The sequence below is a fragment of the Podarcis muralis genome, chromosome 16, assembly GCF_964188315.1.
Source record: "Podarcis muralis chromosome 16, rPodMur119.hap1.1, whole genome shotgun sequence".
In the NCBI taxonomy this organism is placed as follows: Eukaryota; Metazoa; Chordata; class Lepidosauria; order Squamata; family Lacertidae; genus Podarcis; species Podarcis muralis.
In genome coordinates this window covers 2,443,229-2,583,821 of record NC_135670.1, presented here as the reverse complement: position 1 = coordinate 2,583,821, position 140,593 = coordinate 2,443,229, and the positions used below count along the sequence as shown (strand labels likewise).

At 49.3% G+C, this 140,593-nt stretch overlaps 6 protein-coding genes across 10 annotated transcripts; 2 read left to right on the top strand and 4 right to left on the bottom strand.

The window, feature by feature from the left end:
- Nucleotides 1-10,476: 10,476 nt before the first annotated feature.
- Nucleotides 10,477-20,977, top strand: RIIAD1 (regulatory subunit of type II PKA R-subunit domain containing 1). Its single transcript, XM_028710969.2, has 4 exons — nt 10,477-10,655; nt 17,030-17,106; nt 17,706-17,752; nt 20,629-20,977. Exons 1-4 carry the CDS (start codon nt 10,518-10,520, stop codon nt 20,700-20,702), a joined length of 336 nt encoding a protein of 111 aa, XP_028566802.2. The 5' UTR covers nt 10,477-10,517; the 3' UTR covers nt 20,703-20,977.
- A 5,362-nt stretch (nt 20,978-26,339) lies between these two features.
- On the bottom strand, nt 26,340-37,763 carry MRPL9 (mitochondrial ribosomal protein L9). The gene is made up of 7 exons (XM_028710219.2): nt 37,556-37,763; nt 34,036-34,195; nt 32,691-32,815; nt 31,320-31,370; nt 29,429-29,530; nt 28,209-28,292; nt 26,340-26,783 (listed from the first exon to the last, which is right to left on the bottom strand). The coding sequence occupies exons 1-7, from the start codon at nt 37,643-37,645 to the stop codon at nt 26,664-26,666; spliced, it is 732 nt and encodes a 243-aa protein (XP_028566052.2). The 5' UTR covers nt 37,646-37,763; the 3' UTR covers nt 26,340-26,663.
- A 3,521-nt stretch (nt 37,764-41,284) lies between these two features.
- Nucleotides 41,285-46,783, top strand: OAZ3 (ornithine decarboxylase antizyme 3). Its single transcript, XM_077920862.1, is given in 5 exon segments — nt 41,285-41,821; nt 41,823-41,897; nt 43,842-44,017; nt 45,267-45,352; nt 46,518-46,783. Coding segments are annotated over 5 exon segments (714 nt in total). The 5' UTR covers nt 41,285-41,653; the 3' UTR covers nt 46,727-46,783.
- Nucleotides 46,784-47,582: 799 nt separating this feature from the next.
- TDRKH (tudor and KH domain containing) lies at nt 47,583-74,976 on the bottom strand. 4 transcript variants are annotated; one of them, XM_077920858.1, is made up of 15 exons: nt 74,871-74,976; nt 71,056-71,198; nt 68,545-68,651; nt 66,830-67,019; nt 65,412-65,545; nt 64,014-64,326; nt 61,269-61,432; nt 60,274-60,455; nt 57,869-57,933; nt 55,653-55,804; nt 54,963-55,085; nt 53,681-53,777; nt 51,008-51,559; nt 49,605-49,702; nt 47,583-49,257 (listed from the first exon to the last, which is right to left on the bottom strand). In XM_077920858.1, the coding sequence occupies exons 2-14, from the start codon at nt 71,177-71,179 to the stop codon at nt 49,638-49,640; spliced, it is 2,268 nt and encodes a 755-aa protein (XP_077776984.1). In that variant the 5' UTR covers nt 71,180-71,198; nt 74,871-74,976; the 3' UTR covers nt 47,583-49,257; nt 49,605-49,637. The 4 variants fall into 4 exon arrangements, with proteins under 4 accessions (XP_077776984.1, XP_077776985.1, XP_077776983.1 ...); XM_077920859.1 differs by having other exon boundaries at nt 74,810-74,912; XM_077920857.1 differs by lacking the exon at nt 74,871-74,976 and having other exon boundaries at nt 71,056-72,027.
- Nucleotides 74,977-76,224: 1,248 nt separating this feature from the next.
- LOC114586803 (semaphorin-7A-like) lies at nt 76,225-106,870 on the bottom strand. 2 transcript variants are annotated; one of them, XM_077920264.1, is made up of 14 exons: nt 106,444-106,870; nt 97,452-97,591; nt 96,183-96,245; nt 92,855-92,947; nt 92,484-92,592; nt 90,624-90,722; nt 88,534-88,676; nt 86,463-86,641; nt 84,414-84,522; nt 82,675-82,879; nt 81,330-81,445; nt 80,439-80,611; nt 79,040-79,095; nt 76,225-77,998 (listed from the first exon to the last, which is right to left on the bottom strand). In XM_077920264.1, the coding sequence occupies exons 1-14, from the start codon at nt 106,529-106,531 to the stop codon at nt 77,661-77,663; spliced, it is 1,911 nt and encodes a 636-aa protein (XP_077776390.1). In that variant the 5' UTR covers nt 106,532-106,870; the 3' UTR covers nt 76,225-77,660. The 2 variants fall into 2 exon arrangements, with proteins under 2 accessions (XP_077776390.1, XP_028566452.2); XM_028710619.2 differs by having other exon boundaries at nt 88,534-88,673; nt 106,444-106,869.
- A 15,594-nt stretch (nt 106,871-122,464) lies between these two features.
- LINGO4 (leucine rich repeat and Ig domain containing 4) lies at nt 122,465-125,282 on the bottom strand. The gene has a single exon (XM_077920450.1). It carries the CDS (start codon nt 125,273-125,275, stop codon nt 123,485-123,487), a length of 1,791 nt encoding a protein of 596 aa, XP_077776576.1. The 5' UTR covers nt 125,276-125,282; the 3' UTR covers nt 122,465-123,484.
- Nucleotides 125,283-140,593: the final 15,311 nt, after the last annotated feature.

Below are 140,593 nucleotides of genomic sequence, written 5' to 3'. Positions count from 1 at the left end.
GGCAAAAGGCAGGTTCGGCGGAGGGGCGAGAGCGGAGGGGGTGTCCCTCCATCCTGACTTGGAGACCTGCCAAGGTGAGTCTTGGCTAGAGTTGGGGGGGGGGAGAGAGAGAGCTGCTGGGAATGGCCTGCCCTTTCCTGGATGAGCTGACAGGTTTCCCCCAGCTGATTTCTGACCGTGAGGGGTGACAGACGTCTCTGCACCCCAAGACTTAAACCAGCTTTTATACAGTCACAGATAACAGGGAAGACAGTGAACTGGCTTGTGTTCGGTTAGGCCATAGGTCCATCTAGATTAGTGCCGCAGACACTGACTGGCAGAAGCTGTTCAGGGTTTCAGGTCTTTCTTGGCCTTGTATTGGGAGATCTCACTGGTGTTCCCAGTCGTGATGTATGGAAGTGAGAGCTGGACTATAAAGAAGGCTGATTGCTGAAGAATGGATGCTTTTGAATTCTGGTGCTGGAGGAAACTCTGGAGAGTCCCATGGACTGCAAGGAGATCCAACCTCTCCATTCTGAAGGAAATCAGCCCTGAGTGCTCACTGGAAGGACAGATCCTGAAGCTGAGGCTCCAAGACTTTGGCCACCTCAGGAGATGAGAAGACTCCCTGGAAAAGACCCTGATGTTGGGAAAGATGGAGGGCACAAGGAGAAGGGGACGACAGAGGACGAGATGGGGGGACAGTGTTCTCGAAGCTACCAGCATGAGTTTGACCAAACTGTGGGGGGCAGTGGAAGACAGGAGTGCCTGGCGTGCTCAGGTCCAGGGGGTCACGAAGAGTCGGACACGACTAAACGACTAAAGAACAACAACAATTGGGAGATGTTGGGGGTTGAACCTGGAAGCTTGAGCGTGCAAAACAGGCACGTATGTGATAAAGGGGAGCCATACCGGGGTGAAGGTGTCTTCTTCTATTTGTCCCGTGTCACTTTCAGTTTTTGGGACGCAGGTGGCACTGTGGTCTAAACCACAGAGTCTAGGGCTTGCCGATCAGAAGGTAGGCGGTTCGAATCCCCGCGACGGGGTGAGCTCCCATTGCTCGGTCCCTGCTCCTGCCAACCTAGCAGTTCGAAAGCACACCAGCGCAAGGAGATAAATAGGTACCACTCCAGCGGGAAGGTAAACGGCGTTTCCATGTGCTGCTCTGGTTCACCAGAAGTGGCTTAGTCCTGCTGACCACATGACCCGGAAGCTGCACGCTGGCTCCCTTGGCCAATAAAGCGAGATGAGCGCCGCAACCCCAGAGTCGGCCACGACTGGACCTAAGGTCAGGGGTCCCTTTACCTTTACAGTTTCAGTTTATTGGTTAATTTTTCTAGTAGGGCTGTTTCCCATACTATTTGGTACCACAATGCCCCAGTTCACACAGGATTTTGCTCCCAAAGTTAAGACAAGGTCAGTTTCTGCTGTTTGGAAGAGCTGGGAGCCAAAACCCAGAAAGAAATTCAAATTTCAGCAGTATCTCCAGTTAATTCCAGGGAAACCTCAAATGCAAGGATGACCCGGGGGATTGGGATGGAGACGAGATATTGCACCTTCTGAGACAATATGCGCCCATCCCTTGAGATTTGTACTTATTTAAATGTTGTGATGCTGTTCTCCAGCAACAACAAAAGTGTACAGAAATGCTTATATTACTAGGGTAAAGCGTGCATAAGGACACATATATTAGTGAGAACAACCTGCCAAAATAAATTAGAGAAAACTGCAAATCCTCATACTGAAATCCTCACTTTCTACAAATTCTGTGATGCAGTTCTCCAGCCAAGTTACATGCACAAAAATGCATATATTGTACTGGGATACAAGTATGCATAGAAACATATATATTAGGGAAAGTTGCTTTGCAAAAATATATGTGTGTGTGTACGTTGGGCCAGACAGCATAAAAAAAGTGTATATTGGGAGTAATTTGCACTAAACCACCGGAGATTTTTTGCATGGACTTATTAAACAACAACAAAAATTTACAAACTGATGGGGAATGTGAACGGAACTTAAGACTGTGGTAAAATGAGAAACCGGAATTGACAGTATTTGCTCATCCATATCCTATCCCAAAGCGGCTTAGTCTTGCTGGCCACATGACCTGGAAGCTGTACGCCGGCTCCCTCGGTCTATAGAGCAAGATGAGCGCCTCAACCCCAGAGTCGGCCACAACTGGACCTAATGGTCAGGGGTACCTTTACCTAAACCAGAGGGAAGGGAGTGCTGAAAGGAAACTGCTGATTGGTGGGATCGGGAGAGAGATAAGGGATGCTAGTGATAAAGGAGGTTGCCTGGGAGGTGGGAGGTAAAAGCCCATGGATCCTCAGGATTTTTACATTAAAAGGTAAAGGTACCCCTGCCCGTACGGGCCAGTCTTGACAGACTCTGGGGTTGTGCGCCCATCTCACTTAAGAGGCCGGGGGCCAGCGCTGTCCGAAGACACTTCCGGGTCACGTGGCCAGCGTGACAAAGCTGCATCTGGTGAGCCAGCGCAGCACACGGAAACGCCTTTACCTTCCCGCTAGAAAGCGGTCCTTATTTATCTACTTGCACCCGAGGGTGCTTTCGAACTGCTAGGTTGGCAGGCGCTGGGACCGAGCAACGGGAGCGCACCCCGCCGCGGGGATTCGAACCGCCGACCTTTTGATCGGCAAGCCCTAGGCGCTGAGGCTTTTACCCACAGCACCACCCGCATCCCATTTTTACATTGGGTCACCCCAAATTCACCATCAGATCACATAGCATGTCCATGGCTACAGCCTGCACCCAAAAAATCACATACCCACTGTTTCCTGGGGCTGCAATGGTGAAAAATGTGGTTACAAAGCTCGGGTCCACGTGGATCCTCAGGATTCTTGCATTGGGTCACCCCAAATTCACCATCAGATCACATGTCTGTGGCCACAGCATGAACCACAAAAACCATACATCCACTGTTGCGTTCAGAATATTTTTTTTCTTGTTTTCCTCCTCTAAAAACTAGGTGCGTCTTACAGTCAGGTGCGTCTTATGGAGCGAAAAATACGGTGAATAGCTGAGCTCAGGGTTGAGGAAGAACCATTTCCAGACAATGGGTTCAAGTTAGCCAAATCCCTTAATCTTAATGGGTCTACTCAGAGTAGGACCAACACTGGCAACAACCCTAGCCAGATTTCTACATGTGCTCCTCTCTATCCAAGGAAGGAAGGAGCACGGCTGGAGTCCGAGGGCCCAATCCGACCAGGCAAAAACACTCCAGGAGAGGGTGCAATGCAGGGTTGCAGAAGAGTGCAGCCTGGGCTTTTAGAGAGAGGACTTGACGGTCGCATTCAGCCACTGGCTTTGCCTTTCCAACCAAGGAAATGGAAAAACCACGACCCGCCCCCTCCTGACTTTGCACCCCTAACCAATGCCTCCCTTGCCAAGCTTGGCCTGACCTGCAGTGCTCTTGCCAGCTGCCTCCTTCCCTCCTGCTGGGACGAGGGAGAGCAGCTGGGGCACCTCCTACGGCAAAACATGGAAGGACCGCGGGAAGCGGCTTTCTTCACGTCTATTATCTGCTCCCCACAGAGAGAGGGGAGGAAGGAGGAGAAAGGGGGGGCACAGAGGCGGGGCTACAGAAGGGACCTGTCTGAAAAGCTGCGGAGTGGATGGGGGTGGATGGGAGATGCTGCCTTCCCAGCGGGGCGCCCTGAACACGTCATCTCTTGCAGAAAGGGAACCGGGCAGATTCATCTCCAGTGACTTCTGGGAAGGCCAAGGCCGTCTTAAGCATATCTGGCGCTATGGTGCAAGGATCCCTGCACGCCCCCCTGGCAGCTCCAAAACAAGGGAGGGGGCAGTGGAAAATGCCCTCTGCCTCCCCCACTGCCCCGATCCAGGGTGTGGCAGTGAAAACGATCGAGCAGGAAAACGTGCTGGCGGACGTGCTCTCTGGCGTAGGGGCACCCTGGAAGGCTGTGCCACCTTTTGCCAGGAAGCAGGAGGAGGACGACAACCGGGATCAGGGCCGTCATTAGCAGATGCAGAGGCCTCTGTGGGGATTGCTCTCCTCCCGAGGAGGCTTGGGAAGGAAGCTGGCTGCCCGCCCGCCTGCCATATACCGTATTTTTCGCTCCATAAGGCGCACCTGACCATAAGGCGCACCTACTTTTAGGGGGGGGGTTCAAGAAAAAAATATATGCGGCACTTGGGGGCTTTTGCGGGAGGTGGGGGAAGTGAGAGAGCCTCGCTCTGTCCCTTCCCCCACCTCCCGCAAAAGCCAGGGATAGCCGCTCAAAGCCTTCCCGCTACTCCCCAGGGCTGGCGGTGGGGGAAGCGTGGCTTTTCCCTACTGCCAGCCCCACAAGCTGGGGAGCAGCCTTTCCGCGGCTCCCTGCGGTTGTGGGGCTGGCAAGGGAAGCCCGGGTTCCCCCCCCCCCAGCCCCAGGAACCACACATTCGCTCCATAAGATGCACAGACATTTCCTCTTAGATTTTAAGAGGAAAAAAGTGCGTCTTATGGAGCGAAAAATACGGTAGTTGGCGGGGCGCAGCTGGCGGGCGTGCAGGGAAAGGGGAGTCTGCTGGCAAAGCCGCGCAGCTTCCCCACTCGCTAGGGCGCCCCTGAGAGGCCGGCACCCTGGCGCAACGCATCACTAACACCAATGGGAAAGATGGCTCTGGGGATGGCAGAACCGGCTCCTTTCTAAAGGCGGCCACAGGGCTCCCGTTTCTCAATATGCCTGTGGCCGACCCTCCTCACCCACCCGCTGCCTGGTCGCCTTCACAGCGACAGAGAAAGCAACTATATAAGAGGCAGCATGGCATAATGGTTAAAAAGGACATCCTGTTTTTTTCACCCTGTTAGGGTTGCCATACGTCTTGAAATCCCCATACGTACCTGGAATACTGCAGTCAAAAGCAGTGTCCGGCCAAGGTGTGGGTCACATGAGTCACCCAGAAGACGAGCATCCCACTTTTGGGTCTGAAATGTTGGGCGGTAAAGTACTGGCCTGAGAGAGGGCCTTCTTAGTGACATCCCCCCAGCATGTGAAATTCCCTCCTCGCAGAGGTGTGCCTGGCACCTTCATTGTATAATTTACGTCATGGGCTGAAGAAGCATCTCTTTGCTCTGGCCTCTGATGCTGGAAGATGTATATGTGTTTCAATCTGTTTTTAATACCGAATTTTAAATGTTTAAGAAACAGAGTAAGTAATGCTCAGTAATGATACTTCTTGACTGGCAGCTGAATATGGGGATTGACACCCCACCCAAAACTATATTTTGAGGCATGGGGTCATATGAGCTGATAGGAGACTTTGAGCTACAACTGGGAGTTTTGCAGTTGGGCCTCTTCATAGGCTTGTAGACTTGCTTCTTTGGCTCAGTTTCATGAAAAAGTTTGCTGACCTCTACATTTGGAGGAGACTCTTGAGAGTCCCATGGACCGCAAGAAGATCCAACCTCTCCATTCTGAAGGAAACCAGCCCTGAGTGCTCACTGGAAGGACAGATCCTGAAGCTGAGGCTCCAAGACTTTGGCCACCTCATGAGAAGAGAAGACTCCCTGGAAAAGACCCTGATGTTGGGAAAGATGGAGAGCACAAGGAGAAGGGAATGACAGAGGACGAGATGGTGGGACAGTGTTCTCGAAGCTACCAGCATGAGTTTGACCAAACTGCGGGAGGCAGTGGAAGACAGGAGGGCCTGGCGTGCTCTGGTCCAGGGGGTCACAAAGAGGCGGACACGACTAAATAACAACAACATGAGATTTGGAAGGACCCAAGCCAGGAAAGCTGTTCTGCTGCATTTTGGACCAGTTGAGGTCCCTGAGCAGTCTTCAAGGGCAGCCCCACATAAGGGATATTGTAAACAATCAAATGCAGCCAAGGAGGATCTGTGTGTGTGTGTGTGTGTGTGTGTGTGTGTGTGTGTGTGTGTGTGACATCAGATCGATTGCCCGATTCTTTGCCAGGTTGCAGAAAGAGGCCCGTGGGCTGCTGATTGCCCTTCAAGGAGCAAATGTGCAAACGACTGTGTTTAGCGATGCCACGGCCGCCTCCGCTCGTCAGGAGATAATTGTAATTATCCTGCCAGGCCAGCTTCCCACCACTGGCAGCGCCGTGCGCAGCAGCCTCTGTGAAGTGACGGGAGGCGGCGAGGAGAGGAGAGCCCGTCCTCTCAATTGGCAGGGCTTAATTTGCACCAAGGCAGCCGACAGATCAGTTTCCAGTTGCCATGCTCATGAGAACGTAAGTGGAGCCTGTTACATTAGACCAGGGGTAGGCAAACTAACGGGACGCGGGTGGCACTGTGGGTTAAACCACAGAGCCTAAGACTTGCCAATCAGAAGGTCGGCGGTTCGAATCCCCGCGACGGGGTGAGCTCCTTTGCTCGGTCCCAGCTCCTGCCAACCTAGCAACCTAGAAAGCACGTCAAAGTGCAAGTAGATAAATAGGTATCACTCTGGCGGGAAGGTAAACGGCGTTTCGGTGCACTGCTCTGGTTTGCCAGAAGCAGCTTAGTCATGCTGGCCACATGCCCTGGAAGCTCTACGCCGGCTCCCTCGGCCAATAAAGCGAGATGAGCGCCGCAACCCCAGAACCGGCCACGACTAGACCTAATGGTCAGGGGTCCCTTTACCTTTGGCAAACTAAGGTCCAGGGGGCCGGATCCGGCCCTATCGCCTTCTCAATCCGGCCCACAGACGGTCCGGGAATCAGTGTGCTTTTTCATGAGTAGAATGTGTCCTTTTATTTAAAACACATCTCTGAGTTATTTGTGGGGCCTGCCTGGTGTTTTTACATGAGTAGAATGTGTGCTTTTAATTTAAAATGCATCTCTGGGTTATTTGTGGGGCATAGGAATCCATTCATTATTTTTTTCAAAATATAGTCCGGCCCCCCACAAGGCCTGAGGGACAGTGGACCGGCCCCCTGCTGAAAAAGTTTGCTGACCCCTGGATTAGACCAAAGGCCAATCTAGTCCAGTAACCTGGTCCTACAGTGGCCAAATATTCCTTAAAATCTAGGAATCTAGATAGACTCTCCCTGGAGCTGGAGGTTCTGTAAAGCAACCCCGGCAGAATCAGGCCAGAGGCTCCCCATCTAGCGCAGCATCCTGTTCTCATTGCCACTAGTCCTTTGTGCAACAAAGCACATCTCTTGGCACTCGAAGCATCTCTCCATCTTTCTCTCTGCCAGTTTCTCCTTTCCAAAGGTCACTGGTGTACCCAGAAATCTCAAACCAAAAGTCATCTTGGTTCAAAATATCGACTCTGGAGTGCGTGGCCTTCTTGCAGGCAGCTATTTTGGGCCCTCCTCGTTTTCCCACTTTCCCTCTTTTAATTAGAACCTGGAGGGGAAACGCCTCTCTACATCCCTCTCTCTTCCCTTCCCCATTCCTCCATCTGACATTCACTTGAAAGAAAATCTTCCCTACAGGTTAAAAAAAAACAAAACCACAAGGGGGGTTTAATATATCCAGGAGAGTGAATTTGGCAATGCTTGCTAAGGCCAAACTGCCGCCACCCCACCTCCACCTGCCCAGAGATGCTGGCTGGTTCGTGAGAATTTCTTCTTGAAAACTCACTAGATGGAGGCCTTGCTTACACACCGTTGGCAAACCGCACAATGCTCCAGGGGGCAGCCACTGCCAACTCCTGGCCTTGCTACAGGGAACCAGGCAGAGGGCCTTCTCAGTGGTGGCGCCCGCCCTGTGGAACGCCCTCCCACCAGATGTCAAAGAGATAAACAACTACCTGACATTTAGAAGACATCTGAAAGCAGCCCTGTTGAGGGAAGTTTTTAATGTGTGACATTTTAATGTGTTTTTAATCTTTGTTGGACGCCGCTCAGAGTGGCTGGAGAAACCCAGACAGATGGGCGGGGTACAAATAATAAATTATTATTAATTATTATATTAACCCTAAGCCCCCGAACTTGGAAGCATGGGAAGTCCCAACAAAAACATTATAATTTGGGCAGAATATTTGGACTATTTGATATGCATTTATAACATTCAATGTGATTTGATTGGATTGTTAAAATGGGAAACTTAATAAAATGATTTTTAAAAAAAAAAAAAAAATTATTATTATTATTATTATTATTATTATTATTATTATTATTATTATTACTGCAGTGCCTTGGGGCTGTCCTTACCTCTTTACCTGCCCCGCTCGGAGCATTGCAAGAATGCAGCCTCAGTTTCCCTTACGGTCTCCTCTCTGGGCAGCTCAGGGGCAGAGGGCGAGTAGGTGGCAGGGCTTTGGAGCGAACCCCTGGTGGGGCATGATGAACCCCAACAAAAACCCTGTCGGAAGATGCGATGTGATAGAGAACGGAAGCTTCTGAGCATGGGCAGAGTGCCTACTTTGCCAAAGGGCAAGAATGAGTTGCTGGGTTGGCCTGCACCACAATTTCTCTTTCTGCTCACCCTTTCTGCCTCGTTTTGCTTTCCTTAATTAACCAACGCTGATATCCCGTTCAATTTTCGTGCCCTTGGTGTGGGGAGAGAACTTTGGAAGGTTGGTTTTAACCTTTCCGCTGCCATCAAACCATTTTGCTGCAAGTTTCTCTCCTCATTTTGCCCCCTCCACCCCTCCACCCCACACTCCTGCTCCTCGGCCATTTTCAAGGGAGGACTTGCGGTCGCTCAGAGAAAATAAATAAATCTATTTATACAACCGCACAGCGAAACGAAAGAGGCTTCAGATGGGACTGGGAGGCTGCCAAGGCCCTGAGGGCTGGGGAGGCTTAAGATAAACTCACGGGTCAAAACACTAACTGCCAGTGCTTGCCCAACACCCAGCAGGGCTAACGTGCCTTTCCCAGCTGCGCAGTCAGGCAGAAATCCAACTGGTGAAGTTCTCCCCCCCACAACTGCACCTGAAGAATTCCTGCCTGTGTTAAAGGCACAGCGCTTGTGCCAGCTCTGCTGATTGTGTTTACTTCTTCACCTTATTTATTTGTCGACTTTCTTACCCTTTGTCATCTCTCAACCTCACCTGCCTGACAGGGTTGTTGTGTGAGTGCAGAATGGGCAAGGAAGTGGGAGAGAGCGCCAGGTATGGCCCACCTTGAGCTCCTTGGAAGAAAGGTGGGGTATAAATGAAATGCCATATTTTTCGCTCCGTAAGACACACCTGACCATAAGATGCACCTAGTTTTTAGAGGAGGAAAACAAGAAAAAAAATATTCTGAACGAAACAGTGGATGTATGACTTTTGTGGTTCAGGCTGTGGCCACAGACATGTGATTTGATGGTGAGTTTGGGGTAGCCCAATGCAAGAATCCCGAGGATCCATGTGGATCCGTGATTTGTAACCACGATTTTGCACCATTGCGGCCCCAGGAAACAGTGAGTGCGTGGTTTTTTTGGTGCAGGCTGTAGCCAGGGACATGCTATGTGATCTGATGGTGAATTTGGGGTGACCCAATGTAAGAATCCTGAGGATCCATGGGCTTTTACCTCCCCCCTCCCATGCAGCCTCCTTTATCTCTAGCGTCCCTTATCTCTCTCCTGATCGCTTACTGATCAGCTGTTTCCTTTCAACACTCCCTTCCCTCTTGTTTGCCTTAGTGTCTTTTCCTTAGCTGGAGCAGTTTTTTGCTCCTCCTTTTCTTCTAATTTCTCTCCTCGTTGCTTTCGTCTTCCTGTTTCCGCCCTTTGCAAGTTCGCTGTCTTTACCTCCCCCCTCCCAGGCAGCCTCCTTTATTGCTAGCGTCCCTTATCTCGCTCCCAATCGCTTGCCAATCCGCGGCTTTGTTTCAATACCCACTTCCCTCTTTTGAAAAAAGAGAGCATGATTTGCTTTTGCCCCTGGGCAATTCGGCTCCAGGGACCACATATTCGCTCCATAAGACGCACAGACACTTCCCCTTACTTTTTAGGAAGAAAAAAGTGTGTCTTATGGAGCGAGAAATACGGTAAATATTACTAAATAAAGAATAATTTCCCCTGTCTGCAATCAATTGGTGGTTAAGAAGCCCAGGAAATCTGGGGTCTAGGATTTCTCTCTCTCTCTAGGTTCTCTTTTGTGGATTCTCCCATATAGAGAGGGTATTTTATTGAAACTGCATTTACTGCCTGAGGTATAAACAGCACATACCCTGAAGGAAGGAAGAAAGGAGAAGGAGAAGGGGGGAGGGAGAGAGAGATGGAAGGAAGGAAGAAAGGAGGAGGAGAAGGGGGGGGAGAGAGATGGAAGGAAGGAAGGAAGGAAGGAAGGAAGGAGGAGGAGAAGGGGGGGAGAGAGAGATGGAAGTAAGAAAGAAAGGAGAAGGAGAGGGGGAGAGAGAGAGAGATGGAAGGAAGGAAGGAAGAAAGGAGAAGGAGAAGGAGAGAGAGAGAGAGAGAGAGAGAGAGAGAGATGGAAGGAAGGAAGAAAGAAAGAAAGGAGAAGGAGTAGGGGGGAGAGAGAGAGAGAGATGGAAGGAAGAAAGGAAGAAGGAGGAGGAGGAGGAGGAGGAGGAGAAGGAGGGAGAGAGAGAGAGATAGAGAGAGTGCCTGCTTCCTGAGGAATCTGGCGGGGATCCTGGCATGCGCCTCTGTGTGTCTCTGTCCCCATGGCAACGCCAGCCGCCTGCCTGCCTGCCTGCCTGAGCATGGCGCTCCGTGACATGGTGGACTTGGACTCCGGCCTGCAAGGCCAGGACTGGGGGGCCCTCAACTCAGAGCAGCAGATCAAGCTCTCCCACTTCAAGGTGGGTCAAGGGGAGGCGAGGGGGGGTGTCCAGGGGGGTCCCTCAGAAAAGACCCACAAAGCTCGGCGCTGTGGCTCCGCTTTCCCAAGGCATGCTGGGAGTCTGGTTCACGCTCCCCACAAAGGGGCTCCTCTCGTGGTTCGGGAGGGGCAAAGCAGGTTTGGAGAGGATGGGCAAGAAATAGGGATAGAGGGATGAAAGGTGCGAAGATGGGGAGCACAGGGAAATGGGCAGTTTAGCCCCCTGGAGAAGTTGCTTAGCATAATCACATTGTGATTATGATTATGATTATGATTGCTATTATTAAACCTGTTTCTTTTAGAACAAAGTTTTAAATAACTGCCTGCTTCGGTTTGGCTTCTTTTTGTTGTTCTCTCTCTCTCTCTGTCTAATCTCTCTCTCTCTCTCTCTCTCTCTCTCTCTCTCTCATCTAATCTATCATCTCTCTGTTTTATCTGTCTGTCTCTGTCTGTCTAATCTCTCTCTCTCTCTCTCTCTCATTCATCTCTCTCTCTCTCTCTCTCTCTCTCTCTCTCTATCTATCTATCTATCATCTATCTATCTATCATCTCTCTGTCTTATCTGTCTGATCTGTCTGTCTGTCTGTCTGTCTGTCTAATGTCTAATACAGTGGTACCTCGGGTTAAGTACTTAATTCGTTCCAGAGGTCCATACTTAATCTGAAGCACCACTTTAGCTAATGGGGCCTCCTGCTGCTGCTGCTGCGCCGCCGGAGCACGATTTCTGTTCTCATCCTGAAGCAAAGTTCTTAACCTGAAGCACTATTTCTGGGTTAGCGGAGTCTGAAACCTGAAGCATGTGTAACCCAACGTACCACTGTATCTATCTCTCTCTCTCTCTCTCTCTCTCTCTCTCTCTCTCTCTCTCTCTCTCTCTCTCTCATTCATCTATCTATCATCTATCTATCTATATCTATCTATCTATCTATCTATCTATCTATCTATCTATCTATCATCTATCGTCTTTTTTTAATGTGATGGCACAATTTGGAGCGGAATTGACTTTATTTTTCCAGTGCAAAAGCTTTGGGTATTTGTCCATTTTGGACGAGCCTCTGGGGCTGGCATTAGCGATGGCTGCAAACTCAGAAGGCTTTTCAAGAGGACTAGGCCTGCTCAAGGGACGCGGGTGGCGCTGTGGGTTAAACCACAGAGCCTAGGATTTGCTGATCAGAAGGTCACGGTTCGAATCCCCACAACGGGGTGAGCTCCCGTTGCTCGGTCCCTGCTCCTGCCAACCTAGCAGTTCGAAAGCACGTCAAAGTGCAAGTAGATTAATAGGTACCGCTCTGGCGGGAAGGTAAACGGCATTTCCGTGTGCTGCTCTGGTTCCCCAGAAGCGGCTTACTCATGATGGCCACATGACCCAGAAGCTGTACGCCGGCTCCCTCAGCCAATAAAGCGAGATGAGCGCCGCAACCCCAGAGTCGGCCACGACTGGACCTAATGGTCAGGGGTCCCTTTACCTTAGGCCTGCTCACAGAGGATACAGCTCTTGGGGGGGTGGCAGCAAGTGCTCATCAGCACTCTACACATGCTCAGGGATACTTATTTTGCACTCAAAACACTTGCCTGCAATTAGTGGTGATCTTTGCAGGTTGGGCTGTGCTGCTACATGGCTGCTGCTGAGATACGACAGGCGGCCGTTACCTGTACTTTCCAGAAATGATCGAATACATTTTTATTTTATTTCCAAACTGGATAAAAAGATCTCTGCTTTGACTTTTCTGTGCTTACCATCTTCAAAACTCTCTCTCTCTCTTTTTTTAACGATACGACGGCAAATCGCCTCGAGACACGAATGTAAAAGCAGATTCGTAAATTAATAAATCATCGCCATCCTTTTAAGTAGACGCCCTCCCCGGTTTGCAACTGCATCGGGATTGTTTTGAGATAATTTTAATTGCTTTCTCGTTTGTGCAGTTGCTGCCCTGGGCTCCTCTGGGAGGAAGGGTGGGATATAAATTTAATAAAATAAAACAAAACAACCACAACCACCATAAAAGCTAACCGAGGCCGTATTTTAACTGTGACACGTTCCGGAGAGGGTAGCCTGGAGTAACGTCTCGATACAGCCAACACGGGGGGAAAGAGGAGCGCCGTGGCACCATCAAGACAAAACAGATTTATTGTGGCAGACGGTTTCATGGACTGGAGCCCAGCACATCAGCCGCATCCAGTCCGCGAACGTTTATGCCACAATAAATCTGCTAGTCTTTAAAGGTGCCACATGGATCTTTGTTGTACATTTTAATGGGCCTCTCTGCAAGCTAAAGGTGTCTATATTATTATCGGGGGGGGGGGGGGGAGGATCCCTGTGGTCTTGATTTTCTGGGCAGTCTATCCCCTTTCCATATTTTCCCCTTTAAGGAATGTCTTACTAAAATGGCTCATGCGGACTACAGGCACCATCATCCCTGACCATTGGCTGTGCTGGCTGGGGCTGATGGGTATCGGAGTCAGAGAAGATTGCTGAACTCTAATTCCTACCCCCTTGGCCACTGGCCGTGCTTGGGGCTGATGGGGCTGCAATGTACTAATAAGTTACCTTCCACTGATTCTTCAACACCAACTTCGTTGGACTGGCTATGTTATGCGGAGGCCTGATCATCATCTTCCAAAGCAACTAAAGGTAAAGGGACCCCTGACCATTAGGTCCAGTCGCGACCTACTCTGGGGTTGCGGCGCTCATCTCACTTTATTGGCCGAGGGAGCCGGCGTACAGCTTCCGGGTCATGTGGCCAGCAGGACTAAGCCACTTCTGGTGAACCAGAGCAGCGCACGGAAACGCCGTTTACCTTCCCGCCGGAGCGGTACCTATTTATCTACTTGCACTTTGATGTGCTTTTGAACTGCTGGGTTGGCAGGAGCAGGGACCGAGCAACGGGAGCTCACCCCGTCATGGGGATTCGAACCGCCGACCTTCTGATCGGCAAGTCCTAGGTTCTGTGGTTTAACCCATAGCGCCACCCGCATCCCAAAGCAACTACTCTATTCCAAACTTAAAAATGGAAAGCGTAATTGCTGGCGGTCAACAAAAGAGGTTCAAAGACTCTCTCAAGGCAAATCTAAAAAAATGTAGTATAAACACTGACAACTGGGAAACACTGGCCTGTGAGCACTCCAGTTGGAGAAGAGCCTTTCCCAAAGGTGTCATGGGCTTTGAAGACACTCGAACTCAGGACACAAGGGAGAAAGGTGCTAAGAGGAAGGCACGCTTGGCAAACCCTCACCATGATCAACTCCTGCCCGGAAACCAATGTCCCCACTGTGGAAGGAAGTGGGGATCCAGAATTGGCCTCCACAGTCAATTACGGACTCACTGTTAAAACCGTGTTTATGGAAGACTCGGCTATGAGTGACTGCCAAAGAAGACAACATATTTTCCCCTTTGAGGAATGTCTTACTAAAATGGCTCGTGTGGACTACAAGCACCATCATCCCTGACCATTGGCTGTGCTGGCTAGGGCTGATAGGCATCGGAGTCGGAGAACATTGCTGAACTATAATTCCCACCCCTGCTTGGCTGCTAGCCATGCTTGGGGCTGACAGGGCTGCTACATACCCTACTCATAAGGTAAAGGTAAAGGGACCTCTGACCATTACGTTCAGTCGCGGACGACTCTGGGGTTGTGGCGCTCATCTCGCTTTACTGGCCGAGGGAGCCGGCGTGTAGCTTCTGGGTCATGTGGCCAGCAGGACTAAGCCAATTCTGGCGAACCAGAGCAGTGCACGAAAACGCCGTTTCCCTTCCCGCCGGAGCGGTATCTATTTATCTACTTGCACTTTTGACGTACTTTCGAACTGCTAGGTTGGCAGGAGCAGGGACCGAGCAACGGGAGCTCACCCCGTCACGGGGATTCGAACCACCGACCTTCTAATCATGTTGAAAATACACCCCCCCCACACACACAACCCAACTGTAGGTAGTGTCCCTCTTTTCATCTGGAAAATGTTTTTTTAGAGCAGGGGTCTCTTAAGGAATATGAAGAACCCAGTTTTTAAAAATGGATTTTTGAAGCCAGTTCCATGAGATTTGGGGCAGCTGGGAAACTTGAGCCATCCCATAACTGGACTCACCTTCTTTATTCCACTGTATTCAGCATCATCATCATCATCATCATCATTAATTATTATTATTATTATAATTATTATTATTATTATTATTATTACTAAAACCCACCTAATTAGAATCTGATGCAACTTAAAAAATAATGCACAGCCAAGATGTGAATGAGAGAAAGTTGCTTTTGCAAACCTGCATGCAAGATAAATAGCACAACCTGATGAACTGGGTTTCACCTTAAATGGAGGAGGAAAACAGAGAATGTCAGTTCTTTGGAGGGGGTTTTTTGGGGTGGGGAACAGCTACTGTTTTTTGCCATCTGCATTATCCCTTTTGCAAACTTTGGAAAGACCGTACAGGAGAGATTTGGTTAGCCATCTGATTCAAGGGACGGCTTTTGCCAGGCTGAAGAGTTAACAGCTGACTAGGCCCCGAATCAGCAAGAAAAGATGATTCTTGTCATTTTTTAAAAAAGGGCAACTTTACAAAAGGATATAGCCAGTGGCGTAGCGTGGGGGGTGCAGGGGGTGCCGGCCGCACCGGGCGCAACATCTGGGGTTAGGGCAAATCCACAGGTTAGGGGGCGCAAATCCACGGGTTAGGGGGCGCAAATCCTTGGGTTAGGGGGCGCAAATTACTTGCCTTGCCCCGGGTGCTGACAACCCACGCTACACCACTGGATATAGCCTGGGTTGTCACCTGGATCTCAGTGACGCCAGTCCAAGAGACCATGGGTAGGCCTCCATCGCAGTGATGGCCGAAGGAGCAGCATACACAAACAGAAAACTCTGCCTAGGTAACTCAAAAAAGCGAGCCAAGGCACATCCTTCAAAATTTTGTTTTAGCAACGTCCCCTTCCAACTGCCTTCTGTAACCACGGTGTCCCCCCTCTTCCTCAAATCCTTTCAGGCTACCTGAAACTTTTATGTGCATCACAGTGTGGTATAGTGGGTAGAATATGGACCTTAAGACCTGGGAGACACGAATTCAAATCCCCACTCAGCCATGAAGCTCTCACTGGGTGATCTTGGGCCAGTCACCACCCTCTCTCTCAGCTTAACCTACAACACAGGGTTGTGGGGGGGGGGGAAGGAAACATGTTATTGCCAGGAGCAAGATAACATGGGCAAGATGAGCCTTTGGCCATATCCAGTATGGGAATAGTTTGTATGGGAATAGTTTAGCGACTACTTTCCTCCCCACAATGTGCCTTTGAGGTTGAATCCTGACAAAACAGAGGTACTGTTCTTGGGGGACAAGGGTCAGGCAGGTGTGGAGGACTCCCTGGTCCTGAATGGGGTAACTGTGCCCCTGAAGGACCAGGTGTGCAGCCTGGGAGCAATTTGGGACTCAGCTCTCGATGGAGGCACAGGTCAATTCTGTGTCCAGGGCACCTGTCTATCAGCTGCATCTGGTACGCAGGATGAGACCCTCCCTGCCCCTACACTGGACCATCTCGCCAGAGTGGTGCATGCTCTGGTTATCTCCCACTTGGACTACTGCAATGCGCTCTATGTGGGGCTACCTTTTAAGGTGACCTGGAAACTACAACTAATCCAGAATGTGGCAGCCAGACTGGTGACTGGGAGCGGCTGCCAAGACCACGTAACACCGGTCTTGAAAGACCTACAGTGGCTCCTGGTACATTTCCGAGTACAAGTTGAAGTGTTGGTGTTGACTTTTAAAGCCCTAAACGGCCTTGGCCCAGTGTACCTGAAGGAGCGTCTCCACCCCCATCGTTCTGCCCAGACTCCAGAGGTCCAGCTCCGAGGGCCTTCTGGCGGTTCCCTCACTGTGAGAAGCGAAGTTACAGGGAACCAGGCAGAGGGCCTTCTCGGTGGTGGCACCCGCCCTGTGGAACGCCCTCCCACCAGATGTCAAAGAGAGAAACAACCACCTGACATTCAGAAGACATCTTAATGTATTTTTAATCTTTGTTGGAAGCCGCCCAGAGTGACTGGGGAAACCCAGCCAGATGGGCGGGGTACAAATAATAAATTATTATTATTAATTTCCCCATCGCTAGACCTTGTTTAGTATTTTTCCTCCCCAGCCAAAATGACCTTCCACTTCCCTCAAAGACCGAGCTCTGCTTGTTCACATTCTATTGCGGCAGTCCCTGCCACCAAGCTCTTAAGAAATGGGTTGTGAACATTCTCCTCCCACAGGTTTTTCGCCATAGCCTGCAATAAGATTTGGAACTGGGGGAAAACCTCGCCTCCAAGTCAGGACAAATGTGCTTAGATGCTCAGATCTTAGCTTCTTCACGACCCTTTCCTCCTCCCCAGATAAACACCAGGATTGCTAATGAGAAATACCTTCGTGCGCACAAGGAAGTGGAAATGCTGCTGTCGGGATTTCTCAGGTAAATTTTTCAACTTCTATGATTGGCGGCCGCGGGGTGTGGGGGTGGGAATCAGCCTTGGAAGAATCAGCTGGTGACCCACCATTTCACTGAAAAAGTTATTTTAATTTACAAGGTGCCATGGGTATTTCTTGCGAGGCTGCAGTTCACCCTCACAGGAAAAAAAGTTTGGCAATTTCCCCCCACCCACCTCCCTTTCCCAGCTGCCTTGCTAATTGCTTTATCGATTCCCAATGAAGGAACCGTTGTAATTACGAAGAGGTCTTCTTAATTGTTATAAATATTTCCTCGGCCCTGCGACGGTTGTACGTTCTTGTTCCTTGTTTTTAATATAAAACTCCATCACACACGCACCTCCCCAAAGGTGAATGCAGATGTAAATTAAACGTTTCTCCCCGGCTGCTAATTGGCTTATCGATTCCCAATAAGGAAAGAGTGATTTACCAATTTGTCTTGCGTACCTTTGACAAGGACTTACAAAATCAACAGTGAGGAGAAAGGGGGGGGCGGACACAATCAACTGCTTAAAAAACTCCCTTTTAAGTGTCTTTCCCCCCCTGTCCACCTCTCTCCCCCTCCTTCCTGCTCCATGTTTCCAGGGAAGTTCTGCTGCAAAGACCAAATAATATGCGGGAGTTTGCTGCTGGTAAGAGTTTCATTTACTAGCCTTACATATTGAGAGATTTTATTTTTTCACATACCAATTGTTGAAAGGAACTGGAGGGGAGTATTTTCTTGCGCTCGAATCATGCAGGTTTCCTGCAGGAATCTGATTGCACTCAGGATGTTCAAACGGAAGGGCTGATGGCCTGATCCTGCAAATGCTTCCTATGCTATTAAGAGCAGGTAGCACAGGAGTGTCTGGCGATGGGGTACCTGCAGCCCTCTGGAGGCTGTTGGGACTCCCAGCATCCCCTCATCCTTGGGCACCCATAGGTGTCCTCTGCCCATCCCTGGCCTCATGCGTGCAACACCCGTGCAAAAGATAGTGGAGTCCGTCCCTGGCCATTACCTCCACAGCTGGCATGACCAGCTTCTGCGAGATGGCACTGGGTGTCACGGAATGCCCACAGACATTTCAACTGTGCAGGGGAGAGAACTGTCACGGTCCAGTTCACGGGCGATCGAAGTCCCAGCTGGGGACATCGGGACCGGGGGCAAGATGGCGGGGTGGGAGCAGGAACGGGAGTCCAGAAGCCAAGAGTCCGAGGGTCAGAGAGCCGGGAGTCACGAAGTCAGGGGTCCGAGGGTCAGGAAGCAAGGAATCACGAAGTCAAGGGTCCGAGGGTCAAGAAGCAAGGAGTCACGAAGTCAGGGGTCCGAGGGTCAAGAAGCAAGGAGTCACGAAGTCAGGGGTCCGAGGGTCAAGAAGCAAGGAGTCACGAAGTCAGGAGTCCGAGGGTCAGGAAGCAAGGAGTCAGGAAGTCAGGGGTCCGAGGGTCAGGAAGCAAGGAGTCACGAAGTCAGGGGTCCCAGGGTCAAGAAGCAGGGAGTCAGGAAGTCAAGGGTCCGAGGGTCAGGAAGCAAGGAGTCACGAAGTCAGGGGTCCGAGGATTGAGAAGCAAGGAGTGACAAGTCAAGGGTCCGAGGATCAAGGAGTCAAGGAACCAAACACAGCAAGGCAGGGAACGTGTTGCTGTGGCAAAGAGCCAAAGGGAAATGCTGACCTTATATCCTTTCCCAGCTCTTGCCACCAGGTGCTGTCAGTTACCAAGCAGCCTCACCTGTGAGGCTGCACCTTGCCTCTCCAGAACAAACTTAGGAAGGCCCCAGTCCTGGTCACAGGACCTGGCTCCTGCACGCACACCTGACAAGAACCAAGCGCACCTGAATGAACAGCGCACCAGTTTCTGCAAGATGTGCGCTTGAGCTTCTGCCGTGTACCAAGGAGGGTCCCACCTTCCTGATTCCCGTCCCTTGTAAATCAGCGTCCCCATTTTTCCCTTTCGAGAACGTCTGGTCAAAATTGAGCCAAGAGTGACTAGTACTGTTCTCCCTTCAGGGAACCCAAGCCATGGCCTTCTGAAGGCTGCTGGATTCCAGTTCCCACCAGCCCCAACCACAGGACCGATGGGAACTGTAGTCCCAAGAACAGGTCGGGGGCCACGGCTTCCCCTGGAGTGCCTTTCCCGCACGACGACGCAGGACCCACCTGAAAAATCAAGTTTTTTGAAAGAGGAAGGGGGTTCTCAAAGCACAAGGTGTGCCCAACTAACAACCCAGCCCCGTCAGAAATCAAAGATCAGGAGGGAGACACGGCTTGCAGAAGGAATATAAACAGAAGTCATTCCAACAAGGGCTGGTCCCCTGGGTTTCCGTGAGGCGTGGTCCGAGTCCAGTCCAAGGTCGAGGCTGCAGTATTGAGGCCGTCTGTCAAAGCTGAAGCTGGGTCCAAGGCAGGGAGTCGGGCGACGTCAGGAGATCCGGCAGGACAGGGTGCAGGCAGGAGCTGGCTACCCACAACATTGCTCCCACAACTTGGGACTGGGGGCTGGCTGGCTTTTATCTGCCCCGAGGCATAGGGCAGCCCCAGTCCACAGGTGACTCGCCTCTCCTGGCCTGGAGGCGAGCACTCCTCCTGCGGGAACTTAGTTCCCTCCGCCTCTCTGCCCTGAGCCTCTGCAGCTCAGGAGAGGCTGGAGGGTTCCCGGACACAGAGGCAACCTCAGCTTCCCCTGATGGGGCTGAGAGTGGAGCACCTGCAGGCAATGGGACCTCCATCACCTCAGGAGCCAGAGCAGACTCAGCTGGAGCCTGCACCTGAGGACCCAGCACAGGTGAGGACCCTTCAGGCTCAAGCCCCAGCCCCGGCTCAGCTGGTTCTGGAGGCGGGGAATCCTGTGCAGGCTGCGATTCCTCAGGTTCAGCCTTCGAGTCCGAATCCCAAGCCATCACAGCTGATGCTCTGGCACTGGGAGTGGCGCTCAGGAACGGCCAGTGCATGTAATACTCTTTGCTGTCGGGTCTGTGATAAAGAGAACACCCCGTACAGATGGGGCCATTCAATCATGGCCGGGGTGGGAGGGGAGGGAACAGGAAGCCGAGGCCTTTCTGTCCATTTCTACTCTGCGCCCTGGAGCTTTTATGGAGGATGAATGGATGAGGCAGGCAGATCAGCACCAGGTGTGCCTGAGGGCTCCATGCGGCCCCCAAACGACTCTCCCTGGCCCTCGGGGAGCTCTCGCCAGGCCACGTCCTCCACCAGCCCTGCCCCACAGATTCCTTGCGTGTTTTTCTCTGCCTGGGATGTGCCCTCTAGGGCCAAGGGTGGGGAAAGTCAGGAGCCAGATGCGGCCCTCCAGACCTCTCCGTCTGGCCCCCGAGAGTCTCCCCAGGCAACGCTTCCCTTCCACAGCCGCACACGACCGGAGCGATTTTGCTTGGCTGGGATATGCCCTTGAATTCTTGAGGACGCCTTGAAGGTCCTCAGTGCACCTTGGAGATGCAATAAATCTTTTTGCGGCCCCAGCTTCCCTCTCCCTTTGGCTAACCTTCTCGTCTTCCTTCGCTCTCTCCTCCCAGACTACTTCACCAACCCGGAACTCCCCAAGAAGATCAAGCAGCAGATGATGGAGAAACTCAACGAGGCTGTCTAAGCGACACCTCGCACTCGGGCCCCTCTCGGAGGAGAAACTCTTCGCCTTTCGACTTCCCATCACAAATGAACAGACCTTCCCCTGGAAATGGGTTGTCTGCGACTCGCTTCTGCTCAAGAGAACGTCTGAAACCAACATCCACCAATTTCAGTGGGTCTCCTCAGAGCAGGAGTGAGGAGCGGACAACCCAACTCTTTTACTCTTTAGTGTTTTAATTTAACCTCTTCTCCTCCGGGTCCGGAGGAGAGAGAATAAAACTGGACTTCCAAAACAAAGGTGATGTTGACTTCATTTGCCACGACAATTATTTGCTTGGGGATTAAAGGTACTCACGAACGGTTAGAAGAGGGGTCAGCAAACTTTTTCAGCAGGGGGCTGGTCCACTGTCCCTCAGACCTTGTGGGGGGCCGGACTATATTTTGAAGGGGGAAAAAATAAACGAATTCCTATGCCCCACAAATAACCCAGAGATGCATTTTAAATAAAAGCACACATTCTACTCATGTAAAGACACGCTGATTCCTGGACTGTCCGCGGGCTGGATTTAGAAGGTGATTGGGCCGGATCTGGTCCCCGGGCCTTAGTTTGCCTACCCATGGGTTAGAAGGTATAACTTTGTAAAAGGAAGTATGACATCCTAAGTAGCCTTACTCTGGAGTAAGGCCACATTCACTTTAAACAGCAATACCACTGTCATGGCTTGTTGTTGTTGAGTTGTTTAGTTGTGTACGACTCTTCATGACCCCATGGACCAGAGCATGCCAGGCACTCCTGTCTTCCGCTGTCTCCCGCAGTTTGGTCAAACTCATGCTGGTAGCTTCGAGAACACTGTCCCACCATCTCGTCCTCTGTCGTCCCCTTCTCCTTGTGCCCTCCATCTTTCCCAACATCAGGGAGTCTTCTCATGAGGTGGCCAAAGTCTTGGAGCCTCAGCTTCAGGATCTGTCCTTCCAGTGAGTACTCAGGGCTGATTTCCTTCAGAGTGGATAGGTTTGATCTTCTTGCAGTCCATGGGACTCTCAAGAGTCTCCTCCAGCACCAGAATTCAAAAGCATCAATTCTTCGGCGATCAGCCTTCTTTATGGTCCAGCTCTCACTTCCATACATCACTACGTCCCCAAAAAATTCCAGGAGCTGCTTTTGCAGCCTTGTCAGAGATCCCAATTCACCTCACGGAGCCACAACTCCCAGAACTACTCTACGAATTGTAGAACGAAGCTGCATGCCGGTTCCCTGCTCAGTCCACTCTCGCCCAGCGTGGATCCGGAGTTAACCCCCCCCTCTCGTTTCCTCTTTGGTTCATCTAGCTGGTGCCTGGATACCCAACGGACCCTCTGCTATTTGTGACGCATGTTCTTTGAGGGATGTGCTTTGATAGCAGGCTCAAGGGAGACCCCAGAGATGGGCAGGGAGGGCAGGGCCTTTAGGATACCTGCAGGATACCTGCACCGCAAGGACGTTAGTTACGAAAACAGGGTAGTTTGGGGAAATGGGTGGCGATAGGCAAAATTCACTTAGCGGTTTGAGGAGTCGAGGGCAGGATGAGGGCAGACAAGACAGGGGAACGCCCTCGTAAATCACCCAGAGTTGTGATTCGGCTGCCACCTGGTGGTGCCAAACAGGAAGAGGGGGGAAATTTACATTGTCAGGGCTGTAAAATGAATAAAAATAGCAGCCAAACTGTAGGGAGGGAGACACCAACAAAAAAAAGGGGAGGTGAATCTCTGCTTCAATAACACAGATTGCTCTTCCCCTCTGCTCACAGCTCCCCAAGACTTCTAAGATAATAATAGTAATAATAATAATTTTTTTACTTATACCCCATTTGGCTGGATTGCCCCAGCCACTCTTGTGTCCAGGCCCTGAGCTCTCACTAGGGTCCCAGATGGCATTTTATTATTTATATCCTGCTTTCCTATTGGAACAAAGCCGCTCAGAATTTAAGAAAGGGGAGAGGGCAATGGTGACAAAGAACTGGTGGCCACCCCTCTGGTTCCACTGGTCAACCTCTGGAGGAGCCGGTGTGGCAGTGTAGCAGTGCCAGGCTAGGACTCTGGGTGACGAGGGTTCAAATCTGCACTTGCCCATGAAGTTCACAGAGTGCAATTCTTTGGCCCTATCTGAAGGAGCGTCTCCACCCCAGTACATTTCTGAGCACAATTTGAAGTGTTGGTGTTGACTTTTAAAGCCCCAAACGGCCTCAGTCCTGTATACCTGAAGGAGCGTCTCCACCCCCATCATTCTTCCCAGACACTGAGGTCCAGATCTGAGGGCCTTCTGGCGGTTCCCTCATTGCGAGAAGCCAAGTTACAGGGAACCAGGCAGAGGGCCTTCTCGGTGGTGGCACCCGCCCTGTGGAACGCCCTCCCACCAGATGTCAAAGAGATAAACAACTACTTGACATTTAGAAAACATCTGAAGGCAGCCCTGTTCAGGGAAGTTTTTAATGTGTGACATTTTGATGTATTTTTAATCTTTGTTGGAAGCTGCCCAGAGTGGCTGGGGAAGCCCAGCCAGATGGGCAGGGTATAAATAATGAATTATTATTATTAATAATATTGCTGGAAACCACAGGAGGGGAGAAGGCTCTCAGGTTCGGGGTCCCATTTGCACGCTTCCCTTTGGGGCGGCTGCTTGGCCCCTGTGAAAACAGGTGGTGGACCAGATGGGCCATTGGCCTGATCCATGAAGGCTCCTCCTGTGTTCCTACGCGATGGGAGTCTGGCAAGATCTGGAGGACCAAAGGGTTAAGGCGCCCCTGAGCTAGCTGAGGACGGGTGTCTATAGACTGTGGAACGGACTCTCTCGGAAGGCAGCGGACTCTCCTTCGCTGGATGTTTTTCAGCAGAGGCTGGATGGCCGTCTGTCAGGGATTCTTGGGCTGCGATGGGGTTGGAGTGGATGACCCCTGAGGTCCCTCCTGTGCTGGGCCTGGGGGTAACCTGGGTAACAAGGTCCAGGTCCGGTCCCGAATCCAAGGGTTCCGCGAGGAGTCACTCCGGCAGGGCCGAGGCAGGAAACCAGGCAAGGCCAGGCACCGGATCTCAGACAGGTTCTGGCAAACAGCAACGTTGCTCCCGCAACCTGGGGAGGGGTCCGACCGCCTTTTATCTGTCGGGGTAATGGCCGGTCCTGATCCCCTGGCGACTCACCTCCCTGTCTCGCCCGAAGGTGAGCACTCCTCCTGCAAGTACTCAGGTCTCTCCTTCTCTCAGACCTCAGTCTCTGCAGCTCAGGAGACATCGGTGGGTTACTAGACCCAGAGGCCGCCTCAGCCTCCCCTGACCCAACCGGTAGTGGAGCAGCTGTAAGTGATGGCCCAGCTGGAGGCAACGAGGGAATCCCTGCATCTGGAGCCAGGGCAGGATCAGGCCCCTGACTCGGCCCAGCTGGTGCTTGTTGCAGGGGAGCCTGTGCAGACTGGGGCTCTTCAGGATCAGGCCCCAGACTAGGTTCAGATGATGCCTGAGGCAAAGGATCCGGTGCAGACTGAGACTCCTCTGGCTCCGAGTCCATCACACCTCCCAACTCTACCATTCTATGACCTTTCAGGTGCTGTTGGGAACTCCCAGCAAGAGCGACGGAACTGGGAGTCAAATCACATCTGGATGGCACCACGCTGACCGACTGCGCTTCGCAGCAAAACCAGTGTGTGTGTGTGTGTCTTTACGGACTCGCTAGCGGATGGCCAGATATTTGCATCCCAGCTGGGAGATCAACTTCCCACATCCGTCCCATTAAAGGAAGAGACGGGGGTCAGTGCGCCACACCCTCTCCCTCCACCAGCCCCCCGTCCTCTGAGCCGCCTTCCCCTCCCTAGCTTGGAAGAATCATCCTCTGACATTATCTCGGGAGTCACCTTGACGAGGCGGGACGTCAGCCTCGCCATAACTGATGGGCCTTCTGCGGCAAAGGGCCGAGCGCCTCTGTGAATATTCATGGCCGTGTTCCGTCTCCCACCGGCAGAGAGAGCCCCTCCGCCGGCCCACGTAAGGGGCTTAATGACACTTTTGGCAGCTTCCCCTGCTTTGCTTTTAAGAGGGAGGAGGGGAGGACGAAATAAAAAGCTTTCCCAGCTATCTTCCCCGCGGGGAGGACGCAGCAGCACGCCCACACTTTCTTCCTGCCCGGGCCGCTCCAAGCGCTTGGCGGCTAAAGTGAGCGAAAGTTCGTGCTTCCCCTCTCAGGAGGGAGGGTGGTTTTTTTAAAAAGGAGGAGGCAGGCAGAGGGCCCCATCCATCATCTGAAGGGCTGGCTCCGAAGCCACACCGCCCCAGGCGTGAATTATTCCAGGGCGCGCTTCAAACGCCATTGTTCATGCCGAAGGTGTGCAATGCTATAATTAATGGCTGTGGAGGAGGAGGAGACGCAGACCCGAACGGGCGAAAGTCCACAGGCTGGGCCGCCAGGTGTCGTCCAGGATGGAGCCATCGGTTCCATCTCCTTTTGCACGACCCGGGGAAGGGGTCGCCAAGGCGGCAAAGTCTCTTTGGTGGCGGGAAACACCGCAGAGGGAGATGGGTCGCTGCCGCAAGTCCTTCCAAGACTTCTGTTCTCGAAAGGTTCGAAACTTCAGCTGGGGCACAGCTCAACCCACACAGACTGCCAGCAGCTCCCCAGGGTCTCAGACAAGGATCCTAGCCCTATCGGGAGGTATCATGACACAATGACCCTAGCACCTTCTGCATGCACTGAGCTACGGTACTTCCTTTAAAAATAAAGCAAGATCCCAATTCTCACAACTCTGGAAACATGATTTTGAAGATGCATGGGTTTCTCCGACCCACAAGGGCCACTCCTCTAAAAGGTAAAGGGACCCCTGACAGTTACGCCCATTCGCGAACGACTCTGGGGTTGCGGCGCTCATCTGTCTTTACTGGCCAAGGAAGCCAGCGCTTGTCCGCAGACAGTTTTTCCAGGTCATGTGGCCAGCAGGACTAAGCCGCTTCTGGCAAACCAGAGCAGTGCATGGAAACGCAGTTTACCTTCCCGCCAGAGCGGTACCTATTTATCTACTTGCACTGGTGTGCTTTCAAACTGCTAGGTTGGCAGGAGCAGGGAGCAACGGGAGCTCAGCCCGTTGCAGGGATTTGAACCGTCAACCTTCTGATCTGCAAGCCCTAGGCTCTGTGGTTTAGACCACAGCGTCACTCCTCTAGCCTGCTCCTTTTCCTGGGTTTCTGCCCTTGCAACTCGTCCTCCTCCTGACTGTCTCTGTTTTCCCTGGGACCTCTCCCTCTTCAAACCTTCCCGTTCAAGGCTCTTTGCTGGGATATTCTGCCGGCCCCGCTCCTCTAGAGGAAACTGGGAGCAACTCACCCAATGGCAATTGACAACTGCTGCAGCGTCAGTGCAAGCTGGGCCAACAGCAATTCCGTAACCTTAGTGTCAGAGCAAGGCTCGGCCAATGGCTGATCAGCGGCTCCCTTCCGTCTCCGCACCCTGCAACCGAGGCAATCAATGGAGGCCAACTCCATCGCCATCACAAAACCCTTTCAGTGCTTTACTATCCAGATGCCCTCAGACATTAAGAGAGAAGAGACGCAGAGTGCCTCAGCGGCCGGATCTCCCTCTAACTCCCCTTCCCGGTCCACAGAACGGGGATCTTGGCCGAGCTGACTCACTGCAACCAGGAAGTTTCTGATTTTGAAACGTTTTTATTTGTAAGAAACTTGACATTCTGTTGCTCCTCAAGAGAGGAGAGAAATCATAGAACTCTACTTGGTGTTATCCTCCTACTCAAGAAACACGTCCGTCAGAGATGCCTTTGAACGTTTAGGACAGGAGTACATCCCCAAAAAAACCTCCCACCAATCTGACGAAGATCTTGTCCAAACCCGATCTGATGAAGATCCCTGGATCTCCTGAGCTGTGCAGGCAAGCTGGGTGGCCCCCCCCAGTCTCCGTCACTTGTTTTGAGAGCCCCCGCTGCTCCCTTCTCCTCCTGGGGTGGGGCGGACTTCAGTGATATTGCTGAGGAGCATCTTCCGGCTGAGCCAGCCAGACCCTGTAGCTTTCGGGCTTGGGTTCTGCAAACCGCACCACGGAAAGAGGGACCCGGACGGTGTCGAGGTCGTTCACCTGCAAAAGGAGGGCAGAAGTGGGACAGGGGGTCCGGGTGTGTCCCCCAGAGCCAAGACGATGACGACAGTCAATCGAAAGAGGAGGTGGGGAGGACGTTAAAGCTCCCCTGCTGAGACTAGGACTGCCTTTCCCCATCCTTGGCCAGCTGGCCAGCTACGGTCCCTTTCAGGCAGACGGGTCGGCCACAGGACTCTAACATCCAGGCTGGATTATTGCCCCCGCAGGAGGCAGTAACGGCCTCATCCAGCGGACTCTTCTTAAGCTTTTATTATTACTGCCATGCGCTCTATGTGGGGCTGCCCTTCAACAGGCCCCAAACACAGTGCCCGTTACTGGCCGGGGTTCCATTTAGATGAATTGAAATGAAATACTTTCTTGTCACTTGTATACAGTGAGATTACACGAGCACCCCCCACTCAGCTCTCTTAGTCTTAATTTAATCTTAATTAATCTCTTAGTCTCATATGACACCACCGTTTTAAAACAGCTGCCTGGGGTGCCAGTTTGTTTGCAGGCCCAAAGCAAGGTGTTCACTTTAGAGTTTGAAAGCCCTAAATGACTTGGGCCCAAAATATTTGAAATATCATCTCCCTGTACCCACAGACACTCTCGGGTGCTAGGATCAGTCGAGGGGTCCCTTTTGGCAGTTCCAACACCCTCAGAAAATTTGGGGAGTGTCCCTCGGCCTGGGGAGGGGGGTCTTCTCTGTGGCAACCCCCTAACCTGTGAAATTTCCCCTCCTGGCACCTTCATTATAGAGCTTCTGTCCTACGCAGAAGACACACTTCTTTCCTCTGATACCTGAGATATATTTTTTTTAAGACCCGCCCTAATCTTTCTCCTATAACTTGTTTTAAACTGGCTTGCGTATTGTACTTCTTAAATTGCTGGGACTTTGTGGTGGAAAAGTGGGCAAAAAAAATCAGAATAAACAAAGAAACGTATTTTACACAATACATGCATCATCTACCCTGGCATTCTGGAGAAAAAGAGGGCACAATTTTCCTATTACAGTGGTACCTCGGGTTACATACGCTTCAGGTTACATACACTTCAGGTTACATACACTTCAGGTTACAGACTCCGCTAACCCCGAAATACAGTGGTACCTTGGGTTACTTACGCTTCAGGTTACATACGCTTCAGGTTACAGACTCCGCTAACCCAGAAATAGTACCTCGGGTTAAGAACTTTGCTTCAGGATGAGAACAGAAATTGCACAGCAGTGGTGCGGCAGTAGCGGGAGGCCCCATTAGCTAAAATGGTCTTCAGGTTAAGAACAGTTTCAGGTTAAGAACGGACCTCCGAAACGAATGAAGTACTTAACCCGAGGTACCACTGTACAAATATCCCATACATTGTACAAATATCCCATACATTGGGATACATTGACCTGCACCTGCATACAGGAGGCAAACTTACCGTAACTTCGCACCAATATTCCCCCAATTCCGTGATGGGCTCGTCCGGAAGCTTCAAGGTATGCGGCAGAACCACGACCCCGAGCTGGAAGGACCAGGGCACAGCGTTATCAGAGCAACCCACTTCAAGCGGGGCAGGGGCACGTTGTCTGAGACCTCCACATCCCCTAGGAAAACACCTCCTCTCCCCTCAACCCTACCCCCAAGGATATATGCCGCTGAGAGCCCACCCTTATCAGGTAGAGATCAACTCAAATGGAAAAACGCTGTCACAAATCTAACGGGCAAAACAAGAACAAACCTCTGGTTACGCGAAACATTCAATAAGCACACAAGACATAACCGGCTGTACGTTTGAAAAAAAACAATATGTACTATTCATTGTATTGAATTGTAGATTACAACAGAAGTAGCTCAAAGTTCAACGAAAAAAGTAGAAGACCCAGTGGATCAGTTCGTTCTCTAATCGGTTTATGCATAAGGTCCATATATGTGGAAGTGTCTATTCCACCTGTCTGTTCATAGAGTCCAACAATCCACATGAAAGGTTGTTGCAGTTCCACAGAATCCTTTCACAAAGACAAGGATTTCCGGAATATTAGCCTTGTTTCACCGTCATAGGCTTCATCAGTAGTACAAACTCTAGGTAATGCAAATAAATACAGTATCGTAATCTCACACATTTTTACAGCAAAAATAATATAAAAACCGTCAACAACCATACATACCATATATGATATCACAGGACAGTGCATCTTATAGCATAGTAGTAGCTGATGTAAGCAGCAACTTTTACAGAGTGGCGTTATATGGACAGGCCCAATATTGATTCGAGTGACAGGTGTTGGCAATCAACAGATACAAAATTTATTTCTTAAAGTGACCCATATGGCACAGCAGAAGTAAAACAAACTTAATCCATACTCAGATGTTATACGTATAAACAGTAACGCAACTCATACAAAAAGGTAATCAAATATCAGAACATATTATTTTTTCAAACGTACAGCCGGTTACGTCTTGTGTGCTTATTGAGCAAATCTAATGGGCAGCATGGCCATTTTGGCCGACGATTCCCATCAACCCCTGCCAGGACGGCCATTTTTTTACTACGGCTCATCAGCCAGCCTAGGACTGTGTCGTCTGGGACTGAGAGGAGCCGGCCAGATCCCCTCTGTTCCCCACGCCAGGAAGGCAGGACGCCGCGCAGGCGGGGCTCACGTTTCTCAGGAAGTGCCGTGCCACGATCTCGTGGGTCAGCTCAAACTGCTCGCAGTCGTTCACTCCGACTTCCAGGGTGCACTTGCGCAGGAACCGGACGGTCTGAAAACCGGGAGAGGAAGAACAGAAAGCCTTAAGAAAAGAAGCCCTCCCAAAAACTACACCCGGAAGATCGTCTTTCGCCCATGGCAGAACACCTGCTTTGCATGCAGAAGGTCCCAAGTTCAATCCCAGCATCTGGGGCTGGGGGAGACCCCCCCCCAAAAATCAAACCCCTGGAGAGTTTCTGCCCATCAGTGTAAATGCTGAGCTGGATAGGCCAGTGTTCTGGCTCGTGTAAGGCAACTTCCTCTGTTCCTATTTATCAGCCCTTCATTCAGAACAATGAGGACTAGACTCCTGCTTTTCTTTCAGGGGAAAGGCTTAGCTTAGCAGACAGAGCAGAAGGGGCCAGGTTCAATGGAGAATGGGAATGGAGTTGAGAGGTGACCTAACCTGGGGAGAAAACAGCAAAGACCTGGTGAAGAGAGCACAGCAGAGGTTATATTTTCTGAGAATCCTCCGGGAAAACAATCTCTCAAAGGACCTGTTGATGGCATTTTACCATTGTACTGTGGAGAGTGTATTAACTTATGGTCTCTGTGTGTGTGGTTTGGGAGCTGCACGGCCAGGGGAAAAACAGTGCTGTCCAGGGTTGTAAAGACTGCAGAGAGAATAATTGGGTGCACTCTTCCCACCTTGGATCAAATCTATGCTTCCAGGTGCCATAAGATAGCTGCAGAGATAGCGCAGGATAGTACGCACGCCGGAAATGATCTCTTTCAGCTTCTGCCTTCTGGAAGAAGGTATAGGGTTATAAAGACCAGGACTAGCCGCCTGAGAAACAGTTTCTACCCAAATGCAATTCTGGTTTTAAACGCAGTATAAGGGGTCTCTATAATTGTATTTTAAAATGGGGTTTCAGAGTTTTTAGGGGTTTTTGAATGTCTTATGTAGATTTTTCAATTTCATTGTTCTGTGTGGGACAATGACAATAAAGATATCGTATCGTATTGCATCATAATCCCCAACAACTCTAGCTAGGGCTAGGGGAGACTCCCCACTGTCTGAACCCCTGGAGAGCCACTGTCAAACAGAGTAGACGAGACTGAACTAGGTGCACATGCAGTCTGACTCTGTAAAAAGCCACTTTCCCTGTTCCTCATAGCGTTGGGTCCTCCTGCTTGGAGCTGAAGGTGACATTTGACGGGGCTTTGGCATATTTAAATGCGAGGTGGGGTTTCCTGGCCAGGGAGGGGAGAGGGAGAGATGGCCTGCTGCCCCCCCCCAAAGAGAGAACTGCAAGGGAGAATATACAACGCTACCTGTCACATGCTGGTGGTGGTTGCTCGTGAGTAACCAAGCAGGACTCCGACCTGTCTGTTACAGGTTTTATTGTGCAAACTATTTACAGTGCAGATCTACCAAGTTCATGTCCGTCTTAGTCACTTGCAGAATCCGGGAGTGGCCCCTTCCGGTTTCTTCCCCAACATAAGAACTTCGGCACTCCAAACCTCCTCCTCCCCTCTTTGCGTTTCACCCCTCTGCGCAAGCTGGGTGACGGAAGTGGTGTGTGTCCCACCCCTGCCCAGGAATCCATGATTTAGGAACTCTCACAAGATTTGCAACGTTCACGAAAGCGGCAAGCACTCGGCCACAGCATGTTGCCATTGGTCTGGTACTGCCAGGTTCTCCCTGTTGTGCCAGGTAGGGAACTTGGAAGAGTTTTAGTAAACTTCACTTCCCAGCATTAGATTTTTGTGCTCAATTTCTGCTTTCAGGTTTCCCACTAGGGCACTGTCCTACCGGAAAACTGCATTTACACACACGCCGCAGATCTGGATCAGTTTACCTTTTCGCCTGTGTGGGTCTGCAGCCTCGGCAGTTTCCCTTCCTGACGTAACTAAGGGGCAGAAAAACAGAAGAGAAGTCAAGGACGAGCGAGACAGCTTGCATATTGTCCCACTCAGCCCAGATAGACCAAGGCTACAGCCATACCCATGTCAATATTGAGGAGGGGTGTAAAAAAATATCAAGCACTTTCAGGAGAAAGCGGATAATCTTTTCTCCCTCGCATATGATACGAGAGCGCGGGGCCATGCAATGAAGCCAGATAACGGAAGATTCAGGGCAGAGCAATGCACTTTTTCATACAGCAAATAATTAAATGATGCTGCCACAGAGAGTATGTTGATGTCCACTGAGTTTGTTAGCTTCGCAGGCATGAATCATCCTCAAATCCACCTTTTTGTACACAATTCTGGCCAATAGGCATTTTTGTTTAGTTTTTGCAAGCTGTAGAGACATAAGAGGTTTCTCTCACTCTCTGATCATAACTAGAAGTTGGGGACATCTAATGATGATGATGATGATGATGATGATAATAATAATTTATTTATACCCTGCCCATCTGGCTGGGTCTTCCCAGCCACTCTGGGCGGCTTCCAACCAAATATCAAAAACAATACAGCGCTGTCAGACATTAAAAACTTCCCTAAGCAGGGCCGCCTTCAGGTGTCTTTTAAAAGTAAAATAGTTGTTTATTGCCTTGACATCTGCTGGGAGGGCATTCCATAGGGTGGGCGCCACCACCGAGAAGGCCTTCTGCCTGGTTCCCTGTAACCTCACTTCTCGCAGTGAGGGAACCGCCAGAAGGCCCTCGGAGCTGGATCTCAGTGTCCGGGCTGGACGATGGGGGTGGAGACGCTCCTTCAGATATACTGGACCGAGGCCATTTAGGGCTTTCAAGGTCAGCACCAACACTTTGAATTGTGCTCGGAAACGTACTGAGCTTCAGAGATTCAGTCCAGGCAAAGGGAAAGATCTCTTCACACAGTGTGGTTAAATTGTGACGTCAATTGCACGAGAGGCATCGAAGGCCCCCAACTTGGAAGGCTTCCGGAGAGAACTGGACAACTCCATGGAGGTGATGCCTATCAACGGCTCTGCTCTGCTGTCACTGTCAGAAACTGCAGGAGATGATGCTGTTGTGCTTGTGAAAACAGGAGGCTGGACTAGATGGGCCCCCTCTGGCCTGATCCAGCAACCAGGCTCTTCTGAAGTTCTTATGGAACCTCCAAGACCAGAGGCAGTCTATCTAGATTTCTAGGTTATACGGGGCATTTGGCTGCTGTGAGAACAGGATGCTGGACTATGATGAGCCCCCCCCCCCCCCCGGCCTGATCCAGCAGCCAAGGTGTTCCAGTGTTCTTACGGCACTCACCCGGTTTTCCTCCTCAAATATCTTCTTGTTTTCCGGAGAGGCATAAATGGCTTTGTTCTGGTTGAGGAGACGGCTGCGGCCGAAAGATTTAGGCACCAGGACCGTGTCGCCTCGGCTTCCCACATCTGCGAACAAGAAACGTGGAATGTTTTCGCCTGCAAAGCGGGGTAGGAACTAAAGCGCTCTCCCAAAACACAGGGCAACTGAGAGAGAGAATATGCTCCCTTTACAAAACACACCTGATGTACAATTCCTTCCTAGAAATCCCACCTCAATTTTAAAATACAGTGGTACCTCAGGTTAAGTACTGAATTCGTTCTAGAGGTCCGTTCTTAACCTGAAACTGTTCTTAATCTGAAGCACCACTTTAGCTAATGGGGTCTCCTGCTGCTGCCACGCCGCTGGAGCCCGATTTCTGTTCTTATCCTGAAGCAAAGTTCTTAATCTGAAGCACTATTTCTGGGTTAGCGGCGTCTGTAACCTGAAGCGTATGTAACCCGAGGTACCACTGTAAAAATTAAGGCAGGAGAGAAGTTTCCAGCCCGTATCACAGGGGTCAGCAAACTTTTTCAGCAGGGGGCCGGACTATATTTTGAGGGGGGGGGGGGAATGAACAAATTCCTATCCCCCACAAATAACCCAGAGATGCATTTTAAATAAAAGGACACATTCTACTCATGCAAAAACATGTTGATTCCCAGACCGGATTTAGAAGGCGATTGGGCTGGATCCGGCCCCCGGGCCTTAGTTTGCCTACCCATGCTGTATCACAACAGTTCCTAACCTGATGCTCTCCAAATAGGTTTCAGACTACCCCCTACTAAAGATACTTGCATATATATTTAACTGCACTATCCTAGCATCTATGTTTGGATGAAGATGCGATTTAGAGAACATGAAGAAATAAATACGTGGTCCCTGGAGCCGAATTGCCCAGAGGCGAAAAGCAGATCATGCTTTTCTCTCTCTTTTTTTGAAAGAGGGAAGTGGGTGTTGACAGGAACCAGCTGATCGGCAAGCGATCAGGGAGGGAGATAAGGGAGCCTAGAGATAAAGGAGGCTGCCTGGGAGGGGGGAGGTAAAAGCCCATGGATCCTCAGGATTTTCGCATTGGGTCACCCCAAATTCACCATCAGGTCATACAGCATGTCCATGGGCTACAGCATGCACCACAAAAACCATACACCCACTGTTTCGTTCAGAATAATTTTTTTCTTGTTTTCCTCCTCTAAAAACTAGGTGAGTCTTATGGAGTGAAAAATACGGTAAATTCGGATTAGCATGGGCTTCTGCATCTTCTGCAGAACGGCACCGGATGTGCAAGTAAGAATGAGGAGCTACGTACCGTCCACGGTTTGGGTGAGGATGAGCTCCAGAGGCTCCTTGGGTTTGTGTTTGGTGTCCTCCACCAAGCGGTAGACCTTATACCGGCGGTGCTTAATCCGAGGCTCCCGGCCCACCTTGCTCAAAGGCACCTTCCACCAACGCTCCACGATGCACGTTTCCTGAGCAGCGGAGACAGAGAACTTGGGATAAGTCACCAACACCTCCGCTCTGACACAGCCGCTCGGACTGCCTCCTCGCCACTCCCTCTTAGGAGGCCCCCTCTCTAAAAACAAAGGTTCTAGTCCTCATGGTTCAAAGACAAGCACAGGGAGCTGCCTTGAGCCGAAAGCCAGTTCCTTTTTTTTAAAAAAATTATTTGCTATATACTTATTACATACATACAAAAAGCAATACAATTACATAAATTATAAAATTAAAATTCCAAAAATACAAAAAAACCCCAAACCATACAAAAATTCCAGAAATACGAAGTGGAAAAAGGAAATAAAAAGAATAAGGATATACAAGCAAGCAAGCAAGAAAGAAAGAAAGAAAGAAAAGGAAAGAAAAGGAAAAAGGTTGACTTCCTTCGACCACTATATAGGTTCTCTAATCTCATATTTTGGTTGTCTGTAATCATTTTTTACTTTGCGAAGAGGCAATTTGTTTACCTGTGAAAAATGGTGATTTTCTTGAGTAAAAATGAGTACCCCTAAACATTTTTTTAGAAGAAAAGCACTGGGGGCACACACACACACATATATACATATACACACACAGTGGTACCTCTAGATACCGGAACGGATCCCCATTCACATCTAGAAGCAAACGTAACTAGCGAAGGCACACCTGCGCACGCGCGCATCACTTTTCACCGCTTCTGCGCATGCACGTGACGTCATTTTGAGCATCTGCGCCTGCGGCGAAACCCGGAAGTAATGCGCTCCTTTACTTCCGGGTTGCCGTGGAGCGCAACTCGAACGCGCTCAACCCAAAGCGCATTCAACCCAAGGTATGACTGTGTGTGTGTGTGTGTGTGTGTGTGTATATATATATATATATATATATGAAGGGACACGGGTGGCGCTGTGGGTAAAAGCCTCAGCGCCTAGGGCTTGCCGATCGAAAGGTCGGAGGTTCGAATCCCCACGGCGGGGTGCACTCCCGTTGCTCGGTCCCAGCGCCTGCCAACCTAGCAGTTCGAAAGCACCCCCGGGTCCAAGTAGATAAATAGGGACCGCTTACTAGCGGGAAGGTAAACGGCGTTTCCGTGTGCTGCGCTGGCTCGCCAGATGCAGCTTGTCACGCTGGCCACGTGACCCGGAAGTGTCTGCGGACAGCGCTGGCCCCCGGCCTCTTGAGTGAGATGGGCGCACAACCCCAGAGTCTGTTAAGACTGGCCCGTACGGGCAGGGGTACCTTTACCTTTATATATATATATATGTGTGTGTGTGTGTGTGTGTGTGTGTGTGTGAGAGAGAGAGAGAGAGAGAGAGAGAGAGAGAGAGAGAGATATGCACACTTCCTGGACACTGTTCCCACCTTGCAGTCTCTCTGAATTCCCCCCTAGTCACCCCACTCCAGAGCCCCACAACTGCATTATCCCTTCTGCATTTTCTCTCGCATCCCCTAACCGAAATAAGAGTCTACTCTTAAAGGCAGCATATGCCTAGATTTAAACACATAGCAAAACACGCGCTTATCTTGTGCTCCAAAAGCTACCCAGAAGGACCCCCCCCAAAAAAAATATCTTTGCTCTCCCCCATCTCCTTTGTCTAAACTTACACCCCCTGGGAAATCGGAAAGCAGCGCAGACAAAACTGCACTGTACAGACATAAATGCACAGAGTCCATTGAACACCCCCTTTTACAGTCTCTCTCAGCTCCCACCCCCCAAATAAAGAAATCCCAGGGCCCCCTCTCTATCTGCACTGCCCCCTATATTTTGTGTCTACTACCTTCCTCCCCCCACAAAAGAAACTCGGCCAGATGGGTGGGGTATAAATAATAATAATAATAATAATAATAATAATAATAATAATAATATAGGCAGCAAAGGCATAGATTTAAATGCAAATTAATGCAGCCCCACACCTGCCCCCTGAGACTCCCCAAAAAGCGGAGGATGAAGTTAATGGGCTATGCAGAATTAGAGAAACTAACAGGAAGGATCCGAAACCGGAGGGACCATAAATTCACCGAAGACTGGAGTAAATTTACAAATTATATGAAAAGTATTTGCGATGATCAGACGACGTTTGTAGGTTTGCAAGAAGTTCTGCGAGGAGGAATGTTGGAAATATTGTAAAAATGAAAAAGGGGAGGTGATATGTTAAGAGAGGTAAAGACAATATAAAATTGATGCGTAAAGAAGTGGTTAAGACGGAAGATCATCAGAGGTGCTGATGGAAGTCCAATAAGATTGTATATTTGTAATAATCTGTGTGGTATGCTTTATAACCTGTATCTTAAAATTAATAAAAATGTATTTATTTAAAAAAAGAGACTCCCCAAAAAGCGACCCCCAGAGACACCCCCCGCCCTGTAATTTCTCTGAAATGACCCCCAACCTCCGTCCCCCCAAAAAAGAGCCTCGTTTTAAAGGCCTCCATTTAGATAGGCATCCCATTCCTGCCCCCTTTCGCCCCCTTAGCAGTCTCCCCAAAGACCCCCCACCCCCTATATTTCTCCCCAAATCTAATATTTTAAAATATTTCTCTCTTTCGTAGGGGCCCCCAAAGCGACTCTGAAATGATGAAGGTGATGGACTATATGGAATTGGCGGAAATGACTGGCAGAATCCGAGACCAGGGAGAAGAGTCGGTGGAAGAAGATTGGAAGAAATTTAAAGACTATTTACAGAAATACTGTAAAATTAATGAATGTTAGAATGATGTCAGAATGAAATTAAGTGGTTCTAGCCGCAATGTCATAAAGGTGTATGTAAAAATGGATGGTTAATAGGTGAGAATCTAAAGTTATAATATATTAAGTTAAAGGACTAAGACATAAACAAAGAGGGAAAGGAATTGCTGAATTAACCAATTGAACTGGAATACAAAAAAGGGAGGTGAGAGGAGGTCAGGGAAGCAAGGAAACGAAATGTAAGATAGGGAAGGATTAATTTGTTTTTAAGTGGGGTTTTTTTTGGGGTGTTTTTTCCTGTACTTTGTATTTTGTATGTTTTTTCTTTTTATGGTTTTTTAATATATATTTTCCCTTGTTTCTTTTCTCTTTAACTATGTAATTTTTTGTTTCTGAAATCTTAATAAATATCATTTAAAAAACAAAACAAAACAAAAAAAGCGACTCTGAAATGACCCCCAACCTCCGTGTCCCCCCAAAAAAGAGCCTCGTTTTAAAGGCCTCCATTTAGATAGGCATCCCATTCCTGCCCCCTTTCGCCCCCTTAGCAGTCTCCCCAAAGACCCCTATATTTCTCCCCAAATCTAATATTTTAAAATATTTCTCCCCAAAGACCCCCCACCCACCCACCTCCCTCTCCCCCCCATACATTTTACCCCCCCCTCCTTCCTCACCAGGGGGGCCGAGAGGCGAAGCCCCCTACATGGGAGCGGGACCCCCAGGGAGGCCCTTGCCAGGATCAGGCCCCTCGCCGCCGCCAGCATCGCCCAGAATTCCCCTCACGCGCCTCGCCTCGCGCAGGCCCCGGAGAAGCCTCGGCCTCGCCTGGCTCCGCCCGCCGGGGTGGGTCGACCGCGGGGCGGGCAAAGCGGGAGGGAGGAGCCGGCGTGGGGTGGGGGTGGGGAGACACACAACCGGCACGCTTTCTTCCCCCAGGATTTATTTACTCCTTTTTTTCTCTCTCTTTCTCTCTTGACTATCGTGACACGGAAGCAAAAACCCACCTCCCTCGCCGCCCCCAATAAAAGCGTGTCAAGAGTGCCACTGAGCATACGCAGAGTGCAAAAATTATTTTTTTTGCAAAGAGGAGTCCTTTGCTGCAACTCGCCTAGGGTTCAGGCTGAGTAATCGATTAATATTCATTTAAAGGCAATATAAAGTTAAGAAATGTATAAGAAGTTGATAAAGCGGTGGATTATCAGAGGTGCTGATGGAAGTCTAAAAAGATTGTATAAGTGATAAGTTTCGTGGTACATTTTGTAATTTATATGTTAAAATCAATAAAATTATTATTCAAATCAATATTTATTTATATTATAAATCAATAAAAATATTCACTAGTTATTATCCCCCAAAAGTTTTTGATTTGAGTTTCTGCTGAAATGAGGCTGCATTTTAATGTTGTATTTTAATCTTAAATTGTATTTTAATCCATTGTTTTTATGCCTGGTGTTAGCCGCACTGAGCCCGATCTTCGCTGGGGAGGATGGGGTATAAATAAAATTTATTAATATCATTATTTTTCCTATTTCTATTGCCAGCAACATCATCGTTAAATTTATTTACTAACGCCCTCGATGCCGGTGCGGTTGGGCTGCGGTGCCTGCAGGATGGGCAAAGAAAAGGGGCAGCAACTGGGGACCAGCACAGAAGCCTGGTGAGTAATGGGGTAATGGTCTCCCTTGGTTTGAATAGGTTGGACCAGTGGCTCTGGGCTGTAGGCCGGCTCCAAATGCTGGGAAACAAGGCCCTAGTCCTCATGATTGCAGCTGAAAGCTTTGCTGTTGGGCTGTGGGCTCCAGGCAGGCTAGCAAGTGATAAGAGCACAAGATTCTAGTCCTTAGGATGGCAGCTGAAACTCTGAGCATGCGCCGAGTGTCTTTCTCCTTTCCTTTCTCCAAGTACAGCATAAAGGTGATTTTTTCAATTTATTTAAAAAGTCGTAAGGACAAAGTGACCCAGAACAAGCACGCTGCGTCTTTCTCTCACCAACAACCCCAACAGAACTGAGTCTCTTCAAAAAGGAAGGGCAATGTGCCTCTGAGCGTGTGCAGAGTGCGCCCCTGAAGATAATTCAGTGTGTTTTATAAAGAAATGCTTAGAAAAAAATGAAATGATTTTAGAATGTTGTATCATTTTACTGTTGTTAGCCGCTCTGAGCCCGGCTTTGGCTGGGGAGGGCGGGATATAAATATTATTATTATTATTTATTATTATTATTATTGCAGAAGGCCCCAGGCTTGGTCTCCAGCATCTCTTAGAGTCGACCCTTGCCTGAAACCCTGGAGAGCAGCTGCCAGTCAGTGTGGACAATACTATGGGCTGCCCCGAACCATAGATTTAAAGCACACCCATGCACATTTCAAATGCATGGCATCCCCCAAGGAATGCTGGGAATGGTAGTTTGCCAGGGATTCTGCGGGCGAGGGAAACTACAGCTCCCATGATCCTCCTGGGGAAGCTGTGAGCCGGATATATGTGTGTGGGATGTGCTTTAAATGCATCCCATTTGGTGCGGACCCAGAGCCAGGTGTCCTTAGGAGGGAGAGGATGCTGTGGTACCCAGGAGTGGGAGGAGCTTCGTCTGGGTGTGGCCAGGAGGGGGCGTGGCCTCTCACAATGATGCTTGTGACACAGCCGAGTTGCCATGGGGCAGAAACTCACGCAGGTCACAATAGGGGTCCCTCGGGTATTTAAGGCGGGGGCCCTGCCACCTAGGACCCACTTTGCCCGGGGCCGGGAGGCACTGCCCAGCAAAACGCGGTGGAACCGGGCACCCAGAAACACCCTTTCTTGGACCAAGAAACTGCCTTTCTCCGCTCTCATTCTCCATCCCCTCTTTCTGCGCCATCAGCAAGCGCCGCCTTAGATATCGGCGGAAAATGACTCCCAGTGGCAAGAGGTAAGAGGGGGGCCACCTTGGGTGCAAGGGCCACGGGTGGCACTGTGGGTTAAACCACAGAGCCTAGGACTTGCCGATCAGAAGGTTGGTGGTTCGAATCCCTGCCACGGGGTGAACTCCCATTGCTCAGTACCTGCTCCTGCCAACCTAGCAGTTCGAAAGCACATTAAAGTGCAAGTAGATCAATAGGTACCACTCTGGCGGGAAGGTAAACGGCGTTTCCGTGCGCTGCTCTGGTTTGCCAGAAGCGGCTTAGTCATGCTGGCCACATGACGCCGGCTCCCTCGGCCAATAAAGCGAGATGAGCGCAACAACCCCAGTTGGCCACAACTGGACCTAATGGTCAGGGGTCCCTTTACTTTGGGCGCATGGGTGCCACATAGGTACCTTGGAGGACATCCCCCCCCCCCGCCACCCATACAGCGGTACTTCGGGTTAAGTATTTACCGTAATTCGTTCCGGAGGTCCGTTCTTAACCTGAAACTGTTCTTAACCTGAAGCCCCACTTTAACTAATGGGGCCTCCCGCTGCCGCCACCGTCCAATTTCTGTTCTCATCCTGAAGCAAAGTTCTTAACCGGAAGCACTATTTCTGGGTTAGCGGAGTCTGTAAACTGAAGCGTATGTAACCTGAAGTGTATGTAACCCGAGGTACCACTGTATATTGCTAGGCACATATAGCAAGCACAGCTAAGGATCAGAGACTGTGGGAGCGGCTGCAATGTCCCCCATCCCTGTATTAGGACTGGGAACTTTTGGACCCCCAGATTTTGTTGGGACAGCCGTCTGGAGATGTAGAAGCACCATAGTTCAATGGTGGCACAGCTGCTTGTCATACAGAAGGCCCCGGGTTCAAGGCCTGGCTTCTCCAGGCAGAGCTGTGTCAGAGACATGTTTTCAGAACGATGAGGACTAGGATCTTGCTTCATTTTTAAATCTCAGTGGTAGAGCATCTGCCTTCAAGCAGAAGGTCCCAGGTTCAGTGCCTCCACCATTTCCAGGTAGGGCTGGAGGAGACCCCTCTCTGAAATGCTGTTACGCTGCTGCCGGCCTGTGTAGACAATATTGAGCAAGATGGACCAGTGGCCTGACTCTGCTTAAATCCGCTCGCTTGCTATTTCCCTATTTAAGCCAGCCCATTATACTGCAGATATTAATATTGCACAGCTTGAAGCAAGTGGAAGCATACAAACTGACTCCTTGTTGTCCAGACCCATAGGTTTGATTTGAGCTTTACTTTTCCTTCAAAACAGAACAAAAACATCAGAGATACATCCAGATAATTCCATGCACTTATCTTGTGCGTGTCTAGCACAGGCTCAGCATCTTAAAAATAACTTTGAACAGGACTGAGATCAAAACTCTTCTCTGTCCCCCATTCCAGCCCGAGACTGCGGGCTCTTGGAGAGCTTATCGCATCTTGCTTCCACTCCGGCTGGGAACAAGACTACAGTCATACCTCAGGTTAGATGTGCTTCAGGTTGAGCATTTTCAAGTTACACTCCACGGCAACCCAGAAGTAATGGAGTGCATTACTTCTGGGTTTCGCCGCTCGCTCATGTGCAGATGCTCAAAATGACGTCACACGCATGCGCGGAAGCGGCAAAACGTGACCCACGCACGCGCAGTCGCGTCTTACATTTTACTCAGGATGCGAACGGGGCTCCGGAACAGATCCCGTTCGCATCCAGAGGTACCGCTGTAAAGGCATCTCCCTTTCAAGATGAGGATTTGCAACCCAATACTTCCCGTGTGATCGTTGGAGGAGCTCAGAGGAAAATCTCCCATGTTAAAGCCTTCGGGCATTTTTCATTTCAGTGAGAATTGAGCCATTATACTTTGCACATTATTATTCAGAACTATGGGGCCTAATGTCAAGTTTCCAGTCCCTTCTGTTCAAGATACCTGCCAATTTCAGAACCTGCTTCCCGGGCTTATCCATGCCGTCTTATTTTCTTGTTTCCGTTCTGCGGCACAGCTCAACCCTTACCCAACGTGAGAGTTTGAGTATCCGGCCCCGCTACTGCCCGCAGTGCTCCTGAGTTCGTGGGCGGCTGCCCAGACAGGAGAAGGAGCCTTGAAGGAGGCCAAGCGGGCCTTAAAGAGGTATATAAGGTAGGCTTCTTCTGCCTCGGGCCTTTCCAGCCTTGCATATGATCAGTATTTATTATTATTATTATTATTAGAAATTTTATTATGGTCCAGAGACCCAACAAATCCTTACAAAGCAATGCACAATTCAGACAGCCTACCTCCAGGTCAAACAAGCTTTTTGTTCAGACTTAAAGATAGGGATCATTGGTTCTTGCAACCACCGATAAAAACTTCACCACTGCTAGTGTTCTAGCGTTTGTCCGGTCTTCCAATAGGAACCTGACATAGTGAGCCTCTGATTTTCCCGGGAAAGGTAACAGCAAGGGTAATATCAGTTCAGCCCTGGCTTGCTCGTATTTTGCACAGTGCAGCAAAATATGCTTTATGGAATGTCTTGAGCACACGAGCAAAGTCTGCCCTGGTTGGGAACTGCTCTCAACCTGCCATCCAGCACTGCAGAAGGAAAGACGTTCAGTCTGGCTTTGGTGAATAGCCTTCGATAGTTTGGTACTGTCAGGTTTTTAATGTAAGATGTTACATATTGTACTCCCACTGCCAGCGGACTACAGACTGCGTGTGATCGAGATCGCAAGTCACTGTGTGCATTATCCCATAATCTTTGCTTTAACGTCTTTAGGGCGCCTTCACAACCCAGGTAATACAGTTTGGGGGGGGGGGGACAGACCAATAGAGGTGGCTTTTTTAGCCATGGTTTTCTGCCATTTGCTGACAAACTCCTCATTGGTCAGGTGTTGGTACAAACCCTTCCCTAGATCAAACACTGAAATCCTGAGCCAATGTTTTAGGGCAGCCCACCACGCTTTAGTTGAAATTGGGCATTCACCAGCTTCTAACAGAAGTACGGAGTTGGGGACACAGTTGGGTACCTGGAGCAGAGATTGGAGAAATTTTGCCTGAAAGCCATCTAGCTTAGGCAGGTCCCCATTATGCCAGACATTTGCAGCGTACAGGAGTTGGGAAATGGATTTTGAAAACCCTTAAGGCTGCTGGACCATATTTGCCGCCCTTTGTGTTATAATAGACCACCATCTGCTTGAACGATGCTGCACAAAAGTGCACAGAAAGGGTCTCAGCCCCAATGAGCTTACAATCTGAAATGTGACAACAGGGCTCTCCCCCCATTATATATCTACCCCACTGTTTTTCTCCAAGGAGCTGAAGGTAGCATACACAGTTTGCCCCTACCCCCCCCCCCCCAACCTCAGGGAAATATCTTGTGCCTGAAGTCCTGAAGAGCAGTTGCCAGTTTGTGTAGGCAACACAGGGTTTGATAGACTCATGGTCTGACTCAATACAAGCCAGATTTCTCCGGGGAGAAAATTCATTCAGCCTGTATTGACACAATTTCAACAATAAAAATCACATAAAATATTTGTAATACAGACCTATTGAACACATATAAAACTTATAAAAGACTCAGTAGCCACCATTAAGTAGTTTTAAATGAGACTTTGAAAAAATCTCAACTAAATAGTCTGAAACCATCTCAGTAGTTGGGTGGGAATATCATCCCTCAGCGGATATTGGATTACAGATGCTTTGCAAATAGGTACTTTCAGCTTCAAAGGAGTTGCCAGCAGGACTCTCCAAAGAGTGTTGATTTCACAAACTGAGTTGGGGGGGGGGGAAGGTTGTAAACTCATTGTTTTGCTAGTTACCTTCCTTTGACTGGTTTAAATATATTGCATGGGATTGGGCTATATATGATCCCTTGGGGTCCCTCTTCCAAACTCTACAATTTTCTAACAAAATGTTGCCATAACTCAGCACTTGTGCAAACCAGCTGACATCTCCCTCTTGTGCAGGGATGGAGGCATTTTAGCAAATCAATCAATCAATCAATCAATCATTGGCACTCACCACCTGAAGGTTGGAAAGAAGGGGGTTTTTGCTAAGGTGTTTTCTAACCAGTAGTTGCAAACGTTTCACCCAATAACTGCCCAGGCTGGGAATCTCACTGTTTTCGCCGGCGAACGCCAACATCCCGACCAGCCGGTTCAGTTGGACTTCCATTTTGCCCGCGGCAGCCAGGGGGTCACCCACTGGCACGGCCTCCTCCAGGCACGCACGGTTTTCCTCGACACGCCTCACCTTGCCCTGGACTGCAACAGCCGCGAAAGGTGAGAGCGATTCTCCGCTGCAACTGGGTGTCAGAAGTGGGTGGCTTTGTCATTGCACGCAGAGTAGACCCACTGAATGTCCCTACGTTGGCCCTGCCTGTTCTTCTCAAGAGGTCTGCTCTAAGTAGGACTAACGTTGGAAACAGCCCAGCGTTTTTCCAGCAATTTAGAGACCACCGCTCACCCCGAACCCCAGCTCTCGTGGGGGGAAATATTAGAAGCAAAGCGAGGGAGGCAATAGTTCAGAACCAATGGAACCCAAACCCAAACCGCTGAGGATTTATTTATGGGCAGAGATGCTGCTGGGTGCTGCCGCCTGCACCTGACCGTGGGAACCTAAAATTTACAGAAGTAGAAAACAAGTTTGTGCTCCCCCCCCCCCCGCCCATGGCTGGGATTGAACTTCAGAAACAGCCCAGAGAGTTCTGAACATGCTCAGTGATAATGGGGTGCTAATTTTTGCATGTGTAATGGAAGAGCCAGAGGGAGGGAGGAAATGGAATAGAGTACTGTATTTTTTGCTCTATAAGACTCACTTTTTCCCTCCTAAAAAGTAAGGGGAAATGTGTGTGTGCGTCTTATGGAGCGAATGCAGGCTGCGCAGCTATCCCAGAAGCCAGAACAGCAAGAGGGATTGCTGCTTTCGCTGCGCAGCGATCCCTCTTGCTGTTCTGGCTTCTGAGATTCAGAATATTTGTTTTTCTTGTTTTCCTCCTCCAAAAACTAGGTGAGTCTTGTGGTCTGGTGCATCTTATAGAGCAAAAAATACGGTATCTTCAACAAGAGCTCCTTGCGCTGCAATTTTTTGGTGCAGCTAACATCGATAGATTTCCACCTCCCCAAATGGTCGATTTGAACCCCTAGCAAACTTGGCACTATGCTTTGGCTCTGTAAATAATTGTGGGGTGCATGCAAAAGGAGTAGGGTTAGACTGGGGTGCTTATGTCTGGACCTCTAATTTTAAACGGGGGGAAAAACACACCACCTTTCTCTGTATGTAGAAATCTAGCATGTCAGGGAGAAGAGTAGCCTTTTCTGTGACAGTCTGGTTTTCTAGGCCCAGGGAATTCTTTGGATGGATTCACTCATGGGAGCTCTCACCCACAATTCAGTGGTACGGGCCACACACAAGCTTAACACCTTACTGAGGACTAGTCCCTTTGCAAGCCCTGCTTGCAAGAGAACAGCACCCTTAATAATAATAATAATAAACGCTTAATACGGACCCTGTGGCTGTTTCTTCTCCTAGCCTGACCGCAACACTGGAATACGTGGAAGAAAATACAGAGGCAGACCAGGTGCTTGTTAACTTCCACAAGTCTCGACGGGACAGGGGTAAGGAAAGAAAAAGATTCCCCTTGCTAACAGAATCTGGGTTTTGAGTCCTGGACTATTCCACATGCCAGAAATCTGGAAATGATATAGAAAAGGGCAAAGAGGGGGGAAGGATCCCAATTCCAAATTTGGGTTTTATTCGGCCAGAAAAACCATCCTAAAAAAGCATTAAAAAAGGGCCAGAACATTTTGGTCGAGCGTCATCCAAATTCGGTCACCAGGTAGGTCCAGGAGTGAACCTTGCCTGAAACCGCAGAGATGCTGCCAGTCAGTGGACAGTCCTGACCTAGCTGGACTAATGGTCTGGCTCACTCTATGACAGCTTCCTATGTTCCGATTCAAAGCCACATTTTTTCCAGAACCATGTGGACTGGAATCATTATTCCAAGGGGGTCCCAGGTTCAATGCCCAACGGCATTTCCAGGTAGGGCCGGAATCTTTAGAGTGTGAGGTGGAAGGCAGGGTGAAAACCAGTTTGCTACTGGACCAGTTATGTTCATTTACAAAGCCCTTTAACAGCTTGGTGTCCAAACACTGCCTGATCCTTTATGCTCCGCCACGGTCCTCTGGTGGGGCGCTTTCAGAGGTTGCTCGCGCACCTCTGAGGTTCAGTCAGCTCTGTGCTCCTGCGGAACTCCTTCCCACTCCTTGTGGGTCTGTGCCCTGCAGAACTCCTTGCCACTAGAGGTTGGGCAGGAATAATCCCTGCCTTGCTTTTGATGTCTGTTAATCTGACAGGCCTCTGCCATGCTCCTTTATTTTTACCAGCCAGCACCGATTGATGTTTCTACTGCTCTTAATGGAAGCGTGTATATACAGTGGTACCTCGGGTTAAGTACTTAATTCGTTCCGGAGGTCCATTCTTAACCTGAAACTGTTCTTAACCTGAAGCACCACTTTAGCTAATGGGGCCTCCTGCTGCTGCTGTGTCGCCGGAGCACGATTTCTGTTCTCATCCTGAAGCAAAGTTCTTAACCCGGGGTAATATTTCTGGGTTAGCAGAGTCTGTAACCTGAAGCGTATGTAACCCGAGGTACCACTGTACACTGCATTTTTGTGGCTTGACAAACATGCGGATAAATGGGATAAACCAGAGGAAAGATGGGGAAAGATCTTCTCACTCTTGGGTTTCCTAATCCTCTTCTTTTTCTCCCCTCGCTCGAAGGAGACTTGCTACGAGCCTTTGGCTTCTTGGGTTTCACGCTCCTGCGGCCGGATCACCCTTCCCTGCCTCCCTGGGAGGACGTCATCTTCATGGCTTACCCTATGGAACGAGAACTTTGCCAAGCGGAGGAGGATGAGAAGTGGAGGACCCGGAAACCAGACCCATCTGGGAGGCAGGATGGGCCTGTTCTTGGCGGACAGGCTCCCTGAATGAGCAGGTCACCGATTCCCCCAGATGGTGGCATTAAACTGGCACCACGGCTCACAGCATCCTGTTTGTTTCTTTGTTTAAAGGTAAAGAGACCCCTGACCATTAGGTTCAGTCGTGGCTGACTCTGGGGTTGCGGCGCTCATCTCGCTTTATTGGCCGAGGGAGCCGGCGTACAGCTTCCGGGTCATGTGGCCAGCAGGACTAAGCCGCTCCTGGCGAACCAGAGCAGCGCACAGAAACGCCGTTTACCTTCCTGCAGGGCCCCCAACCAGCGACTAGTTCCTAAGTCAGCTAATGGCAAGCGTGGTTTGGGTCTCCCTCTTCCCCCTCCCCATCTCGTAAATCCCTGTTAAGACGGAACAGCTGTCCTTTGTTCCTCTGGTCATGGTACCACATCTGTATGAGGAGGGTCAGTTGAGGTCCAGCTCTGAGGGCCTTCTGGTGGTTCCCTCACTGCGAGAAGCCAAGTTACAGGGAACCAAGCAGTGGGCCTTCTTGGTGGTGGCACCCGCCCTGTGGAACGCCCTCCCACCAGATGTCAAGGAAATAAGCAACTACCAGACTTTTAGAAGACATCTGAAGGCAGCCTTGTTTAGGGAAGCTTTTAATGTTTAATAGGTTATTGTATTTTAATATTCTGTTGGAAGCCGCCCAGAGTGGCTGGGGAAACCCAGCCAGATGGGCGGGGTATAAATATTATTTTTATTACTATTACTACTACTACTACTACTACTATCCTCCATCCATTTGTCTAAACCTCTTTTAAAGCCCTCCATATGCCCTGCTCGTGAGGCAATCCCATGGTTTACCTATGCGCCGTGCTCAGCACTGGTTTCTTCCTGACAAGAATTTGAGAACAATCCAAAAACGAGCCTTTATTTAGAGAGGAAAACAAGAATCAATGTAATAATGCATGTAACGCACATTGAGTTCAAACACTGCATTTTGTTTGTGGGGGGACGAGGTGGACACAGGGCCAAGGGAGCTTCCAACTTTTACGTGTGACGCCCAGTCTTGTCTGTCCCCCCCAGACGTACACATGAAAACTCCCACCATGTCCAAAACTAGGATGCTTTTTAAAAATAATAATGGGCAACCCCCCCTGACCTATTGGGAGGAGGCGGCAATGAGGTCTCTTTTGGACAACACAATCTTCTTGCTTCGGAGAAAAGGCCAACCCCCTTTTAACAACAAAAGAATGGGGCTCAACCTAAGGTTTTTAAGACTTGTGTCACAGTAGGGCTAGATGTTGAGGGCACCCCTTCTCTCACCACCCCACCCCCCGGGCCAAAATGGCTAGAGGCAGGTTGCCGCTCCTAACAACCCTCTAGATCAGGCATGGGGCACCTCTGTGCCTCTAGAGGTTGCCGGACTACAATTCCCATCATCCACGCCAGTGGCCATGGATGATGGGTGTTGTAGTCCGGCAACCTCTGGAGGCGCAGGTTCTCCCCACCTGCTCTAAGCTGGCCTCAGCCTCCCTCCCTGGCCCCTTCCCATATCTGAAACTTCAAGCTGCCCATTGCCACTGCCATTTACAACCACCTCAGCGGCTCACCCTTGTGAGATGACGGCTGTCATTCAACCTGTCATCTTAACGATGGTTTGCCTCCTTTGAGCCTGGCCTAATCGATGGTCTTGCAGCCCATCAGCACATGCAACAAAAATCACCCGATGCAATCCTGCCGGACTATACTATTTAAGGATATGGCTGGCGGATAGGAGAGCCCTTTGCGGACAATCCCCTCCGTTTCAAATGCAACAACGCTAGGATAGAGAACTCCTCTGCCCGCTCCGCAATATGGTAAGGAGGCACTGAATTTGCACTGGGTGTGGTGGGAGCATTCACATGGTTCCCCTGGGCAAGCCGAAAAGTGGTACGGCCCTGGAAACACATGACCCACAGAGACCGGATGAACGAAGGTCGCTGCAGTTGGTTCCCTACCCACCCTGCGACAAAGGAAAGAGGTGCAGTTAGCAAAGCCAACAGAACTTAGAATAAGGTTTGCAACATTCCTCTGCCAAGGCCAGCTGACCCGCAGAAAAAAAGATGATGACTCTAGTCTCCCAGCTTGTCTCCCAGCTGCTAGTACCGGCCGAGGATCAAGAGGACAGAGTCTCAACCCACAGCTGGGCATCTGTGCGTCGGCAAGATCCTCAACGGAGTGCTTGACCCTTCACCGCAATGGTGCTAACAAAACTCTGCAAATAAACAACAGCAGCACATGCGGATCCTTCTCGGAAATCCCTTTGGGAAAGCCGTGGCCACGTGGAACAGAACACAGCTCTGGGCCTGCCGAAGTCTCACAGTTTTGCAAGCTTTGAGAAGGAGCAAAAGTCTTTTTTTTAAAAAAAGTAAGGCTCTTCGCGGCTACAGCCAACAGGTGTCCCCTTCCCCTCGGACGTGGCGACACGCCGAAAGCGTCAACTTCCCCCGGCCGGTCAAGAAGTCGGGATGTTCCCGAGTCACTGAGCAAAGCTGGAGGAACAGGCGATGGTTCCCTGTGCTGCTCAATTCCAGGCAGAAAATCTGGAAGCAAAAGTGGGGACAAGAGAAGGAGAGATCAAATTCCCCGTGATTTACAAACAGCTGCCACCCATTCCTTCTAATATCGGCTGCCTTTGTGCCAAGTGTTTTCCCAGCACAGCAGCTGCCCATTTCTCCCTGAATGGTTTCTCCACATTTGGGAGACTTTTTGCCAGGTACGCAGAAATGTTAAGTGTGCAAATTTAAAGCCCCTCAAAAGTGAGCAGGCAAGAACTTGGGAAGAGCCTCCTGGATCAGGCCAATCGACCGGGCACCGAGGTTCTTGCTCGCTCACGATCCTTCCTCTCTAAGGAAGGGCCCCCCAGGGACTCAGCACCCCAGGAACTCACCGGCTTCACATCGGGGCTCCCCGCTTGCGCAGCTCAAGGGGTCAAGGAGCCACTGTCCAACGGGAGGAGCTCACCGGCCTCCGAGACAGAGGCAACTTCTGCAGAGAGGTTGGGAAAAAGTGAGTGTTAGGACAAGGTTTGCTGGGGGTTTCGCGCTACCATTAACAGCGACAATGTGCCACAGGGAGTATAGATGTGCTCAGAAAGCACCCCAGGAGTGCAAGCCCCTTCGAGCGAGTGCGTTAAACCCCACAGGAAGCACAGGATGAAACCCGGGATTTGAGCCCGACAACCACCGACTTGGAGACCCGTGCTGTTTAGTCTTACTGTGCCCGGTGCTACCAGAGGATGGGAGATCTTTCAGCAAAGCGGCCCCCGTGGGTATGAGTGGGTGCTGCTGCAATGGGCAACAAAGAGGGCAGGGAACCACGCTTGTCATTTTTAGCTGATCACATATGAAACGGGCGGCTTTTCCAAGATGCTGAGGACAAGGCAACAGCTCAGCAACTCATAAAAGAAATCTACAGCCTACGGAAAGGTCCCTTTCACAGAGTACGGTAGATCCAGGAAAACCTGAAGGAGGTGTTGGGATCGTGCTACTCGCGTGTAGGACCCTGGTAGAGACACATGCCTGACTGGCATGTTCTCTCCCTCCTGGCTGGTTGTTTGGGAGCTTCAAAAGCTTCCTCCAGCCCGAACATCACAGCGGCTGATACCAAGTGGAATTAACACGCTTAAGGATCCTGCAGAGTATTAGCAGTTTGCGTAACAGACTCAGCAGCACAGCATTTTGGCTAATTATTTACATATAATACACTCAGAGCATTCTGCCTTAATTCCTTTCCTCTTTCTCATCAGACAGCAAAGAGAAAGAACAAAGGACAATAGTCCCACATCACGGAAGACAGTAATACCGAAACATCCTGTCTCCGTCACTTCCCACACTGCGGAATGAAAACACACACCGTCATGTGATATAAAACAATCCCATAACTGCAAACACAGAGCAAGAATCCTAACAGGAGGTCATGTGTCAACTTCCAGTCTCGATGGCTCCCATTAGCCTTCACGGGTCAATCAACTTAAATGAAAGTCGATTAATCTACGCATAAAAAGTAGCGGCTTTCCCCCAAATACCTAAGGTCCCAGTCGTCATGGTTCTGAATAAAAGGGTTGATACTTGAAGTCTGGTGGGGGCCCCACGGTCTCTTACCTAGGGATGTTTCCCCTCCACCCCCAGAGCTCTCCAGAACACAACCGCCGTCCCAAAGCAGAGGTGATCAAGGCAACCGAAGCTGGCATCCCGTGTGTGGCAGGCAGTGTGCCCAGTGGCACCCGGCTCAAGCGCAGTGCTCCCCCTTCGACACCTCCAGGAATGCCGCTTCAAGCGGAGACGACCGTACCTTCCCTCCCGCTGCCTTCAGAAACGGGGCTGGAGGGGCTGCAGGACGTGCCACTAGACTCGTCGTCGAGAGAGGGGGACCCTTTGCAGTAGAAGACCGAGGAATCGCAAGTGTCCCCGGACGAGGAGAGGTAGTAGAAGTAGCCCCGGGGAGAGTAGGTGCTGCTGTCCGCCTGGCTGATTGACAGGTCCTCCTCGCCGGGGGAGCCTTCGCTCGAGAGCCAGGGGGACGAGGCCCCCTCTCCGGGTTGGCCAGGACCGCTGGGGGTGGACGCCTGTTCCGCTTTGGCCGCCCACAGCTCAACGTCCGGCAGAGGGGTCAACTCCATCGCCGCCTCTGCCTGAGCAGGTGTTTCTGGAGGCGGGTTCGAATCGGATCGCCCCCTGCCGCCCCCTATTTCACAGGGGCGAGGGGTGGAGGGGAAACCCTCCGAAGGGGTGGCAAAGGGGAGGGAGAGCTGCAGGGACTCCAGCGAGGGGGGGCGACCTTCCAGGGTGGATGCCAAGCAGTGGGGGGGCTCCGTCTCGTCCCGAGGTCCTTCAACAGGCTCATCTGAAAAGGGCTGAGTTCATTTCACACACAAAAAAGACACACACTGCCTGGTTGCAAAAAACCTCAATGCGGTTTACAAAAAAAAAAAAAAAAAATTACTAGTATGAAACAATCTTAAGAATTCCGAAAAGCTTTTTTTAAAAAATAGACTTAAAGACAGATTAAAACTCGCATCAACTTCCCAGTATGCTTTTAATATTCTTAAAATAAGTATTAAAATATAGGGGGGAGCTATTGGTTTTATTTTTATTATGTATTTTGTGGTTTTATATCTTGGTTTTATTCTGTGAACGTGGGTGGCGCTGTGGGTAAAAGCCTCAGCGCCTAGGGCTTGCCGATCGAAAGGTTGGCGGTTCGAATCCCTGCGGCGGGGTGCGCTCCCGCTGCTCTGTCCCAGCGCCTGCCAACCTAGCAGTTCCAAAGCACCTTCGGGTGCAAGTAGATAAATAGGGACCGCTTTCTAGCGGGAAGGTAAACGGCGTTTCCGTGTGCGGCTCTGGCTCGCCAGAGCAGTGATGTCACGCTGGCCACGTGACCCGGAAGTGTCTGCGGACAGCGCTGGCCCCCCCCCCCGGCCTCTTGAGTGAGATGGGCGCACAACCCTAGAGTCTGTCAAGACTGGCCCGTACGGGAAGGGGTACCTTTACCTTTATTCTGTGAACTGCCCTGGTATAGGGCGATATATTAATTCAATAAATAATACTAATAAATAATAACTTGCGTACTGCCCTACACCCGTAGCTCTCGGGGCGGTTCACAACATAAAAATACAATGTAAAAAACCCACAAAATACATAGTAAAAACAAGAGCTTGTCTAAACGCACCTGTTTTTAAGCAGGTGGCAAAAAAGAGTGCAGCGAAGGCGCTTCGCTTCTCAATCGGCAGGGAGTTCCAAAGTGCAGCTGCTGCCACGCTAAAATGTTGAGTTCTTACAAGGGCGGAATGGGTGGTGGATGGCACTTGTAGAAGTGCCGATTCTGCCAGGGCACTTATGGGGTGAGGCTATCTCGTGGGTAAACCGGTGCCGAGTTGTTAAGGGCTTTATTCACTAGTAGTAACTCCTTGAACCTGGCGCCGTTAAACACGCACCGGAAGCAGCCGTCCTTCGCAAAGGGCTGCTAAGACTCAAAGCTGGAGACAGGACACTTTCTAAGGGAATCAGCAAAAGGCTGTCTCTTGCTTTAATTCCCTCTGTAAAAAAACCCCCCAAACACACTCCATTTACACTGTGTCAGGAGTTATTCAAGGTGCAGGATAGAGAAGGGGTTGCATTCAATGCAACACTAATAAAATTGTTCCAGAACTTTCTTCCTCGCTCCTGAATGGTCCCGAGTTCCCCCCAGACTGCAGGGGCAGATTTGGGGGCAACAAGAAACACACATTGGGGTTTTTTTTGGGGGGGGGGAGGGAAGGGGAGTCACACCGACCCCTGCGTTAGCACAATTATTGAGCTGACTACTGAGAAAAATATAAATGACTCTCCCCATAGCGCAGAAGATTTGATAGGAAAACTACTGTCCAGAGATGTTCATCCTTATTGTGGCCATGACAAAAGAAAATGGTGGTGCGATTTATTTATATATAATGGAAGTGTGGCTTAACGGTTAGTGGGTTAGGCCAGGGCTCAAATCTCCACTAGGGATAGAAAGCTGACTGGGTGTCTCTCGGACAAACCTACTTCAAAGGGTTGTTGTGGGGATAAAAAGGATGGGGTGGTGGTAGAGGAAGAATGTTGAATGTCATTTTGAGAAACTTGGGATATGAATGTCAGTAGTGAACACACCGGTTGCCGATTTGCTACCTGGCCAGGTTCAAGGTGCTATCCCCCCACTCTACGTTTTTAAGAATCTACTGTGGGAACTCCCTGCCTATTGAGGCGCCTTCGCTGTGCTCTTTTCCGCACCTGCTGAAAACGGTTTTGTTTGGGAACTGATGAGGCTTGAGTGCGAAAGCAGGGACTGGCAGAGCTGTGTGTGTACTTGGAGAGCCTCTACAGGGCTCACAGACCAAGCGCCCAGAAGTCAGCTTTAGGCGGCTTCCGATGTCCTCGTGCTCCTGTTTTTGGAAGTGACCAGGGCACACCGGTGCACAAACCCACGTGGCGGGACAGAGGAGCTTACCGGAAAGGCTGAGGCAAGACAAAGTGAGGGGCATCTCGTCGGGGGTCTTCTGTGTGTCTGAGAGAAGGCTCTCCAGGGACACCCCCGTCGTGTCTCCCTAGGGGCCGAAACAAGGGCTGTCAAGGCACATACAGAATGAGAAAACGTTTGGCCCTGGCAGCTTCTTCCTGTCTCCCCCCCCCCCCCACCGGAAATATGGCTTACAGAGTTTGGTGCTTCTTCCAGATTCATAAAGCCATATGGAATTGGAGAGTCGGAAGGGACCCAGACGGTCATCTAGGCCAACACCCTGCGATGTCAAAACATCTCATAAAACAGCCTGCTGGGTAAGGCCAAGGGCTCAGGAGTCCGGCATCCTGTTCTCACAGTGGCCGATGAGACGCCTCTTTGCGAGCAGAACGAGAGTGCAAGAACCCTCTGCCCCCTCCACCAACCAGTATTCAGAAGGGTTTCTGCCTCTGAACGTGAAGGCAGAGCACGGCCATCGTGGGATAGACAAAGCCAAGACTCTGGGATGCAGCACAGGTGGAAGTCACAAACTACACCCACAAAGGAGGAATGGATTTGTAAACAAAAGGAATATTTAATTTTGGCAAAATTAACTGCTCTAATAAGAAATTAGTCGAATCAAAAATTTAAAAAAGGAGTGGAAATGTTTTGATGAATATATGTCAAAATGTTGCTAAAAAAAAGATATGCTAATATGCCTAGATTAAAATGTGAAATACTGGATGGAAGAAAAATTAGTAAGGAAAGATAATGAGAATATATAGATGATTTGAGAAGAGCGTAAAATGCAAAGATTATTGTAAATTGTATAATGTGGAGGAAATCGAGTGGAGGCGGAGGGAAGTGGGAGGAAAGAGAAAAGAATAATATGATGGATTGAGGAAATGTAAATGTATGGGGAGATGAAGAGGAAATGGTGTTGGCTTTGGTACATCTGTATTGTAATATGTGAAAACCAATAAATATTTTTTTAAAAAAAGAGAGAGAAAAGACTTTGGGACGCAGCAAACGTCACCCCCCCCCCACGTCCTGCCCCACTCCCCCACTCCCCGTTTCAAGCAAAAGTTTCAGCTGCCATCCTAAGGACTAGAATCTTGTGCTCTTATCACTTGCTAGCCTGCCTGGAGCCCAGAGCCCAAAAGCAAAGCTTTCGGCTGCAGTCATGAGGACTAGGATCTTGCTTCCCAGCATTTAGAGCCAGCCTACAGCCCAGAGCCACTGGCCCAACCTATTCAAAGCAAGGGAGGGCACATCAACCGACCCCATTACTCACCAAGCTTCTGTGCTGGGCACCTTTGTCTAACGGATCAGGCCCATCTCCAGCCCCGCCGTCTCCATCCTGCAGGCACTGCACCGCGTAGCCCAGCCGCACCAGCTCTGCACCGACGTCGATGTCCTGAAATCGGAAGGGGAAAGAGGGGCTCGTGGTTTGTGTGAAGGACCCAGTTCCCCACCCCTGACCAAACTCGATTCTCCTTGCCCGTTAAATAGGGTGCTAGCGAACCTGGGCTGTACATCCATATTGGGCCGAGGTTTTTAGTTGTTGTAAGTTCTTAACAGGGGTGCGGGTGGCGCTGTGGGATAAACCACTGAGCCTAGGACTTGCCGATCGGAAGGTCGGCAGTTCGAATCCCCGCAACGGAGTGAGCTCCCATTGCTCGGTCCCTGCTCCTGCCCACCTAGCAGTTTGAAAGCACATCAAAGTGCAAGTAGATAAATAGGTACCGCTCAGGCGGGAAGGTAAACGGTGTTTCCGTGCGCTGCTCTGCTTTGCCAGAAGCGGCTTAGTCATGCTGGCCACATGACCCGGAAGCTGTATTCTGGATCCCTTGGCCAATAAAGCGAGATGAGCACCGCAACCCCAGAGTCGGTCACGACTGGACCTAATGGTCAGGGGCCCCTTTACCTTTACAAGATCTTAACGCTCAAACCACGGAATGACGCCACACAAACCCTGCCCTACCTGCCCGCTGGTGGTATTGTACAATCTGACGTGAGGCCAGGTGCTGCTCCCAGCAGGCAGGTAGCTGGAGATCTTCGCCAGCACCGGCTTCCACTTGGCGCAGTGTGTGAGGCGGTCAAACTCGTCCAACGCGGCTTCGGACCAAGACTCTCCTGTTCAAGACATGGAAGCAAAAAGACGTCAAGGTCAAGCAGCCCGATCCTAAGTGCGTCTCCCCTGGGAGGTGGATCCCTGCCAGATTAAAACTGTGCACCCGCAAATCAAGCGGTGCCTGGAGGGTGGCAACACGAGAGCGGGGCATTATTGGTGGTGGGACCCTCGTGCCCTAGGAATGCTCTTCTCGGAGAGATGTGCCTGGCACCGTCCTTGCCAGTCTGCGACCTTTTAACTCAGACCTTTGGCAATCAAGTTTCCTTCTCCCGCGCTGCTCAACTTTTAGTGTTTTTATCGATTTAAAAAAAGCGTATAGCCGGAGGCCTTTACAATGAACCGCAGAGGACAAGAGCAAGGCTTTCTTCTGAAATCACACAGCATAGCCTATGAAATTTTACAGCATTAAAAATTTGCAGCATAAAGTTTTAAAATTAGAAAGCATCAACAGAACGGAATAAAGCAGCAATGGAGATGGAATGGAGCTTCTTAGCTGCCAAAGCAAATCTGACTACACTACCAGGCATGTAATTTGTAGATCTTTATCGGCTAAAAGTTTCGACTGTCACTTCCTAGGGGCAGTGACACCTTTTAGTAGGGTGGACTGGACTTGTCTTTATCACCAGCATGTTGCTGGTGAAACTCAAAAAATTAGAATATCGTGGAAAAGTTCATTTACTTCAGTAATTCAGCTTACAAGCTAAAGGCTGCTATTGAAGCATCCTGGTCTTCCATAACACCTCAGCAGTGCCACAGGCTGATAACATCCATGCCATGCCGCATAGAGGCAGTAATTGATGCAAAAGGGGCCCAAACCAAGTACTGAGTACTTATGCATGCTTCTACTTTTCAGAGGTCCAATATTGCTCTATTTGGAATCCTTGTTTTGCTGATTTCATTTAATATTCTAATTTTCTGAGATGGCTAATTTGGGGTTTTCATCAGCTGTACCCCATAATCATCACAATTATAACAAATAAAGGCTTGACATATCTCGCTTTGCATGTCATGAGTCTATCTCATATATTAGTTTCACCTTTTAAAGTTGCATTACTGAAATAAATGAACTTTTCCACGATATTCTAATTTTTCGAGTTTCACCTGTATATCTTGGTTCCATGGCCTGCTTTGCAGGATGACTTGGTTAAGAACATAAGAGCATCTGAGCTGGATCAGGCCCACCCAATCCAGCACCCTGTTCTTACAGCAGCCAAACAGTTGCCTCTTCTGGGAATCCCGCAAACAGGACCCAGGCGTGGCAGCAACGCTCCCCACTTGCGATTCCCAGCGTCTGGTTTTCAGAAGTGATTCACCTCTGAGAGCGGAGGGAGAACATTGCGGCTAGCAGGCTTTGGTGGCCTTTGATAATAATAATGATAATAATAATAAATTTTATTTATACCCCGCCCTCCCCAGCCAGAGCCGGGCTCAGGGCGGCTAACACCAATAAAAGCACAGTAAAAACATAATGGGGGGGAAAGCGGGGGGAACCAATTTAAAATACAGGTTAAAATACAATTTAAAATGCAGCCTCATTTTAAAAGTAGCCCATAAATCAAGACCATAAGGGTCAGACTGAGTCCAAACCAAAGGCCAGGTGGAACAGCTCTGTCTTGCAGGCCCTGCGCAAAGATGTCAAGTCCTGCAGGGCCCTGGTCTCTTGGGACAGAGTGTTCCACCACGTCGGGGCCAGTACTGAAAAGGCCCTGGCCCTAGTTGAGACCAATCTAACCACCTTGCGACTTGGGACCTCCAAAATGTTGTTATTTGTGGACCTTAAGGTCCTCCGTGGGGCAGACCAGGAGAGGCGGTGCCGTAGGTGCAAGAGTCCTAGGCCGCATAGGGCTTTAAAGGTCAAAACCAGCGCCTTAAACCTGACCCTGTACTCCACCGGGAGCCAGCACTGCTAGAAAAGCACTGGGTGAATATGCTCCCATGGCAGGGACCCCGTAAGGAGCCTCGCTGCGACATTCTGCACCCACTGGAGTTTCCAGGTTTCTTATCCTCTGTGGATGTGCCGGAGCCTACGAAGACTCAAGCTGGTGGTTCCTGAGCATGCAACTCACCCGCTGGAGCGATTCCGGCAAGGCCACATTCTATCGCTTGGAAGGGGAGGCTGAGGAAGTCACTCCTGGGAGAAGAGAAGACGGGGAATGGGTCTTAACCACCATGGCCTTAAACAGGAGCTTATGCTTACTTCCAGGGAACAAGAACCCTCCCAGACGCCTCGACACACGGTTTTAAATGAGCCAACAGCAGCGGGGAAAGGACTTAAACCTTCAGAAGGGGAGGAGTTTCACTTGCTTTGGGGGTGCTGAGAGAGGAGCGGGGAGGCTAAACGCACAGCCTGCCAAAGGACTGGCTGCCGCCGCCACAAAAGCAGCGGTTCGAAACTCCCATTGCTCCAGGCGCATTTTGCGACAGGAAATTCCATTAAAAAAAATATATATATTATAAATTTTATTAGTATTTTCCAAACAACAACCACAACAGGAAAAATATAAAAAAATAACAGTACAAAAACCAACATTCAAAAACAAAAAACCACACAAATCTATCTTACAAGTTAGACATTGACTTCCACCAATCCCACAACACCTCCTTAATCTCTCATTGTGTCTTCCTGTTTTCCTGATCATGTCTATCCTAGCATCTAGATATAAATCCCTCTTTCTTTTCCTTTCACTTCACAAGGTTATTCCAGACTCAGCCAGATTTCTGTCCTCGTATTCATTTAGACACTCCAGTTCCTTTTTCACTTCACTTTTTGGTTTTTGTCTTGTTATATCTGCCAATTTGGCTAATTCTAAATATTCTGAAAGCTTACATAACCACTCTCCCCTAGTGGGTAACTGATTCCCTTTCCAATACTTAGCTACCAGGGAATTCCATTAGCACGAGCAGTTTCTGAGCTCCGGGTAAAGCACTGCAGCTAAGGTTTCAGATTAAAATTGCCACTGCTGGCACTAGGGGAGGAGAAATTCCTCCCCGCTCGGCTCCCAAGAGATGCCAATCTGGCTTTTGACACAGACAGACCAGTCACCTCGCAGCAGCCGTTCCATCAGGCTACCTGGAATCGTTTCCCCTTAAGAACCGGGGTCTGAGCTTGCCTTCTTCCTCTTCCCTTCCCTCCCCTTCCGTTTCTCCTCTTTTTCAGGCTACAGATGTCTGGCCGCAAATACATCCACACCAGACGTTTAAAAGGCTCTCCAGACCCGTCCCGGTTCCTCCCGGGAACTGCGGTTTGCAAAGGGTGCCCAGTGTCATTAGGGGGACCCCAACACAGAACAACACCTTTAACAAGCTACAGTCCCCAAGTTCCTTAGGGGGAAAGGCACAATTCTTAAAAGTGGTGCAAGGGTTGAGACACGTAGAGAAACCACTGACCCCCTTGCTGGTGAGGCTTGCTGACCTCCCAGTAAAGCAAAAATTTGATCTTCTCCTGTTAGGCAAAGGCCACAAGACGACCCGAATTGTCGCCAGATTCTGCACACAGATTTGTAGGTGCAGACCACCCCCCAGTTCAATCTAGTTTGTTAAGAAAATTCCCAAACCCGGATCCACGGGCGACTTTGGGTCATTTCTCTAAGGTAGTCTATTTTAAAGTTTTTATGCCTATCGCTGGGACACGGGTGGCACTGTGGGTTAAACCAGAGCCTAGGACTTGCCGATCAGAAGGTCAGCAGTTTGAATCCCCGCGACGGAGTGAGCTCCCGTTGCTCGGTCCCTGCTCCTGCCAACCTAGCAGTTCGAAAGCACGTCAAAGTGCAGGTAGATAAATAGGTACCGCTCTGGTGGGAAGGTAAATGGCGTTTCCGTGCGCTGCTCTGGTTCGCCACATGACCCAGAAGCTGCACGCCGGCTCCCTCGGCCAGTAAAGCAAGATGAACGCCGCAACCCCAGAGTCGACCATGACTGGACCCAATGGGTACGGGTCTTTTTTGATATGCATACCACACTTTTAAACTTAAAATCCATTGTTGGATCGTTTTAAATGTTTGTTTTGCTATTGGGATTGTAGTTCCATTTGTGCTTCTCAAGATGGTCTCTGACCGTAATAAATTTCATGTTCAAAGTGGCGCAAGGGTGCGTTAAATGCACGGGGCGGATGTCTCTTACGGTCGGGTTTTCACAACCTGCTCTGGGGAGCCTAAACAGCAGGATAATAATGCTTTACACCAGGGGCTTCCTCAACCTCAGCCCTCCAGATCTTTTGAGACTACAATTCCCATCATCCCTGACCACTGGTCCTACTAGCTAGGGATGATGGGAATTGTAGGCCAAAAACATCTGAAGGGCTGAGGGTGAGAAAGTCCGCTTTACACAGAAATGAATGCGCTTCTTTTTTAAAAAATCCTCAACAGATAATATCCGACAGGCCAGCTGATTAAATCCTCTTTTTTTAAAGGAGCATCCGAACACCCAGGAATCGGGACGCAGGTTCGAGGTGTCAGCCTCTTTCCTCCCTCACCGTAACGGCTGCAGCTTCTCCAAAGGAGCCTCTCCGTTGTCACCAAAGTCCACGTAGTAGAGGTCCATGTTTCCATTGCCCAGTGTGCCAAGGACTCTGGCCCTGTACCAGGCGCGGTCTTCAGGGTATGGAGCGGCCACGATGTCCCCCACGTTCACCCTCAGGGGTTCCGGCTGGGGAGCCTGAATGAAGGAATGGGTTTCCCAAATTTAAAACCTGACTGTGCAGTCAGTCTGAAACGGGCCCCCAAATCCCATTCTCCCTTCTCCAAGGGTGCAATAGCTAAAAACCATTAACTTGAGCTCTTGAGCAAATGTATAACAGGAACCCAGCTGTATAAACAGAGCTCCCTCCTTTATCAGTCCGTGACGCCTAATGAATGGCCTTGTCAGTTCCAAAGTGGAGCAGGGATGACACATCTGGGTCTTATCTTACATCCTGACCACACTGACGCACAGACCTTGTCAGCCCCCCGGGAACGGCGCCAGGAGTGCTCTTAGAGTTGGTGACCTTCTTATCCCAAGGTAAGGAATACAGGAACAGGAACACCCTTTTATGGTCAAGAGCACAGGAACAGGAACATCTGTGATGTCAACTTACATGTATAAACTTACGTGGCTGGATTCCTGGGGAAGGGGGGGAGAGGGTGCCTGGAGGATATATATACTGCATGGAATCTCTCATTTATTTGGACTTGCTGTGAACTGACCGCGCAAGTGCCTTCTGCTATCCGGAGAGCAGAATAAACTCTTTCTCTGAATCAAGCTCGGTGTCATTTGACTTCCTTTCTCCCTCCTGGGAGCAACGCAGACCCCCCCAGTCGGTAAAGTCTAAGAAGGCTACATGAGGAACAGAGGCACTAGGAGGGGACCCTCGCACACCCACACACTAGCACTGCAAAAGGACGCGGAGTTCAGACCGGGCGGGCGAGGGAACGAAGGGGGTGCCCTCCTCTCCCCCACGCCATGGGCCTCCCCCGCCGCACAAATCCTCACCGAAAGGCCGCTGTCGTAGTACTGAGTCATTTCGCGGGTGAGCTTGTCCAGCTGGAAGGTGCGCGAGCCGATAATCTGGATCCAGAAGTGGTTCGGGCTCTCGGAGGCCGAGACGTAGACCTCCAGGTGCTCATTGGCGTGGAAGCTGAAATCCGGGCTGGGGACTGAAGACCCGGGAGGCAGAAAGTAAGGAGAAGACCGGCCCTCTTTCTAATCCAGCCTTTCCTGTGGGTCCCCAGATGTTGTTGGACTACAACTCCCATCATCCCTAGCTAGCAAGGCCAGAGCTCAGGGATGATGGGAGTTGTAGTCCGACAACATCTGGGGACCCACGGGTTGAGAACCGCTGCGAGTCTAAGCGGATGGCTGGAGCGGTCAGGGTCTAACTCAAAGCTTCCCTCCCCCCATCTCTTCCTCCCTAGACAACACCCCAAAGATGGCACCTCCGCAGGAGCCCCAGCATCAGGTAAGATTGCAGCTGTGGGAAATCTATTTCAACCTATCCTACCAAAAAAAAAAAGGCACTAGTCCTCATGATTACCTTCTGGAAGAGGGTTAGTACACGGCAGAGTCTCAACTATTTATTGTCAAAGGTAACAGTCGCTTCTACAGCTGTAGACATCTACGCACACCAATCTAACAACTAGGCCAGGCATAGGCAAACTCGGCCCTCCAGATGTTGAGACTACAGTTCCCATCATCCCTGACCACTGGGTCCTGTTAGCTAGGGATGATGGGAGTTGTAGTCCCAAAAACGTCTGGAGGGCCAACTTTGCCTATGCCTGGACTAGGCAGTTATAGAAATAAAATAATCATCATCATCATAATCATCATCCCTAGGTGGGAAGTCAATACATGAAACAATATAATTTCCTTTTAAAAAAATATTTGGTTTTTCAGATTAAAATTGTAGTCACATGTCCAGCATACAACATAAAAACAAGATTCAAAGGAATCTCTGGAATTCCCTCCTCCCCTTTGTGGGTCATATTGTTAATTTTCTCCTGCATCTTTTATAATAGAGTTGTACCTCGGAAGTTGTTCAAATGCCTTGCGTCTCAAACATTTTGGCTCCCAAACGCACCAAACCCGGAAGTGAGTGTTCCGGGTTTTCCAACGTTCTTTTGGAAGCCGAACAGCCAACGGGGCTTCTGATTGGCTGCAGGAGCTTCCTGCAGCCAATGAGAAGCCACACCTTGGTTCCCGAAAGTTTTGGAAGTCGAACGGACTTCTGGAACGGATTCCGTTCGGCTTCCAAGGCACGACTATAATCCAAATCTTTTGTCTCTCCATTGCATCCAAAATTCACCATTAAACTACAAGCAATATTCCAATCCAACGATTTCAACTGTTTACAATGGTCTTTGAGATAAGTTATAAATTCCCCCCATTCCTTATTAAAATTTAGGTCTCCCTGATTTCTGATCCTTTAATTTGAAGCTACTTTGCAAAAAAAAAGAAGGGGAAAAAAAGAAGAAGAAACGCAATAAAAATTATATTGTATGTGGGGAAGGTTTCTAGTCCTCACAACTGAATGAACTCAGCACTACTAAATCCTTCGAAGACAGAGGTCCTATGGCTAGGTCGGGATGGCATGGGGATGAGGGACCAACTCCCTTCTCTTGCGGGGGCCCAATTAGTGCCATTGCCTTCCGTTAAGAGTTTGGGTGTAATCCTTGACGCCGCCCTTTCCATGGAGGCGCAAGTTACAGCAACAGCCAAGGCGACATTTTTCCACCTTCGCCAAGGCGACATTTTTCCCGCCCCGACCTGGCCACAGTGATCCATGCAATGGTCACCTCCAGGCTTGACTACTGTAATTGGCTCTACGCGGGGCTGCCCTTGAAGCTGTCCCAGAAACTCCAGCGGGTGCAGAATGCTGCAGTGAGGCTCCTCACGGGGTCTTTGCCATGGGAGCATATTCACCCAGTGCTTTTCAAGCTGCACTGGCTCCCGGTGGAGTACAGGGTCAGATTTAAGGTGCTGGTTTTGACCTTTCAAGCCCTTCATGGCCTAGGACCCTCGTACCTACGGGACCGCCTCTCCCGGTATGCCCCACGGAGAGCCTCAAGGTCCATAAATAACAACACCCTAGTGGTCCCAGGCCCTAAGGAAGTTAGATTGGCTTCAACCAGAGCCAGGGCCTTTTCAACTCTGGCTCCGGTCTGGTGGAACGCTCTGCCTCATGAGACCAGGGCCCTGCGGGATCTGATTTCTTTCCGCAGGGCCTGTAAGACAGAGTTGTTCCGCCTGGCCTTTGGCTTGGAGCCAATTTGATTCCCTCCCTCCCTCTCTTTCTTTTTTCTTTTCCTTCTCCTCCTGCAATGAGGCTACATTTTAATATTTTAATGTTCCATTATTTTAATGTTGTATTTTATTTTTGTTTTTAAGTTGTAATCATTCTTCTTGTTTTTATTATTGCTTGTAAGCCGCTCTGAGCCCGGCCTTGGCTGGGGAGGGCGGGGTATAAATAAAAAAATATAATAATAATAATAATAATAATAATAATAATAATAATAATAATTATTGGTATGGGGCTGCCCACCATCTTAAGATGGCTTCTAAAGCGTCAAGGAAGAGAACAGAGAAGCTGACAGAGAAGCCGACCAACAGTTGAAAATTAAATGGAACCTCCAGCTCCAGAGGCAGCCTACCTCTGAATGGGCTAGCTGGACAACAGCAAAGGAGGGGAAGGGGAAATTATTATTTTAAAGAGAGATATAGAGGCTGCCTCGTTCCACTTACCTTCAAAAGCATAGCTCAGGCAAGAGGTTTCTGATAAGGACTCCTCGGAGGAGCCGCCTTCGCTCCTCAGCTCCTGTGGCTCCTCGGGGGGGTATTCTGGGAACTTCCCAGCGGCTCCTTCCTGGCGTGGGGTCCCCAGCGGCTGATGGAAAGCTTCTCCGGTGCAAGGAAGATCTCCCCTTCGATCGCCGCTGCCGCCAGCGTCCTCCTTCCTCGTGCCCAAAGGCTGCTTCCGCTGGGACCGGGCCAAAGCCGAGTGCGAGAGTTTCTTGTGGAAGGCCTCATCCTCCAAAACCTTCTCCGCGATCAGTTTCTACGGGAGATTTGGAAGAGTAGCCAAATGATGCTGATGGGCCGGGTGCGAGTTCCCTTTGTCTAGGGCAGGCTGCAGTCGGAACTGGCTCCCAACGTATTTCAGGGGTCCCGATTCAGCTTGCAGCCTGGCTGGCCAAGGAATTGCACCCCTGAAGAGGCCTAGGACTTGCCAATCAGAAGGTCCAGCTCCGAGGGCCTTCTGGCAGTTCCCTCCCTGTGAGAAGCAAAGTTACAGGGAACCAGGCAGAGGGCCTTCTCGGTGGTGGCACCCGCCCTGTGGAATGCCCTCCCACCAAATGTCAAAGAAATAAACAACTATCTGACCTCTGAAGGCAGCCCTGTTTAGGGAAGTTTTTAATGACTGAGGTTTTAATGTATTTTTTATCTTTTGTTGGAAGCCGCCCAGATTGGCTGGGGAAACCCAGCCAGGTGGGTGGGGTATAAATAATAATTATTAATCATCATCATCATCATCATCATCATCATCATCATGTGTGTGTGAGAGAGAGAAAGAGAGAGAGAATGAATGAGAGAGGGAGGGAGAGGAGGGAATGAAACTTTCTCACCTCTGCCATACAAGGAACCAAAAATCTTTTTTAAAAAAGGAACAAGGAGCCTAGTATAGTAGCAGCCATGCTTAACCATAAAACCCAGCCTTGGAAATAAGTTGCACTTAATTACAATTACAACTGAAAAACTAATAAAACTGAAAACTAATAAAAATAATTATAAAAAAGGAAATGAGTTTCACAGAGAAGCTTCTCGCCCCCCCCAATAAAAACGAAAAATCCAACAGCGCCACTTTCTGAAACAGAACTGGCATAGACACCACATATTTACCTCTAGAATCCCAAAACTGTAGTTTAACCCTCACAGAACTACAACTCCCAGCACCCTTAAACTGCACTGCCCAGGAGTCTTTGGAAGGGAGGTTAGAAAGGAGGTTATGCCTGCGGTTTCATAGGGTGCAAGGCAGGCCTCCTCGGGGCCAGGATCCCAGCACATGGCAAGATTGAATCGGGGCCGCCCACCACAACCTCACAGAACAATGCCGGCAGCTGGGGAACAGGGCAGGAGGCTCACCTTAGCTGCCAGCACCTCCTTGCGAGTCCCAGAGAGCGTGATCTGGCGGGTGAGCGAAAAACTCCCTTCGCGGTCGCAATCGATCTTGGCCCCCGTGCTCTGGTGGATGGCTCGCACTGTCTCCCCTCCCCTGCCTGGGGGACGAGAAAAGGTTAGCAGAAACTGCAAGGATCGTGTCCTGTCCCCTCCGCCGTCCCTTGAGGGCCCCTCCATTGCAGCACTGGGAGAGACTGGAAGAGGAAGGCTCCCTCCATCAGCTTCGCCGGAGGCCCATTTGGTTATTGGAGCAGCTGTTTAGAAATCGGTGCCTGAGCGTTGGCTTTTGTTTTCCTCTACCCTCCCAGTTCCTCTTTCCTTGTGTGCTGTCCTTAAAAAAAAAAAAAAAAGATCGAAAGCTCAGAGGTAGGGCTTGTCTTCTTTTGACCATATGTAAACCACTCCTGGAGCCTTTATGCCTGAAGCGGAGGGCACCAAATGCTCCAAATACGGTTTTTTTCGTCCCATAGGACACACCTAGTTTTTTGGGGGGAAATAAAGGGATTTCCCCCCCCCTTATTCACCCCCCCAAAAAAGCAGGTCGGGGAAACCGAACCAGGTCAAGGAACAGCGGGATGGCGGCGCTGCGCCTACCTGCTGTCCCCCGAGCTTGTAGGGCTGGCCGATGTCTGCCCGGCACGCGCGGCACTCTGCTTCAGGGCGTCCCGCCCGCCGGGCGGCAGGCTGCTATCCGCAGCGTGGGGAGCCCTGCGGGGAATTCCTGCAGGGCTCCCCACGCTGCAGATGTGTTCCCGAAGCGCCGGGCGCTCTGCTTTCAGGGCGCCCGACGCTCCGGGAAGCAGGCTGCTATGCGCAGCCAAGACATCCCTGCGGGACCTCCCACAAGGCTGCCTAGGCTGCGGGTGTCTTCCTGAAGCCTGGAGAGCGAGAGGGGTCAGTGCGCACCGACCCCTCTCGCTCTCCAAGCTTCAGCGAAAGCCTGCATTCGCCCCATAGGACGCACCCAGAGTTCCCCTTCATTTTTGGAGGGGGGAAAGTGCGTCCTATAGGGCGAAAAATACAAAACTATATAGGCCCAAAGAAGCTAATCTACGGGCTGCAAAATATTTGCCCTGTTAACTATATAAGTGAGAATAAGTAGAAATTTGAAGACGTTAGCAGGGCTGAAATAAACCTTATGACATGGTTTAGATATTACTAAGGAACTGCGGATCAGAGATTGGAATAAGAAAACCTACGGAAGGGAGAGAGGGAAGTCAATGCTCTGTAGAGCGAAAAGATAGATAGATATAAAAGGATATGAAATATCAGTGTATTTTGTTTGTGTATATGACATGAAAACTTAATTAAAAGCATATTAAAAATAAAAGCAAAGCGCAAGAAAGTTTTGAGGGATTTAAAGGACGCAGAACAGGGATTACCAATGATGCGTCCCACGGCACGCTGGGGCACAAGGATCTTTTCCGTCACAGCCATGTTCTCCTCCAGGATCTGGTGGATGGCGGCTTTGGCCTTGCACACCTGGACAGCGGAGCCACAGATGCGGATTAGGCGCTCCTCGCCACAGTCCTCCACGTCGACGTCAATGCGGGCCTGGGTCTCCTTCCGCAGCTGCGGAGAGAGGGGACAGGGGCACTTCAGCCTCAGCAATCTCCAAAACAGTGATGGCCGGGCCGGGTTGCAGTGTGCCCGGTTCCCAGGAGCCTCTATGGTGGGGGCCTCATCCAATTTTATAGACGGCGGCAGAGGCCCCAATCACACCAGCCTGAGGATTAAACGGTCGCCACTTCCTTCAAAGGATTCTGGGAGCTGTTGGTTGTTCAGAGTGGGTATGAGTTGTTAGGGGACACCCCTCCATTTCCCTCCCAGAGCTACTATTCCCAGAAGACGGACGGGGTTTTTAAAGCCCTCTGGGAACTGCAGCTCTGTGAAGGTGTAATAGGGCGCCTCCTGACTTCCCTCAGCACCCTGAAACTACAGCTCCCAGAATTCTTTTAATTCTAGCCTTAATAAATAATTCTAGCCTGGTCCCGATATCCTCTTCCCTGCCGATTTCTGCAAGGAGATGCAGAAACAAAGGCTGCATTCACACCAAACATTTAAAGCACCACGATACCAATTTAAGGAGTCGTGCCTTACCTCAGAAGAATCCTGGGGGCCGCAGTTAGTTAAGCAAGCTGTTAGGAAACCCCCACTGCTCCCCTCATATAGCTACCCTTTCCTGCCACTACAGATCCCTCCTTTGTGGGGAACTCTGGGGAACAGTAACCCGGCGAGGGCCTTAATCAGAGGTCAGCAAGGCTTATTGGGCATGGGCTGGATCACGACCACGGAGATCCTCTGTGGTCCGGACCAGCGCAGCGCCGGAAATCGCATCTGCGCATGCCCAGATGCTGAAACTCGCGCTTACGCAGAAGCGATTTTCGGCACCGCACACATGTGCAGACACGATTTCCGGTGTCTGGGCATGTGCAGAAGTGATTTCTTTTTTTTTTATAATAAATTTTTATTAACATTTTCCAAATTTTTATAACAACAAATCAGACACAACAAATAACAAAAGAAAAAAAAAAAGAAAAAGAAAAAAGAAAAACAAGTATAATTTCAGTTACCTTATTTTCTTATACCTTATTTCCCCGACTTCCTCATACCTTCCCTTTCTGTGTTCTGGTTTCCAGTTATCAATTCAGCAAATCCTCTCCCTTATTTTCCTTTTAGATTTTTAACCTTTCATTTCAATACTTAACCTTCATCACTATAAGCCAAATATTATCCAATCCAATGTCATTCTAGCATTCATTAATTTTACAATGTTTCTTAAGATATTCCTTAAATTTCTTCCAGTCTTCTTCCACTGTCGTGCAGAAGTGATTTCTGGGGCCGCGGAAGAGAGTCCCTGCCCCGCCGGTTTAGCACAGTACGCAGGGACTCGCCAAGCGAGCACCTCAGTTAGGGGGTGGCTCGTGGGCCAGTTAAACGGCCTCCGTGGGCCACTTCCTGCCCATGGGCAGCAGGTTGGGGACTCCCGGCCTTAACCCAGAGGTGTTGGGGTCAGGCCCTAGGCGCCGTTTTCTCCCTCCCTGTTGGGCTGAGGGCAGCGCTGAATTCACACGGCTCCAGGAGTCAGCAAACCTACCTGCTTGACGTTGGCTCCGTGGCGCCCGATGAGCAGCTTCACGGCATCCTTCGGGACCTTCATCTCCACCTGGAGCTCCTCCTCACCCACAAACGTCACCCGCTCCTCTGGAAGCCCCAGCCAGGGAGAAAGACACAGACACACAAGGCGATGAGGACCCGAAACTTCCCCCCACTTTTCAGGCAGCTGTCTCTCCTCAGCAGCCACGAGCCCATCACCCCGGGGAAGAGATGGTGGCCAGCCTCCCTGCCCGCTTGAGAGCTCGGGGACCTGCCAACCTACTAGCCCCAAAGGCTCTGTGCCACCTCTGCTGCGGGAGGCACAGGGCCACTGAATGCCCGTTGCCGGGAGATGTGCCGGGGGTCCTGCTTGTGGGTTTCCCTTGGGGGCATCTGGCCGTCCAGTGTGAGAACAGGTTGCGGGGTTAGAAGGGCTCCCTTTGGCCTGATCTTCCCAAGATCTTATAGAACTAGAGGAATTCATGGCAGAATCCGAGACCAGGGAAGAGAGACAGCGGAAGAAGATTGGAAGAAATTTAAGGACTATCTGAAGAAATATTGTAAAATTAATGAATGTTAGAATGACGTTGGTTTAGAAATTATGTGGTTTTCAGCTGTAATTGATAAGTAAAAAAGAAAAGAAAGGTTAAAAATTAAATGGAAAATAAGGGAAAGGATTTGCTGAATTAATAAATTAGAAATTGGAATACAGAAAGGGGAGGTATGAGGAAGTCGGGGAAGTGAGTTATAAGAAAATAAGGGTTGAAATTATACCTGTTTTTATTTTTGTTTGTTTGTATTACTGTATTGTTTTGTTTTGTCTTTATAAAATTTTTGAAACTTTAATTTTTTTTTTTTTTTTAAATAGAACTAGAGGAATTCCCTATCAATGACTGCTGACCATGGCTGTTATACTCTTTTCTCCATGGTTGGAAGCGGCAAGGCTCAATACCGATGGACATAAACCACGGCAGGGGGTTGCTCTTGCTTTTGAGGGCCTGCTTATAGGTTGGCCCCTGTGGTGTGGGCTAGATGGGCCTGATCCACCTGTATTTAAAATTTGCTTTCCCCCCCCCCCATTATGTTTTTATTGTAATTTTACTGGTGTTAGCCGCCCTGAGCCCGGCTCTGGCTGGGGAGGGCGGGGTAGAAATAAAAAATTATTATTAAGGGATCCCATAATGTTCTTGACCAACACTGCTACCCCTGTGGAGCAGGGTAGGAAATAAGGATGGGGAATGGTGAACCTGGCCAATTTTTATTAGTACAGTACTGTTAATAATTCACACGGCGGCTGCGCTTTCCCTGTGTTGCAAGCCTTCACGGCGTCTCCTTAACACAGCACAGTGCTTTTTGAGAGGGGAAAACAAACTCTTACGCATTGCAAGGGGTTAGACTAGAGGACACTTTGGGTTCCTTCCAGCTCCCCAATTCTGTATGAACCTGTCTATAGGGACCCAGCACTTTCCTTGCTGGGGTGAGGGAGGAGGATACCTGTAAGTTGGAAAAGCAGAGAGCAAGCACCAAAGCAGTCTGCGCTCTCGCCGGTATTTCAGAAGGGGTCCTTGAATTCCTGGTTCTGACCCAACACGTGCCAAGTGGGGCATCAGGAGGCTCCACTGAACATGGCTGGACTCAACTTCCAAGCAAGAATAGGCTGAAAGCACTTAAAAGCTTACATAAATATTTATGTATGCAACTACGGCAGCAAGGTCGTTGATTGCCAAAAATTGGAAAAGCAGCAGCGTCCCACCTAAAACAGACTGGTTATCTAAAAGGATGGAATACTTCCATATTGCCGAACTACCAGGGAGGATAAACGATACAAAAAGTGAATAAGGAGGGGGCTATCTTTAAGGAATACATCAACATTTATGTGGGAAAAGTAGAATTTCTGACAGATACCGAGTGAATCCAGAAAATGATTAGCGTGGAAGGAGAGTAAAGTCAAGACAGAAGAAGAGATTAAAGAAATGATGAAATGCGTTTAAGCTAGTTGGAAAAATAAAGTAGCGTAACGAGAATGGCTGGAAGTCAAGTCACTTGGTGGGTGTCCGTGTGGGGTAGGTGTGTTGATATGTATAGTATAGGTAGGTATTATATAGAGTAATGTAGGTATGTTTTATGTTATGAAAATTAGGTAGTGTGTTGCGTATGTGTATTGTGTAAATGTATATGTATGTGTTTGATATGTCAACAAAATAAAAAAGAAAGCACTTAAAATCTCCGCTTGCCACCCATCAGGTTTCACCAACAACCCTGCCCTCCGCCTGAGCCCAAGGGCAGAAAGATGTCAATATGGGATGCGCGTACGAAATGACAGCAAGTGTCAAGCGAATGCTCGAGGGCAGGAGCGGCTCTGGAAGCTTTCCCAGAACGAACAGCGCACACAGACAGGAGAGGAATACAGCAGGCAGGCGCGATCGATTGTTCACAGCCCAGTGCCACCCACGCAGCAGATGCCAGTTGCACAGCCGCACTTCCCTCCGGCCCAGGGCGGGCGCACACCCACCTTGGCTCTCCCGGTAACGGCGGTACAGGATGTAGAGAATCGCCCCACTGGCGGGGACCCCCAGTGCCAGAGCCACCTTCTGCAGCGTGGTCAGACCGCTCCAGGAGCCCTTCTCGGATGCCATGGCCCCTGCCGGAGGCGCCCTAAACGGGAAGGGGAAAAATTTCCTCAGCTGCATCTCCCCGCGGGAGAGGCCGACCAAATACATCGCCCCGCAGGGAAGCAGCAGCAGACGGGATCCGCCAGACAGGGACCGCAGCTCCACGGTGGAAGCAACCTGGCCGATGCCTGAGAAATGACTTTGCTTCTCAAGGGTTTGGATGGCTGCCTGGAACTGCCTGCAGCCAACCTTGCTGTCCTGGGCGGAAGTCCCCCCCCCCCCACCTCGGGAGAAGGGAAGAAACGGAGAAGGTGCCAGGTATTGTGTTTCAAAGAGGATGGCCGAGCCAAGCCAGGGTGCGTGTGAATCAATGTGGTTTCAGAAATGCACTTTCAGGGCTGAGTCCCACCGCCCACTCCTGGCAGAACAGGCCAAGAGCCCATTTAACCAGGCCTGGGGAACCCAATGCGGCCCTCTGGACCCCTGCATCTGGCCCTCATAAATTTCCCCGAGCCACCCCCTTCTGTGGCCCTGTTTTGCACCCAGGGTTTTCTGCTTTTTGCCTGGCTGTAAAGTTCCCTTGAAGGGACGCGGGTGGTGCTGTGGGTCAAACCACAGAGCCTAGGACTTGCCAATCAGAAGGTTGGCGGTTCGAATCCCCGTGACGGGGACAGGGTGAGCTCCCGTTGCTCGGTCCCTGCTCCTGCCAACCTAGCAGTTCAAAGGCACACCAGTGCAAGTAGATAAATAGGTACTGTTCTGGCAGGAAGGTAAACGGCGTTTCCATGAGCTGCTCTGGTTTGCCAGAAGCGGCTCAGTCCTGCTGGCCACATGACCCGGAAGCTGTACGCCGGCTCCCTTGGCCAGTAAAGCGAGCTGAGCACCGCAACCCCAGAGTCGGCTACGACTGGACCTAATGGTCAGCAGTCCCTTTACCTTTACTTTAAAGTTCCCTTGAACTCTTGAGCGTGCCTCTGGATGAAGAATTGGGTGCAGTGGGTGCAGAAACCAGTTGCATCAGTTCCCGTACCCAGTTCTGCCCACCACTGGCAAGCGGCCCTTGGAAGGTTTCCAAAGGGGGAATGTGGCCCTCAGGGTGAAACACAGATTTTCCCCGCCCACAGCAGCATGTTCCCATGAAGCTTCACACACACAAGGGTTGAGGATTGCCTTCCTTTCTTCCTTCCTATGTCCCCAGCATCTAACACTCAAGTATACTGCCTCAGTGTCTGGAGGTTCCACTTCTAACTAGCATAAAGACCAAAAGAGCCCTGCAGGGTTGGAATGAAGGACTGAAATCTGTCTCCCACAATGGCCAGGCTACATAACCCTGGGAACTGCAAAAGCAATGCTTGGAGCACAGCCCTGGTTTTGCCCCTCATTCCAGCAAGTGGAATTCATATTTTGCCTAGCCTTCATGACCAATGTCTTGATTTTTATTTCCCCTCCTCGGTGAATTAGTTGATGGCCTTTTAAAGCCATTCAAGTTTGCCACACCTGGTGGCAGTGAGTTCCACTGCTCAGGACACACCCTGCACAGCAGCCCGTTTTCTTCTGTATGCTCCAAACCTTCTGTCCACCAGTGTCCCTGAGTCACTACCAACACCCTGAAATGTTTTAGCAAGGCTAGGAAGAATTATTTATTTATTTGCCATGCAAGCCCCTGCATCACAGATGGGGGGGCCTTTGGGAACTCCAGATACTGCTGACACAGCTCCCATCAGTTGCAGATGAGAGGTGCAACCCTGCAACATCTGGCTGCAGCTGCTGCCTCACCATTGCTCTGAACCTCTGTGCAAATAGCAGCCATTAACCCAAATGCCTGTTGTTGCTTTTTTATTTAAACGACCCCAGAGCTGACGGATTGAAAACAACACAAAAGCTGTGGTCCAACATTTGGAACGTTTGTTGAAATCACAAGATACATGACATACATCTCAATCCTTTGCTCAGCAACACACAACTTTCTCCCCAGCCCCACACAGAGCCCTTCTCAGCCACACCCTGTGAGGGCTTTGGTAACCCCCCTCAATGTAGCTTATTTGGGGGGCTTCTTGGAAAGGGGTGCTCTGTTGGAGAAGAAAATTAGCTGCAAGTAATTATTAAAATGTAGGGCTTTTAAGAAGAAAAATGATGCGATCTTTTTCATAGGTTAGAAAATATTTGCGTCCCACTTTATTCAAAATGTCTGATACGCTGCTTGTATCTAGAAACACTGAAAAAATTTATAAAGGTAAAGGCAAAGGTACCCCCTTCCCGTACGGGCCAGTCTTGACAGACTCTAGGGTTGTGCGCCCATCTCACTCAAGAGGCCGGGGGCCAGCGCTGTCCGCAGACACTTCCGGGTCACGTGGCCAGCGTGACATCGCTGCTCTGGCGAGCCAGAGCCGCACACGGAAACGCTGTTTACCTTCCCGCCAGTAAGCGGTCCCTATTTATCTACTTGCACTCGGGGGTGCTTTCGAACTGCTAGGTTGGCAGGCGCTGGGACAGAGCAGCGGGAGCGCACCCCGCTGCGGGGATTCGAACCGCCGACCTTTCGATCGGCAAGCCCTAGGCGCTGAGGCTTTTACCCACAGCGCCACCCGCGTCCCTAAAAAATTTATAGCACCTATTAATTACACTCAGCCTAGAGAGTCATCTCCCAGCAATGGACAGCGGGACTTTCTGTAAAGCCTATGGAACAGGCTCCCTTCTGCGAAGCAATAGGTATCTGCTGTAAAACATTAACTTGGCAATAAAATTAATTAAAATTATAGACAACATGCACACAGAATCTTAGCCTCCCCGCATGTGGGGATATTGACACCATACAAAGCACCTGAGTTTCAGCAAGGACTGCTGGGAACATTAGTTTGTTAAGAGTGGTTTACTATGTCAAGAGAAAACTACAGTTCCCAGGATTCTTTGGAAGAAGTCATGTGCTTTAAATATATGGTGTCTTCCTCTGCTATTCTTAGTGTGATAGGCGATGAAGGAAATACTCAAGAGTAGACACACTGAAAGTACGTGTAAGCAAGGCCTTGGTTCTAATTCATCAACCTGGCAATAAAATGAATGAAAAATACAAGTAACACCCACACAGAATCCTGGCCTACCTGTTTTTATCTGAGAAAATCCTATAAACCCGACAAGAAAACGAACGTAAAAGTAAATAAAAGCCCACAAAGAGAACCCTGTCACCCTTATTTCTCTGAGTTAAGACATATAAACCTGACAATAAAATAAAATGAATACTCCCATACAGAACCCTGCTCTCCGGTTTTAATCCGAGATAATAATCTAAACCTGGTAATAAGGCAGAAAAACGTAAATGAAATCCGAGCAGAATCCTGGTTCGTTCCCATTTCTCCCAGCTGACCTAGTAAGCAAGTAAATAAACTATAAGATATAGATGAAGAACCTTGTCCTTTCAAATTTCTCCATTAGCTTGCTATTTTAAAAAAATCACATCTGCAGAGAATCCTAATCTCTGTGGGGTTTTTTTTTAAGGTAATAAAATATATAAAGCCCACGCAGAATCCTGTGCTCTGAGAAGATGATAGAAGCCTGGTAGGAAAAATGAATGAAAATGTAAATTAAAAGCTGTGCCTGTAAATAACGCAATGCAAGGCTTGCCCTCCCCGTTGTCTTTAGTTAAAATATACATTAGACCTGGCAGTGACATGAGCAAAACCAGAGGCCCCGGCCTCCCCACGACGAGACCCCCAGAGACCTTCCAGAGCGCCTCCCCGCAGCCCTCCGCTCTCCTCCGCGCCGGAATACAAATGAGAATGACGACGCCCAGCGCAGGCTGCTCCTCCCTCCCGCTTACGTAGCAGCTGCTTAGCCGCGCCCCTTGCCCCTCATTGGCCGAGGGGAGCGGCCTCAGCCGTAGGGCGGAGAAACAGTTGTCATTGGGCGAGATGCTGGGAGGGAGAGGCGGGACGGACGAACCATTCTAATTCGACGCTACCCTCAGGGAGGGAGGGGGGTAAAGAGAGGAGTCCATTCTAATTGGGCGCATGCGGAGGAGAGGAGATTTTCATTGGGCCCCAGGGGCCGGAGGGCGTTGCGAGGAGAAGCCCCGCCCGCAAGCTTCCCGACCAATAGGCAGAGCGGTGCTGCGTTTCTGAGGCAACTGGAGGCGGGGTCGCAGTTACTATGGGGGCGGAGGGAGAAAGGTGGCAGCAGCCAATTAGGAAGAAGCAAAGCGGCCGAGGGGTAGGGGTGTGAGCGAGGGTGGGGATAGGTGCCTGAGGAGGGGGATATGAAAGCCGACCAATAGGCAAGGGAGAAGTCCAGACGGCAGCCAATCCCGCGGGTAGGGGGGGAAGAGGGGCGGGAAGAGAGCCTTAACCGTCGTCCACTCGCGCAGGTGTAACTGTTTAGGCATCACAGGTGGCTCAGAAGTGGTCCCATGATGCGCTGCGCCCATAGGAGGCTGCCGTTGCTGGCTACCCATAATGCACTGCGGGAAAAAATTGGGCCTACGGGGTTGCCATGGTTACACACATAGCATATGAAATTAAAAAATTAAAAAAATGGCCAGTGGCACCTTAGACTTAGAGACCAACTAAGGTGCTACTGGACAAAAATTTTTATTTTTATTTTGACTACCTCAGACCAACATGGCTACCTACCTGAATCTACAAAGCAAATGGTTTTGGAATTAGGGCGTGTGAGACGGAAATGAGCTCATCAGTATTATTAGGACTGTGCCCAACATGTAAATTCCCCTTGCAATTAAAGGTCCCATTCATTTCCATAGGTCTTTTCTGAGTAGTGTGGCTGGATGCCCAGCGCAGAATAAAAATAAAGAGTTAAAACCACAGCAAGCGTTAAATCATTTTATTTACTCATCAAATCTATAGCCCCCCCTTTTTCCCCTCCCAAGGTGGCGTTTGTGGTTCTCTCCCCCTTGCATCGACCCTGTGAGGTGGGCACCCCATGTCACACCCAGTGAGCTGCATTCGCTGAAGCGGGATTCGAACCTTGGGTCTTTCCTGACGCTCTAACCACTGCACCCACCCTGGGAACATAGGAACATTTGTTTGTTTTGTTCAAAAAAACTGTTTTCAAACTTTGCACTTTATTGACAATATTAAACGCTTTATTTTTTCTGCAAACCGCTTAAGAGGTTCTATTTACAATCAAGCGGCGGATACATTTTGCTAAATAAAATAAATAGCATCCCTGGCGTCTGTCCTAACAACACCGTCCATGCCGTTTTCCCACAGTGAACCAACCAGATGCCTCTGGGTGCCCCAAAACAGGACTCTCCTTGCCCATCTGCCCCAGCAGCTGGCATTCAGAGACATGGCGCCTCTCAACCTAAAATATGAACCCCATCAAAGGAATTGTCCAGAAATTGCTGAATCTCTTTTTAAAAGCCAATTTTCCCAGTAACTTGTGGGCAGAGCAGAGGCGTAGCGTAGAGGGTCTGTGGGGTCTGTCGCCCCAGTTGCAATTTTGTGAAGGGGGCACACCCCATGCACCTGCCCCGGGCATCGTGGGCATACGATTCACCGCTGGGGCAGAGACGCAGTTATCTTAGAAGTTTCCTGGTTCCTCTCTTTCAATTCCCAAGTTTTTTTGGGAAACAGCATGCCATGATCAACCCCACCCAAATGCAGGCTTCGCCCCTCTTGTGTTGGGTTCAGTTCATTTTGCATTATGAAACCCAAAACCCCTTCTCCACTTTCAGCTGGTCATCAACCTACGGTTGCGTTCCTTCATAACTGGATTCTTCCTTTCGCTCCTTTGCAGAACCTTCCCACTGATTTTTATATATATATAAAATGCACTAACTGCATGCACTGTTAGGATTGTAAACATTATATAGGCTGGGCGTTGCACACTGACAAACTGGAAAAAGAAGCTAGGAATCATTGGCGTGAGGGTACAACGGCAAAAAGCGTCCAACTTTGTTCTTTTTGAGATAATCCGCTTCCAGGTGAATTCAAACACACAGGCAGTTGAGTTCTGGCAGATGTTGACAGCTGTTTTGGCATCCAGCTTATGAAGTAAGGCAAAGGTTTGGCCAACATTTGCTCCAAAAAGGCAGCCCAGGCCCAGAAGCTGTTTCGCTACATAGAAATCCCAATTCTTAAGAGTTGGGCATAGAACCCAAATCAATCCCATGCCTTCTAGCAGTAAAGATTTCGCAGACTGTGTAGCTCATGCAACAAGACAAAGCCTTGGGTTATTATGTCCAGAATCTAGAACAGAAATGTAACAATAAAGTGTGGAGTGCATTTCTTTTCATTACTGGAAAATGGTTTGCTTAAAAAAAGGAAATAAACTCTGGGTAAACTCTACCCAAGTTGGGAAGGGCCACTGGAAAAATGGTGGACTTGGAGAAAGTTGATGGATGATGGATCCATTTTTGCTGAATTGGGTGCAATTTGCCCAATGCTCAATAATGGGCTGGTGGGTCGGGAAAATTTGGTGCCCCTTGTTTCGTTTTCAAAGACAGACAGACAGACAATTAGTTGGCAGTGTGTGAAGAGATCTGCAGCCTGGTCTATAGCAAGAGAATTGTTATGGTGAGGAACAAGATGCCTATAGCCATGACTGCCACGGAGACTTCTGGGATCCGGCCGCTGTTGAGGGTGACTTTGAAGGCCGTGATTTCCTCTTGGTAACCTTCTTCTCTGGAGGTGCACTTAAAGACCCCCTGGTCCATCGGGGTGCTCTCCCCGAAGCGGAGGGTGCAGGACTGTTCATCCATGGAGCATGGGTACGTCTTGTCATCTTTGACCCAGGTGTAGATGGCGTGGTGAGACCGCAGAGGGCACGGCAGGTAGATGTAGCCAGTGGGATCTACACTCACTTTCTTGAGAGCCTCCTGGGCTAACTTTTCTTCAAGGGTCAACATTTAAAGAGAGAGAAAGAGAAAAAAAAACAGAGGAGAAACCAATTTTAGGTTTGTTTGCAGGTTCAACTAAGGCTCCTCCTCCAGAAGGCCCTCAGAAAGTTGCTCTGAAAGGAAGGCAGCCTTCAGTTGGATAAAGGTTCCCAATCCCTGTTCTAGAGAATTGGCACCCATGTAGAACTTCACTTACCATCAAGACATTTAACGGAAACCAAGCCTCGCATCACTTAAGGCCAATGGGCTTGCATTGAAACAGCAGTTTATTCCATTTCCCCATTATATTTGAGCTTTCATGTGATGTAAAAGCCACTTAATGGCAACCTAATGGAATACAGCACGTGCTCAGCATTCATTTCCTTGTTTTCTAATTCCAGAAAACGCTCATTTTGCAGCCCACTGAACCCAGAAGATTGCAGGAGTAAAGTGACCAAATGTGGGGCAGTATGTTAGCGCTCAGTTCTTTCCCGAGGTTTCCATGGAGGAACAGAAAGGATGCAAGTGTAGTAGTGTTGTCCAGTGATATGCATTGTATCACATCACACCCACTGGTGTGAATGCAATTTAGCATAAAATGCTTGTATATTGGTCAATAAGCCACGGTTCCATAACGCAACAGGTACTGTGTAGAATCACAGAACTGCAGAGTTGAAAGAAACCTGAAGGGTAATTTAGTCCAACATCTTGCACTGAATGCTCTGCGCAAGGAACATTAGAAAACGGGACACAAGCACTAGCATTGTAATCAGGAAAACTAATGCAATATTCTCCCCCTCTAAATACAGCCTAGGTCTAGTCCTGCCCTTTGGAATCAGCAGCAGACAGAAGTCTTTGGTAGTTAATTGTTAATTGGGCCAGTCAAACCTGTGTTGGAATTATCTGAGGGGTCAGGGAGAAGAGGGTTGGAAGAAGCCTCAAGTAAAAAGAAACCCATGCTTTTCATTTCCCCATCATCTGTGACCCTTAAAGACAACCCAACCCAGCCGTTTGCATCCACAGGCCTAAAAGGTTTCTATACGGCATCGTCTTACCTTCAGCGTTTTCACACATGGAAGCGGTGCTCGATGAATCTAGGTTCTGAAGCAAGCTGTTGAAGGAAACATACGGGTGTAAGAAGAGCCCAGCCGGAACAAACCAATGGGTTGGACTGGGTCCCAGGGACTCAGCTACGTTAGTCAAAAAGCAACGCTTTGAATGCATCATAAACATGCAAGACCAGGGACTCAGCTACATTGGCAAAGAAAAAACGTTTTATATGTTTTGTTTATGCATTTTAACACTGAGACGCCAGATGGCGCTGTGGAGTCCTGTTTTTGCCAACCTGATTTCTCATACAAAGTTTGCAATGCGTTTAACTGAAACAGTTCTTTGATGTGTTTAGATCTAGCCCTGATGGTGCTGGACAGCAAAAAATAAATAAATCTAACATAGTGTTTCCCCCCCTTTTGTTATAATGGTCTAATTTTTGATGTATTTATAGCGGGGTTTTTCTGTGTGTAGATCCACCCCAACTCTACAATTCTATGATTTCTATTATCCTGTTCCCCACAGTGGCCAAAGAGATGTTTCAAAGAAGTATAAAAGCAGCACATGAAGGCGACAGCTCCACCCTTCTGTTTTGGGGTTTCCTTAGTCCCAAGCACCAGGTACTCAGAGGTGCAAATGGACCAGCAGTTAGAATGGATAAATATGTCAATTTTGTTTTCATATCTCCCTTTTCCACGCTGAAGTTCAGCTCTCCACATTTCCATATCAGCTTGTGCTTTTCTTAAAAAAAGTCCTCATGAAAATTTAGCAGGGTTTCAGTGCAAATTCTTCCTAATGTACACGTTTTTGGGATGCAATTTTGCCAAACACCCTTGCAAACACCCTCCCCACCTCCCACTAGTCTGGAGGGGCCATAAGTTTCAATAGATCAACTTTGAGTATCACTTAATTGGATGCAGGTAAAGGTAACGGTAAAGGTAAAGGGACCCCTGACCATTAGGTCCAGTCGTGGCCGACTCTGGGGTTGCCGTGCTCATCTCGCTTTATTAGCCGAGGTAGCTGGCGTACAGCATGACTAAGCCGCTTCTGGCAAACCAGAGCAGTGCACGGAAACGCTGTTTACCTTCCTGCCGGAGCGGTACCTATTTATCTACTTGCAATTTGACATGCTTTCGAACTGCTAGGTTGGCAGGAGCAGGGACCGAGCAACAGGAGCTCACCCCGTCACAGGGATTCGAACTGCCGACCTTCTGATCGGCAAGCCCTAGGCTCTGTGGTTTAACCCACAGCGCCACCCGCATCCAATTGGATACAACGTCACAGGAAAATGCAGCAATTAGACTGAAGCAACATGCGAAGTATGGGGAGGAGGTGCTTTGGAAAGTCGATTTATCAGGATCAGCCACCCCAAATTTCCTTTCCCCTTTTGATTCTGGGCCAGACCTGCCAGTGGAGTTACTGTCCTGGGAGACAATGGAGCAGGTCTTCTGTTCCCCGTCCCATCCACAGTATGGGTCACGGGCCAGGATACACTTCCAGCAGTTTTCCTTGTACTGGTCGCAGTCCGCCAGCTGCAGGCGCACCACCTCGAACTCAGTGCTGGCGTACAGGTGGCCCTGCCGGAGAGAAGATGGATTAATAATAATAATAATAATAAATTTTATTTATATCCCGCCCTCCCCAGCTGAAGCCGGGCTCAGAGGGGCTAACATCAAATGTATAACACATTAACATAAAATCAGACAATCAATTAAAATACATCCTCAAATCAGAATAAAATCCAATCAGATGGCAACCTGCAGATTAGGGTTGGGGACCTTAAATGCTCACCAGGCCCAACTGTTTGTGCTGAACTTATATGGGCCTGTGAGAAAAATTGGGAGGCCACTTTCATGCAAGTTCTTATGAAAGGGGAGAGGGAGCCAGACTGAACCCCGACCAAAGGCCTGGCAGAACAGCTCCATCTTGCAGGCCCTGCGGAAAGACGTCAAGTCCCGCACGGCCCTAGTCTCTTGTGACAGAGCGTTCCACCAGATCGGAGCCACAGCCGAAAAGGCCCTGGCTCTAGTTGAGGCCAGCCTAACCTGCCAAGGGCGGGAGAAAGAAAGGAAAAAGAGCTGCCTGAAGGGGACCCCACCCACTGCAAGGAAGAGAGGACCGTAAGATGCCCCCCTAGTTTGGGAAACTAAGATGGATCACTGAGAAAGGGATTTTTTAAATTTTCTTTTTTTTGGAAAAAGCAACCCTGCATGTCTCTTCTTTTAGTTTTGGGGAGTAAGGAGGGAGAAAACATTCTTGCACTTGCCCAACTGTGCCGCTTGTCTGCACTCTTACCGAATCGTCGTCCAAGATCATAGAAGAGACAGGGGCTTCCTTCTTGAAGGGACTCAGCTCAGCAACAATCACTGTCTGGTCTTTGCTTCTCAGCACCTTGTGGATCTTCCCTTTTGCTGCGGCACCGAGAGAAGGAGAGGCGGAAGTTGTGTTCATAGGTAAAAGGTAAAGGTACCCCTGCCCATACGGGCCAGTCTTGACAGACTCTAGGGTTGTGCGCCCATCTCACTCAAGAGGCCGGGGGCCAGCGCTGTCCGCAGACACTTCCGGGTCACGTGGCCAGCGTGACATCGCTGCTCTGGCGAGCCAGCGCAGCACACGGAACGCCGTTTACCTTCCCGCTAGTAAGCGGTCCCTATTTATCTACTTGCACCCGGAGGTGCTTTCGAACTGCTAGGTTGGCAGGCGCTGGGACCGAACCACGGGAGCGCACCCCGCCGCGGGGATTCGAACCGCCGACCTTTCGCTCGGCAAGCCCTAGGCGCTGAGGCTTTTACCCACAGCGCCACCCGCGTCCCATATGTTCATAGGAAGCTGCCTTAAATATTGAGTCAGACCATGGTTCCATCTACCTCAGTCCTGTCTACATTGACCAGCAGTGTGACCCTCTGTGGATTCCAGCCAGGAATTTCTCACAGATGCCAGGGATTGAATTTGGGACCTTAGCGCATCAGGCGCTGCACCACTGAGAGTTGTCCGTTTCTTGCTCTTCAGCATCAGACCACATTCACTCTGTGCATTTAAAGCACTGCAATACCATACAGTGGTACCTCGGGTTAAGTACTTAATTCATACCGGAGGTCCGTTCTTAACCTGAAACTGTTCTTAACCTGAAGCATCACTTTAGCTAATGGGGCCTCCTGCTGCCGCCGCGGCGCCGGAGCACAATTTCTGTACTCATCCTGAAGCAAAGTTCTTAACCCGAGGTACTACTTCTGGGTTAGCGGAGTCTGTAACCTGAAGCGTCTGTAACCCGAGGTACCACTGTATAAGGGCAGGCACACTTTTGTTCTGCGTTCCTGCTCCCTCCTTCGTGTGGTGAGTGAGGACCCTGTTGCAACAGATAATAAATATCAGGCTTACTGCTTTGCTTCTCAATATTCTCTGCTTGGCCTCTGTTATTTTCTCCGACCAATAGGGAACCTACGTAAGGACTCCGTATGGGCTCTTGGGTACCCCATAAGGGAAAAAAGGGCAGATTTTTGTTTGCAACACCCCATAAGGGGAAGGGAGCAGTTTTTTCTTATAGCACGATGACCCCCACGGACAGGCAGGTCCACAGAGCAAGAATGTGGTGCCGGAAGGCTGGTCTCCCCTCCGTGGCCGCCAGCCGTACCAACCTCACCTGTTCCCAGGAAGAGGACATCGCGGGAGATGCCGGCAGCATCCTGCACGCTATCCACCACCACCTGGGTGTACGTGTCGTTGTTCTGGAGGATGTAGAGGGGGTGCTCTTCATCCGGGTAGATGACCGAGTCGATTTCGGGGTGGTCCTTAATGAAGGTCAGGGTAGATTTGGGCAACGGAGGGTGACCGTCTGGTGGCACACACTGAGCAGGAGGAGGGAAAGGTAGACGGGGATAAGTCAGCATGTGTGTAGGAGAAATTAACATTTTGTACAAAAAAATTAAAAATAATTCCTGCTTTTTGGTTGTTTATCTTTATTAAAGATTTTCTGGATTTACAAAAGTGTGTGCAATGTCTCTCTCGCTCTCTTTTTAAAATAATATTTATTAAGAGTTTAAAGATTACAGACAGAAGTAAACAAAGAGAAAAAGTAAACAATACAAATCAATACATTACAGTACATAAAGAGAAAAAACAACAACAAAAGACACAATACATCAAAACAAAAACAAAAGCAAAAACAATTTAAAACACATCCAATATTTCCATATCTTTGTCTTTCATTAACTTGTTTCATCGACCTCCTCACAGCTCCCTTTTTTTGTATTCTAGTTATTAATTATTTCAGCAAATCCTTTCCATCTGAAAGTGAAAGATGCAATGTCTCTCTCTTGTATTTTATCCCCCATGTAACATTTTTTACAAATCAGTTTCATTTGTTAAGACATCAGGAAGAAAAGGGGGAAAGATGGGTGGGGTGGGGTGGCAATGCTTCTATTTCACTTACTATATGTAGGGTTTGGTGTCAGCATTGCTTGTGCAGGTTCTCTGCTGTTCGCTTGTGTTCCTTTGGTGGTGAGAGAGGTTGGGCTTGGCCTAGGGTGTGGTTATTCATTTGGGGTTGGCTGCGGTGGTCTTTGTTTTCGTGTGTGAGTGGGGTGGGTGGGTGTTTTGGGTCAGGTTAGCCATACTGATTTGTATGCTTTTGGTGGATTTTTGTCATTGTCTTGTTGGGCTGTGTGTGTGATGAAGGGGAGCCATACCGGGGTGAAGGCGTCGTCTTCTATTTGTCCCCGTGTCAGTTTCAGTTTATTGGTTAATTTTTCTAATAAGGCTGTTTTCCCATACTATTTGGTACCATTGGTCCATGCTTACTCCTGACAGGTCTCTCCAGTGTCTGGTCATGGTGTTTCTGGCTGCTGAAAGTAGGTGGGTGTTATGTACTGAGTGGAATAGGATCCAGAATGCAGCAGTCTGATTGGTCCTAGAACAATAGGATTCAGAATGCAGCAGTCTGATTGGTCCTAGGACAATAGGATCCAGAATGCAGCAGTCTGATTGGTCCTAGAACAATAGGATCCAGAATGCAGCAGTCTTATTGGTCCTAGAACAATAGGATCCAGAATGCAGCAGTCTGATTGGTCCGCAGGAGCCACCCAATCCAGCTCCAGGTGGAAGTGAATCCGCAACCTGATTGGCCTACAGGAGAATCCCAGAATTAGCCAATCACGTGGGGCCCATTGTGTAAATAATGTACATAAAGCAGACATTCTGGGGGAACTTCCATTCCTCCTCACCACTATGAGTTGAATAAAGAGCCTGAAATCCACTCTTGACTCTGAGTATATTTCAGTGGGTTATGAGTTCTTTGTGGTGCAAGTGGGCATTGTTGTCTTGGAAGATGTTTAGTAAGATTCCTGCTTTTCAAAAAACCTAGAGGCCTAGGAGTGACCTTACCATGCCGGGTCTGGGCACGGGGATGGGACCAGTGACCCCTTTGAACTTCGAAGTCTTGAAAACGGTGCTGATCCGGTTCATCGAGTACGAACAGACAGCAGATGAACCCCTAAGGGGGGGGGAAACCAAAAACACTGGTGTGATGTCAGTCTTACAGCCGACTGACCATTCCAGGAAACACAAAATCACAAACTCAAAATCGGCTTTTCTCTGCAGTGGATACTCCTAGCATGTTTGTGAACGGATACCACAAAGACATTTTGTCAAAAGCAGCTTCTGACATAGATGCTGCTGGCTTAAGCACAACAGTGGAAATGGCATTAAAAAACCAGACTCAATTATTGTGGCATTAAAAGAAATCTGGAATTTATTTACTTCAGGAAAAAGTAGCATACGAATTATGGGCCATTTTGACTCAGTTGTGGTGGTATTTTATTCCGTATAGTTTAGTTTCAGATTTGCAGGTGTATCCCCCAAGCTGGTTAGAGAAATATATAATAATAATAATATCTTTATTGTCATTACCCCCTCTCGGGGACAACGAAATTACTTGACTGCTCCATAAAAACACTAATTAAAACAATACAGTATAGTACAGCAAGGAAGATTAGATGACTTTCAAAGTCCAGGCTTCCCATTCAGGGCCGAGATCGCTCTGGAGAAGAAGCTAAAATCATGGGTGTCATGATTTTAGATTGGGTGTTATCATTCAATATGTTTAGGTTTCGCATGCCCTTGCCTTTAGTTAGATGTGTTATTGAATTTTTTTACCTTTCTTCCTGGCTTTATAATAATTTGAAAACAATTGTTTTTTTAAAAAAGAACAAAAGGGTGGCAAGTTAGGAACACTTGTAGCAGGTCTAAGAGTTATTACGACGCCTCGTAAATGTTGCCACCTCTTCACTCCTCGAGATACTTGATCAGGAAGTTGTCTCACAATAAGAGGGTCAATCATGTGTCCTGATAAAATCTGCATGGGAGTCTGTTTCAAGCTCTGTATCATTGGCTCCCAAATTTTTTGGGGGCCACTGCCCCCTTGGTTCGAAAGACTCATCCCCGGTGCTCTTTACTCTATAAAAAGCACTATTCAGAACAGCCGTTTGCACGACCCACTTAGGAAGATAACGCAATAACATTTGAAACAGTAACAGTTGAAATGCACATTTATTCAAAACCAATTTAGTTTAATCGATTCAGCAAAATCGATGAACTTGATCTGGTCATGCCAGAGGTTTTCAAAGCCTGATAGCCACTTGCAACCCCAGCAACCCCAAGCTGCCCCCTTGCCCTCCCCATGGCAAATCCACCCACACACAGGGGACGCTACCACCCATTTTGGGAACCACTGCTCTAAAAGATGGCAAGGATAGTACCTCTCCAGGGCTGTCTTAAGCATATGTGGCACTGGGTGCAAAGATCCGCCTGGCGCTCCCCTCCCAGGTTGCCCAGTCCCAGGCACAGAGGAGGGTGGAGTTGCCCCCGAACTCGCGGTTCAAAGCCGCCCGCAGCAGAAGAGCCCGGCGCGGTGCTCTGACCGATGGGCAGACTCTTCCCTGGACTCAATTCTCGGGCCCCGGCCTGGCACCCCTGAGAGCCCGGCGCCCGGGTGCCTCGCACCCCTAGAACCTATGGGTAAGATGACCCTGTAGCTCTCCACAAAGGGGACTTCGCCAAATCTGTTGCACAGGATCTCGGAGTGTAGAAACCTTATAAAGTGGTTCCTCTGGTTGCGAACGGGATCCGTTCTGGAGGCCTGTTCGCAACATGAAAAGAGCACAACCTGCCGCGGCATGTCTGTGCATGCGTGGGTTGCGATTTGCCGCTTCTGTGCATGCGTGTGATGTCCTTTTGTGCGTCTGCGCACGCGTGAGTGGTGAAACCTGGAAGTAACCCTTTCCAGTACTTCTGGGTCACCGTGGGATGTAACCCGAAGAAACGTAACATGAAGCGGACGTAACATGAGGTATGACTGTAGTGCACTTAATGCGACTTAGGTAGGCTGGCCTTGATATTGGAGCTGGGTTGAATCCTGCCCCGCCCTTAACTCACCACGCACTGGAGAAGACGCCGTACAGCACCGTCTCGCCCTTGCCGCCCTCCTTCTTGGAGACGAAGGCGTCCTGGAGGCGGTGGAAGCGCATGGGCTCCGTGGGGTGTCCACACACCAGCCTTGCCTTGAGGAAGGTGCTCCAGGAATCCGTCATGACAGGCCTGCCGCCTTGGTCCACCTGGAAGGGCAGAAGACCTGATGTCATGGGCGGGCTGGATGCATTCAGAGGAGAGGAGGGGGACACCAGCTAGAGAAGAAGACTCAGAGCTCGGGGAGTGGTGGTGGGACGACAACAACAGGTGGTCACAGGGAGCAGACTGGGAGGAGGTGGACGAGGTAACAGGGTTTGGTGAGCAGGAGGAGGCTGTGGCAGAGAGCAGCCCAGACTCCGAGGCAGAAGCGGAGGCTGGAGGGGAGTGGGGCCAGGAGACAGAGAGGAGCCCAGCTGGTGAAGAAGTGAGGGCAGACCCTCCAAGTGTCTCTATTTTCCAGGGGCAGTCTGGGATTTACAGAATCCTGGTTTCTGATTTGATCCTGTAATGTCCCGTTTTTCCTTAGGAAATGCCTATTTTCATTGGAGAGATGTTGGAGGCTATGGAATAGGACGTCTCTATTTTCATTGGAGAAATGTTGGAGGGCATGGAATAGAACGTCCCTATTTTCACCGGAGAAATGTTGTAAGGTGTGGAAGAGAATAATAATAATAATAATAATAATAATAATAATAATAATAATAATAATAATTTATTTATTTATACCCCATCCATCTGGCTGAGTTTCTCCAGCCACTCTTGGCGACTCCCAATCAAATGTTAAAAACAGTACAGCGTTAAATATTAAAAACTTCCCTGAACAGGGCTGCCTTCAGATGTCTTTTAAAGATAGGATAGCTGCTTATTTCCTTGACATCTGAAGGGAGGGCGTTCCATAGGGTGGGTGCCACTACTGAGAAGGCCCCCTGTTTGGTTCCCTCTTTTCATCAGATAAATGTTGGAAGGTATGGAATAGGATGTCCCCATTTTCATCGGAGAAATGTTGGAGGGTATGCCAAGGACTCCCCCCCTCCTGCTCCGGAAGAGGGATGAAAAGAGTGGAGCAGAGACAGACAAGGGAAGGAAGTCTCAGATTGCTTGGGAAGGACCCAGGGGGAGGAACAGACATGCAATTGTGGGAAGGCAGGGTGGTGCTGTGGTCTAAACCACAGAGCCTAGGGCTTGCCGATCGAAAGGTTAGCGGTTCGAATCCCCGCGACGGGGTGAGCTCCCGTTGCTCGGTCCCTGCTCCTGCCAACCTAGCAGTTCGAAAGCACGTCAAAGTGCAAGTAGATAAACAGGTACCGCTCTGGCGGGAAGGTAAACGGCATTTCCGTGCGCTGCTCTGCTTTGCCAGAAGCGGCTTAGTCATGCTGGCCACATGACCCGGAAAAACTGCAGACAAATGCCGGCTCCCTCGGCCAGTAAAACGAGATGCGCGCCGCAACCCCAGAGTCTTCCGCGACTGAACTTAACTGTCAGGGGGCCTTTACCTTTTAGGGACCTTTAGTCCTCGCAACAGGACGCAGGTGGCACTGTGGGTAAAAGCCTCAGCGCCTAGGGCTTGCCGATCGAAAGGTCGGCAGTTCGAATCCCCGCGGCGGGGTGCGCTCCCATTGCTCGGTCCCAGCGCCTGCCAACCTAGCAGTTCGAAAGCACCCCCGGGTGCAAGTAGATAAATAGGGACCGCTTTATAGCGGGAAGGTAAACGGCGTTTCCGTGTGCGGCTCTGGCTCGCCAGAGCAGCGATGTCACGCTGGCCACGTGACCCGGAAGTGTCTCCGGACAGCGCTGGCCCCCGGCCTCTTGAGTGAGATGGGCGCACAACCCCAGAGTCTGTCAAGACTGGCCCGTACGGGCAGGGGTACCTTTACCTTTTTAGTCCTCGCAACTGCCTCATGGGGCAAGTTCTACTGGGATGTGTTGCTGTGCTCACTAGGCCTGGCTTCCTGAGCTTATTAGCCCCTGCCCATGGGCCATGTAACTGGTCCGCACCCCATCCCTCCATCCTTCCCAGACGTCGCTGCCTCGCTCTAACCTTGCAGACACGCCCGAGCCCAGCTTTGTAAGGCTCATCGTCCAGCCCGGCCGACTGGTTGACCTCATTGTAGAAGAAGAAGATTTCGTCTTTGCTCTGGTCCTTCTCCGCCAGCAGGGCGGCGCCGACAAACTCCGCTCCTGCTGGGGCGGGAGAGAATTGAAATGGTACGGCTGGTATTTAGAACCTGTGCTCAGAAAAACACACACAAGAGGAGCCCTTCTCAAGGGATAGACTGGATCTACACATGGAGGCCCCATTATTGCAGCTAATAGCTGATGGGCAGCCATGTGTTGCAAGGGATTATTTCTGTTAAATGTATCTAACCAGATTCCAAAAGTCCTCTGCAAGCTCTCCGTTCATAAGCAAGAGCAATCACTACAGTGGTACCTTGGTTTGCAAACAGTCTGGTTTGCATATGTTTTGGATTACAAACACGTCAAACCCGGAAGTGCGTGGCCCAGTTTGCAAAAAAATTTTTGGATTACAACCCATTTTTTTTGGATTACGAACCAATTTTTTTTGGAGGCCCCATTGGCAAAAACCTGCCTTTGGTTACAACCTGTTTTGGTTTACAAAACCAAGGTAAACCAAGGTACACTGTACTTCCCCTAAGACCCAGTGGGACATGAAGGAACAGACGAGCAAAAAGGGGGTGTTAGGAAGAGTGACAGAGAGATGGGGAAAGGATGGTACCATCCATGTTTGTCCTTGGGTCTGTGGACCAGGACAGGTTACCTGCAAACAAATGTGACTCTCAAAATGACAGGGGAAGAAGCAGTTCAGAGGAAAGCTGCAAAGACATTATCTTTATGAGCAGCCATGGCCAAAGGCTGATGTAGGTGCCTTTCCCCCATTGATGGGGCTGAAATAAAAAAATTAAGGTCTTATATATATAATAAATGTTCATAAATGTACCAAGCAAACACATACATAAATATATAAACCACATGTCTGAAGCAGCACAGGAAAAGAGCCCTGAAACCATTTTGACTCCCAAACTGACCAAATATTTCTCTGCAAGGTCGAAGGCAAAAGGAAAAGCCTCCTCATTGTCTTTTCCTTCACAAATCCTGCCTGAAGGGTATGTCTGTCTGTGTTTGAATAGGGTGAGCCTGTGACCTGGCTCAGGAACTAAGCATTTATCATTACAAAAGACTGGCCAAGCTCCCCAGGGTATCCAATCAAGTGACCATTAACAGGTAACCTGCCAGACAGGAGATAAACAATGCACTCAGATTTCTGTTGTAGACCGCCTTTTCTGTGATGTAGGTATGATGTATCTGGGGTCTTGGACTCCAGGGCGGGCAATTTAAAATGTCTATATAAGGGTGGGCACACCTTTGTTCTGGGTCCTCCTCCCTCCTGCGTGTGAGGGGAGCACCCTGCTGCAACAGTTCAATAAAGATCAGGCTTATGAGCTGCTTTGCTTCCCAATATTCTCTGGTTGTCCTCTGTTCTTTTCTCCTACCAATGGAGAACCTGCAAAGGACTCTATAAGGGCTCTTGTGTCCCCCATAAGGGAATAAGGGCAGATTTTTTGTTTATTACAGGGTGGTTGATGGGTGCCATTTTGTGGCCTGCCCATTTTCTGCCATCTTAAAAAGGGCAGCGGTTTGTGCTACGCCGATCCTCCACGGCAACCATTTTGTGTTTTGCGCTCGCAGCACTTCCTCAGAATTACAAAAGGTCAGAGACCCCAACGGTGCTTTCCACATCCACTCCCAGCCTTTGTGACTTGCAGACGATGTTCTATTTATTTTTATGTATTTATTTCAGGGGTTTCCATACCGCCTAATGACCCGAAAACTCTGAGCCGTTTAACTAAAATATTCATAAAAATGCCAGTAAAAGCAACTGTTCAAAAACAAGCCATTTGACCCACATGGCATCTCCCGTGCAGAAGAGTTGTGAGAACTATAGTTTGCCCCTCACAGAGCTATGCTTCCCAGCACCCTTAACATACTACAGTTCCCAGAATTCTTTGGGGGAAGTCACCCCTGGTTGATCCAAAACCAACCAAAATATAAATGAAAACCAGGAGTTTTAAGACATATACAAAGGGATGGAAAAGAGAGAGAGTTTCTTACGGGGCAGCCAGCTGTTTTCTGTCTTCAGCCCCTTCTTCTTCCCATAGCTTCTCTGAATGCTGCTTTTTTCTCCAGACAATGCAGAATAAAGGGTGTCTTCTGAAATTGGAACATGCCGGGGAAGGAAAAAATGTGAGTCGCCCATTGCAAACTTCGAAATTATGAGAGCCGAAACATACACTGCCTTCTTCCTGACGCCTGATGCCTGCGATCACACTTATAAACTTACATATTTATAAGTAAATATGTCTATATATCCATAGTATAGTGTATTTTAAAATGGGATTTTATATATCTATAGTATAGTGTATTTTAAAATGGGATTTTAGAGTTTTTAGGGGGTTTTGAATGTTTTATGTAGTTTTTCAATTTCATTGTTCTGCATGGGACAATGACAATAAAGATATCGTAATCGTAATCGTAATATTTCTTCCACCATGAGGGCTAGAATTTTATATCAGTGCAATTGACTCCATGAAGAATTAGTGGGACGGACAAGAGCCCTTTGTACAGTGTCAGATTTACGTATAAGCTAAACAAGCTATAGCTCAGGGCCCTACTCTCTTGGGAGTCAGTGTGGTGTAGTGGTTAAGAGCGGTAGACTTGTAATCTGGTGAACTGGGTTCGATTCCCCGCTCCTCCACCTGCAGCTGCTGGGTGACCTTGGGTCAGTCACACTTCTCTGAAGTCTCTCAGCCTCACTCACCTCACAGAGTGTTTGTTGTGGGGGAGGAAGGGAAAGGAGAATGTGAGCCGCTTTGAGACTCCTTAGGGTAGTGATAAAGAGGGATATCAAATCCAAACTCTTCTTCATCTATTCTTGGGGGCCCCCAAAAATTTAAAGGAAAAAAAACACCTGGATGTACATTTCCAAAATATAAGATAAAAAGCAAATAAAATAAAACTTACAGACAGCAAAAGTGTTTTGTGTTGTGTAGGCTCCTATGATGTAAGTCGTGGCCTCCGCCTGCTAGCCTGCTCCCTAAAATATCACTGGTTTGCTCCTTTCTATATATAGGGTGCCTACATTCTGCATGGACTGGTTGCAGGGCAACACACGCAAATGGCTTTAGATACCTATTAGGTCCATCAATTGCCATATACAGTGGTACCTCTGGATGTGAAGGGGATCCGTTCCGAAGCCCCATTCACATCCAGAAGCGAACGCAACCCGCGTCTGTACATGCACATGTCGCGATTCGCCGCTTCTGCGCATGCGTGTGACGTCACTTTGACCATCTGCGCATGCGCGAGCGGCAAAACCCAGAAGTAACGCGCTCCGTTACTTCCGGGTCGGCGCAGCACGCAACCTGAAAATACTTATCCCAAAGCTACTTCAACCCAAGGTATGACTGTAGAATATATTCAAGACAAAAAGCAGTGACAATTTGTTGTTGACAAAGGACAGCTGGACATATAAAGGGCCCCATTACCTTCGGTAGCTTAGGGCCTCATCAAACCTAAATCCGGCTCTGCCTTTGTGAACCAAGACTGTTATGTACTGAAGTTCTCACTGTGGGCCAGCAGGGGGATACTGTAGATAGTTTTCACTCAGGTCCATATATGCAAATAAGGGATTGAAAGTGACGTTCAGTGATTGGATAGTTACAGAAAATGGTTACTGTTGCGTTCTAGTGGAGCTCTATATAAGCAGACTGGCTGAACCCTTCAGTTCAGTTCTGGCCTGGCCTGTGAATAAACAAGAGCTGTTTGAAGAATCGCTGTGTCGTCTGATATGTTCACCCACAACTTAACAAAGACATTTTGCCGCTTGAGGCAAAGCAAAACATTCGGAACCCAAAATCTGAGCAGAACAAAACCAGCCAGGGAAATCCCTCTGCACCTTTCCTTATTCCGTACCTACAGTGATGACCACGGCGTTCTGGGATGGTGATGCTGCTGAGATGTTTTCCCCTGAGGCAGTGATATTCCGGCCTTGCTTGTCCGTTTGGAAGGTCGTGGCGTTGACCTTGGAGTAAAGAGACAAAAAAGAAAAAATGAATGCATTTTATATATCAACTGAACTCGTGGCCTCTCGATTTTCATGTGACTTCCTGCCACGTTTTTTTAAAAATTGTTTTTACAGATAATTTCATTGCTTTATTCTTTTGTAAACTGCTCTGGGGGTAGATTTCCCCACCCGCAATCAAACAACATATAACTTTTATGAAATGAAAATAGGCAAAACACCTGCAGATTCCATCTACCACTCTGATATTTCTCAAGCTCACCAGAAACCAGCACTTGGGAGAAGCCGCGTTGGTTCCGCAGACCATCATTTTGTTGTCCAGCTTCTCGATCACTTGGATGAAATTATCGCAGTCCTATGAGGAAAGGTGATGGGGAGGGCAGAGGAAAAACACAGAAGCGTATTGATTTATTTTAACATTTACGACCCACACTTCCATGGCATCCTTCAAGGTGGCTTCAATAAAACCGACCCATCGATATTTGTAAAACAACAACAAAAAACCCCACAAACCTCAATAAAAGCAGCAATGTATATTTGTTAGAGCAGGGGACAGTTCTACTCTGTTAAAAAGTGATCTGTGCTCCACTGTGAATTTAAAAATTGCTGCTGTTTCTCTAGGAGGGAAGTTGTAGGGAAATACCTTTGTTCCTCAAGCCACCCTCCCCTTGCCATTGATAACCTCATGCTGCTGGAAAACATGAGTTTGCATTTTGCATACGCACACTTGAAATATTTACATTTAACATTTTCAGTGCAATAAATGCATTTTTTAAAAAACAAAACAAAACAGCAAAAACTTTCTTCTAGGAAATAGGGGAGGGGGATACAGGAAACAGAGACGAAATAAAGGTGTGTATGTGTGTGTGTGTGTGTATACCTTTTATTACACACACACCCATATATATATACACACACACCCATATATACCTTTTATTACACACACACACCCATATATGTGTGTGTGTGTGTGTGTGTGTGTGTGTGTATATATATGTATATGTGTGTGTATATATATATATATATGCAGGTTTTGGTGTCCTCGGGTATCTTCCCGTGTAAAAGTTGGGGTGTCTAGGCGACGTTTCGACGAGGTCTCACTCGTCATCTTCAGGCTGGTGCTTTCGGCTTCTTGTTACTGGAACAGAGCAGGATCTCAGTGTTTGAGTTCCTATAAATACTGTTGAGGAGGTGTGGCCTCCAATGTTCTGGGCAGAGAGGAGGTTCCCAGGCTAGTGTGCCTTTTCTTCTTTTGTTCCTTAATTGCTTGAGGGATATCTTGAGTGATTTCTTGAGTGATATCCTGAGTACCACTTAGGTGGGTCATTAGGTGTGGATTAGTTGCTAAAGCCTTTGTGTCTTGACCTCTTGAACTTTGTGAAGAGTTTTTCTGAGAAGATGGGTGTACTACATTTAGTTTAGGTAAAAGTTGGGGTGTCTAGGCGACGTTTCGACGAGGTCTCACTCGTCATCTTCAGGCTGGTGCTTTCGGCTTCTTGTTACTGGAACAGAGCAGGATCTCAGTGTTTGAGTTCCTATAAATACTGTTGAGGAGGTGTGGCCTCCAATGTTCTGGGCAGAGAGGAGGTTCCCAGGCTAGTGTGACCTCTTGAACTTTGTGAAGAGTTTTTCTGAGAAGATGGCTGTAGTTGTGCTCTGGCTTGGCTTCGTGTATAGGGGCGAGCTGTGGTTTTGTGGCCTGTGCCAGCCAGATCTGTGTAGGGATTGCAGGGGGGTGCAGCGTCCGGAGGTGCCATCATGGTTTGGCTACTGGATGGTGTCTGTAATTTATCTGTGGAGAGGGTCTGGGTTTGGGTCTGGTGTGGTTGATTGGTGATGGCGTTCTGTGTGCCTCTGGATCTGGTGTCAGTTTTTGTGGGGAGGGCTAATTTCCAGATGTCTGGCAAGCGGGATGTGTCGTCACACTTGTTCATGTTGTGAGGGTGTTTCTCTATCTCGATGGCTTCCATGATTATTCTCTTGTGGTGATGTTCCATGTTAGAGAGCAATTTGGAATCTGCAAAATTAATTTCGTGTCCTGTTTCTTTCATGTGTTGGAAAAGAGAGGAAGTTTTTTCTTCTTTTTTGACGGCATTCTTGTGTTCTGCGATACGTGCATTTATTCGTCTGTTTGTTTGTCCAATGTACGTGGCTGGGCAGACTTTGCAGGGTATTTCATAGACCCCTTGGTTTTCCAACTGGATTTTATCCTTGGGGTTTCTGAGGATATTGGCTATCTTTTGGTTGGCGCAAAAGGCTGTTTTGATATTGTGTTTATGGAGGATTTTGCTAATTTTATCTGTAGAAGCCATCGAGATAGAGAAACACCCTCACAACATGAACAAGCGTGACGACACATCCCGCTTGCCAGACATCTGGAAATTAGCCCTCCCCACAAAAACTGACACCAGATCCAGAGGCACACAGAACGCCATCACCAATCAACCACACCAGACCCAAACCCAGACCCTCTCCACAGATAAATTACAGACACCATCCAGTAGCCAAACCATGATGGCACCTCCGGACGCTGCACCCCCCTGCAATCCCTACACAGATCTGGCTGGCACAGGCCACAAAACCACAGCTCGCCCCTATACACGAAGCCAAGCCAGAGCACAACTACAGCCATCTTCTCAGAAAAACTCTTCACAAAGTTCAAGAGGTCAAGACACAAAGGCTTTAGCAACTAATCCACACCTAATGACCCACCTAAGTGGTACTCAGGATATCACTCAAGAAATCACTCAAGATATCCCTCAAGCAACTAAGGAACAAAAGAAGAAAAGGCACACTAGCCTGGGAACTTCCTCTCGGCCCAGAACATTGGAGGCTATACACCACACCCCTCAACAGTATTTATAGGAACTCAAACACTGAGATCCTGCTCTGTTCCAGTAACAAGAAGCCGAAAGCACCAGCCTGAAGATGACGAGTGAGACCTCGTCGAAACGTCGCCTAGACACCCCAACTTTTACACGGGAAGACACCCGAGGACACCAAAACCTGCATACCTATACCCGTGAAAATCTACGAAAGCATATATATATATATATATATATATATATATAATTTGTGTGTGTGTGTGTAAAATAATATAACCATGCCCTCCTTGCCACTAGGGGGCGCCAACTATTTAATTTAATGCAGCCTTTCTAGCCCGAAGGATTGGGTGGGTTATACAGCAAAATGCAAAATGCATCCCAAAACAGGCGCCCAGATTGGCTGTGGAGGTCTGATCCCAGGAGATTTACACAATGGTCTGTATCTGCTGTTGGCTTAACATCTGTGAAGGGTCCTCAGCAAAGCTGGAGGCCGGGAGTTCTGCCAGGGTGGCCCCTAAAAGATGCATTGCGCAGACCGAGACTCGAGTCAGCGGTAGCTTAATCGGGCCAGCTGGGATCCTATTGGCTCCTTGCATCGTCACGTGATCCCTGCTGGCGCTGCAGTACCCCCTCCAGCCACTGATGGCGCTGTAGCACAGGTGGGGCAGGAAGTTGAGACAAGCCCCCCCCATATTCCCCTCTTACTTAGGAAACATTTTGTAGACCACGGATCCCAGTCCCCACAACTCCCTCCTTCCTCCTTACCCACGCTTCTCTGGCCTTGCTTTTACAGTCCTTTTCCGCCTTCTCATCAGCCTTCAGGGGGACCTGGAGCAAGGAGAGAGACCCTGGTGAGGAAACTGGGGGGCGCCAACCCTATGCCCCTGCGTAAACTAGGAGGCTATTCCACCCCATGCTGGTCCCGGGATGCAGCTCAAGAGAAAGAGGACATCAGGATTGGAACCCAGGAATTTGCTTTCTACTGAGTCGGAAGTTTTGTTAGACTGGTGACTGGGAGCGGCCACCGAGACCACATAACACCTGAAAGACCGACATTGGCTCCCAGTACGTTTCCAAGCGCAATTCAAAGTGTTGGTGCTGACCTTTAAAGCCCTAAACGGCCTCAAAGGCCCAGTATACCTGAAGGAGCATCTCCACCCCATCGTTCTGCCCGGACACTGAGGTCCAGCTCCGAGGTTCTTCTGGCGGTTCCCTCACTGCGAGAAGGGAAGTTACAGGGAGCCAGGCAGAGGGCCTTCTCGGTGGTGGCGCCCTCCCTGTGGAACTCCCTCCCCATCAGACGTCAAGGAAATAAATGACCATCTAACTTTTAGAAGACATCTGAAGGCAGCCCCGTTTAGGGAAGTTTTTAATGACTGATGTTTTAATGTATTTTTCATCTTTGTTGGAAGCCCCCCAGAGTGGCTGGGGAAAACCAGCCAGATGGGAGTGGGGAAAATAATAAATAAATAAATGAATAAAATAATAATAAATAAATAATTGTCTACAATGACTGGGAGCATTTCTCCAGGGTTTCGGAAAAGGGAGATTCCCAGCCCTGCCTGGGGAAGCCAGGGATCGAACCTGCGACGTTCTGCAACCAAAGCAAGAGCTCTACAGCTGAGCTACATCCCTTCCCTGGTTGTTCGTTTCAGCACCACGGACACCTCCTAAGGAGAAATGTGCTCCCTAGTAACCCAAGCTCTTCTGAGCCTTGACCTCAGAACACAAGAGCTTTGCTGGATCAGGCCAATGGCCCATCTAGTCCAGCATCCTGTCCTCACAGTCAGCTGCCCCAAAGGGAAACCCGCAATCAGAATTCGAACTCATGAGCAACTCTTCCCTAGCTGCAGTTTTCCGGCAACTGGCATTCAGAAGCATCACTGCTTCCAGAGCCCAGCGATCAGGCCTAGTAGCCACCTCTCCTCCATGAATTTGTGTAACCCTCTTTTAAAACCATTCTGATTGCTGGCAATCTGTTCCTCCGGTGGAAGCGAGTTCTGCAGATTAACTGTGCCGCCTGAAGCTCTGTACCTCTTTCGGAGTGACTTCGGAGTCCGTAAACGTCAAGAGCAACAGTTTCCCCCGGCCTCCGACGAGGACCTGGTTGGAGCCGGGCTCGTGGAACATGGCCGTCGGTCTCTCACGTTCACCGAAATTGAACCTCTGGGCATCTGAAAGGAGAGGAGGTCATATTGGTCATGGTTGGAGATGCGGTGGAGAAATAGGAACAACAATACAGTGGTACCTTGGGTTACAGATGCTTCAGGTTACAGACTCCACTAACCCAGAAATAGTGCTTCAGGTTAAGAACCTCCCTTCAGGATGAGAACAGAAATCGTGCTCCGGCGGCAGCAGGAGGCCCCATTAGCTAAAGTGCTACCTCAGGTTAAGAACAGTTTCAGGTTAAGAACAGACCTCCAAGAACGAATTAAGTACGTAACCAGAGGTACCACTGTACATATGTGGTGGAGGTGTGAGTGGTCATAAAGTTATTATTTAGCGACTTTCAGAGATTTATAAGATTTCTGTTTATTTGGTTTCGGAGTACCTAGGGAGCAGGCTTCGGAGATCTTTGTGACCTGCAGGAGAGATTTTCCCACGAACCTCAGTGATCTGCTGGGCATGCAAGGGTTAAAGCCGTCTTTCGAAATGTTAACGTCCTGTCCGCACCAGCATGGGGGGTTTGGAGCCTGAATGGACCTGGCCCCTGAGGTCTCCTTGGAGGAAGGGGGCGTGTGAGTAGAGGAGCTGTCTGACTGCACAGAGGGAAGATTTGCATTTGTTGCTCCGCCCCCTCTGTGGCCCCCAGATAGGCTGCCGAGAAGGGATGGCGGCCCTCAGACTGGAAAAAAGATTCTGCTTTCTCTCTTCAGAGAGAGCAAACGGGAACTTGCTTCCACTTAAGCGCAAGTACAACGGAACAAGCTCCATTCTGCTGCCTCATCTGTCCAGAGAGCTCCTCTTCCACGGCGGCGATATTAATGCGGTTAATGCATAATACATGGACTTAAAAAATAAAATCAGGCAGAGAAAGGGCAGAGGAGAACACTGAACAGTGGGGTGGCGGCGCAGAAACCAAGAGCGGCGGTGGGCTCTTTACAAAAATATACAATTGAAAATAAACCTGCCCTGTTTTAATTACACCCCATGAGCAGGGCTGGAGAAACAGGGTTGGAGGGCCACCCTTGGCCCTGAATCTGAAATTCCCCATCACGGATTGATCTTATATCTTCTCCATCCATCTATGGCAGGCATCCCCCAAACGCGGCCCTCCAGCTGTGTGGGACTACAACTCCCATCATCCCTGACTGCTGGTCCAGTTAGCTAGGGATGATGGGATTTGTAGTCCCAAAACATCTGGAGGGCCGAGTTTGCCTATGCCTGCCCTAGGGTGTGGTTGTTTGTTTGTGATTGGCTGTGGGGAATTTTATTTTCATGTTTGAGTGGGGTGGGTGTTTTGGATCAGGTTAGCCATATTGATTCGTTGGTGCATTCTTGCCGTTGTCTTGTATGTACAAAATACTACTCCAGGCATCCCCAAACTCTGCCCTCCAGCTGTTTTGGGACTACAACTCCCATCATCCCTAACCGCTGGTCCTGTTAGCTAGGGATGATGGGAGTTGTAGTCTCAAAACAGCTGGAGGGCCGAGTTTGGGGGTGCCTGATCTATGGTGCCCATTGGAGCTGGTTGGGTGGAAGGCAAGGAACCCGGCAGTAGGTGGCGCCAGAGAGCTAATGGCAGGCAGGAACTCACTAATTCTAGTTTTGCATCTCTTCTCCTTCTGAAAAGTGCAATGCTGCGGGAGAGGAGGAGGAGGAAGACCCCTAATGGTTCCTCCTCTCCCCTGCTGGTTGTGAGCAGGCCGGCAGGTGGGGAGCTGCCTGAGGGCAGAGTGAGGCCAGTGGGGGGCTGCGCCATTCACCCTGATGGACCAACCTCTCCACTCGCATACCCAGAACATCCTTTCCAAGTCCCTAGCAAACTGCCCTGCTCAACGTTTAAAAGGGGTTCCCCAAAGTGAGTAGTAGCGCCCCCTGGAGGGTGGTGAAATTACCTAGGGCAGGGGTCTGCAACCCGCGGCTCCGGAGCCGCATGTGGCTCTTTTACACCTTTGCCGCGGCTCTGGGGCAGATACTAGCGAGGGGAGGAGGCGCATTGTGAGCCCCGACACTCCCCACTGTGGCGGGCGCTGTACTGGCTGTGACGTCGCATGGGGGCGGTGCGTGCGTTAGTCACGCACCATCCCGACGTCACCTTCCCACCCACTGTCAGATCGCGGCTCCGGAGATATATTTGTTTTAAATGTCGCTATGGTTTTGCGGCTCCCAGTTGTTGTTTTTTCTTCGGAAACGGGTCCAAGTGGCTCTTTTTGTCTTAAAGGTTGCAGACCCCTGACCTAGGGGGTGCTGAGAGGCAGTGAGGGGCCACTGGGGGTGTAAATGACCACCAGACTCCGAAAAGCTGGCATCACCGGAACACGTTCATGGAATTAATTAATCTGAACAGTTTTGATTATATTTGCAATTAACCGTTACTGTTTTGAATGTGATCGTGTTTTTATCGTGCAAACTGCTATTCTGAATAATGTTTTTTTATAGGGGAAAGGAACATTAGGGGTGGGTTAAACCACAGAGCCTAGGGCTTGCCGATCAGAAGGTCGGCGGTTCGAATACCCATGACGGGGTGAACTCCCGTTGCTCGGTCCCTGCTCCTGCCAACCTAGCAGTTCAAAAGCACGTCAAAGTGCAAGTACATAAATAGGTACCGCTCCAGCGGGAAGGTAAATGGTGTTTCCCTGTGCTGCTTTGGTTCGCCAGAAGCGGCTTAGTCATGCTGGCCACATGACCTGGAAGCTGTACGCCGGCTCCCTCGGCCAATAAAGCGAGATGAGCGCCGCAACCCCAGAGTCGGCCACGACTGGACCTAACGGTCAGCGGTCCCTTTACCTTTTTACTTTATGGAGCAAAGGTGTTGGGACCACTGATTCTTGCAATGCCATGGTTTGGACTAGATCCCTCTGGATCCCTTCCAGGTCTGTGATTCTGCATTCCTATACTTTAAACCTCCCTAGCTCCTTTGCCCTGTGCTAACATTTTTGAATTATGGTGTTGGAGGAGACTCTGGAGAGTCCCATGGACTTCAAGAAGATCAAACCTCTCCATTCTGAAGGAAATCAGCCCTGAGTGCTCCCTGGAAGGACAGATCCTGAAGCTGAGGCTCCAAGATTTTGGCCACCTCATGAGAAGAGAAGACTCCCTGGAAAAGACCCTGATGTTGGGAAAGATGGAGGGCACAAGGAGAAGGGGACGACGGAGGACGAGATGGTGGGACAGTGTTCTCGAAGCTACCAGCATGAGTCTGACCAAACTGCGGGAGGCAGTGGAAGACAGGAGTGCCTGGCGTGCTCTGGTCCAGGGGGTCACGAAGCGTCAGACACGACTAAACAACTAAATGACTAAACAACAACAACAACATTGCAGTGCGGTTGAGGAGCGGGGAGAGCATTTATGGGGAAATTCCCCCAAGGTCACTATTGGCTAGAAACTGTCCGTCATCCACAAATGTGGGCTTTGAACTGGGAAGCTGGAATGGGCATTGAAAGGGCAGGAAACCAGAGCATCCCGCCTGCTCCCTCAGAGACTCTTCTTTCTCTCTCTCTCTCTCTCTCTCTCTCTCTCTCTCTCTCTCTCTCTCGTTGCAGAAATGCTGCTTCAACCCACAGGCTGTCTTCTCTGGGGGGCTTTCTAACAAATGTGTCATGATGAGGAGCAGCGTGCAATTTGGGTCTGCGAGGGCGAGCCCTGCGGGTGGCAACCGCGTATCGGAGAACGAATCTGGGCGTTGTTTTCGTGTTCCCTGCCTCCCCTCCTCTCGGAGCTCGCAGCTCTCTTTTTATCCGCACTGCAGAGAGTGCCAAGTCTAGCCTGACCCAGTCTATAAAATCTCCTCCTCCTCTGTTTCTCTGCAAAAAAAAAAAAAAAAAGGCCTCCTCTTTTTGGAAGAGAGCGGCTGCCTTGCTGGCTGCCAGCCAGGCCCTGCAATCCCATCTCAGGTGTGGCACTGCCTCTGGTGCCAAGGGGAAACAGATGCCCAGGTCTCAGGTACGCCTGAAAGCAGCACTATCCGGTCTGGGAAACCTCCGAGTGTGCAGCGATCCCCTGAGGAGGTGCAGAGTGCCTTTCCTACCTACTTCAAAGCGTTGAGAAAACCCCCGATGTGCAGAGATTCTCTGAGGACGTGCAGAGTGCATCTTTCTGCAGCAAAGGGGACAAACACCTGCTTGGCCTCCTCAAAGGCCATTTATTCCTATTTACTAGACATTGCTCAGAACTCAGGGGGAAGGACTGGGGTGGGGTCTAGACCCCAGTTGTGCCAGTTCCTAGATGGCTATGGAATTTGGAGCCATGATTTGGCAAAAGCCAGGAAAGCTGGTGGGGAGGGGCTGCATAGGGGGTTTTAATGGCTGTAGTTAGCCCTGAAGACCCCCATGGAGCCTCCAGATGCAGAGGCAGTCTACCTGTAGCGATGCAACAGGAGAAGGCTGTTGCCATGGTGGCCTAGCGGAGGGCTTCACAGGAGCGTCTGAAGGGCCATCGCGGGGAACTGGTCTAGGCCAGACCCCCTCAGATGGACGCCCCTCCAGAGGGTTCTTCCTGCTAGCCGTGGTTGTTCAGAATGGAACCTCCATTTACAAAGGCAGTCTACCCCCTTCATTAGGGCACAGGGAGAGCCTCGCCATGCAGCATAAAGGAAGAGAGCTGGTGGTTTCAGACCTCATGTGTGGGCTTCCCTTGGTCTGACACATCGGGGCTGTCCTTATGTCCGTCCCCGTCCCCCCAAAAGAAGACCCCTTGTGGTGTAGTCGCCGGAGTGTCAGACTAGGACCTGGGAGAGTCCAGGGTTCAAATCTCCACTCGCCCACTTGGGAGCCAGTCACTGCCTCTCAGCCTATCCCACCTCGCAGGGCTGTTGTGGGCATTAAGTGAGGAGGAGAACCACTTTGAGCTCCGTAGAGAAAAAGGTGGAACATGAACGCAATAGCAATAAATAAATAAAAGCCAAAGCATTCGTGCATTCGAGGCCTTGGCCCCAGAGTAAAACAAAACAAAAACCCAGCCGGAGTGAAAATGTTGGGCAGGCCCAACGTCCAGCCTCTCACAGCAGCCAAATGCCCCCGGTTACCTAGAAGCCCAGATAGACTGCCTCTGGACCTGGAGGTTCGACAAGAGCCTCAAAAGAGCCCGGTTGCTGGATCAGGCCCAGAGGGGCCCTTCTAGTCCAGCATCATGTTCTCACAGCAGCCAACCAGGTGCCCCAATGAGAAACACCCCCCGCAGGATCCAAGCGCAAGAACACCCCTGTCCGTTTGTGGTTCTCAGCGACCGGCCTCCAGAGTCCAACCGAGGACGGAGAACATCGCCATGGTGGATAGTAGCGAACGATAGGCTTCTCCTCCATGAATTTGCCTCGCCCCTCTATTAAAGAGTTGCTAAGCTGATTCATTCGCTGCCCAAATGGCCTATTTAGTGGCACGAGGCCCTCAGGAAGCTGGCCTTGGTGTATCTAGCCCAGTATTGTCCACACGGACTGGCAGCGCCTCTCCGAGGTTTCAGACGGAGGGTCTCTCCCGGCGATTGAACCCGGGACCGTCTGCAAGCGAAGCAGATCACGCTAGCCACTGAGCTGGGCCGCTTCCTTCCCCTAAAAACAACAGTCAAGGTCCCAGTCCTCATGCTTGTTTAAAGAGGAACGCAGAGAGCAGCCTTGTGCAAGCCAGGCTCCATCCCACTCAGTATTCCCTGCACTGGCTGGCAGCAGCTCTTTGGGTTTTCAGAGGGAGAGGGGCGGAGATTGAAAGTGGGGCCAAGCAGATGTTCTGCCTCAAAGCCGCTGCTCTGCCCAACAACAAGATGGAAACTCCTTGATCTGCAGCTGGAAGATGCATTCGCCTCTCCAAATCACACATCTGTGAATCACAAGGGTGAGATAAGCCAAGAGGCCGTTTGCCACCCGCCCCAGATGTCTATGGGTCCAGGAAAAATTGTGGAGGTCTTGGATTAGGGATGTAGGAAACCCAGCTCCTACCAGATCAGACTATTTGTCTGTCTGGAGTAGGCCTGTCGGCTCTGAGTGACACCATCTTTCCAGGATCTGAGGCCGGGGGAAAACAAAATCCGCTTTCATCTGCTAACCTGATTTTATATTTTTATTTTTAAATCCCGGGAACTGAACCTGGACTCTTCTGCAAATGCTCTATCCCTGAAGTACGGCTTCCCCAGCAAGTTCGGCCGAAATCATTCCACAGAAGTGGAAGCCGGTCTCACGATGACACAGCCCTCTCCCTTCTCTGAAATGAAAGAGACTCCTGCCTCTGAAGTTCAAATGATTTTAACAGCGAATATGGATGTTTTCACGATTATAAAATGCACCGTACATTAGGAAGGCGTATGCCTCTTGAAAGGCGACGATGGCATTTCATAAACAAGCAATGTGGCTTCGGACACACCCTATATTTAAAACCCAATGCTGGGAACTGTAGTTTAAGGGTGCAGGGAGTTGCAGTTTGGTGGGCGGTCAACTACAGTTCCCAGGATTCCCGAATAGTGGGAAGTCATGTGATTTAAATTTAGGGTGTGGAGGTAGACTTCATCCCACCCAATGGTGATGCTTAATCCTAGGATCACTCAGAGAAGCTCACAAACGAGTTTGGTCCCTAATTGTTTGCACTGCAGCATCCCTGATTGCCTATCACCACCGATTTACAGAGTTCAAAGCACTCATCACTACGACGCCTCATGATGTTCAGGCTCCTCAGGCTTTTGCCACTGAGCTCATGGCTCAGTATAGGATCAGAGGAAGCTGCCTTATACCCAGACAGAGCTTCACCTAGCTCAGAAGTGCCTACACTGACTGGCAGCAGCTCTCCAGGGTTTCAGGCACGGGTGGGGGTGGGATCTTTCCAAGCCCTACCTCGAGATGCCAGGACTTGAACCTGGGACCTTCTGAAAGCCAGGCAGATGCCCTACCACCGAGTGATGTGCCTTCCCTGCTCCGGACAAGCAAGGACCACACCTGAAAGCTGGGAAAGTGACTTAAGGAAGGCGTTCGTTCCAAATCTTCCAACCAACCCTAGATATGTTTTTTAAAAAACCTGTCATTATCTTATGTAATATTTGAAGCATGTATGGAAGTGAAAGCTGGACCATAAAGAAGGCTGATCGCCGAAGAATTGATGCTTTTGAATTCTGGTGCTGGAGGAGACTCTTGAGAGTCCCATGGACTGCAAGAAGATCCAACCTCTCCATTCTTAGGGAAATCAGCCCTGAGTGCTGACTGGAAGGACAGATCCTGAAGCTGAGGCTCCAAGACTTTGGCCACCTCATGAGAAGAGAAGATTCCCTGGAAAAGACCCTGATGTTGGGAAAGATGGAGGGCACAAGGAGAAGGGGAAGACGGAGGACAAGATGGTTGGACAGTGTTCTCGAAGAGACCAGCGTGAGGGAGGCAGTGGAAGACAGGAGGGCCTGGCGTGCTCTGGTCCATGGGGTCACGAAGAGGCGGACATGACTAAACAACTAAACAACAACAACAACAATAATATTTGAAGCCTGTTGGGCCTCCCTCTCCGCGCTGCTTCGGAAAACCAGGATTCTAGCTGCTCAGATAGACTGCGCCTGCTCAGGAGGCTCCGGTGCAAATAGATAAAGGAAAACACCCTCCCACCCAGTGCTGTCTAGTGACACAGGGACATCGCCCGCCTTCCATCCTGGCAGCAGGATTATCTGCCTGGAAGCCACATCTGTCCCCCTCCCCAGACATCTGCATTGCATGGCAAGCAAGATTTGGTTCCAGCAAGAAAGATGTGCACCGCCGGGTCTGGCAAAACGAAACATCTTGAGCCAAAGGAACGGGCAGATGGTGTTATAATTGCCTTGAGAGGGGTGCGCTTCGAATGCACTTTGCTGTGTCAGGCTGTAGCCAGCAAAAGGATAATAATAATAATAATAATAATAATAATAATAATAATAATAATAATTGCCTTTGCTGCCCCACCCTGTGACTTGACTGCTTTCCTTGGAATTTACAGGCTGCTTCATCCAAAACAGACTTTTGTCTGGCAATGGGGCGTGGGGTATCAAAGGACACCTGCCTGGCATGCAGAAGGCATACAATCCCCAGAGACATCATCCCCAGGCAGGGCTGGGAAAGACTTCTGGTCTGGAAGCCGGGAGAGCAGCTGCCAGTCAGTGTTGGCAGTGCTGAGCTCCAGAGACCAATGAGCCTGTCTTGGTAAAAGGCAGCCTTCTCATGTGTTGCCTCTGGCGCTAGGCGTCCTCAGAGTGGACCCAACGAAACCAAGCCTTTCAATGGGTCTACTCTGAGTAGATGGGGCTGCCCATCCTGCCCACAAGTGAAACCCCTCCCTGTCAGACTTGAGATCAAAACAAGCAGCTTGGTCGACTCAGAGTGACTGAGCCAGAACCGGTCCTCTCCAAAATGTGCTTAATGATAAACAGGTTTCCGTGGCAACCGCCTCCTCCTCCTCCTCCTCCAACATGCCTCTGTGCAAAAGGAATGCATAACATCTTAGGTTATATATCTGTTTTTCTACCGAGTATCTCAAAGCTGGGTTGGGGGGACGACACCCACAAATGGACCCTGATCATGAAAGAATCAGCAGACCCCCAATTTTCAGGCTGGTGGGGTGAGCCCCTCCTGACTCCCCAACAAACGCAGAGCGACCACCTAGGATGTCCTGAACACAAATCTGCAAATCTGCAAATAGTTTCTCATGCAGAAAGCTGAACAGAAGCAATTCTAACCTGTTCTTATTTCCAATCTCCCGCAACTATCATGCATTAAAATAAATTTAAAAGCTATCGTATATACACCCCTCCCCCTTTTCTTTGAGGGGAGGGAATGTTTCTGGTTAGATCATCTAAGACGAATGCAAGATTGGCTTTTTTTAAAAAAAAGAAATTGCAAGCACTATTATAATAAAAAAATAGTTCTCTCACAAACCTTGCAGATTGAGCTTCAGTCTGGGCACCTTTTGGGAGGAGGCGAGGCAGAGGATGGAGAGCAGGTAAAAAGGGAGGCCTCTCATCATTTTTTTTGGGGGGGGGGTGTCTGTGTGGAGAGGAAGAGAGAACGTCTGCTTCCCAAGGATGGATGTCTGCAGCAAGGAAAACTCTACAGGCGCTGTTTTTCCTCCGGCTTCTGTCAAGATAAGTGCACTCCTCCCAGCTCTCGCTATCCTAATTTATAGCCCCTTCAAAATAAATAAATAACTACATCCCCACCAACCCGGCAGAGGAGAAACAAACGTCAGCATAGCTTCCTCGAGGAGAGGGGGGGGGGGACCATGACCAACCATCACTGCCTGCCCTGCCCCTTCTTTTAAGTCGCAGGCGAAAGAGAACCGCACAGCAAAGAGATTTGCAAGGTGGCGGAAGGAAAATGGGGAGAAATCCAATTTGGTCGCTCGGGGAATGTCCCTGCAGGGAAATGGCCAGCCCAGAAAGGGGTGGGATGCTTTAAGAGCCGGCTCTGTTGTTGAGTGATGGGCAGAGGTGGCCCTTAGCACCTGACTTACGATGGACACATTGTCAGTCAGTCGGTCAGTTTTATTGTACGTAGCCAAAGCCTGCCGCAATGTACAATATCCTGGCTATTTTCAACGATGGTTAATTAAAGACTCCCTGCTTTAATGACACAAAGGGGGAAGAGTGAAGGGGTTGTGTTCATGGGATAAACGCTCATTTATATATCAGTTTATATGTCAGTGGCACTGTGGGTTAAACCACAGAGCCTAGGACTTGCTGATCAGAGGGTCGGCAGTTTGAATCCCCACGACGGGGTGAGCTCCCGTTGCTCGGTCCCTGCTCCTGCCAACCTTGCAGTTTGAAAGCATGAAGTACAAGTAGATAAATAGGTACTGCTCCGGCAGGAAGGTAAACGGCGTTTCCGTGCGCTGCTCTGGTTCGCCAGAAGTGGCTTAGTCATGCTGGACACATGACCCGGAAGCTGTACGCTGGCTCCCTCGGCCAATAAAGCGAGGTGAGCGCCACAACCCCAGAGTCGGCCACGACTGGACCTAATGGTCAGGGTCCCTTTACCTTTACCTTTATACATCAGTTACTACTTGGAATGAGCTGGTTGACATGACACTAAGCCAAACCATGCCTTAGCATGAGCTCATGTGTGTGAGGGTTCCTGGAGAGAAAACTGACAGCTGTCCTTCTCTGGTGCTGCTGCTGCTCTGAACATGCCATGATATAGTATTTCATCTGAACCCAGGTTCAACGTTTGTCTCCTCTAGGCAAACCATGAGCTGGAAACTTAAGAAGAAGCATTGAGTGTTTTGCCTGGACTGCAGTGGCAGCAATCTCTCTGGAAACCTTCATGTTTACTTTAAGGTAAACCACCACAGAGAAGGCCCTCTGCCTGGTTTGCTGTAGCTTTGCTTCTCGCAGGGAGGGAACCGCCAGACGGCCCTCGGAGCTGGACCTCAGTGTCCGGACTGGACGATGGGGGTGGAGACGCTCCTTCAGGTCTACTGGGCCGAGGCCATTTAGGGCTTTCAAGGTCAGCACCAACACTTTGAAATGTGCTCAGAAATGTACTGGGAGCCAATGTAGGTCTTTCAAGACCGGTGTTATGTGGTCCTGGCGGCCGCTCCCAGTCACCAGTCTAACTGCCGCATTCTGGATTAGTTGTAGTTTCCGGGTCACCTTCAAAGGTAGCCCCACATAGAGCGCATTGCAGTAGTCCAAGCGGGAGATAACTAGAGCATGCACCTGCCCACTTAACAGCCTAGCAGCCGAGTCCCATACGAGCTTCAGCCTCTGCACAATCTTCAAGGGTAGCCCCACGTACAACACATTACAGCAGTCCAGATGGCAGGTCATCAGAGCATGGGCAACTGAAGCCAGGGAGATCTGCCTACCCAGACATTTAGAAAGTTAATGCAGGTCTTCACCTGCTTTTAAATCTATTGTTATTTCCTAAGGGCTTTCACTCCTGCTGTTAATTTTCCCTAGCGGCAAATCTTATTGCTTTATCTTTTCTTTTTTTTTTGCATTGAGGTTTTTTTATATATACGTGTATATAAACAACCCAGCAGCATATAAACTTTATGAAATAAATAATAAAACATGGACACTCTGTTCCGTTAGCATAGGCATAAGTGCTCCCAGGGGACAAATGATTGGCATGTACTGGCTCAGAACAAGATAATAAAAATTTCCCACGCAGGGGAAATAGGGAGCTTTCTACAGTAATTGTATAAGGGAACACAGTGCTTTTTTTTTCTCCCCTCAAAAAATGTTTAGGGGTACTCTCACTTCCCTAGGTAAAGAGAAAGGGACCCCTGACCATTAGGTCCAGTCGTGGCCGACTCTGGGGTTGCGGCGCTCATCTCATTTATTGGCTGAGGGAGCCGGTGTACAGCTTCCGGGTCATGTGGCCAGCATGACTAAGCCACTTCTGGCAAACCAGAGCTGCGCAGGGAAACGCCATTTATCTTCCTGCCACAGTGGTACCTATTTATCTACTTGCGCTTTGACGTGCTTTCGAACTGCTAGGTTGGCAGGAGCAGGGACCGAGCAACGGGAGCTCATGCCATCGTGGGTATTCGAACCGCCAACCTTCTGATCGGCAAGTCCTAGGCTCTGTGGTTTAACCCACAGCGCCACCCGCCACTTCCCTACTCCTATTGAAATACTGCCCCTTCATGAGGCCAAACTTAGATTCACAAAATGTTTAGGGGTATGTGTACCCCTGCGTCCCCACAGGGGAAAAAAGCACTGAGTGAACATAACAAGTGTCTGGCCGTTCAGTCAGATCAAAGACAGGCTCCTATAGTGCATTGTCCTTTTCTCAAAACAGATTCCCCCACGGGGAGCCTGCAAGCAGCACCCCAGCACAAGATCTCCTTCTCCCCTTCTGTGGTTTCCAGCAACTAATATTCCAAACCATTGCTCTATGCAGTTGCGGAGGCTGAACAGCCATCACGCCATCAAAAGCCCTCTTCCCCCAAAATCCAGAATAAGTGCTCAATAGCAGCATCTGACCTCACAGCGAACAAATCGGGGCGATTGCTCTGTAAAAGAGTTGTCCGGAGGCTACCAGAGAGAGCTTTCTGTTCCTCTCTCGTAATACTGGAATCTGAACGTTGGAAGATTTAGGACGGAGAAAAGGAAATATTTCTTCCCAGAGTGAAGCGTTAAACTGGGGAACTCCCTGCCACAGGAGACTGCCACCAACCTGGGTGGCGTGAAAAGAGGATTGGACAAATTCGCAGATGAGAAGACCATCAATGGCTTCTTTTACATATATATATATGCATTTTTATTGATTTTTTAACATATCAGTTCCAACAGTCATACAACATATCTTCTCATCTTATACAATGTTTTAGACTTCCGTCAACACCTCTGATGATTTTCCGTTCTTTATCACTTATTCTGCATTTCTTGATTTCTATATTGCATTTAATTGTCCTTAACTAATAATTATTTTCATAGTCTTTCTTGTAACATTTCAAGATAACCCACCTTACAAAACTTCTTGCAGTCCTACCAGCGTAATCTGTTCATCACAATTACTTTTCAGATAGTTCATATATTTACTCCAGTCCTCTAAGAATCTCTGGCCCTGCAGGGTTCGAATCCTTCCTGTTAATTTATCCAATTCTGGATAGTCCATCAACTTCATCCTCCATTATTTTTTTGTCGGTAGTTCTTCTTGCTTCCATTTTTGTGCCAATAATATTCTTGCTGCTGTCATTGCATATAAAAACAGCTTACAATCCTGTCTGTTAATATCGTCTCCTACAATGCCACCAAGAACCCTCTTTTAAAGCCATCACCGCCTCATGTGACAGGGAGTTCCATAGTCCAGCTATGAAGGACTGTGCTGGATCTTCGCTTTGGTGAATGTCCACATTCCCTAGTCTTACGAGAGAGGAGGAAGGGCTTTCCTCTGCCCGCTTCCTCCAGGTCAAGCATCATTTTGTAAACTCCCATGATTTATTTATTTTTAAATTGCTTTTCCTATGTGTAGAAGAATACATGACCAAAAGATGCTCCAGCAAGAATTTATTGATATGTATAGACTGATTTCACAAAGTTAAGTCAAGCTAAGCTAAGCAGATACCGTATTTTTCGCCCTATAGGACACACTTTCCCCCCTCCAAAAATGAAGGGGAAATCTGGGTGCGTCCTATGGGGCGAATGCAGGCTTTCGCTGAAGCTTGGAGAGAGAGAGGGGTCGGTGCGCAACAACCCCTCTCGCTCTCCAGGCTTCAGGAAGACATCCGCAGCCTAGGCAGCCCTGCGGGAGTTCCCCGCAGGGCTCCCCACGCTGCGGATAGCAGCCTGCCACCCGGCAGGCGGGGCGCCCTGAAGCAGAGTGCCCCTCGCGCCGGGCAGACATCGGCCAGCCCCACAAGCTCGGGGGACAGCAGGGAGGTGCAGTGCCACCATCCCGCTGTTCCTCGACCTGGTTCGGTTTCCCCGACCTGCTTTTGGGGGGGGGGAAATAAAGGGGGGAAAATGTCCTTTATTTCCCCCCAAAAAAACTAGGTGCGTCCTATGGGACGGAGCGTCCTATGGGACGAAAAATACGGTATATAAGATTGAATGTCAAATTATTAAGATACAAAATTACAATCTCAATAATAAAGTTACAAAATAATAACAAGGTCAGGTGAAGACACAGGGGAAGAATCAAGAAATGGATAAATGTTGGTATATAGTGAAATGTGGAAGTGTGAATTTACGAATATAATGTAAATGTGTCAGTATGTAAAGATTTCATATATGTATTGCAACATTAATAATAAATAAATCAAGGGCAAAAAATAAATAAATCGCTTTTCCTCCAAACTAAAAAAAAAAAAATCCCAGAGGCTTTTCCTCACAGGGGAGAGGCTCCACCCCCTTGATCCTGTGGGTCGAATTCCCCGCGGGAGGCGAAATCAAGCCTTCAGTGAGCTCTCCTTCCAAAGGAATTGCAGGGCTGGAAGGGAACCCCTGAGGTCATCCATCCCAACCCTGCCCCTGCAATGCGGGAAGCCGGACCTGATCTCTCTCTCTCTGCCCGCTGGAGTCTCACCAGAGAAGAGGGATCATCGCACCAGTTGGAGGACGAAGATGCTCTTCTGGCACAGCTTGAACTAAAAAGGGAAAGCACTTTCAGATCAATTGGGGGAGGGCGTGGGAAACAGGAGGCAGCGGAGCCGGCAGGACATCCATTTATTATTGCGCATCTCAAGCAGAAAGCCTCCGGCCTCCTCTATCTCCTCCTCCCAAAGCATCTCTATACCTGGTGCCTGAAAGCTTAATCGCTTCTGGGAACAGCAGGTTGGGTACCAACATCAGCACCACCGTCTCTGATGCGGCGCCCTCTTCTGGTCGCGCCTGGGCGCTGCAGCCGCCTGGCACACCCAAAATGAAGAAATAAAACCCCATGTTGCCGTGTCACGCATCTTTAAAGGGAGCCGGAGGGGGTGAAGCACTTCTTTTATTTATTTCCTTAACGCGTGCGTAAAAAAGGGGTTTTGTATCCGAAATCAAACTGCCCATCTTCACCGCCCTCCCCAGCAATAAGGTGGGCAGCATCCAGGTAAGCGCTACTACTCAGAGTAGACCCATTGAAATGAATGGATCTAAGTAGTGTCCTTTCCTGCCCCCCCGTGCGTGTGACTATGTAAAAATATGCATGTTGTATTCAGAATTTTGTTTTTTTAATTTTCAAAGATCTTTATTGAAACTTAACATATATACATAATAACCAGAATTCCCAATGATTCCTTCACATAAAATATAATACCTAAATTACAACAACTGCATAATTATACACTTAATTATAAAACCCACCTCCCACCCTCTACTTCCCTCCACAGCAATTTGACTTCTTTATATTTCTTTCTACCTTTCCCCCCTTGCATTCTATAATAAATTATTTCTGTTAAATTCTGATTTTTCCTTCTTTCTTTGTTTGTTTGGCTATTGCTTACATTTTTTAATCTAAGCCTATTAACATGTCGTTTTTAGAACAAAATGTATTAGGTTGCATTCAGAATTAAGCTGCCCCTCTCTCCTCTCTTAAACAGCGTGCGCTGTGCTCAGGGCAAAAGCTACTCAGAGGAGACCCATTGAAATGGATGGACCAGAGTTATGTAGTTTGCTCTGAGTGGAATTAATGTCAGATAACACAACCCCATAATTTTGCTGGAGTGATTTACAGAAATGCCTGAAAATTATGAGCAATGTTACATCAGCACGGCTTTCAGTCAACAGGGATCTGCCATTTTTGGCACCCGAATTCCTTTTGATTTCTGGTCGCTATGGGTACTTGGAATAAATTTCCCCACAAAATGACAGAGGGCAAGGCGGATCTGTTGCTGAGCTACATTGCTTCAGCCCAGATGGGTGTTATTTCTTTGGGAGAACAGCCCAATCACTCTGGGCTTAAGGCGTCCCAAATAGGTTTTCCCTGATTCCTTTTCGTATGTCCCCACAAATTTTGTTGTTTAGTCGTCTCCAACTCTTTGTGACCCCCTGGACCAGAGCACGCCAGGCACTCCTGTCTTCCACTGCCTCCCGCAGTTTGGTCAAACTCATGCTGGTCTCTTCGAGAACACTGTCCCACCATCTCGTCCTCTGTCGTCCCCTTCTCCTTGTGCCCTCCAACTTCCCAACATCAGGGTCTTTTCCAGGGAGTCTTCTCTTCTCCGGAGGTGGCCAAGTCTTGGAGCCTCAGCTTCAGGATCTGTCCTTCCAGGGAGCACTCAGGGCTGATTTCCTTAAGAATGGATGCATTTGATCTTCTTGCAGTCCATGGGACTCTCAAGAGTCTCCTCCAGCACCAGAATTCAAAAGCATCCATTCTTTGGCGATCAGCCTTCTTGATGGTCCAGCTCTCACTTCCATACATCACTACTGGGAAAACCAGAGCTTTAACTATAAGGACCTTTGTTGGCAAGGCGATGTCTCTGCTTTTTAAGATGCTGTCTAGGTTTGTCATTGCTTTTCTCCCAAGAAGCAGGCGTCTTTTAATTTCGTGGCTGCTGTCACCATCTGCAGTGATCATGAAGCCCAAGAAAGTAAAATCTCTCACTGCCTCCATTTCTTCCCCTCTATTTGCCAGGAGGTGATGGGACCAGTGGCCATGATCTTCCACAAATTTACGTATACTAATTTATTGCAGCTAAGAACCTTGGGCTTGAGTTTGCTTTCTTTCTCTTCCCTCCCAATCTATTTTCCTTTTGTGCTGTGCCTTATTAAAAAAAATCAGGGTGGGGAACTTCTTTTAACCTGAGGGCCAGATCCAAAACCAGTCCACCTACTTTGAGTCTTTTTTTAATAAAAAACCAGATGGGCAGGGCCCCTATGACACATGGTGACTCAAAGTTCATGCTGGGAGACAGGCAAAGGGTTATGCCTGATCTTAGCGCTTGAGCAGCCTCTCGCCTCTCTCCAAAGGAAGCTTGTGGAAATCCCCTTTATTCCGGCACTGGGGGGTCCCAACACTCTTTGCATTTTGCCATCCTACACACAAAGTCTCTGGAACAGCTAGGGAATCCTAGTTCAAGTTCAACCTGCCCCCAAAAGGAACTGATCCCAGTTCACATCCGACCCTTTACGAAACAGACTAGTTAAGTTCCTAGTTCAATCTGAGCTCCTCTCAAATGCCTCTTGGCTAAATTTCTTTCCAGTGTTCAGAGCATTGCAAGCTGCTCTGCTGAACTATGAAATAGACTTAAGAATGCTAAGAAAACATCAACACACACACAGCAGTGGAATGTAAATGACTCAGTTTATTTCCTTCCTATACTTATGATCTTAAAGGCCTAGAGTCCAGAAATTACAGAAGAACTCAAAGGTGACTGTTATAAGTTTGTGGGGTGAATGGGCTTGTTGTTGTTTAGTCGTTTAGTCATGTCTGACTCTTCGTGACACCCTGGACCAGAGCATGCCAGGCCCTCCTGTCTTCCACTGCCTCCCGCAGTTTGGCCAAACTCATGCTGGTCTCTTCGAGAACACTGTCCCACCATCTCGTCCTCTGTCGTCCCCTTCTCCTTGTGCCCTCCATCTTTCCCAGCATCAGGGTCTTTTCCAGGGAGTCTTCTCTTCTCCTGAGGTGGCCAAAGTCTTGGAGCCTCAGCTACAGGATCTGTCCTTCCAGTGAGCACTCAGGGCTGATTTCCTTCAGAATGGAGAGGTTTGATCTTCTTGCAGTCCATGGGACTCTCAAGAGTCTCCTCCAGCACCAGAATTCAAAAGTATCCATTCTTTGGCAATCAGCCTTCTTTAAGGTCCAGCTCTCACTTCCATACATCACTACTGGGAAAACCAGAGCTTTAACTATACAGACCTTTGTTGGCAAGGGGATGTCTCTACTTTTGCCCCCTTCATGGATCATTGCCTTGCTGTGGCGAAGGGGCTTGAATAACTCAGAGAAGCTATGAGCTATGCCGTGCAGGGCCACCCAAGATGAACAGGTCATAGTGGAGAGTTTTGACCAAACGTGATCCACCTGGAGGCGGAACCGGCAAGCCACTCCAGTATCCCTGCCAAGAAAACTCCATGGACAAAGACAACAGGGTGAGTGGGCAGATCCCCCTAAATTCTTTAATTAGTAAATGTTATAATTTAGCTAATATTTGGAGTATTAAGGGAAGATGCCAAGCACAGGCAGGTTGTACTAAGCCTTCACAATTGGGGCATTCAGGGAATGACAACTGTGAGATATATATTGCCTTTCCATGTTTTTATAATTTTAAGGATGCTTTTAGTAATGCTTTCCCATAAAAGCGTGTCTAAAGACCTCAAACCATAGTTCCGACATTTTAAAGGATGTTCTTAAGCAACAAGGATGTTCTTAAGCAATTGTCTATAGGACAATAGTGTGTGTGTGTGTAGAATTTGACAGGAGTTGCAAAATCTGCTCCCCTTCCTGGGGGGGGGGGCGTGTTGCAATCTGGCATCTGGGACCCCCAGTGACCTGGACTGGGGGCAGAGGACTGCCGCCCACGTCACCGAGATTCCCGGCTGCATCATGCCCCTAGCTGACCAATTGGGGTGGCCGGGGGCGTGACCACAGGACATTTAAACTGCGGCGCGGCGGGGGCCCCTTTCACCTCTTCATCGGATCTTCCAGTCCACCCGCCCTCTTTTTAAGCTTCGGTACGACTTGACCTTGCTACGGACATATGTGGGCCGCCATATTGGTGGGGCCAGGTAGCAATTTTCCTCACTTGGCAAATTGGCACCAGCCATTTGGTTTTCGCTTTCCTTGTAGCAATCGTCACAACTTTGTGTGCTTAGGTAAGCCTTTGTGATGGGGGGTGGGGAGGTAGCCTGCCCCTATCCCGTTAAAGGGGGTGTGGAACCTGTCCAAAGCCAGGTCAAGGGCTAGGGCCATGCCATGACCCACCGGCGACCCTGGGAGTGCCCCGATTTGATGTATATCATGTAATAAACGAAAATCTGCCCTTGTTCCCCTATGGGGGACACAAGAGCCCTTATAGAGTCCTTTGCAGGTTCTCCATCGGTCGGAGAAAATAACAGAGGCCAAGCAGAGAACATTGAGAAGCAAAGCAGCTTGTAAGCCTGATCATTATTGAACTGTTGCAACAGGGTGCCCCCTTCACAGGCAGGAGAAGGAGAAGGAGAAGGACCCAGGTGTGCAAGCCCTTATATAGACATTTTAAATTGCCCGCCTTGGAGTCCAAGACCACCCCCAGAAACATCATACGTACATCACAGAAAGGGTGGTCTACAACAGAAATCTGAGTGCGTTGTTTACCTCCTGTCTGGCAGGTTACCTGTTAATGGTCACTTGATTGGATACCCTGGGGAGCCAGGCCAGTCTTTTGCAATGATAAATACTTAGTTCCTGAGCCAGGTCATGGGCTCACCCTATTTATACACAGACATACCCTTAAGACAGGATTTGTGAAGAAAAAGACAATGGGAAGGCCTTTCCATTTTCCTTCGACCTTGCAGAGAAAACATTTGGTCAGTTTGGGAATCAAAATGGCCTCATGGCTGTTTTCCTGTGCTGCTTCAGACATGTGGTTTATATATTTATGTATGTGTTTGCTTGGTACATTTATGAACATTTATTATATATATAAGACCTTCATTTTTTAATTTCAATCATAAGGCTCCCCCTACCAGTGGTTTACCCTTAGGAGACTCCCTCCAGATGGGCAGGAGTCGGGATATATTCTGGTTTCACCCAGTGCCTAAGTCAAATCGCTCACATCTGTAACCAATAAAGTTGTGGCCTATTTTTGCCCATTAACCTACATTACCAGTGTCCTTCTGTGTTTATTATACAGTGGTGCCTTGGTTCTCAAATGTCTTGGTTCCCAAATGGCAGAACCCGGAAGTAAGTGTTCCAGTTTTCAAACTTTTTTTGGAAACCGAATATCCGACCTGGCTGTTGGCTATTGTTTCCAGGGCGCCTGCACCAATCAGAAGCTGTTCCTTGGTTTTCAAACATTTCGGAAGTCAAATGGACTTCTGGAACGGATTAAGTTTGGTGCTTTTGCTATTTATTTTGCGTTTTTGAGGGTTTTTCGGTTCATTTTTTGTGTGACTGTGTGGAACCCAGTTCAGCTACTGATTGATTGATTGATTGATTGAGTGACTGTGGAAATGGATAAAAGCCCCCCATCCAAACAATGATTATCATCAGTGCAGGTAAGAAAAAAAAATTATCATCTACAATACCGTCTTATTTATTTTTTAGTACAGTGGTACCTCTGGTTAAGAACTTAATTTGTTCTGGATGTCCGTTCTTAACTTGAAATGTTCTTAACCTGAGGTACCACTTTAGCTAAAGGGGCCTCCTGCTGCCACCGCACAATTTTTGTTCTCACCCTGAAGCAAAGTTCTTAACCTGAGGTACTATTTCTGGGTTAGCGGAGTCTGTAACCTGAAGCGTCTGTAACCTGAATCGTCTGTAACCCGAGGTACCACTGTACAGTACATTGATTATTGCTTTCATTTTATGGATCAGTGGCCTCGTTAGATAGTAAAATTCATGTTAAATTGCTGTTTTGGGGGTTGCTTTTAAAGGTCGGGAACGGATTAATCCATTTTGCATTACTTTCTATGGGAAATAGCGCCTTGGTTTTGGAACGCTTTGGTTTTGGAACGGACTTCCGGAACGGATTAAGTTTGAGGACCAAGGTAAAATCTGATAAGGGTTGCAAATGCTGAGAAGGTATAACTGATAGGTGACCACAAGCTGATAACATATATATCTGATAGCTGACCACAAACAGTTCCAAGGTGTCGGATATACACATTTAGCAGAACCTGGGGTTACAATGTTCGTAAGACACGCAGCTTGTGGTCAGAGACCCAGACATGGAGCCCTCTTGCACCCGGGGCTGGATCATTTGGTAGGCAAATTGTGGTTTGCCTTTTAGCTTTATCAGATGAGAAACTAGCTTGTGCCTGCCTATGTGGTTAACACACATAACTGGGACAAATTGCGGTATATTGCTTACGTCAAATAGAAGGGGGCTTTGACCATATTTGCACAACGATTAACAGGGGAAGTGGGGTGGCCATATGTTAATAAGGCGGACACGATATGCTGTAAACTTTGCACGCCCCTTCCTGGTGGGCGTGTAGAGGAGGGACTTTGCGCTCAGGAAAAGGATATAACCATAGCTGTCAACTTACAGATTTGAAAATAAGGGACCAGCAGTCTTGAAAATAAGGAATCAGCAGTAAAAATAAGGGATTTTCCGGGCGCAGGTATGTTCAGCTTCTGAGCCCCTCCAAGCCAAAGGCAGAAAGCCCAGCCAGCAGCCAAACGAAGCCTCAAGCGGTGGTTCCCACAGCGCAGCAACCCGGCAAAGGGGATGCAGCAAGGGAAACCGCCATCACCTCTCTGCTGGGAAGCGCTGAGCAAAGGCGAGTCCCCAGGCAACGCGGCCGATTTGATCGGCACAAGGCATGCAAGCTCCACCCCCCCAGTCGTTCTTAGACTCCTTATTGGGTGAGCAACGCAGCCAAGCAACACAGTTGGAGCCTCCCTCCTCCCTGGCTGGCAGGGAGGGAGGGAGAGGAGCTGCTTCCTTTGAAACCCGGGAAATTTAAGGGACATCATCAATAAGGGACAGCAGCGGGACACGGCGCTGGGATAAGGGGCTTTCCCGCCAAATAAAGGACGGTTGACAGCTATGGATATAACGCTGTATTGGTCACCCATTTTGCAATGATGTTTTCCCTTCAATAAACTTTTGCTACTTCGCCAATTTTGCCCAGAACTTATTTAAAGGATTCTGGGACTTTTAAGTCTTAGGAACCAGTGGTTTTTTTTGTCTTTTGTTATCTCTTACAACAACCCAGCAGGGATCATTTCTGTCCAGACAGAAAAGGCACCAGAGACGGAGAGTTTCATGTGCAAAAAAAATGAATCATATTTATTTATAAATGTACAGGCTGATTCGAAATCGTTGAGCACCAAGCGTAGGCAGAAGGGATCTCCAGGCAGGGTTCAGATCCCAAGGAGAACATTATTATTATTACGCCTCTTCTTCCTCTGCAACTGTCACTGCAGGGAGCTCAGCCTTCAGAATTCGAACCCAGCACTGCCGAGATCTTTGCTGCTGACATTCATCTGCGAGAAGCGCCCTAAGAAACTTGATTATGGAATTGAAGGCAACTCCATTGCCGTGTACTGTACTGAAGTCATTTTCCTTGTGGACCCTGTTCTTCGGCACAGCTCCCAAATCTGACGTTGTCCCCTGGGGTGGATTTATGGCATCCCATCTCACTTCCAGGGAGCAGAAGGGGCTGTGTGTGGCAAAGATGATCCCTCAACAGGAAACCCACAAACATGACCTTGAGAGCAACAGCAACTGGGATTCAAAGACATCTCGCCTCCGGCTGCTGATAAACCTATCCGTTGTGGCTAGAAGCCATTGATGGTCGCAAGAAGAATTACTGCTGAAAGAAGAATGGAGGATGAAGTTGATGGACTATGCAGAATTAGGTAAATTAACAGGAAGGATTCGAAACCTGCGGGACCAGAGATTTTTGGAGGATTGGAGTAAATATATGAACTATTTGAAAAGTAATTGGGATGAACAGATTATGCTGGTAGGACTGCAAGAAGTTCTGTAAGGTGGGTTATCTTGAAATGTTACAAGAAAGACTATGAAAAGAATTATTAGTTAAGGACAATTAAATGCAATATAGAAATCAAGAAATGCAGAATAAGTGATAAAGAACAGGAAATCATCAGAGGTGTTGACGGAAGTCTAAAACATTGTATAAGATGAGAAGGTATGTTGTATGACTGTTGGAACTGATATGTTAAGAAATCAATAAAAATGTATATATATATATGTAAAAGAAGCCATTGATGGTCTTTTCATCTGCGAATTTGTCCAGTCCTCTTTTCAGGCCACCCAGGTTGGTGGCGGTCTCCTGTGGCAGGGAGTTTCCCAGTTTAACACTTCACTCTGGGAAGAAATCCTTCCTTTTCTCCGTCCCAAGTCTTCCAACGTTCAGATTCCAGTATTACGAGAGAGGTACAGAAAGCTGTCTCTGGTCACCTCCGGACAACTCTTTGAAAGAGCATTCGCCCCGATTTGTTTGCGGTGAGGTTAGATGCTGCTATCGGGCACTTATTCTGGATATTTGGGTGCCATTCTGTCAAGCAAGTATCACCTCAGGGCATTTCACTGTCACTTTCCTGAAAGCAAAAAAATGGCGATGTTCACGGCGAAACCAGCATTCATCGCGCAACCCTGAATTTGCTGGCATGGAATCGAATTCACCAGAAAACAGCCTCTTCCACAAAGGTTGCCATAAGTCCAGAATTTTCCAGACGTACCCGGAATACTGTGGTCGAAAGCAGTGTCCGGGCGGAAATAGGCAAGATGTCCGTATTTTCACTTTTGAAAAATATGGCAACCCTCCATCCGCTTTGCCCACAGTCGTTGGGGCCCTGATCCATTGGCCCCTAACAGGCCGGCTTCCAATGGATGTGACTAAAGAGTCCATATAGTCCGCCATTTTGCTTCTCCCAGCAGCCAACTAGATGCTTGTGAGGCGGGGGGTGAAGGCGGCGGTCCTTCAGCCGCTGGCGTTCACTTCTTAAACAGCCCCATGGCACACGGCGGGGCTTACTCCTAGGGAAACATGCATAGTAGTGCAGAATTTCATCCCACCCAGGCACTCAGGTCCTGGAAGCGACAGAGGGTGAGCCCTTTTTTGTTGTTGTCCATTTGCAACCTAGTATAACTCTTACAGGACACGGGTGGCAATGTGGGTTAAACCACAGAGCCTAGGACTTGCCGATCAGAAGGTTGGTGGTTCGAATCCTCGCGACGGGGTGAGCTCCCGTTGCTCGGTCCCTGCTCCTGCCAACCTAGCAGTTCGAAAGCACGTCAAAAGTGCAAGTAGATAAATAGGTACCACTCCAGCAGGAAGGTAAATGATGTTTCCGTACACGGCTCTGGTTCGCCAGAAGTGGCTTAGTCATGCTGGCCACATGACCCGGAAGCTGTACACCGGCTCCCTCGGCCAGTAAAGCGAGATGAACGCCACAACCCCAGAGTCGGACACGACTGGCCCTTTACCTTTACCTGTAACTCTTACATCCCTGGGGAGTCACCTGAGCCTGGAGAAAACATGGCCTTGTTCGGGGTGGCTCCATTTCACTTCGAAAAATGAAAGGCACTTGGCCACCTGGTTTGGCGTTAGAAGTGAGCAGTGGCTGATTCAGGTACGAGAGAAGAAGGAGAGTGGATCTGATTTTGTGGAACCCGTTGCAGCGTTGATCGGGGGCCTTGGCAATGCCCTCTGAGGGACCACCCCTCTAACACCATCAGCCCAACTTTGACGGGAGATAGCAGCAGATGGAAAGCCCCAGGACACTCCCCTCCCAGGAGAGACCTTATGCATGCAAAGCAGACGCTCAACCACTGAGCTATCAGGTGTGGTGACAGATATAGTCTCTGTTTACTTTTTATTCGACTATGCAACGTACGGGGAATGGGACCATTTTGGGCCAGAGGCTTGGGTCAAAAAGGAAGCAAGCCCTCTGCAACTGGGGCCACTTTTGATAGGTGAACACCCATCTGTCAATCACTGGGCACCCTGTGACGTCAGGCACATCACACAACCTCAGGTGTTTCCTCTCAGGTGAGGGAAAGTTCAAGGCGCAGGAGCTAGGGGAGAACCGGAAGCCTGCTCTGAGCCTGAGGGGGGGAGGGCTCCTTCATTTCCATCTGCTGCTTAAACTTCCCACTTTGAGGTGTCGTATTCTCATTACTCAGGCCTAATTCACGACCCTTTAGTGTTTAAAGAGCTCTACCTCTCTTTCAAATCAGAACCAGTGAAGGCAGTGAAAGTCCTGTGTGAGTGTCTGGAGGCGGTTGGAGGATGGATGGCGGCTAACGGATTGAGGTGGAATCCTGACAAGACAGAAGTACTGTTTTGGGGGGACAGGAGGTGGGCAGGTGTGGGGGGCTCCCTGGTCCTGAATGGGGCAACTGTGCCCCTGAAGGACCAGGTGCGCAGCCTGGGAGTCATTTTGGACTCACAGCTGTCCATGGAGGCACAGGTCAATTCTGTGTCCAGGGCAGCTGTTTACCAGCTCCATCTGGTACGCAGGATGAGACCCTCCCTGCCTGCGGACTTTCTCACCAGAGTGGTGCATGCTCTGGCTATCTCTCGCTTGGACTACTGCAATGCACTCTACGTGGGGCTACCTTTGAAGGTGATTCGGAAACTGCAATTAATCCAGAATGCGGCAGCTAGACTGGTGACTCGGAGCGGCCGCTGGGACCACATAACACCAGTCCTGAAAGACCTACATTGGCTCCTACTATGTTTCCGAGCACAATTCAAAGTGTTGGTGCTGACCTTGAAAGCCCTAAACGGCCTTGGTCCTGTATACCTGAAGGAGCGTCTCCACCCCCATCGTTCTTCCCGGACACTGAGGTCCAGCGCCGAGGGCCTTCTGGCAGTTCCCTCATTGTGAGAAGTGAAGTTACGGGGAACCAGGCAGAGGGCCTTCTTGGTGGTGGCACCTGCCCTGTGCAACGCCCTCCCAGCAGATGTCAAAGAGAAGAACAACTACCAGACTTCTAGAAGACATCTGAAGGCAGCCCTGTTTAGGGAAGCTTTTAATATTTGATGCATTACTGTATTTTAATATTGTGTTGGAAGGCACCTAGAGTGGCTGGGGAAGCCCAGGCAGATGGGCGGGGTATAAATAATAAATTATTATTATTATTAAAGCCCTAAATGACTTCGGCCCCAAATCCCTGAAAGACCCCTGCCTTCCCCACTAAGCCTCTTAGTTGCCAGCTTGCCAGAGGAGTCCCCCTTCGTTCTTACTCCCCCCTCAGAGGTTCGGGGGTGGCAGCCTGGGAGAGGGTCTTCTCTGTGGTGGCCCCTCAGCTATGAAGCTCCATCCCCACAGAGGTGCTCCTGGCACCTTCACTAGACAGTTTTCGTCGTATGCGGATGGCGCACCCTCCTTACCTTTGACACCTGATACACCTGTAGATAATATTATGACTCACGCTAGCCTTGCGATTGTAATTTGTTGTAATTTGTTTCTGATATTTTAGTTCAAATTGTGGTGACCCGCCCTGGGTTCTTATGGCCATAGGCAGTTAAGAAAAGTAATAATAATTCTCATATGATAATAAGAGCCTCCTGGATCAGACCATTGGCCCATCTAGTCCAGCATCCTATTCTCTCAGGGGCCAACCGGATACCCGGATTCAAACACAAGACCAACTCTCCCTTTCTATGGTTTCCAGCAACTGGGATTCAGAATTATCACTGCCTCTGACTAAAAAGCATCCATTTTGGTTCTAAAATTATCTGGGAGCAGGGGCAGGGAATCTACACTTTTCTTTGGCAAACGTTACACTGTCGGGGGGCCAAAGAAGCAGGAGAACTTCGGTGTAAACTATGAAAATCAAAATGGCTTTCTTTGGTTCGTAAAGCACTGGCATTCCAAGAGAACCAACATGGCGGCCTTCAGACGTTGAGCTGGTACCTCATCTGGGTTTATTGGCCACCCTTTTGTGCCTGTTCGTTACGGCCTTGTAGCCCCGGGAATATCGGGGTACGGCGTTGATGATGTGGTGCTTGGCGTTCCCCCTGCCCTTGTTCCAGAGGGAGATGAAGACGAAGCAGATGGCCACCGAGCAGAGGAAGGGCACGATCCCAATGGCCAGGATCCCCACCAAGGTGCCGACGTCAAGGAGGAACGGGAGGGCAGCGCTCGAGGCGTTGAGGGCGCTGGCGTTGACCCTGACAGAGAAGTTGCTGAAGACGCGGAGGTGGGCCCACATGGTGTCGTTCCCGGCGGCGTTGCGGGCCACACAGAGGTAGGCCCCACCATCTTGAGGGAAGGCGTGGTGGATCCTCAACGTGCCGTTGGGAAGGACCGCGAGCCGGCCCTTGCGGCTGGCGTCCAGGGAGACGTTGTGAGGAGACACCCAGGAGATGGTTGGGGGCGGGTCGCCGTCGCCTTTGCAGGTCAGCATCGCCCGGCCGCCCTCTTCCACGCTCAGTCTCTGAGGAGGGGTCTCCTTCTCGATGGTGGGCTTCCTGCAGGTGATGTGCCCAGGAAGGATGTCGGAGAATTTGCGGAAGACCTTCCCCTCGCCCGTCGAGTTGGTGGCGCAGACGGGTTGCCGGGCCTCGAAGTTCAGCCTCCGCTGCCTGCGAATGATCCAGAGGAGGCGGCAGTCGCAAGCCAGGGGGTTCCCGTCCAGCCGTAGGACCTCTAGGTTCCCCACTGAGTGGAAGGCGCCCTCCTCAAGCGTCCGCAAGCCATTGCCCGAGAGGTTGAGGACGCGGAAGTGGACGAGGCCATGGAAGGCGTGGGCCTGGACGGTGGCCAACCGCCCGCCCGTGAGGTGGAACTCCTGAAGGCGGGAGAGTTCGGCCAGCTTCCTCCCACGGAGGACAGAGATCGGGTTGTGCGAGAGGTCGAGGAACCGGAGGTGGACCAAGTGGTGGATGGCTTTGTAAGGCACCTCGCGGAGGTTGCACCTGGTGATGGACAAGGCGGTGAGGTTCAGGCCCGTGAGGCTATGAGGCCTCAGCGCCGTCAGAGAAGGCCACCGGTGGATCTCAAGGACCTTGAGACGATGCAGTTTTTGGAAGGAGTGGTCGGGGACGGAGCCGATGCTCAGGACCTTGAGCCGCAGCTCCACAAGATGGCGGAGATGCGAGAGGGCTTCCGTCGGGACACCGGTCAAGTTGCACTTCTCCAGAGTGAGTTGCCGCAAGCTCTGGAGGCCGCTGAAGGCCTGGGACGAGACGAAGATCAAGTGGTTGTCTCCGGCCTCCAGCTTCCGTAGGCTGGAGAGGTCCTTGAAGCTGTGGTCTTGGAAGAGGACAATCTCATTCTCGCTGATGTCCAGGACGGCGAGGCTGGGAAGCCCCGTGAAGACGCCAGAGGGGACCATCTTCAGCTTGTTGCCCGTCAGCCGGAGGGTCATCAGCCTCTTCAGGCTGTTGAAAGCGCCCGGCTCGATGTTGGAGAGGGTGTTGTAGCTCAGGTCCAGCTCTTTCAGAGCCTGAAGGCGGGAGAACATGCCTTGCTGAAGAGTGCGGAGGACGTTCTGGCTCAGGTCCAGGAGTTCAGAATCCGGAGGGATCCGGCCCGGTACTGCCGTCAGGTTGCGGCCGTTGCAGAAGACAACCTTGTCCTGGGACAAGCACCTGCACCGCGAAGGGCAGGTGTGCCTGGATCCCGTCAAGAAGGTGCCTGGGATGACGGTGAGCAGCAGCAGCAGCAGCAGGGGCCACCATTTTGTCCCGGGGGAAGCCTCCATCTTGCTTGTTTTCCTGAAGATAGCAATGACAGCAAGAGAGCCTTGCGGTTAGAGGGAGAGGGTTGGAAAGAGGGAACGCACAGCTCCCTGATCGTGTGGAGACATGTCCGCCTTTGAGGGCCTTCTGGCCATTCCCTCACTGCGAGAAGGGAAGTTACAGGAAACCAGGCAGAGGGCCTTCTCGGTGGTGGCACCCACCCTGTGGAACACCCTCCCGTCACATGTTAAGGAAATAAAAAACTACACAATTTTTAGAAGACATCTGCAGGCAGCCCTGTATCGGGAAGATTTTTTAAAAAGAAATTTAATGTAATATTATGTACTTATATATGTTGGTAGCTGTTGGCAACCCAGCCAGATGGGTGAGGTATAATAATACAGTGGTACCTCGGGTTAAGTACTTAACTTGTTCTGGAGGTCCGTTCTTAACCTGAAACCGTTCTTAACCTGAATCACCACTTTAGCTAATGGGGCCTCCCGCTGCTACCGCGCTGCCGGAGCACGATTTCTGTTCTCATCCTGAAGCAAAGTTCTTAACCTGAAGCACTATTTCTGGGTTAGTGGAGTCTGTAACCTGAAGCGTATGTAACCCGAGGTACCACTGTAATAATAATAATAATAATAATAATAATAATAATAATTATTTGAGGTGTGTGTGTGTGAAAAAGGGAGAGCACGTGAGGGAGAAGCTCTGTGTTATGTGTGACACAGAGAGAAAAAAGTGGGGGAGTTGTGTGTGTGTGAGAGAGAGAGAGAGAGAGGGGGGGAATTTCCTGAATTGGAGGGGGCTGGACTAGATGACTACACCCAAAAACTCCCTCTTGGAGAGCTGGTGGTGGTGCCATGCTTGCAAAGTCAGACTTAAGACTCTTGGGCTCAAAACTCCCTGGGTGACTTTAGTCTCTCAGCCTAACTTTCCTGTGAAAACTAGACCAGGACGGGAGAGAGAAGGAGAGCTGCCTTGCACCACTCCCAGAGCTTTGAACAAAGAGAAGGATGCAAATGTTAAGTACTTTCAAGTGCATCTTGGGTCTCGCAACCGAAGAAAGATATTACATGAACCGAAGAAAGATATTACATGAACATATTACGTAAATGAAATGGTTTGGTGCCTGGAGCCCTTGGAGGAAAACAGGGGCAAGGGCCTCCGCCCTCTCGGCTGGCAGAGGGAGGGTTTGCCTTCCCTTCTCCACCACCCTTCAGATCAGGGACGGACTTCTCAATTTCCCCTGTCTTCCCCTCCATTCACCGCATTTCCATGTCAGTTTGTGTGCTTAAAACAAACAACTTCAAACTTAAACAGTGGCCCATCTAGTCCACCATCCTAGAATCATAGAATCATAGGAATCATAGAGTTGGAAGAGACCCCAAGGGCCATCGAGTCCAACCCCCTGCCAAGCAGGAAACACCATCAGAGCACTCCTGACATATGGTTGTCAAGCCTCTGCTTAAAGACCTCCAAAGAAGGAGACTCCACCACACTCCTTGGCAGCAAATTCCACTGTCAAACAGCTCTTACTGTCAGGAAGTTCTTCCTAATGTTTAGGTGGAATCTTCTTTCTTGTAGTTTGGATCCATTGCTCCGTGTCCGCTTCTCTGGAGCAGCAGAAAACAACCTTTCTCCCTCCTCTATGTGACATCCTTTTATATATTTGAACATGGCTATCATATCACCCCTTAACCTCCTCTTCTCCAGGCTAAACATGCCCAGCTCCCTTAGCCGTTCCTCATAAGGCATCGTTTCCAGGCCTTTGACCATTTTGGTTGCCCTCCTCTGGACACGTTCCAGTTTGTCAGTGTCCTTCTTGAACTGTGGTGCCCAGAACTGGACACAGTACTCCAGGTGAGGTCTGACCAGAGCAGAATACAGTGGCACTATTACTTCCCTTGATCTAGATGCTATACTCCTATTGATGAGGCCCAGAATTGCATTGGCTTTTTTAGCTGCCGCGTCCTGTTCTTACAGTGGCCAACTAGGGAAACACACGAACAGAAGAGCCCACCCATTTGCTCCTGTGGCAACAGAGCGACTTTATGTTAAATCATGGCACTTAACTAGCCAGAAAAAAGCCGCTACGTTGTCAAAGGAACTACTTCGGCTGGCTTCCTCTTATAGATCCTACCTGACACACATCGGATCGCAGGTTTGGAAGGGGAACCAGGGGTTCATCCAAACGGACCCCCAAACGCTTAACTATATACAATCATACCTCTGGTTGCATTCACTTCATGTTGCGGATTTTCAGGTGGCGAACGCAGCTGGGCGCACACACGCAGAAGCGATCTTTGCACTTTGCGCATGCACAGAAGCAATCTGTGTGCTTCACACATGCGCAGAAGTGCTCTATCGCACTTCGTGCATGCACAGTAGTGGCACTCTACTTACGGACTTTTCAGGGTGCAAACGGTACCCCGAAATGGATCACGTTTGTAAGTAGAGGTACCACTCTCTCTCTCTCTCTCTCTCTCTCTCTCTCTCTCTCTGTGTGTGTGTGTGTGTATGCATTTTAATGCACACTAACCCTTAAAATGTGTATTTTCGCTGAAGAACTGCCCTGGTGCGAGCTTCAAAGGATATCGGGTTCGCGGATTATCTCAGGAACGGAGTACGAGGAAAGGTTTGCATTAAAATGCAAACTGCATAGAATTTCTTTCTTTCCCCTCCCCCCAACCCTAAACCAAACTCATGCCCTCTTTGCAATTTCTTTTTAGAAAGAATCTATGTGATTTTACTTACGTATAGTTGTGCGAAGAAGAACCGTCCCTGAAAGGCGCCCGACTCTTTTCTTAAGTTCCTTCGAATGCACCCGATTTCCGTTTATACGGTTTTTATCTGCGCACGCCCCTTTCGGAAAAACACAAACAGAAAAAGTACTGTACTGCAGGCGGAACCTAATTTGAGGTGAATCATCATTTCATAGAGTTAGATCCTCATTAAACGTGGCATTTAGCTCAAAGGACTCGCGTAACCCGTCGAGGCCGAAATTAGCCACGGCCCGCAGTTGCAAATTCCCCTGTGCCTTTCGAAAAAGACAACAAATCTTTGAAGCTGGCAATGAGGAACATGTGCCGCTACAGATGTGGAGAAAATTGATGGGGATAAGATCCTTCCCCCCATTTCTCGCTCTGACACTTGAACTCGCGTACAGCTGCCTCTGGAGACGGTTCAGAAACTTCAGCCAGAGGCACAACAACGAACGAACGTGTTTGCATTACGGGATTTCCTGAAGTAGAGGACCTTATGCATTATATCTTGGGCTGCCCCTTATATAATGAAGCAAGCAAAAGATTTTTAGCACCTAGGTCCCCTGGCCAGAACCCCTCTGACATGATTTTATATCTCCTTGCAGACACAGATGAGTATGTGACCTGGCGTGTAGCACTCTTTGCAACTGCCGCTAGGAAAATCAGAGCAAATTACTGTATTTTTTGCTCTATAAGACTCACTTTTTCCCTTCTAAAAAGTAAGGGGAAATGTGTGTGTGCGTCTTATGGAGTGAATGCAGGCTGCGCGGCTATCCCAGAAGCCAGAACGGCAAGAGGGATTGCTGCTTTCACTGCACAGCGATCCCTCTTGCTGTTCTGGCTTCTGAGATTCAGAATATTTTTTTTCTTGTTTTCCTCCTCCAAAAACTAGGTGCATCTTGTCGTCTGGTGCGTCTTATAGAGCGAAAAATACGGTATATAGCCAAGGTAGCCACCAACTGTAGAGGAGATGAATTTTTTTGACCCTACCCACATCAAGCTATAGTCTATCTTTATCACCAAACTCCGAATATAATTGCATGCTGTATTAATTAACATTATTTTTTTAATATATTAGTGGCCATGTGATAATTTTAGCTTATGAACTTTATTGTTTAATGTCTTAATTTGTAATATTAAGGTACTTTTATAGCTCTGTTTAGAGTAGGGAATGTCTTGATAATAGAAATTACGTTTTTTGGATCAATCCAGTATATTTTCTTTTAATTGTTGAATGATTTTGTGTACATTGCGGCAGCCTTTGGCTATGTGCAATAAAACTGACTGACGGAAACTTCAGCTGGTGCAGAATTCAATGGCCAGGTTGCTCAGTGGGGCAAGATGGTTTGAGCATATTACACCGATCCTGGGCTGACCGCACTGGCTGCCAATTAGTTTCCGGGCCCAATTGAAAGTGCTGGTTTTGAAGCCTTAAATGGCCCAGAACCACAACACCTCAAGGGCGGCCTCTCTCCATATGAACCTTACCCGGACCCTGAAATCATTATCTAAGTCCCTTTTTCATGTGCCCCCTCCAAGAGAGGCTCAGAGGGTGGCAACACTCAGGTCCTGCGTTCGGGCCTCCCCATTGACCACAGAGGATGAGCCCGTGGCCTGATTCAGCAAGAAGAAGAAGAGTTTGGATTTGATATCCCGCTTTTCACTCCCCTTCAGGAGTCTCAAAGCGGCTAACAACCTCCTTTCCCTTCCTCCCCCACAACAAACACTCTGTGAGGTGAGTGGGGCTGAGAGACTGCAGAGAAGTGTGACTGGTCCAAGGTCACCCAGCAGCTGCATGTGGAGGAGCGGGGAAGCGAACCCGGTTCACCAGATTACGTGACTCTTAACCACTACACCACACTGGCTCTTACGTCCTTAGGACAGGGCCGCCGCTCCCAGAATGCCCTGGGGCACGGGCAAATCCGATCTACTGTATTTTTTGCTCTATAGGACGCACCCGACCATAGGACGCACCTTGTTTTAGAGAGGGAGAACAAGAAAAAAAAATTCTCCCTCTCTCTGCTCAGCGCCCCTTCAGCGAAGCGGCAGGAGAAACGGAGCCCTTTCCATTTCTCCTGCCACTTCGCTGAAGGGGCGCTGCACAGAGAGGGGGAGATTTCCCCCCTCTTGTTCTCCCACTCTAAAACAAGGTGCGTTCAGTGAAGGCAACCCGAAGCCTCTGGAGTGCAGCGGGAGTTCCCGTTGCGCTCCGGAGGCTTCGGGTTCCTTTCGACCTGCTCTTTGGAGCTGGCGGGGGGAAGCGCTGCTTTCCCCCACTGCCAGCCTCAAAGATTCCTGAAGCCTTCGGAGCGCAGCACGAGTTCCCGCTGAGCTCCACAGGTTTCGGGTTCCTTTTGCTGGGGAACCCAAAGCCTGCAGAGCGCAGCGGGAACTCGTGCGGCGCTCCGAAGGCTTCAGGCAGCTATCCCTGAAGCCTGGAGAGCAAGAGGGGTTGGTGCACACCGACGCCTCTCGCTCTCCGGGCTTCAGCGAAAGCAACGCAAAGCCTCAGGAGGGCGGAGGGAGCGCTCCCTCTGCGCTTCGGAGGCTTAGCATTTGCTATCGCTGAAGCCAAGGAGCCTGCATTCGCTCCATAGGACGCACACACATCCCCCCTTCATTTTTGGAGGGGAAAAAGTGCGTCCTATAGAGCGAAAAATACGGTAACTCTCTAGCATTTATGGGATCCACAGAGCATCTCGCAGCCATCCCTTCCTCGCTCTGGAAGGCTCTCCACGTCCCTGACTGGCCGGAGCACAACACAGCCTCGCCGTCTCTGCCAGGGAACCAGAACTCAATTTATTCTAAGTGTCCCCTTGGCCCGACTCCAGAAGAGGCATTAAAAGGGAGGGATCAAAGATGATTTATAAGCAAAAAAAAGGCCGAGAGAGAGAGAGGCAAAAGGTGCTGGCCGAGGCGGGTTTGGAAAAGGACGCAGGCATTTTGGGACGAGGGACGGCACTTCCTGCAAGGCTACTCAAAATCCTGTCCTTCCCTTCTGAGACCAGAGGATGGCGGAAGGCGAAATCATCTCCCGTTTTCTTCAGCCTGTGGCTATAACGTTTGAATCAGTTCAGGTTACCGTATTCCTGGAGTTACCGTATTCCTGGAGAACAGGCGAAGTCCCGGCAGACTGGAGGAGGGCAAATGTTGTCCCTATTTTCAAAAAGGGGAAAAGAGAGGACCCAAATAATTACCGCCCAGTCAGTCTGACATCAATACCAGGGAAGATTCTGGAGCAGATCATTAAGCAAACAGTCTGTGAGCACCTAGAAAGGAATGCTGTGATCACCAATAGTCAGCATGGATTTCTGAAAAATAAGTCATGTCAGACTAACCTGATCTCGTTTTTTGACAGAATTACAAGCCTGGTAGATGAAGGGAATGCAGTGGATGTAGTCTACCTTGATTTCAGCAAGGCATTTGACAAGGTGCCCCATGATATTCTTGTAAAGAAGCTGGTAAAATGCGGTCTTGACTATGCTACCACTCAGTGGATTTGTAACTGGCTGACTGACCGAACCCAAAGGGTGCTCATCAATGGTTCCTCTTCATCCTGGAGAAGAGTGACTAGTGGGGTGCCACAGGGTTCTGTCTTGGGCCCGGTCTTATTCAACATCTTTATCAACGACTTGGATGATGGACTCAAGGGCATCCTGATCAAATTTGCAGATGACACCAAACTGGGAGGGGTGACTAACACCCCAGAGGACAGGATCACACTTCAAAACGACCTTGACAGATTAGAGAACTGGGCCAAAACAAACAAGATGAATTTTAACAGGGAGAAATGTAAAGTATTGCACTTGGGCAAAAAAAATGAGAGGCACAAATACAAGATGGGGGACACCTAGCTTGAGAGCAGTACATGTGAAAAGGATCTAGGAGTCTTGGTTGACCACAAACTTGACATGAGCCAACAATGTGACGCGGCAGCTAAAAAAGCCAATGCAATTCTGGGCCTCATCAATAGGAGTATAGCATCTAGATCAAGGGAAGTAATAGTGCCACTGTATTCTGCTCTGGTCAGACCTCACCTGGAGTACTGTGTCCAGTTCTGGGCACCACAGTTCAAGAAGGACACTGACAAACTCGAACGTGTCCAGAGGAGGGCAACCAAAATGGTCAAAGGCCTGGAAACGACGCCTTATGAGGAACAGCTAAGGGAGCTGGGCATGTTTAGCCTGGAGAAGAGGAGGTTAAGGGGTGATATGATAGCCATGTTCAAATATATAAAAGGATGTCACATAGAGGAGGGAGAAAGGTTGTTTTCTGCTGCTCCAGAGACGCGGACACAGAGCAATGGATCCAAACTACAAGAAAGAAGATTCCACCTCAACATTAGGAAGAACTTCCTGACAGTAAGAGCTGTTCGACAGTGGAATTTGCTGCCAAGGAGTGTGGTGGAGTCTCCTTCTTTGGAGGTCTTTAAGCAGAGGCTTGACAACCATATGTCAGGAGTGCTCTGATGGTGTTTCCTGCTTGGCAGGGGGTTGGACTCGATGGCCCTTGTGGTCTCTTCCAACTCTATGATTCTATGATTCTATGATTCTAGGGCGATTGGCGAAAATTTGTGGAATGCTGTATCTGAATAAAAAAAATTGTACACAGTATTTGTGTAGTATTTTTGTACTGTGTACAATTTTGTTTATTCAGATACAGTATTCCACAAATTTTGGAAGATCCTAAGGGCTGGAAGTGAAGAACAGAGATAAAGGAGAATTAAATAACAGAAGAAGTGTCGTTTAGGTGGTGGAAGTCTTTTAAGATATTTTAATTAAGATTTTTATTTTATAATGTATGTAAGTGTAATTCTGGAATTACTCAAAACAAAAAAAATTCCTTCCAGTAGCACCTTAAAGACCAACTAAGTTAGTTCTTGGTATGAGCTTTCGTGTGCATGCACGAAAATGTATCTGAAGAAAGTGTATCTGAAGAAAGGTATCTGAAGAAGTGTGCATGCACACGAAAGCTCATACCAAGAACTAACTTAGTCTTTAAGGTGCTACTGGAAGGAATTTTTTTTGTTTTGACTATGGCAGACCAACACGGCTACCCATCTGCATCTGGAATTACTGTTTATGGAAGACATAATTTTCTTTTTTCTCTCCCCCCCCCCCGTTTTTTCTTATTTTCTATCTTCTTTCACAGTTTATGTTTGGCAATTATGTAAATAATTGTGTTTTTGCAGATATATCTGGAAATTTGTATTATTCAATAAAGTTATATTTTTTTAAAATTTTTACACAATTAAGTTCTTTAGCAGGATTAAGGTAAAAACCAGGGAAGTAACTAATAAATGGAATAACATTGGAAATGCGGTGTTAAAAATTATCATTATAAGAAACATCAAAGGGGTGATGGGAAAGGCCTCTTTCTCTCTCTGTATATATACATATGTGTGTGTTTATTGGGAAGTTATTCGATTTGTACGTCTGTAAAAAAAAATCTAAAATTGGAAAAATATATATAGAGACAAATGAATGAATAAAGTGAAACCTTTGTCTTTCTCCGGGGGGGGGGGGGGGAGGCCAGAACTCGTAGGCATCTCAGGAAGGTGAATGTTGGAAGAGTCAGGACAGGTGGGGGGAAAACAGGTTTCAGCATGCAGCGCAGAGTTAAAGACGGTGGAACTCCTTCCCACAAGACGCAGTGATGGCCAACAAGCCGGATGGCTGTAAAGGACAAATTCACGGAGAAGGAAAGAGCTATACATGGCTACCATTCATATGTGGTGGGATTGTCCATTCATTAATTAATTTTGGAAACAGATTGGTATAGAACTGACAGGAATTGTGGGGAGGAAGGTAGAAATATCTGAATTAATGGTTCTTATTAGCCTGATCGTGAAACTGAGGCTCCACCTCATGAGAAGAGAAGACTCCCTGGAAAAGACCCTGATGCTGGGAAGGATGGAGGGCACAAGGAGAAGGGGAGGACAGAGGACGAGATGGTGGGACAGTGTTCTCGAAGCGACCAGCATGAGGGAGGCAGTGGAAGACAGGAGGGCCTGGCCTGCTCTGGCCCAGGGGGTCACGAAGAGGCGGACATGACTAAACAACTCAACAACAACATTAGCCTGAGTAGCAGCGAGGTTAAAGCGAGTAATTGGGAAAATGCAGAAGAGCTAGGGGTGAACCAATGGAGGAAAAAACAGAATATTATAATTTCAGAAAATCTAAGTGTGAAGATACACAGAATGAAAGGGTTTAAGGTCAGTGAGAAGGAGGAGGGTTGGTTTGAGAAGATGTTGAATTATTTGGGTTGGTTTGAACAATTTGGGGCAATTAAAATCTTAAAAGTTAAATAAACCTTGTGGATGGAGGAGTGTTAATGTATATGGAATTGTACATACGGTCGATTTGAATATTTTATTATTGATTATGTATACTCAGCCGCCGGGGGGGGGGTGTCACTGTTGGGTTTTGGTTGTTAGTAATAATAATAAATAATAATAATAATAATAATAATAATAATAATAATAATAATATGACTACCATTCATCATGACTGTTCTCTGCCTCCACAGTTTTCACATTCCAGTTGCTGGAAACTGTAGGAGAGGAGAGTTGATCTTGAGTTCGAATCCTGATTGCGGGTTTCCCTGAGGGCATCTGGTTGGGCCCCTGGGAGAACAGCAGGTTATTCCCACGTTTTTAGGAAAGAACGAGAAACCTCTGGGGCAGATCCTGAACCCCAAAGGACACGTCAGCCCCAGATGAGCCGCTTCCAACCCCTCTCCTTGTCTCCGCTGAAAATGTAGGAAAAGCTCTGCCGGATCAGGCCAAACGGCAGCGTCCGACTCTCCCAGTGGCCAACCAGATGGCTGTGCAAAGCACCCAGTGCAGGAGCTGAGTTCGCTGGGCTCCCTTCCCCGCTTGGGTTTCCCAACAATTGGTATCCAGTATCACCTTGCCAAGAAAGGTCTGTATAGTTCAAGCTCTGTTTTTCCCAGTAGTGATGTATGGAAGTGAGAGCTGGACCATAAAGAAGGCTGATGGCCGAAGAATTGATGCTTTTGAATTCTGGTGTTGGAGGAGACTCTTGAGAGTCCCATGGACTGCAAGAAGATCAAACCTGTCCATCCTTAAGGAAATCAGCCCTGAGTGCTCACTGGAAGGACAGATCCTGAAGCTGAGGCTCCAAGACTTTGGTCACCTCATGAGAAGAGAAGACTTCCTGGAAAAGACCCTGATGCTGGGGAAAATGGAGGGCACAAGGAGAAGGGGACGACAGAGGACGAGATGGTGGGACAGTGTCCTCAAAGAGACCAGCATGAGTTTGACCAAACTGCGGGAGGCAGTGGAAGACAGGAGGGCCTGGCGTGCTCTGGTCCAGGGGGTCACGAAGAGGCGGACACGACTAAACGACTAAACGACAATAACGTGTGCCCCGTCCTCCCCAAAAAAAGCACTGGATATTCAAAAGCATTGGCTATTCTCCTAGAGTTCTCCATGACATATTGTTGTGAGCAGGGATTTTCAACTCTGACAAATAGAAAAGGTCAGAAAAGACAAAGGCTTCTTTGTGTTGATGAGGAGATGAGAGTTTCTCTGTCTCAAATTAGACCTCATGCAAATGAGATTACGCGGCCAAAGCAAGCTCACACCTCTCATTGAACTTGCAATACATGCTGAAGAGGCTCACTTATAACTATGTTTTGCAAATGATTCATGCTTTAATGTAGCCGTTCTGTTTTATACTTTCGGCATGCCCCATGACCATATTATTAAGTTGTGTTCTGCGTTATAAATCAAGCCATGTTGGGATGGACTGCAAGAAGATCCAACCTCTCCATTCTGAAGGAAATCAGCCCTGAGTGCTCACTGGAAGGACAGATCCTGAAGCTGAGGCTCCAAGACTTTGGCCATCTCATGGGAAGACTCCCTGGAAAAGACCCTGATGTTGGGAAAGATGGAGGGCACAAGGAGAAGGGGATGACAGAGGACGAGATGGTGGGACAGTGTTCTCGAAGCTGCCAGCCTGAGGGAGGCAGTGGAAGACAGGAGGGCCTGGCTTGCTCTGGTCCAGGGGGTCACGAAGAGTTGGGCACGACTAAACGACTAAACAACAACAGCGCCATGCTTTGAACGGAGGCAAGAGAGGCAAAGCGGTTGTGGGAAGGGCCTCATTCCCTGAATGGCAGGAGGTGGGGGAAATAACCTCTCTCTGATGGTGGAGAATAGCTGCCAGGATGTGTCCTCAGCCTAGCGGAGAAACTTAATCAGGCTAATGCGATCACATACAGGCCAGAGACTGAAGGAACAAGGTGTCTGGAGCTTCGTGCGGGGGAAATATGAGATGCTTTCTGCCAAAACCAATCTCCTGATGGCCCCACTTTGGCCGGGGCCCCTGCCCTCTCCCAGCAAAGCAGAGAGAGCCTGCAGAAGACGGGACTGAGGAGAGATGCACAGATCTGCGCTGAACCCACCAAGGAAATAGGACGGCTTCTGAAATTCTCCTCATCTGAAGCTCTCTCCAGATTTGGGGCTTCCAAATTCCTTGGTCTCCTTTCCAAAACAGAATCTGGAGTGTTTGGGTTCTAGGCTTCCAGGCCTCATTGAGGAAAAAGGGGATTTTAAAGCTGTCTCGAGTCGGACAAGAGCTTTCAGGTTTCTAGACCTCATGGAGGAAAAAGAGTTTTCAACTGTGCTGAGCTGAGACCCTGCTTCTCAGAGCTAATTCTTCGCCGGTCTTGCATCAAGCATGGAAATTTCCACATGTTTCCAGGTGCCAAGGTTCCCTTTGGCTGTGAGTGTTTTCGTTTAAGAAATCCCCCTCATTCGGTGGTGCCCATTGCCCATCGCAGACCAGTAGCAGGGGTTTGTCACGATGACCCTGGAGTCTTCCTGGACTACAACTCCCATCACCTGCGACCCTTGGGCCATGCCTGGCCGCTGGGACTGCTGGGAGTTGTAGCGCAACATAATCTGGAGGTCGGAGAAGGCTGGAGTATACCAGTGTAGAGAGGCAGCAGTGGTGTAGTGGTTAGAGTGTCGCTATGAAGCTCCCTGGGTGACCTTGGGCCAGTCTCTTGGCCTAACCTGCCTCACAGGGTTGTTGTGGGGATTAACTGAGGAGGCGCAGAACCGCGTGCGCCACTTTGAGCTCCTTGGAGCAATAAATAAACATTTATTTACAAATAGTCCAAAAGGACATGGGGATCTGAGGCTGAAAAACATTGCCACAGAGTTGGGTAGGCAAACAAAGGCCTGTGGGCCGGATCAGGCCCAACTGCCTTCTAGATTATGTGTAGGCAAACTAAGGCCCGTGGGCCGGATCAGGCCCAACTGCCTTCTAGATTATGTGTAGGCAAATTAAGGCCCGGGGGCCGGATCTGGCCCAATCGCCTTCTAAATCTGGCCCAAGGATGTTCCGGGAATCAGCATGTTTTTACATGAGTAGAATGTGACCTTTTATTTAAAATGCATCTCTGGGTTATTTGTGGGGCATAGGAATTCGTTCAATTCTTTTCTTCCAAAATATAGTCCGGCCCCCCACAAGGTCTGAGGGACAGTGGAGCGGTCCCCTGCTGAAAAAGTTTGCTGACCCCTCGAAGGAGATATGTATTTACTGATCACATGGGTCTTCCTTATTTTATCCTTAACTTTGTGGGTTAGATTAGGCTGAGAGACAGCAGCTGGCCCAAGGTCCATCCCTGTCCTGTCCTTGCCCAGTGTGCCTCCTATGGCCAAGTGAGGCCTAGTCTAACGCTCTAACCACTACACCACACTGCCTCTCAAGAAGGATGGGGTCTCTCTCTCGCACGAGTAGCCATTGCTTCTTGAGTCGGGGCCCAGGACTCCCCAATGGCTAGCCTGCCAAAACTGCTCAGCGATTTGAGACTGAGAAGCGGTGGGCGGCGAAGGGTCAAGCCTCCCTCCCCGCAGAGCTTTCCCCTTCCAGATCCTCCTCCCCAAAGCTGCTTTTGCTACTCATTACGCATGTAACACCTCATCCCACCCGCTAAGCTCAGCCTATTCCGAAGAGGGGGCGGATGTATTTCCCAAATGTGTGCAAGCCTCCGTTCCTAAGTCATCGTTTATTTCTCCGATCTGGCAGGAAACATCCATTTAAGTACGCGGGAGTTTGCGCGGGGGGGTTTGCGTGTGTGTGTGTTTCTGCAGGGAGAGCGGCGTGGGGTGCTGAAGTCGGAGTTAACTTACCACTGTCTGCTGTGGATCTCTCCGCGCTTTTAAAAAAAGCCGGTTAGCATTTGCAGCTGAAGCGCAAGCTCACCCCCTTCTCCCAAATGTCGCGAAAAGCTTCCCACGAAGACTGGAAGCCACCTGGATCTTGGCAGACGGAGCCGGCAGCATCATATTCGCTGTCCGCCTTTTAAAAATAAAAATGAATGAATGAACAACTGGGGAAACGGAAGAGAACTGTGATGCTTTCGGGCTGGAAAATCCCTTCAGACGTGCGGGTCTGGGGAGCCATATTCCGGCAATGGAGTCTGGTCCATGGGGGCAAATGGGACACAGACTTACTAGCCCCCCATGGCCAGCCCCCTTACTCACAACCAGTCCAAGGGGTGCCCCTCCCTGCCAGTAAACCTCCTCTTTTTTCTTAGTCTCAGTGGTGCCCCTTGCAGAAGGATGGGGACAAAGCTAAAATCATTTGGCTCCGCCTCTTGTCGGCTCTGGCTCCGCCTACCGTTTTGGGTCCCCTTTGCCAGCCCCAATGGGCAAAAACCACAGCTGCACCGAAAGAGATTTAGTGGATCTCTGCTGTAAGCCAACAGCTGCCGGGATCAGGAGCCACAATCGTGATTGTAATGAAAATAATTATCGCTTCCAAATTCTGCTCAGAGCAGACCCAGCGAAATTCAGGAATCGAGGTGAGCCGCGCCCATTAACTTCAACAAGTTTACTCTGAGTAGGACCGGCACTGTGGGTACCACCCAAAGCATCCCGCCTCCTAATTTCCCCCCAGAATCAACCCAGCTAATCTTTATATCTGCAACATAGATTCTTTCAAAGCTGTAAATGCCGAGGTGTGTTTAAATGAAAGGCAGCAAAAAGCAAAAGTGAGTTGTGACTGAAATACGGAGTGTGTGTAAATAAATGCAGATGTTCTCCCCCCCTCCACACCCCCGGCTGAAATTTCTCTCTTTCCTCTGGAGTCCCTGCTGTGTCGACTTCCTGATTGGAAGCTTTTCCGGGCAGGGACCTTTCAAGTTTGGGATACGATGGAGCAGAGCTGGTTTGTTTCAAAGCAGCCCCATTCCCAAACCTCACGCGCACGGGTGTTGCCGGCAAGTACCGTAAGCCTGGGATTTACGCGGCACCTAGAGCTGGAAGAGACCCCAAGGTTCATCTAGTCCAGCCCCCTGAAGTGCAGGAATCATGCTTTCATCCTGAATTTAGGAAGCCTGCCTTTGTACTGGAGCAGACCATTGGACTGGTAGCAGCAACAGCTGTTCGCCACGATTCCTTCCTTCCCTCGCCACCGACGGAGGCAGCAGCAAGGACTCGCCAGTGGAGACAAGAGTCTTGCTATTGCGCTCCTCCCACGGGGCATTTGAGAAACCATGACTCCGGACCAGATGGATCCAGAAGGGCTCTTACGCCCAGGTCACCTTCTGCCCCCAATCCCCCCCCCCACCAAACCGGTTCCAAACCGGGAATCCCAGGACAGGACCGTGAGAGCGCTCTTCGCGCAAAGGCGATGCGCAAACCAGGTTCATGGTTTTGCAAACCTCTCTCATCCTCTTCCTTCCTCCTTGAGCTTTCCAAAAGGTCCAAAAAGCACACAAGCCGCTTTCTCCCGTGGCAAAAAGGACCGAGCCGCTTGCTGATATCCCCACCCCACCCCTTTTAAAAATCTGCTCCGGTCTCTCCAAGGGAGCGAGCAGGGCGGCTTACCTGGAACGTGCTTCGGGGAGACACAACAAGGCTTCTCTCTGCCCAATGATGTCTCATGTGTGTCTCTTTCCCTGCCTCTCTCTCTCTCTCTCTCTCCCCCCGCTTCGCCACCTCCCTCTCTCTCTCCCCCCTCCCTCCGCCAGCCACGTGGATGTCATTTTGCCAAGGGAATGTTCCATCCCAGAGTTTCTTCTCTGTGCTGAACAACTCAGCGCAGACGGCGGCGTCGAAACAGCCAAAGCCACCATCGTTCCAAGACCTGACGAAAAGAGGAGAAGCGAAAGAGAGTTAATTGCTGGCACCCATCTGTCTCGGGAGACAATGGAGAACGGTGCCTTTGGGGGCGAAGCCAAACTGTTGGAGAGTTACAGCGCCTGCTGTGGCCGTAGAGAAGAATACGGGGAGGGAGATGTTTTGTTGCAGCTGGGGCAGGTGAAGGTGCCTGACACCTGTTCGCTGCTGCAGGTGCCCCATGGCGTTTCTTCTCTCTGCCCTCCTCCCAGAGGTCATTCCTCCTCTGGTCACCACTATAGATGCACAACCTGTCTGTCTGACTCCAGGCACGGCAGTCGGTCATCTGCAAGGGATTCCCACACGGTGGGGTTGATGTTGCAGACGTCTTTGTAGCGCAGATTTGGTCCGACAACCAGTCTGGTGCCTGAAGCCAGCTCCCAGTAGAGCACGTCAATAATAATAATAATAATAAT

Bases quoted from the DNA above. Each gene is read 5' to 3' on its own strand.
- LINGO4 (XM_077920450.1), bottom strand. From the start codon at position 125,275: ATGGAGGCTTCCCCCGGGACAAAATGGTGGCCCCTGCTGCTGCTGCTG.
- LOC114586803 (XM_077920264.1), bottom strand. From the start codon at position 106,531: ATGATGAGAGGCCTCCCTTTTTACCTGCTCTCCATCCTCTGCCTCGCC. The intron at 96,246-97,451 runs GTACAGAGCTTC...TCCTTGCTCCAG, and splicing joins CCGAAGTCACTCCGAAAGAG to GTCCCCCTGAAGGCTGATGA. The intron at 92,593-92,854 runs GTGAGCTTGAGA...CTTTACTCCAAG, and splicing joins CTCCCAAGTGCTGGTTTCTG to GTCAACGCCACGACCTTCCA.
- TDRKH (XM_077920857.1), bottom strand. From the start codon at position 71,263: ATGTATTTGGTCGGCCTCTCCCGCGGGGAGATGCAGCTGAGGAAATTT. The intron at 55,086-55,652 runs GTAGGGCAGGGT...TTCCGATTTCAG, and splicing joins ACAATACCACCAGCGGGCAG to GACATCGACGTCGGTGCAGA. The intron at 53,778-54,962 runs GTGAGTAATGGG...TTCGGCCCCTAG, and splicing joins GTGCCCAGCACAGAAGCTTG to GGAGACACGACGGGGGTGTC.
- RIIAD1 (XM_028710969.2), top strand. From the start codon at position 10,518: ATGGCAACGCCAGCCGCCTGCCTGCCTGCCTGCCTGAGCATGGCGCTC. The intron at 10,656-17,029 runs GTGGGTCAAGGG...CCTCCTCCCCAG, and splicing joins TCAAGCTCTCCCACTTCAAG to ATAAACACCAGGATTGCTAA. The intron at 17,107-17,705 runs GTAAATTTTTCA...CCATGTTTCCAG, and splicing joins CTGCTGTCGGGATTTCTCAG to GGAAGTTCTGCTGCAAAGAC.
- MRPL9 (XM_028710219.2), bottom strand. From the start codon at position 37,645: ATGCTGGCGGCGGCGAGGGGCCTGATCCTGGCAAGGGCCTCCCTGGGG. The intron at 32,816-34,035 runs GTACGTAGCTCC...TCTTGTTCGCAG, and splicing joins CCTCACCCAAACCGTGGACG to ATGTGGGAAGCCGAGGCGAC. The intron at 26,784-28,208 runs GTAAGTTTGCCT...CTCCTTTTGCAG, and splicing joins AATATTGGTGCGAAGTTACG to GTGAACGACCTCGACACCGT.